General features: G+C 52.6%; 7 protein-coding genes, 1 long non-coding RNA gene and 1 other non-coding gene across 21 annotated transcripts; 5 read left to right on the top strand and 4 right to left on the bottom strand.

Annotated features, from left to right (window-relative positions):
* Positions 1-5,551: 5,551 nt before the first annotated feature.
* Positions 5,552-7,817, bottom strand: Hoxb13 (homeobox B13). The gene is made up of 2 exons (XM_004859618.3): positions 7,119-7,817; positions 5,552-6,172 (listed from the first exon to the last, which is right to left on the bottom strand). Exons 1-2 carry the CDS (start codon positions 7,717-7,719, stop codon positions 5,919-5,921), a joined length of 855 nt encoding a protein of 284 aa, XP_004859675.1. The 5' UTR covers positions 7,720-7,817; the 3' UTR covers positions 5,552-5,918.
* A 2,041-nt stretch (positions 7,818-9,858) lies between these two features.
* LOC147821031 (U6 spliceosomal RNA) lies at positions 9,859-9,962 on the top strand. The gene has a single exon (XR_015447844.1). It is a non-coding gene; the product is annotated as a U6 spliceosomal RNA (small nuclear RNA).
* A 2,158-nt stretch (positions 9,963-12,120) lies between these two features.
* Positions 12,121-14,563, top strand: LOC110344857 (uncharacterized). The gene is made up of 3 exons (XR_015447700.1): positions 12,121-12,492; positions 13,091-13,223; positions 14,377-14,563. It is a non-coding gene; the product is annotated as an uncharacterized LOC110344857 (long non-coding RNA).
* An 18,302-nt stretch (positions 14,564-32,865) lies between these two features.
* On the bottom strand, positions 32,866-52,592 carry LOC101715040 (tubulin polyglutamylase TTLL6). 2 transcript variants are annotated; one of them, XM_013077745.3, is made up of 10 exons: positions 52,451-52,586; positions 51,993-52,078; positions 49,711-49,936; positions 48,644-48,819; positions 46,103-46,291; positions 45,052-45,226; positions 44,020-44,304; positions 37,259-37,670; positions 36,535-36,803; positions 32,866-33,500 (listed from the first exon to the last, which is right to left on the bottom strand). In XM_013077745.3, exons 2-9 carry the CDS (start codon positions 52,064-52,066, stop codon positions 36,535-36,537), a joined length of 1,806 nt encoding a protein of 601 aa, XP_012933199.2. In that variant the 5' UTR covers positions 52,067-52,078; positions 52,451-52,586; the 3' UTR covers positions 32,866-33,500. The 2 variants fall into 2 exon arrangements, with proteins under 2 accessions (XP_012933199.2, XP_087058647.1); XM_087202521.1 differs by lacking the exon at positions 51,993-52,078 and having other exon boundaries at positions 52,451-52,592.
* Positions 52,085-57,225, bottom strand: Ttll6 (tubulin tyrosine ligase like 6). The gene is made up of 6 exons (XM_087202525.1): positions 57,120-57,225; positions 56,067-56,105; positions 54,853-54,971; positions 54,611-54,741; positions 53,365-53,521; positions 52,085-52,594 (listed from the first exon to the last, which is right to left on the bottom strand). The coding sequence occupies exons 1-6, from the start codon at positions 57,223-57,225 to the stop codon at positions 52,178-52,180; spliced, it is 969 nt and encodes a 322-aa protein (XP_087058651.1). The 3' UTR covers positions 52,085-52,177.
* Positions 57,226-66,567: 9,342 nt separating this feature from the next.
* Positions 66,568-88,591, top strand: Calcoco2 (calcium binding and coiled-coil domain 2). 6 transcript variants are annotated; one of them, XM_087202522.1, is made up of 13 exons: positions 66,568-66,695; positions 71,775-71,961; positions 75,285-75,378; positions 75,527-75,660; positions 76,804-76,929; positions 79,297-79,385; positions 79,605-79,674; positions 80,368-80,490; positions 80,732-80,818; positions 82,862-82,957; positions 84,584-84,719; positions 87,086-87,240; positions 87,743-88,591. In XM_087202522.1, exons 2-13 carry the CDS (start codon positions 71,782-71,784, stop codon positions 87,932-87,934), a joined length of 1,482 nt encoding a protein of 493 aa, XP_087058648.1. In that variant the 5' UTR covers positions 66,568-66,695; positions 71,775-71,781; the 3' UTR covers positions 87,935-88,591. The 6 variants fall into 6 exon arrangements, with proteins under 6 accessions (XP_087058648.1, XP_012933190.1, XP_087058649.1 ...); XM_013077736.3 differs by having other exon boundaries at positions 82,859-82,957; XM_013077734.3 differs by lacking the exon at positions 66,568-66,695 and adding an exon at positions 66,845-67,406 and having other exon boundaries at positions 82,859-82,957.
* A 15,522-nt stretch (positions 88,592-104,113) lies between these two features.
* On the top strand, positions 104,114-107,199 carry Atp5mc1 (ATP synthase membrane subunit c locus 1). Of its 4 annotated transcripts, none has more exons than XM_021239855.2 (5): positions 104,114-104,204; positions 104,758-104,804; positions 105,732-105,815; positions 106,311-106,489; positions 107,015-107,199. In XM_021239855.2, the coding sequence occupies exons 2-5, from the start codon at positions 104,766-104,768 to the stop codon at positions 107,127-107,129; spliced, it is 417 nt and encodes a 138-aa protein (XP_021095514.1). In that variant the 5' UTR covers positions 104,114-104,204; positions 104,758-104,765; the 3' UTR covers positions 107,130-107,199.
* Positions 107,200-112,745: 5,546 nt separating this feature from the next.
* Ube2z (ubiquitin conjugating enzyme E2 Z) lies at positions 112,746-124,847 on the top strand. The gene is made up of 7 exons (XM_004859632.4): positions 112,746-113,210; positions 114,889-114,961; positions 117,104-117,291; positions 119,123-119,234; positions 120,938-121,050; positions 121,599-121,689; positions 123,143-124,847. Exons 1-7 carry the CDS (start codon positions 112,885-112,887, stop codon positions 123,311-123,313), a joined length of 1,074 nt encoding a protein of 357 aa, XP_004859689.1. The 5' UTR covers positions 112,746-112,884; the 3' UTR covers positions 123,314-124,847.
* A 619-nt stretch (positions 124,848-125,466) lies between these two features.
* On the bottom strand, positions 125,467-135,187 carry Snf8 (SNF8 subunit of ESCRT-II). Of its 4 annotated transcripts, none has more exons than XM_021239948.2 (8): positions 135,043-135,187; positions 134,671-134,721; positions 131,283-131,421; positions 129,054-129,158; positions 127,569-127,641; positions 126,771-126,912; positions 126,111-126,189; positions 125,467-125,791 (listed from the first exon to the last, which is right to left on the bottom strand). In XM_021239948.2, the coding sequence occupies exons 1-8, from the start codon at positions 135,094-135,096 to the stop codon at positions 125,592-125,594; spliced, it is 843 nt and encodes a 280-aa protein (XP_021095607.2). In that variant the 5' UTR covers positions 135,097-135,187; the 3' UTR covers positions 125,467-125,591. The 4 variants fall into 4 exon arrangements, with proteins under 4 accessions (XP_021095607.2, XP_021095608.2, XP_021095606.2 ...); XM_021239949.2 differs by having other exon boundaries at positions 125,467-125,704; XM_021239947.2 differs by having other exon boundaries at positions 126,115-126,189.
* Between the last annotated feature and the right edge of the window lie 1,027 nt (positions 135,188-136,214).

The raw sequence follows: 136,214 nt of genomic DNA, 5'->3' as shown, positions 1-136,214 counted from the left end.
GATCGGCGTCTGACCGCGCCAGGGGTTGTCTAATCAGGGCCCAGACTGCGCCCCCGCGTCCAGGAGCCCTTGGGAAGCCCTGCCCTCTTCCCCGCCTGCGCTCGCTCCTCTGAAGCCAGGAGGCGCGCGATTCTCCCCATGAGCTGCGTTTCCCCTCCTGGATTTGATATTCTGACCGTCTTTCCAGGTGCTTCAACACCCCCAAAGCCTCCTCTGGGCAGTGTGTGTGTGTGTGTGTGTGTGTGTGTGTGTGTGTGTCTCACTCCTGTTCCCTGTTTTTCATGGTTGTAACCATCCGCAAAGGCGTTTCCCCACCGTGCCACCCCAGTGCGCAGGCCGAACACCGACCTGGCAGAGAAACCAGGCAAGACCTTGGGCCGGGCAGTCCTGGTCTCTCTTGCACTCGGTGGGCAGTGAATGAGCAGTTGGTTGAACAAGATCACACACCTTTAATCCCCTGTGTGTACATTCAGAAAAATCTGTCCAGAGCCCACGATGGGGCTGGGTCTAGGGCATCTGGGCGATCCCTTCGTGGGCTCAGCGAGCCAGTTCCGGGGAACCAGGTGTTTTGTCAAAGTCTGGGGGAAGCTGATAAAGAAAGATGGAGGCAGGGTAAACCCGGCTTCCTCTGTCACCTGATGGAGACCCGGAGATGGAGACTAAAACCTCCTTTGTGACCAGGATTTGCCACTGTGATCCCCACCACGTAACTTGCCCTCTTAGCCTGAGTTTATTTTCCAAAGAGCGTGCTCAGTTGTGGTTTTGTCAGTGTGGGGGCAGCAATTCTGAGAGGCAGAGGCCGGGGAGGGGCGCTGGGTGGCCCCAGAGTGCGTCCGTGCCTGGCTCGGGTCCCTGCCTTGCATGTGCCCGCAGTGGGTGGGCATCTCTTCCCCAGTTCCCTTCAGATCCCCCCACTCACCCAGCCCAAGGAGCTTTGAGGGGGCACAGGGTTGGGGGACAGAAGGTGGGACCCAGAAGATAAAGAACACAGACTGTTTTTAAAGGACCAGAGTATTTCCCTGAAGGATGAGTCAGTAAATCATGAAAAACTTTCGCCCAGTTTTTTCTCTTCTTTCTTTCTTTCTTTCTTTCTTTTTTTATTACCGGGGATCGAACTCAGGACGTTGAGCTTGCAAGGCAGGCGGCAGAACCACTAAATCCTCGGCCCTCATCCAGTTTTTTCAAAAAAAGTGGTTTTTAAGTGTTAAAGTTAAAAAAAAAAATAGCATTAGCAATATGTCCACTTGGTGACAAACATAATGGAGACAAACGTTGGTCACCTGGGCTCCTTCCACAAGCCTGTCCCTGGCCAAGGTCACGCCTGTCCCGCATGCTTCGAAGCTTTTTCTTTGTCCCTTTGGGCCCCGAGACTGACATTATCTCCGGAAACCAGGAGGAGGTGCCCCAGCCAGGTGGTCTCGGAGAGAATCGGGCCCTGGCCCTCTCCACAGCTGTGGAGACCTCCACGGCCCCGAATTCTCGGGAGACCCTCCCCTTCCGTAGCCTCCGGAGGCTCCCGGTAGAGCTCGGAGACGTCCCCGGCTCAGGATCGGAGTTTACCTTATTAGAGACCAAAACTCGCTGGGATGCAGGAAACGGGCCTGTCCTCGGTTTGAGCAATGGGCTCACTGTGCAAAAGCCGAGGCCAGAATCCAGCTCGCGTCTAGGCCCCGGCTCCGCAGATATCGGTCAGGCCGGGAGAGGATCGACCGCAGCACGGCGCGACCGCAGCACGGCGCGACCCCTGCTCGCTCGCGGGGTCCGGTCGCCCCCCGGGCCGCTGCAGTCCCGGGCGCCCGGGCGACGTCTCGGTGTCTCCGCGCAGCCCCAGGCCTCCCGCGGCCCTCGGCGTCCCCCGGCGAGTCTCCGGGGGCCGCCTCCCTGCCCCCGCCGCTGGGCCTCCTCCCTCCTTTCCCGAGGCCGAAAAGTCCCCTCTCCCGTCACCTTCCTCCTCCTCCTCCCCGGAAAGCTCAGGGGCGAGGGGGGGCGGGGCGGAGACCACCCGCGGTGTCCCCAAGTTCAAGGGCGAAGCCCCTGCCCCTCCCCCAGCCGTGCCCTACCCCCACCCTTCTGGGGACCATTGCATTCTTTGGCGACCCTCTACCGCCCTCCGGTTTGGGGGGCAATTCGGGGGCGGGGCGGGGGTCCCGATGCATTCTTTCTTCCGTCTCCTCGGGCCCTGCGTCCCCCATCCGATGCTCGGAGCGCGCTGGGGTCGGTCCCCATTGGACGTTTTAAATGGGGCTCCAGGCCGGGCCGCGCAGAGCAGAGGCGGGGCGTCCAGCAGGGGACCGGGCCCAGGGCGGCTCTGGCGCTTTCTGATGGGTGAGAATACGGTACAGACATTTCCAAAAATTCCTTTCGCCCCTTCCACAGAGATCGCCTTCGCCCTTTATGACAAGTTGACGACGGTAACGAGTTCATTTATTTTAATTCGAGATAGGAGCTCTGGGTTTTCTGAGACAGGACGTGGGGGTGGGGGTGGGGCAGAGCGTTCCCCAAAGGAACCCTAATTAAAGCGCAGCCCTTAGGGCCTTGAATGAGATTTAATGAAGGGGAGCGTGGGGCTGGGGGGGGGCCCGACGGCGTCCCGACATCCGGGGAGCTGTATGGGGTCTTTTTTCTCGCCCGGGGGGCAGCTGGTGGACGGGAGGCGGGGCCGATTCTTGATCCACTGAGGCCTCGCTGGGTCCCGGGCTGCCGGAAGCGCTTGCAGCAGGAGTGAAAAGGCCGGGGTAGCTCTCTGCGTTGCTGCTGCCGGAGTCTAGATTCAAAAAGAGCTTCCAGAGGTCGCCTCTATGCACCTCACCACGACCCCTTATTTGCCCTCTGGAGGCCTAATAAAAATGCACTTGTTTGGGAGTTAGAAGTGATTAGGCCTGGAGCCCTCGTAGATGCGACCTTCTGATCCTGTTTCTCGTTGCTCGCCCAAACCAGCCTCGTCAGCCTTTTTGGCTCCAGGGAGAGGAAGGGCACGGAGGGCAGCTCAGAGTGAAGTCCCGCCTCATTGGTGAAAAGGCTCCAAACGCGTGTGCTCTGCAGGTAGCATCCGTGAGATGTTGCCTGAAGCTTTCTGTTGTGAACATGGTGTGCAGAGGTTTGTCTTAAATAAGCAAAAACACTCTCTTGTCGCACAAATCGCCCTTATTTAAAAGGAACCCGCTGCAGGCGAGGGCACGCGGCTGTGTGGATTTTGTTGTCATTTCGACACAAATAAGCAAGAGGTTTCCACGGCGGCTGGTGGTTGGGTATCATTCACTTCGGCCGTACAATGGGCGTTTGGAAAAGGATTTATTACAAAACGAAATTGTTACTTTTTTGCACAAGTTCCAGACAAATAAGTCAGGAAAAAGTCAGAGGCCCACCGTGAGTGACTGTGAGGAAGAGAAACGCGTTATTGCTCCCGCGGGACGAAGACCTGGGTCCAGGCCGATGGCGCCGCGGGCCTGCTCTCCGTTTCTCCACTGAGATCGCTCGTGCCGTCCTCCTTGCCCTTCTCCCGGGGTTTTCCGAGTTTGGACCGATACGTGGACCGACAGTTCCGTCGATGCCCAGGCCAAACTCCGGGTGACTCCGGAGCCCTCCAACACCGAGACCCCAGGGCCCAGGCGGCTGGAAACCCCGAGCTGCTCGGTGAATTACAGCCAGGGCTGGTTCCCCTGAATTGGCGAACATCTGCCAGAAGGGGGCGCGCTTGTCTTCTTAATCATCCACACACACTGGCAGGCGAATAAATCCCTAAAATCCCTACATCTTTTGTTTGCTCTGAAATTATTGAGTGAAAAATAGAGGCGTCGCGACCATTTAAGTCCCTGACACCAGAGTGCAGGAGTGAGAGCCCCGGAAGTCCAGAGGCCCCTCACCCTCCCAGCCTCCAGGTGGGACCTTGCGCCACGTGCCCCTTGCCTGGCACACTTCCCACGTGCCCCTTTGCCCTGACATCTGCGAGGCAGGGGTCCGTTTGCGTCGTCATAGGTCCAGATTGGGGTTTATGGCAACAGCAGTAAGAAGCTGCAGTATGAAAAGCCACATGTAGCTTCTCTGGAAGGACAGCGTAGACGGCAGAAAGTGGGCTCCTCCGAGCCGTGTGTAAGGCAGGCTGGACCACAGAGCTTGCAAGACTTTTTCATCAGTCTCGAAATGGCCCTCCTCCTCTCCTCCTCCTCCTCCTCTTCCTCCTCTTCTTCCTCCTCCCTGTCTCTGTGAGTGCCTGATTGCCCCCCATTCTTTCCCTCACCCCAGCTTCTTTCTCCTAAATAGATTTAGAGGTCTGAGCCGCTTCCGTCCTCATTCTTTCCCGGGAGAGGAGCCAGGGCTGGAATCCCACCGGCCACAGGCCAGACACACTGGAATCCCTTGGCTGTGACGGTGGCTCCAGGGTTCCTCGGAGAGCGGTGAGCCAGGGAAAGCGCGTCCAGGCGGTGCCTGCTGCCCGCCCATCGCCTCCTCCATCCAGACTTCAGGCCTGTGCACCCCGGGATCTGAGGGACCCCCCCCCCACCCGCAGGCTGCAGCAAGGCCCACGAAAACCTGCGCCATTCGGCAGGCTCAGATCCTACCAAACACAGGGCCCAGGTATGAGGCGTCAGGGAACAGACACAGCGGTGGAGACCCCATGTCCCTCTCAAGGTGACAACCTGGCCAACAGTCCAGCTGCCCCAGCAGGTTCCAGGGGTTTGGCACCATGGTCTCAGTCTAGTGGACACGGAAAAGAGCTGGAGCCACTCCGTCCTCCACCCTCCCGGGGTTCAGGGTACTCAGACTGAACCAGGGAGCGGCGAAAAGCGCGGAAGTCGGAGGCCACCACGGTGGCATGGGTCGCCCGGGGCGATCCTCCACCCTGCACCTGGGTCTTTAGGCTTCTGCTGTCTGCTGATTTTTCATCCCCCAAAGGGCCTAAATTCCACTGGGTGACACAGAGAGGCAAACAGGAGAAAAACGGATAGCCACAGAGCCATTTTCTGGTTTCCCCTCCAGGCGGGCTATAGGGTTACACCAGCCCGTTATCCACTGGCCTGAGGGCAGGTTAGGCCACTCTTCTCTCCTGTGACCTGCTCTGACCAGGGGAGCCCTATCCACAAGGCCACAATAGAACTATTTTCTGTGGCTCCTGGATACCTTGCTTGGGTCTGAACCACTAGAGATGGGTAAGAGGGGCTTTGAGAGTTTCCAGATGAAGGAAAGGACATCGAAGCACCCAGGCAGCACTTCCCCAAACTCCATTTCTCTGTCAGAAAGAGAGACAAGGGCAGGCCCAGGCTCTTTTTTTTTTTCTTTGTACCAGGGATCAAATGCTTTCGAGGCACGCAGCTTCATTTTTCCACCACTGAAAAATCTGGGTTCAGAGATGGGGGCTTCTGACTAGGAAAAGCCTAGGGCCTAGGGCAGGGAGGGGGAATCCGCAGGCCCTGGCACTGGCACTGTCCCTCCTGCCCAGTTGTCACTTTAGAGAAATGCTTCTGCACTTCCTGTCCCCAGTTTTTCTTCCATCACTGGAATGGGAGGGGAGAGGGAAAAGGGCCTGAAGGAAGCAGCCCTGCAAAGGGGTTTCCTTCCAAGTTTATTCACAATCAGCTCAATCCACGAAAGCAGTTTCTAAAGTGCTCTACAGAGCTCTACATAGAAAATAAGAGGCTAATTATCATGGCAACTAGGACTGGTTATGTGATTACCACCACTGTGAGGACGAATGATTGACAGGACAGATTTCTCTAGGAGACTCAGCTCCCCGGCCTCTCTCTCCTGGCACCTGCAGGGTGCCCAAGTTCTCCTGCAGCAGTCCAGGAGCCAGTGGCCCGCCAAGGTGTCAGCTTGGGTGCCGCTTTGCAGAGTCCTCTGCCAGGGCCTTGCCCTGGCAGGCTCCTGCTGTCCCCAGGACACCCCCACTCTCCCGCCTCCCACCCAGCCAGGGAGACCCCTCACGGGGTAGCGCTGGTCTTGACCTTGGCGAGAACCTTCTTCTCCTTGACCCGGCGGTTCTGAAACCAGATGGTGATCTGGCGCTCGGAGAGGCTGGTGGCCGCCGCGATCTTGCGCCTCTTGTCCTTGGTGATGAACTTGTTGACCGCGTACTCGCGCTCCAGCTCGCGCAACTGCCCCTTGCTGTAAGGAATGCGCTTCTTGCGGCCGCGGCGGAAGGCACAGCCGTCAGAAGGGTGCTGTGCGTTCGAGTCTGCATGGCGAAAAACCGAGGACGGAAAAAGCGCGCTCAGATCCCCACCGGGCGCAAAACCAAGCGCGGACCCAGGCCCTCGGCCCCCACACCCCCAGGCTACGAGGCTAGGTCATCCTGCAGGCGAAGCCTCAGCGCACGTGCGCCGGCTCCCCCAAAGAACAGGGGGACGCCCTGGCTTCCGGCTGCCTCTCGACCCCCTCAGCTTCTGCTCCTGCCGCATGCTCACCAGTGCAAACACACCCACCGCACGCAGCCAGGCCTCTGCCCGGGCCACGTCTGTGCACGCTCACCGCATTCTCACACTGCGCCGTGGATTCTCCAGGCTCACTCTGTGCAGGGGGAAATGCGTTTCTGCACACACTCCCAACACGCGCACACACATATGCACACACGCATGCGCGCATGCACATTCACTTACCCACCCCAATACACACACACACACACACACACACACACACACACACACACACGTTGGGGAGTAGGAAACCTACGTTTTCTTTTGGAATCTGAAAACTCGCCTAGGAGAAATTGAGGGCTCCTGTTCTCTACACCTCCGTTCATACACCCACACCCACCCTCACACACACTGAATCGTGCTACTTAGCGCTTGTGCCCAGTGGCACTGGGACTGGGTAGGGACACCAGCCCTACAGCCAGCACAGAGAGCTGGAGCTCTGCGACATATTGAAAGGCTGGTCCTCAGGCCTCCGCGGAAGAAGGGCGGCCTCGGACAGCACCCAGCGCGGCCCCCGCACTGACCCCTGGGCGCCCAGCCAGGTCCTCCGGCCGCCTGGACCCTTCTTCCAGTCCTAATAGGCAACCCGGGAGCACCAGCTGCTCCTCACCCAGCCCAGGCTCCCTCCTCCTCTCCCCCCTTCTTCTCCCAGGCAAGTGCCAGCATAGCCCGTGCTCAGAGCCAGGGGGACGGGGTGTTGGGCATTACCTGCAAACGCCGCCTTCCAGAAGGGTCCCGGTGGATTCTGCTCACCCTGGCAACACATCTGGCTGTTCCAGCCGCCGGCCAGGGCCCAGGGCTGGTAACCGTCCACCGGCAGCAGGGAGTCGTGGCGCGGCTCTCCCGGGGCGCCCAAGGTCTGCACCACGGACACGTCGAGGTAACTGGCCATGGGCTGGTAGGGTCCCGGGTACCCGGGGTAGAAGGCAAACTCGGTGGGGCGGCTGGGATACTCCTCCCCGGCCACGGGCGTCTCCGAGGGGTAGGCAGCCAGGGTGGGCGCCTGGGCACAGGGCTTCAGCGAGCTCCGGGACACCCGGCAGGAGTAGTACCCGCCTCCAAAGTAGCCGTAAGGCACGGGAGCTGGGGACGCCCCCTGGGGCACCCCAGGACAGGGGTGGCACTGCTTGGGTGGCTCCGGAGAGCCCGGCAGGTCCAGAGGCGCATAGTTGACAGCGGGCATCAGCGTAGGCGCCGCCGGGTGGCTGGAGAGCGGGGAGTGGGCCACGAGATTGCGCCCCCCGCCCGCGCCCAGCAAGCCTTCCATATCCTTGGCCCCGTCCAAGGTGGCATAACTGCCTGGCTCCATGGGGCCCAGGGTCGGCTCATGGGGCGCAGGGGGTGGGGGATGGAGGGGGCGCCCAGCTCGCTCACCCCACCCAGGCCCGGGGAATCCAAAGCGTTTTAAATCGCTCCCAGCTCGAAAGGCGCCTGCATTCGCCCGGCCGGGCCGCCCGACGCAGGACACGCAGGGCCGGGCCATGCGCGCTGATTGGCTGCGGCGGGGACAGCAGCTCGTAAAACCTCGGCGGTGAGCGCAGAGGGAGCGGGACAGGGAGCCAGCCCCACCTCCGTCGCCTCCTCTCTCTCTCCCTGGCTCTGTCTCCTGCGCGTTGGCAGGTTTAACGAGAGAATAAAAAGCTCTCCCAATAAAGTGTGTCCATCTCCTACGGCGGGGGGGGGGGGGGGCGCGCTGCCGGCCTCCAAGGAGAACCCGGGAATGCGCCCGAGGAAGAAGCAGCTGGCGAATGGGGGTGCGGGCACTTCGGGAGCCTTCGGCTTGGGGCCTAGGGAGTAGCGGCGCCCAGCTCCTTCCAGATGCCCCTCCTGCCCCCGTGCGCCGTTATGAGCGGCTCTGGCGCCAGGGTGCCTGGGACACCCCTTCCCCAGGGAGCTGGGCCACTGCCCTGAAGGATCCGAGGCCCAGATCTGGGGTGAGGTGGAGCGAGGGGGGCGGGGAACACCCCCCCGGGGGGGGGACGTGCGATCCGGAGCCAAACACGCCACGTCCGGGCCCGAAGGGGAAATGGAGCCTCTGCGTGTTGCCTGGGAAAGGGGGGGTCTGGGTTTCCGCTGAAGGGTGGAGAAAGAGAGACACCCGCTCGCAGGAGACAAGAAGGAGGAAGGGATGGAGGCAGGAAGGGAGAGGGAGCAGCACCAGGGGAGGGAGAGAGAGTTTGAAGGGGGACAGAGAATGGGGGGAGGCAGAATCTTATAAAATCCCGAGTGCCGGTTGGGAAAGAGAATCCCTTTCCCCCTGCACAGCGGTCTGGGGAGGTCTGGGGGAGCCCAGCCTGGCTAACTGACCATGAGGCTGCGAGGTTCCGGGGCCCAAGCCTGCAGGGCCCTGACCCGCGGAGGTGCCCACCCCAGCCTCTCCGCTCTTCTGTGGGCCAGGAAGCCCAGGACACCGTCTCAGGTGCCGCACACAGGCACAGAGCTGGGGGCCCAGAAAACCCAGGGCCCCAGACCACCTCCTCCAGGCTCCAAGTCTCCTTAGAGGAAGAGGGGACGGGGGGAGCCCCAACCCTTCAGAACAGCCAGAGGCCTCTTGGTTGGGGCCTATTGTGCAGAAAAATTCAGAAGATTCAAACAGTTTGTTTCACGAATCCGTCTTTGGAGATGTTCTGCTTCCGTGACCATTCCTCCCAAAGCAAGACTTTTTGTGGGATTTTTCTAGAACTCTCAGTTTTTCTGGAGAATCCAGGCCCTCTTCCATTCTGGGGAACAGACCACCCTGAGCTGTGGGTGGGCTCCGTCATGCCCCCTCACCAACCTGAACCTGAGCCGCCTCGTGGGAAAGAGCCCATACAAGCCACAATTGCCCCAAGTTGTAGGGCTGTAGTGTAGATCACTCTCAGAGAACATTGCTAACAATTCAAGACAACAAGCACAGAATTCTTGTTAGATTTTATTGCCTTGGAAAACAGCATGAAAGAAGGTCCATGTAGTGGCCCATGCTTGTAATCCCAGGCACTTTAGGATACTGAGTCAGGAGAATCAACAAGTCCAACCCCAGCCTGGGTAACTCAGTAAGACTCTGTCTCAAAATAAGATAGAAAGTGTTGGGCCTTTAGCTCAGTGGTAGAGCACTTGCCTAGCACATATGAAGCACTTGGGTTCCTTCCCAGCATGAAAAGGAAGGAAGGAAAGGAGGGAAGGAGGGAGGGAACTTTTACTGTTTTTTATTTGGTAAATGATGGATACATAGGACATTTCCACAGTTTTAGCTTCCAGTAAGCAAACATATACGTGTGTGTGTGTGTGTGTGTGCATGCACACACTTTGGGGTAAAACTTCTGTGTGCAAATTTAGTCACAGCTGTACAGTACAGGCATGGAGCGATCCCTAAATTTTAAAAAAATCCTAGTAATACTCTAAAAAACAGCAGTTCTGGGCTTAAACCCAACAGACATGAAAACTTATTTCCACCAGAAGGCAAGTCCTAGCGCCTGTATTGGCAGCACAAATACTAAAGTTGGACCAATGCAGAAATAAGCATGCTCCCTGCTCAAGGATGACATGCAAATTCATGGACCTTTCCATAGTAAAGGGGGGGATTCAGTCCCCAGTACCAGGAAAAAAAGAAAGAAGAGGAGGAGGAAAAGGAGAAGGCAGTAGTAGCAAGTGCTAGAAGATCCTATAAGGTTCCTGACAGCATTGTCCATAACATCTTAAATAGAAAAGAAATGTCAGCAGTAGGACAGGCAAAGAAATGAAGCTGTTAGGGTTGAGGGTGTAGCTCAGAGGGGAGCACTTGCCTAACATGCAAGAGGCCCTGCGTTTGACTCTCAGTTTGGGAAGAAAAGAAAACATAGACTGTACAGTATGAAGTACTACTCTCGGGAATGTAAAGAGAGCAAACCACTGCTGTACACAACACAGATTAACAGCACACAGATACATGAGTGAAAGAGGCCAGGCCCCAAAGAGTAACTTTTCTCTTTTCTTTTTTTTTTTTAGGTACCAGGCATCAAACTTGGGTCCTTGCACTTGCACAGCAGCCGGCGAAACCACTGAGCTAGATCCCCAGGCCCTCTTTTCTTTTTTTCAATACCAAGAATCAAACTCCTGACCTTGCACTTGTGAGGCAGGCAGTGGAACCACTGAGCTAAATCCCTTGCCTTCCCAAAGAGTAAATTTTGTGATTCCATTTGGTGAAATTCAAGAGCCAGCAAAATTAGTGTACAGTGTTGGCACCAGATGTGGTATACTACCACTTGACTTCAAGTCTAGCCTGGGCTACTGAGCCCCATCTCAAAAATACAAAAACAAAAAAAAAGAAAGAAAGGGAAGAAAAAGTAGAAATTACCCTGGGGAGGGCTGGGCATACTGGCACACACCTGTAATCCCAGCTACTCAGGAAGCTGAGGCAAGAGGATCAAAATTTTGAGCTCCACCTGGGCAATGTAAAGAGTCTCTCTCTCTCTCTCTCTCTCTCTCTCTCTCTCTCTCTCTCTCTCTCTCTCTCTCTCTCTCTCTCTCAAAAAAAATAATAATAATAGTAGAAAGGGCTGGAGATGTAGCTCAGTGGTAGAGCTCCCATGAGTTCCATCCTAAGAACAGAGAAAAAGAAAAGGACGAAAGAAGGAAAGAAATGTTCTTGATGTCACTCTGTGTGCTAGTTATGGGGCTGTGTTCAGTTTGTGGAAATTCCTTGGGATTTTTGCACCTTTCTGTATGAGAGAGTAATATCTCTATTTTAAAGGCAAAATAATTAAAAACTAAATTTTACAAGTTCAGAGCATCAGGGCCAGGGTGTAGCTCAGTAGTACTTTCCAAGCCTGCATGAGGCCCTGGGTTCCATCCCCAGAAGCACAAAATATAGTTCTTTAAAACTTTAGAGCAGCATTGCCTGCAACTAATTTTTTTTTTTAAAAGATACAGTGCTTGAACCCACATCCGTGGAAATAAGCAGCTAAGTTTGCATCACTCTGCACAGTTGCTGAATACAGCTTCAACTTCACCCCCAGAATCTCCCCAGCTGGGCTGGAGGATCCCCTCCCAGATTCCATTTCAATGCAAACACTGAGTTTTGTTTTGTTTCGCTGCCTCTGCAATTTATTCAGCACCTACTAGATGCCAGGGAGCAGGCCCGGATCTTCTATTTACTAGCACACAAGTCTGTGTTCTGACTTCCTGAGTGTCTGTATCCTAGGTCTCAAGTAAGGTAGGATTAAGTCTCCTCATCTGTGAAACGCTGGTGACAATTCCCACCTCACAGAAAGGGTGTGACCGCGTCTGGATTGTCCGCCCACGAAAGCATTTCATAAATCCAGTAAATATCACGTCTATGTGTCCTCCTGTGTGTGACTTTCTAAAGAAGCCATCTGCTTTTACTTGGAAAGGGACAGTTGTCCCAGAGTGCTGGTCACTTTTCCCTTGCGGATGAGAAAGCCTGAGTAGGGAAACTGAGGCTCGGAGCGTGGAGGTGGAGCTGTGTGTGGAGTTGAGCCCCGGACCCCAGCCGGCTGAGCCCGCCCCTCCCCCGGCCCGAGGAGTCCTTTGTGTCCCGCTGGGCGCCTCCCCGCGGAGCCTCCCGGAGGAGCCCGGGCCCCTCCGGCTCCTTTACATACCCGCCAGACGCTTCCAGGAAGGTCAAGGCCAAGTTGAAAGTTAAGAGTCTGTTTACCTCCGGGAGCCCATTCAGCGCGGCCCGCACACCGCCGGTGACCTTTACAGCCCGGCCTTTGAGCGGGGCCGCCGCGGCCCCAGAGGTTCCGGCCACGGGGACCTGGTACCTCCGTGTCACCCCCGCCCCGCCCGGGCTCGGGCCGCCAGCGAGCGAGCGGGAGGGGGAGTCGCCACCCGGCCCACTGGGGGGCGTTTGCTAAATTATGGTTTTTGTTTTGTTTTGCTTTGCTTTTGCAAAGTGAGCGCCTGCTGCCTTCGGCCCCTCCCCCAACCGAACGCAGGGTCGGTAGGGACCCCGCAGCCCCGCAGGCCGGCGGTGGCGAGAATGAGGGTTTATTCTTTGCAGCGGGGTCGCTTCCTCTTTCCCAAAGGTCGCGGTGCCGCTGTCCCCGCCGAGCTCCAGGGCTAGCGCGGCTTCTCCCGGCTTCCAGGAAACCCGCCGATTGCGGTGCGCGCTCCCCTTCCCGCTGCCTCCGTCCTCACGGCGCGTCTGCATTTCTCTCTCTCTCCGTTTAATCTGCTGGCATCTCTCTTTATGGTTTATATTTGTGTTTTTCTTGCCTATCCTGTTTTTGTCTGTTCCTCCTGGATTCCTTTCTTCACTTACTTTCTACTTTTTTCCTCCTGCTAAAAAGTTGTCCTAATCCAAAAATTTCCTTTGTTTTCTTTCTCATCTACCACATTATTTTTGGCTTGGTTTTCTTCTCATTTTCCTTGCATTTGTTCCCCCCTTTCTTTCTCATCTCTGTTTCCCTCTAGCTCGATCTCTCCTGTTTCTTTCCCGCTTACTTCTGTTTTGCTCTACTCCCTCACCCCCAACACACGCTTCTTTCCTTTTCCACCCTCGCCCACAATTTCCCATTGTTCTTCTCCAAGTCTGGAAGGGGCCTGGCCGGGCGACAGCGCCTGGCCGGGCGACAGCCCCTGGCCGCCTGTGGCCTGTGCTTGGCCCAGGGGCCTGAATGGAGTGCGGCCTCGGAGTGGAAGCTAGGACGCCGCAGCCCACCTGGGGACTAGGGTGACACAGGCCTCTCTTCCTTAACAAGAATCAGGTGGGGTCAGTCCACACCGGACAGGAAGATCCTTTGGGTGATTTGATCGCCAGGGCTGGAGAGCCACGAAAGTGGGAGGATGGAGACCCTGTGACATCTTCAGGATCGGGACCCTCTCAGGACAAACGTAAGTCCCCAGAGCTCTAATGGCGACCGAAAAGCAAGCCCTGGGGAACTGGGAGTGGGATTCGAAGCGGAAGGAAGGAAGGAAGGGAGCAAGGGCCTGAAACGGGGAGCTCGCCCCAGAGCCCCAGCCCCGTCTCCAGCCCTGGGCTTTTCTGGGTCCAGGTCTGGTCTCAGCACCCACCACCCCCGCACCCAATCCAGAGAACCCCCGATGGTCCTCGCTAAAGAGCACGTCTCAGGGAGGGTCTCCTGCTGGCCCAGCCTGTGTGCTGGGGAAAGTGGTCTCCCCTCCCCTGCCAGCTTTCCTGGCCAAACCGTGCAGAAGGCAAAGGCGGAACAGCCCAGAGGAGGGCAAGGACTCCCACCCAGATTTAGGGCAGGGTGATCTGACAGGGCCTTCAGGGAGCCCAGCCCCACCACCAGCCTCTGTGAGCACCCATCTAGAGCCGACTCAGAGGGGATCCTGAACCCCAGGGTGTAAACCCCTCCATAGTCCATTAAATGGCACCAAATTGGCATGGGAAACTGGGCATGGTGCTGCAGACGCCTGTAATCCCAGAATTCTGGGAGGCTGAGGCAGGAGGACCAGTCTGGGCAGATGAGCGAGAGCTTGTCTCAAAAGAAATATATTTTTTTAAAGGCTGGAGATGTAGCTCAGTGCAAAGGCTCTGGGTTCAATCTCCAAATACCCAAAAGGGGGGGTGTGTGAGAAATTACCTCCTCCACCCTCACCCTGATTCCCCGAGAAGCCCTCCACCCATCATCTCAAGAGTACCGCAGGACGATCCTTGAGTCAGGGCTGAAAATCGTTTTCAGGCTTGCAGCAGCTTGTGAGCCTGGAGGACTGGGCTTCCTTTGTCTCAACCCCTGGGGCCCCAGGTGGGTCTCGGGAATGAAGAATATCTGAAAAGCGCTGGGGATTTAGCTCAGTGGCACTGTGCCTGCCTTGCAAGCCTAAGGTCCTGAGTTCGATCCCTGGTACAAAAGAAAGAAAGAGAGAGAGAGAGAGAGAGAGAGAGAGAGAGAGAGAGAGAGAGAGAGAGAGAGAGAGAAAGAATCTGAAAAGCCCTACCTGCAGATTCTAGAAAGCAATTTCAATTTCTTAAAACTCCCCCTCAATCTGCTCCTCCTTTTTCCTTGTTGGTGATAATTAGGAAAATGCTGGCTACGCTCAGGGCTGCTAGAAATAAAGACTGAGTCTTCACTCCTGAAATCAAGAAAAATGTCCACAACAACACCCTGGCCCCTCAAGCCCCAAAGCCACCCTTGTGGCTTGAAGTGCAGCTTGGATTTCAGGTGTGGGGCAAAGTACGATGGGAAAGATTTCATTTCTTGCTCTGATTTGTATGCGGTTGTTTTGTTTTCACTACTGGGGATTGAACCAGGGCCCTCATACTGAATCACATCCCTACCCCCCTTTTTGTTATTTTGATTTTGAGACAGGGTCTCACTGAGGCTCTCAGTGCCCAAGCTGGATTCCCACTTGAGGTCCTCCTGCCTCAGCCTCCCATCTTCCACATTTTCCCTGCTGGGAGTCTTGTGACCTCTTCAAATATACCGAACTTGATTATCGGGTCCACCTCCCTCTTCTCTGTCCCCAACCCTTAGCAAAATCTTGTTGCTCCTCTTCCCACTAAGTTATTCATTCCAGGAAACAAAGTCGGGACAGGAATAAGGCAGGCACCACACACACGCACACACACACATGTGCACACACAGAGGAAGAAAGAAAAATCCAGTCCATCCCTACCCAACCCGGTCCTGTGTCCTGTTCTTGGTGCTCCTGAGTCCCACAAAGGACCAACCCCTTGGGACTCAATAAAGGTTTAAAAATATCCTCCTGGCTCCCAGAGCCTGTACACAAAATGCCCCCCGCCCCTCTCTGCATCTCAGCAACAGTGTGAGGTGAGTGGGTGCTTCCTGGTCACGGCCCTATGGACTCTGAGCTGGGGAGCGTCTGTCTCCCCATCCTCAAGATCCTGGCCCAGCACTGACCCCCCCACAGGCCCCCTGGAGCCTGGCCAAGCCTGGCCGGTTGTAGCCAGTCTACACTGACCCCACTGGCCCAGGCCTGATACAGGGGCCCCTTCATCATTTGGGTTCAAACCCAGCTCCGGATGTGCCTTGGTTCTGTCCTTTGGGTTTAAACTTGTTCTACTTCTCCTCTACCTTCTAGCGATAGATTTAGGAGTTCTCCCAAATGAAATGTTCTGACTTTAGATTGTAAAATAACTCACACACAAAATGTTTTCCCCTTGATCCTTTGATCTTGGTTTTGTCCCTGAGCAGAAGGGATGGTTGCCATCGTGGGCTTCTGACACCAGAAATCTTCCCTGGGAAACCTGAAGACCTTTGAGGTCCGGAGCTCCGAAGTAGAAGGCTCCAATCTTGGGGTGACTGGGTAGAACTGAGGACCTAGATGCTCAGGAAGGCAGAAAAGCTTTCTTCTAGGAAATCATTAATTAGGGCAGTGTCTGATTAGGGAATATGTGCAGGCCCTCTTCCCCCTTTTACTCATGCAAAAGAGGAAACTTCAGATTCCTAGGTTACCCAGAGTAGTCAGCGTTTGGGGTTGGGAGAATCCACTGCGATTCTTCAGGTCTCTCCAACTCTGTGCTTGTACGACTGGGCATGAGACGCCGGAGAAGGGGAAGCCGCCTTGTCCAGGCCAGAGAACACTGACCTCAGGCCACTGGCCGGGCCTGTGCTTCCGGCAGCTCCAGCGGGAGAGGGATGAAGAACACCAGGGACAGGCAGCTCCCCTGGGCTCCCAAGTGGTCCTGGCTGCCTTCTCCGTGTCCGCCCCAGGGAAGCCCAAAAAGTCAGGCCACACCCACACCGGAGGTGAGTGTAGCCGCTCAGGAGTTCGGCAGGGGTTTCTTCTGGTCCAGCTCCCTGTCCACCATGTTGGTCACAAGGGTCCCAGCTCCCAGGCTGAGAAGGTCCCCAGAAACCTGGCGCTGGGGGTCTGGGGGAGAACCATGGGAAGCAGAACCCCATCTCTCCATCCCGGCCCTCGTAAGCCCTGGCACAGGCGGAGCCCCGGACTCCAGCCGCCTGTGTGTATAGGGCAAGGGGCGCAGCTGGGGACTGGGGCCCCCACCCCAGCCTCCCGGCAGGTTCGGCCTGCTTTGTCCCCTATCCGCTTGGGTTTCCAGCCTGGGAATTCCCTGCCTCAGGGGTGCAGGCCCGGGAAGTCACAGAGGGGCCTGAGGCCACCCCATGGTTCCAGATCCACGCGTGTCAGGCAGCCCGCTTGCAGGTAGAAGAATCCACAGGAAGCGAGGGGAGTGCGGCCCCTTTTGAGAAGAGACTTTCTATCCTTTCTGTCGTCGTTCCGTACTGGAAACCCCTGGGCCGGCAGAGTCCTCCGCGGGGTCCTGGTCGCTGCACCCCGCAGGGTTCAACTGTGGCTCACGGCGGGCTGCGGGCTAAGCCTCTGACCGCTGGGAACAAGGGAGCCTCTCCCGGCGCCTCCCCTCCGGGCCTTAGGGGCATCTGGGCCCGGGGTCCCTGCCCTGAGCGGAAGTCACTGCAGCAAACCCGCTTGCTGCGTCCTCAGTCTGTCCCTCGGAGCCGACGCCTGCACCTCAGCCTGCACCCCCACAGCCCGCCCCTTCGCCTTTCGGGCTCCTCGCGAAGATCCTTCAGAATCCTGGACGCCGTCCGGTGCCCACGTGGGGGCACCCTGAAAAGCTGTAAGTAGCTTTCATTGAATCCGAATCCGCGCAGCTTAGAAGTGGGTAGAGTGAAGGAGGGGGCCAGGGTTGCTCCCGTTTTGTAGATGAGAAAACTAAGACCAGACCGGGAGGTGGATGGCTCGCATTTCTAGAGGCAAATACAGGATAAAGCCTGAGCTCTAACCCAAGTATTTCTGGCTCCCCATCCCAACTGGCGACTGCATTTCTCTTGTCCGAGTTCCTTTTTCTTTCTCTTTTGTTCCTCCTGCCTCGGCCTCCTCAGTAGTATCTGGGATTACAGGCGCAGCTGTATCCAGCTTCTTCCCTGCTCAAACACAAAGCGCTTGACAGTTTTTATAATGGAAAGAAATCTCAAACTAGTATCTCAAACTGATAATAAAATAGACTCCAGATATCTGGGAAAGTTGTTTAGAGCAAAAAAAAAAAAATCAAAACCTTGACTCCAAAATAACATACAGTAACTTTGGGGCTCCCGACCGTTGGGAGGCCGAGTCCCTGTGAGCCAGAACTCCAGGGAGATTTTCACTTCGAGTGACCCCTGGGAGACCCAGACTCCTCTACTGGCCCCATTGCTGCACTTGCAGTGCCACAGAGAAGAAAAGCCTGGTGACAAGAAAACTTGGTACCAAGACATCTTCCAGCACTCAGGAAGCTGAGACAGGAGAATTGCCAGGAGTTCAAGGCCAGCCTGGGCTACATAGAGAGACCCTGTCTTAAAAAAGCAAAACGAAAACAAAGCCACCTTCCAACTGTGTCCTCCCTGTGGAGAAAAACAGATGTTTGGTGAAAAGTGGCTGAGGATTCTGATTTTGAGGGTGGCTTGCCCCTTGGAATTGAGGGGAGACACCTGTGATTTTCTGGGACATGGTCCCATGGCTTTATTAATGGCAAATTTCAATTATATATATATATTTTTTGGTACCTGAGATCGAACTCTGGTCTTTCTGCTTGCGAGGCAGGTGGCGAACCACTGAGCTAAATCCCTGGCCTTATTAATGGCAAATTTCACGCATTTAAAAAAGTGCTTAAAAGAGGGGCCAGGGATTTAGCTCAGTGGTTTCACCGCCTGCTGCACAAGCTCAAGGACCCGAGTTCATCCCGGTCCAAAAAAAAAAAGTACTTAAAAGAGTAAGGTGATCGCTCGCACCCAGCCTCCAGCTTCAGTAGGAACCAACGCATAGCAGACTCCTTGAAATTTTCTGCAGTATTTAAAAGCAAATCCCATTGTTTCACCCAAAATATATCAGTCTGAATTTTTGACAAATTCTTTCTTCTCTCCCTCTCTTTCTTTGTTTTTAGGAGGTCTCCATCTGATTATCACACCAAACAAAATGAACAATACTCCCTGAATAATATCCAGGTTAGAATTTCCTCTGTTGTCTCAAAAAATGTCTTATCCAGACCCTGTCTCAAAATAAATAAATAGTACTGCGTGGTGGGTGGTACAATCAGTGTTTTTCAAATCAGAATCTAAACAAAGCCCACACATTGCATTTGATAGATCTTTAATTTTCTTATAACCTATAACAGCTTCATCTTCCATTAATAACACTTATTTAGTTTAAAACCTGGGTCAAGCCGGGCATGGTGGCACATGGCTGTCATCCCAGCATTCAGAAGGCTGAGGCAGGAGGATCACTGTTAAGCTCCAAGCCACCTTGGGCTACATAGTGAGACCCCATCTCAAATAAACAGACAAACCAGCCAACCTGGGTCAGCTCAATTCTCCAAGGTCATTTGGTCACCCTCAAAAAAGATCACTGATCTACGTTGGAAAAGTGATTTATTTATTTACTCATTTGTTTATTTTTGTAGTACTGGGGATCAAACCCAGGGATCCTGTACCACTGACCTACATTCCGAGTCCCACCCCCTTTTTTCTTTTGATTTCTTGAGACGGGGGTCTTACTATGTAGTGCAGGCTGGCCTTGAACTCACTATGTAGCCCAGGCTGGCCTCAAACTCTCAGCAATCCTCCTGCCTCAGCCTCCCGAGTGCTAGGCTCACAGGGCTGTACTGCCACGCTGGACTATTTATGTATTTTGAGACAGGGCCTATATATAAGTTGCTCATGCTGGCGTTGAACTTGCAGCCCTCCTGCCTCAGCCTCCAGAATAGCTGACCTTACTGGTGCAGCTACAACTTTGGCTTTGTTTGGTTTTGTTTGTGTGTGTTTTTGCAGTGCTAGGGATCAAACCCAACCAAGCATTCTACCAACTGGGCTACATCCCCCCATCCCCAAATGATTTGTTCTTACAGTTTCCACCCTGCTAGTTCTCTGACTGGCAGCCTAGGAGTTTCCAGTTTCCTCCTCTCCCTCCCAGAGAAAGCGGACCCCCGAAACATGCAGCGTCTGCCCACCCCACTAGGCCTCTTGGCTCCCTTCTTGGCTCCCTTTTGTTCCCACTGCTGTCAGCTCCCAGGCAGCCCTGGGTCCTGGGGTTGTGATAACACCATCCAACTCTGCCACTACGGGGCCAGCTGTGGTTCCCTTGCCTCTGACCGTCTTCTCATCTGCAGGATGCCAGGGATCCTCTCCATCCCTCCTTCCTTGAAGGGCCATTGGGTTGGCTGTGTGGAGACAGGGAAGACTGCAGAGAGCACCAGGCCTCTGTAACCAAGAGACTCTCTCATAGCCGCCAGTCCCCAGGGACAGGTGAGGATTTCTTCTGCCGGAGTAAGAAGAGCCAGCGGACAGGCCACTTATTCATTACCTCCTGTTGCTGGAGAAGCCTAGGGGGACCCCAGGCTTTGAAGACCAAGCCTGCGAAGTTGAAGTCAGGACCTCCAGGCTGGGAAGAGCGGGGGATACCCTGGCCTGAGGCCCTTCTGGAGGAACCCCCCCCCATCGTGAGCTTTGGGGGGAGTCTGTTCAGCCCCACCCTTCCTCCCCCACTCCCCACAGCCCTGCCCCGCCTTCTTTCTTTGGGAGCCCCAACCTCTCCAAAAACCCCAACTCCTTCTCTCCAAGAGCAACTCCAAGCAGCTCTGGCTGGCTGGTTGTGGAAGCAGCTTTGACTGATCTCCCCACGCTCAGCCCTCCAGCCTTGCGCCCTAGGACCCGGGGAGAAGCAGCGGGAGCATCTCCAAGAAGCCCTCACATACTTCATCTCCAAACTACACCTAGCTCATAAAAGCCAGCGCATGCAATAAATCCTCTCCTGCAGGACAAGGTTTTAATTAATTATTGGGTTATTCAAGGTGACTCATGTGTGAAATGCAATTTATCCTCGTAAACTGCATCTCACATCGTCCAATCTGAGGAGCGGCTGTTTGTTGTCCTCTCTGGAGGCCGCCACAAAACTCGAATTTATGCTCTGAGGGTCTGGGGGTGACATGTACGTGCGGTTTTATCCTGAAAAAAGCTTACTCAGAAGCCCAGGGTACTAAAAGACTGAGTCTTTTTATCTCAACTCTCGATATCATAAAATTCCTTTCTTAGAAAATATAGTTTTGTTATATAATATATACAAAATCAGATTGTATATCTAAGTGTGGAGGTGCACACCTATAATCCCAGCACTTGGGAGGCGGAGGCAGGAGGATCCCTGTGAGTTCGAGGCCAGCCTGGGCTACATATTGAGTTCAAAGCTAGTTTGAATTACATAGCAAGACCCTGTCTCCCCCCTCCAAGAAATCAGATTTTCTATACTTTATGTATATGCATACATATATACACATACATTATATATAGATACATTTATATATTTGAGTCACTTGTTTTGCAATATGTACAAAGGACACATGAAGCCATCTCATTCAGAATACAAATTTATACTGAGGTTTGCTTCAGCTGATCTGAATTTTGGATCCACGTTTGCCTTGCATGGTTAGGAGGGCTCTACAGTGCACCATGCAGTTCCTTTGTCTGGGATTTATTATCTTTCTGCCTAACTTCCAAGCCCCCTAACTCCAGGGCCCCAAGTGGCCCCAGTGCAGCCTGAGTGGGTGAGGGGCCCTGTTGACCCTCAGCATAGCAGCCCACGAAGGGCCACGGCATGGGCGAGTCCACTCCACTGGGAAACCTTTGGGGACGGTCCACTTGGAGGGGCTGATGCTGTCCATTTCAACAGGACCCGGTGACACCGGGCTTCGGGCCACTCTGGGAGGTTCCATGTGGTGACCCTGCTGGGGGAGCTGTTGGGTGGGAGGGCAGAAGCGAGAGGTCCAGCCCCCACCCAGAATTTAACCAAAGGAGTGGGATTGTGCCCTGGGCCTGACCCCCGGAGAAGAGGGTCTCCAGGAAGGAAGTGGAAGTCTAATTGAATTGAAGCAAAGACTTGAACCAAAGACGTCTCCTCTAGCCCCGCACCTTGAGCGAGTTCTGAGCTCAGCAAGGCCTCCTTCAGCTTTTCTCTTCCTGGTTTTCTTTTCCCTTGTCCCTCCTTTGATGTCCTTCCTTGACTTGGAAGCCAGGTTAGATATTTAATATAAAAAAGAGGCTGCATCCCAAACACCTATCGGTTCCTCCAGAGCCCAGAACTCTGCACAGCTGGTGCCCAAAGTTCCCCAGCGCCTTCAAAGTGGTGCTAAAATCAGTGTCTGGCTGGAGTTGCAGTCTGAAAACTTTTTTCCCCCTACTCATGGCCAGGCTGAGAAGATGCCAAACTGAAAATAAAATCCTCTTTCTCTCCCCAGCCCACTTGAGTTTCCAGCTTCAGGAAGAAATAAATTCGATGAAGTTTCAAAGTGTGTGGGAATTTAATAAATGCACGCGGTGGGTTGTGGGGTCTCTTTGCCCACACAGACTAATTTTTCTGCTCCAAAAGACACCGCAGACAGCATCCTCCAGCCCAAGGAAGGACGGACAGAGGGCCAGGCGGCTATGGGGCGTCTGCCCATCCTCATATGCAGACGACCTGGCCCAGCCTTCGAATGAGCCACTTAAACCGGTGATGGAATTCTTTCCCCAGACCCGGGGTACCGGTACCGGACCCAGAGAAACCCTTGCAGAAGCGGGTCTTGTCCGTGGCAGAGAGAGGGACAGAAAGCCGAAATCGCAGTTAAAGAGATCAGGGAATCTCAGGGCAGAGGGGAAGTCGAGGCCGCCCAGGAACTCACTTCGAGGCAGACAGATCGCCCAGCGTGGCACCGCTACGTCGGTCTGCCGAGATGCCCAAATAACCTCCAGCCCGGCCAATTTCCAGAGCAGTCAGCCAGAGCTGTTTGGCTCTTCTACCGTGGAAGAACAGCGATTGGCCTGACTTTTCACTTTGCCTGAGTGGTTCGCCCCCTTCGGAGCGGGTTAGGGTCGCTCCCTCACCCCCGGGGTTAGATAGACCCCCACCCACCACCTCTTCTCTGCAGCCCCCCGTCCCAGACCTGTTAGCCGGGCCCCTCCTGCTCTCTCCTCTACCGCTTCGAGGCTGCAGGGAAAGTGCTTTGGTTTGTTGTGTATAAACAAGCAAACCCGGGGTAACCCTGAAGGTTATCAATTCTGATCTTACCTCCTTCAGGTTAAGCCCAGAAGTAGGGCCAAAGACCCACGCTTTCTTTCTTTTCTTTTCTTTTCCTTCCTTCCTTCCTTCTTTCTTTCTTTCTCTTTCTTTCTTTCTCTCTCTCTCTCTCTTCTTGCAGTCTTTCTTTTTCTTTTTTTAATGTGGTGATGGGGATATATTCAGAGCATTAGACATACTAAGGAGCTATATCCTCAACTCTTCATGAACATTTTTAAAGTCCTAAAAACAATTTTTAAATATATTTTTAATCTTATTCTTGGTCTTCTCTTGCTTGATGTGACAGAGCTACAGCCACACTCCTAACAAAGAAAACCGAGGCATTTGAACAAATCCCCAGATTCCAGTCCCCCCACTTAGCCCCCTCCATGGAAAAGGGGTTCCCAGGACTTGGCCGGCTGACTCTGATCTTCCCCCTCTTAGTAGTTTCTTTGGAGGGGACCGACAAGGGGAGCAGAAGCTGCCAGAAGGAAGGAGGGAGTCAGAGAGCCCCTATCAGCGAAGAGAGAAGAGGGAGCTTTTCCTTTGGGGGTGAATTTGTCTACTCCACTTCCCGAGCCCTTTGGGATCATTTTCACTCTGGAGGGGCTGCTCCTTCTGGGTCCTCGAGGGTGGGAGTCCCCCACGTACCGGTGAGCCCCTTCCCGGCCTGTTGCCCGCCCCACCATGGCCCATCGTGATCTCTTTGCTTCTCCTCCAGGACTGAGCCTCCAGAGTCTGCAAAGCCACCCCTAAGATCCCTTTTTTAACCAATCCCAGCATATCTCTTTCATCTTTCTAAGCCTCAATTATCCTGTATTTTAGCAAAGGGAACTCATAACATCCCTGAAGCCAAGGTTTAGACCGGAAAGGGGAGGATTGGCTGAAGATGTGGGGAAGGGATTAGACCCCAGATCCATATTTTTCCTGCCTGGGGTAAAGCAGTCCCTACCACCAGGGACCTTGAGAGCAAGTGCTGAGAATCGCCTCCCCCAGGCTGTCCCCAGGCTTGTCCCCAGTCGTCCCCAGCGGGGTGTGCACTCTCAGCCCTGTTTTTCCCCGGCTCCTTGCTCAGGCACAGAGCCTGAGAATCCACAGCCAGCTGCTGGTTTCCTCACCGAGTCCTCGGACAGCCCAGCCACCACTAAGGACCGGCTTTCTTTTAAATCATGCATGCAGGCTACGCCAGCAAATGGGCCCAGCATGGCACAGAAGCAGGGTGGGTGTGCAGCGAGCGAGGGGCTTCCTGTCTCCTCCCTCCTCTCCTCTTGCTTGGTCCGGGCCATCACTTCTCGCCTGGGCAGGGAGAGGGTGCCAGAGGGACACAAGGAGTTTTTCTTCCCACCACGGGTGTGCCTAGCTCCAGCTCTGCTGATGCTCCCTTCCCGGGCGACTCCATTCTACCTAGGCGTCCACCCCCAGCTTCCTCTGGTGACTCCTATGGCCAAGCAGTCCCCTGTTCCTACTAGAGTCTCCTTGACCAGTTTCCCGGAGTCCCAAGCCTCAAAGCTCTGAAGATCTACCTCCCAAAATGACCCAGAGAACTAGGGACGTCCAGCAAGCACAAATACGCGAAATTTTTGGTGAATGATGCAAATGACTTTGTGATTCACATTGCAAACGTACAGACCTGGGCTGAGAGCGAAAAGAGAAACTCCTGTCTCTCCTTCCCTCCCCGATGAATCTCTCCCCCCAGACTACCAGTGTAAGCATTATTCTCACTGAATTAAACTCTTCAAACTCATCTCAGAAAAAAAGATTTGTTTTCAAATTTATTTTCGTTTTCATTTTTTAAATGAAGTATCAAGCCAACGACCTGATTTTTGCTATTCTCATTCCCTGGGAAAAACTCTACATTTTCATTGTTATAAAAATCGAGTAGATCGGACCTTAATGGGCAGAAATGTTGTATTTTATTTTAGATATTTCCAGTTGTCCATAAAAAACTCATTACCTATATATTAAACACTACTAAAATAATAACACCCCTATTTTTTTTTCTTGGACCGGGGATCGAACTCGGTAATATCCCTATTTTAATCTATCTTTTATGTGATATATGCTAAAGAAAAGAATTCAAAAGTTACAGGGGACATACATTAAAAAGGAAAATAGATCTTGCTGTCATCTCTTACCTTAATTTTCCTCCCAGGAAGAATTACAGTTCCCAATGCGTCTTCACGGAAGTGTGTAGAAAGATAGTCTTTTAGCACAAATGGTAAACAGGAGTATACAATTCAATATACAAAGCTTTACATCTCGACTTTTATTTTAAAATGTGTTTAAAACTTAATGCCCTCTTTTTAATGGCTCCATGTTACCGTAGGTATGTACCTTAATGTATTGAATTAGGATGGAGTGGTTGAGATGGAGAGATCCTTAGAATGTTTCCAGTTTTCTTTTCCTCATTTTTCCACTAGTGCACGTTCGGTGTATGTGCACTTACGTCTTAGAGATGAGCAGTATCAAAGGACTTGTGCGTTTTTATTTTTCGTTGAGGTTGAGCCCACAGTGTTTTCATAATGTTAAAAGCACTTTGTCCTTTTTTAGGGAACTGTCTGTTCACGTCCTCGTATTTTCTATTCTTTTTCATTGATCCAATTTACCACTAAATTGCTTTTATATTTTGCTGAAATGTGAGATTATAGTTGGGCCAATAAAGGTTGTATTTGTGAGTGAGGTAAAATCCCTCCATCTATCCCCTATTGGAGTTTCCCAACTCCTACAGCCACTTGGATTTTTTTTCCTGTGGAAGTCTGGCTCCTTTGAAAAACTAAGGCTTGTTTTTCTGAACAATTCTTCTCTTCTCTAATTCTCTTCTGTGTTGGGCTGTGAGGGATTTAAGAAGTGTGGGTGCTGCAGACCTCACCCACCCCCCTCCGGGCTCTGGGCTCTAAGCTGCCAGAGGTCTAACTCCCTCCACAGGTCCCTAATCCCTCACTAGGAGCCCCAGGAAAAACCACTGGAAGGAAATAAATGAGGCGAGGGTCTCAGACACGGCCCCTCAGGGTGGGGACCCAGTGACGGGGAGCTTGTTTATGTTCCCCAAGAACAAGGTACTGAGGAGTGTGGGGCAGTAAGGACTGGGTGGAGGCCAAGGGGTGTCGGGGGGCTGGAGCTGTGGTGAAGGAGGATGTCGAGGGATCTGAGGGTTGGCATGGCCCATGAGGCTCGGGATGGGTCAGCCGATCGCTCCAAAACTTCAGGAGAGGCATTACATTTCCCAGGCTTGGCGGCAGACGGCAGCCCTCTCCAACCGGGTTTTTCCTTAGGGTGATGGAGCCGGCCCTCCAGGGCAGGGGCTTCATTCCCACCACTTCCAGGAATTCTCTGGAGACAAAATGCTTTGTGTCTTTTATCCTACCTGGGCCACACACAAGAAAGTGGAGGGGAAAAAAATTGAAGAGAAAAGTTCAGGAGAGAATTCCAGCCTTGTGGAGCTGTGGTTGGCAGCCAGGGCTACCCAGGCAAGGAGAGGAAACCGCTAATGTTTACTGAGCAGAGAGCGCACGCCCGTCCGAAACTCACCCACAGCTTCCAGAGTGTGGAATCTTCTGATTTGGGTCAGAGGCCTCTCTCAGTGTTTTTGGTTTGAAATCCTTTTACACAGTTCCCCAGATTTTGTTAAAATTTCCCCCTTAGCCTTGTTAAAAGTGAGGTATGGATCTGGTAAATCAAAAATTATTCCAATGGATTTAGCTCAGTGGTGCCGACGCCTGGCTCACAAGCTCAAGATCCTAAATTCGATCCCCGGTACCAAGAAAAAAAAAGTATTCCAATGGGCCGGGGATTTAGCTCAGTGGTTCGGGCTCCTGCCTCACAAGCACAGGGTCCTGAGTTTGATCCCCGGTACCAAAAAATAAATAAATAAATAAATAAATAATAAGATTATTCCAATGATTTATTATTATCATTATTGCCCTCTCCCAGGAGTGGCCTGAGGAGCTAATTTCTTGCCAAACAGTATTTAGTTTTTGGTCCCTATTACAAGTGAGAAAATGTTCCAATCTATCCAAACAATAGCTTGAGTTAATATAAAGGGCACTCTTGGGCTAAAGGCGTCTGCTACTGTCTGGAAAGGGAGCCACTCTACCAGGGAGGCCAAACTCCCACCCCCACCCCAGGGATCCCCCACCCCACGCTGCCTCTTCGGCTCTGCCTTCCTGGGCCTCTTCCCAGAGTTTTCTCTTTGTTCCAGGAAGGGTGTTAAGAATAGGGAGGGCGCCGGGCAGCGTCTACCTGAGGGTGGCAATGGGGGGCGGGACGGGGGGGTGGCAGCGGGGGTGTCTGAGGGTGAGAAGGAGCAGGTTTCCAGACAGCTCCCTGGACAGACACCGGCTTCTTCTACACTCTAGGCCGAGGGGTGGGCTGGGCGGACCCTGATCACCCGGATGTTTCCCTGCAACCACAGTCGGATCCCCATTTGGTGGTGGCCCGGAGCCAAGGGACCTTGGAAAATGGAGCGCATCCTCCGCTCTTCGGGGTCAGCGCCCCCTACATAGGGGGCGTTGAGCTGAGAGGGCTCCTAAGCCAGAGTTTCCGAAACCGTCGCTGCGCTATTTTCTGACATCCCTTTTCTCCCTTCATCTTTACCGTCTCCTGCAGCTCTCCCGAGCCAGTGGCCTGGCAGAACGAGCTGCGGAGGAGCCGAGGGCCAAGGGACACGTTTTTGGCCCCACTGGGTATCGCTGTCTTTGAAGGGGGGAGGCGTGGGGGATGGGGCAGGGGCGGAAAAGGCAGAATCGCGGTGCGCTGCAGTCCGGCTGCCTAGGAAAGCACAGATACACCCCAGGCGACGCCCCCAGCCCAGGGTCAGGGAAAGGACAGGCAGCGAAGGTTAGGAAGGCAAAGAAGTTAACGATGTTTGGCCGTCTGGGGGTTTATCAGCGCGTCGGGGTCAGGCGAGGGCCGAGCGACCGGGACTTGCTGAGGCAGACACCTGGGGCTGGGGCGGCGCAGGTGAGGAGGCTGGCGGCTCCCACCCACCCTACCTGGCCGCAGTGGCAAGGTAGCCCTAGGCTGGGGAGGAGCCTCTTCCGAGCCCCCAGGGGCAGAAAAGGGGGCTGGAGGGGGTGAATCATTAACCCTTTGGCTGTGAAGGTGGAGGTCCGTCTTGGAGAACGGGGGCTGGAAGAGAGGGAAGCTGAACAGCTCGGTCCTGGGATTCACTTCCAAGCCCCTGGATCCCCCAACCCCGGCTGGCAGGGTGCAGCGAATTCTTGGTTTTCTCAGGTTCTGGCTTCCATCCCCCAGAGGGAAGGGGTCCCTCGGGGTTTGGGGGAGGGGAAACCTCTTCTCTGGGGACAGAGAGTGCCGGGTGCAGCCAGTTAGGGGAGCCACCCTCCCTCAGCCCTGAACCTCAATCCTGGCAGTGACGGGAGGGTGAGGAGCAGCCAGTGACCCCTGAATCCTCCCCACGGTTTGAGGCACCCAGGCCTGGAGAGCCGTTAAGGGGGAAGGGCCAGGTCCCAGGAGGGAGGCACCCCCGGGTGCCGGGGGTGATTCTTGGCTCAGCAGGGTGGGGTTTCCGAGCCTGGGTCTGATCCCTACCCTCCACTGGACTCCTGGCCTGGGTAGGGGCCAGCTCCAGTGTCTCCCTGGGTGAATCAGGCTTCTCTGACCTCAGACCATCCCGGCCTGCTCTGCTCGCTGCCCAGGGTAAACATCCTCTTCGCTTTGGAAACTGGTGGGACGGGAAAGTCGAGGGGATGGCAAGGAGAGGGAGGGAGGAGAGGAGGGGACGTCCCAAAATCCACACCCCACTCCGCATCCATGGGGTGTTCATGGTTTCTGTCTAGATGAAGACGGTTCACAGGGACCTCAGAAACCCAACCTGGAAATGCTGCCAGAGGGTTGGAGCCAGGCAGGGCCAGGCTCCCCACTCCTGTTTATTCAAGAATCACCCGGAGGACTTTCTCCCAAGGAGACAAGATGTGAGAAGAGTTAAGGCCAGGAGCAATCCTGCCAGGGACAAACTGCATGTGACTCAGAGAAACTCATGGCCACTGTGCCCTCTGCCCATCCTGGCCAAGTGACCATGGAGTCTGAGAAGTGAATCAAGGAAAGGCCACACCCAAGTCCACTCTTCTCTACGGACCCCTGGGGAGAGGAAGGAAGGAAGGAAGGACAGACTGGCAAGTTTTCTGGGTTTGGGACATTGGAGACCTTCATGGGGCTGTCCTCTGGCCTAGCTAGGACCTGGATGTCACTGAGCCTCCGTTTCCTGCTCTGAAAAGTTGGAATAGCCACCAATGGGGCAGTGACAGATGGAGGTGACCACACCAGAATGTGCAGCTTTGTTCCCCTCCTGGGTACGCTAGAGCCCACATTAGCCACCAATTCTGTGTATGCAGGAAAAGAGCCCAGCTGTGTGTCACCATGCCCTGGGCATTTCTACGGGGACCAATGTTCCACTGCTTCCGGTTTGGGGCAAGTCTCCCTGTGACCCTGCTGGGGTGAAAGCCTGGCCTCCCCAGGGACCACCTTGGCCGCAGAGCTGGACAGCACGCCTTGGCCGCAGCACACCATTGGGTGGGTGCGGGGACCATGCCTGGGAGGCTCCGTGTCACCGGAGCACTTAGGATGTCACCGCTCACTCAGGAGCTTTCTCCAACAAGGAGCTCGGGGCTCTGCGCCCTGGCTCAGCAGTCACCTTCAGGTCGCTTGGAACAGCAGTCCCAGCCCTCTTGCTTCGGCCTGTTTTCAGATTCCAACCAAATCCCCTGGGATTTGCACAGTGGACCTGCACACCAGCCCACACAGGCCTTGCCCACCCTTGGGACCCCTGCCACCCAAAGCCCCTCTTCGGAGCTAGGGGAATGGGAGGGTGCACGTCCAGCAGGCCCCTACCTACACTTCCCCCAGCACTCCAGCCCTGGTGATCCATAATATTTTCCTTAAGGTTCCTAGACACAAATGAAAATGAAAATGCTCAGGGGAAAAAAAACTATTAATCAGTTCGAATCCTCTTTCTGCCTCCTGGGCTTCCCTGGCTTGAAACTGAATTTCAGATAATCAGGAAATCTTGAGCAGTGCAGACCCAATAGCTTCTTAATTCTCTCCTAGGAGCCCAGTCTTTTCATTAGATACGAATATAGCTACTGTACATCTCACTGTGAAGTATAAATTTCCCACCCAGATGGGGAGGAGTATAAATTTTCCTATGTACATTGGACCTGAGGGATAGCAGGTCATAAGGGACCTATTCAGGTCACATCCAAACACAACCACACCCAGACTGGCGAACTGGAGCTCTTGACAAATGTTTCATGTTTAAATGAGGGAAAACACAGTTGAAATATCCAAATAATTGAAAATGTTTATATTTTTCCTGGGACTTTCTTTGTGTTGGTGGGTGTGGTGGATATAATTGGGGAGGTCAATTCGCTGTTTCCTGGTTAAAAACCAACAATAACTGCCCCCACCTTGTTTCTGAGTTTTGGCTATGGAATGGGGAAGAAAAGGCCGCAAGTTGCTGTTAGACTATGGGAGCTCTGCCGTCCAGGGACTGCAGGGATTGACATGAGAGAGCTCAGGGTTGAAGTGTGGAGGGTTCAAGAAATGCAACGGTCGCTGAGTCACAGGCCCAAGACCAAGGCCTGGCTCTGTGTCCTTGAGGCCTGGCTCTGTGTCCTTGATGTCCCAGAGCCTCCGTTTTCCCCTCTGTGAGATGGGACACGATTGAGCTCACAGGGCTGCTGGGAAGAAGAAGCAAAGTACTACCACCTGTGGAAACGCTTTGTCATGATCAGCCTTTCTATGGCCTGGGCCAAATTAAATGGAGCCCACAGCAGGGAGGCTGAGGGTCTGGGCCCGGATGGTCTGACAGCCATGTGCTGACACAGGGCTCAGCAGGCTGCCCTCACCTCCACCCCATCTCAGGGGAAGGGAGCATTCGGTGCTTTGCAGCCAGGCCTGTCTCAGCTTCTGTTTGAGTTGGCCACGTTGTGATGGTCTCATGGGCTTTGCCAACAGGATTTTGGTGTTTGCTCTCCCGCCTGGCATGGCTGCAGAAGCAGCTGGCATTCTGCTCCTGATTATCAAGCCAGGCTGCTGTTGCTCCAGGCAAGAGAAATCTGAGTCCGTGCCACACCTGCCCTTTCTCAGGTGGATGCATCCCATTTTTACATTTCATTTTTGGTTTTTTTGTTTGTTTTGGTACCAGGGATCAAACTCTGGACCTTGTGAGGCAGGCGGCGGAACCACTGAGCTAAATCCCCGGCCCTCCCCAGTCCTTTTTGTTGGGGGGTAGGGGGGAATAGGGTCTAAGTCCCTAAATTGCCCAGGCTGGGCTCAAAACATGCAATCCTCCTGCCGTGGCCTCCCATTTTATTATCCTCATTGTCACAAGACTCCCAGACTTGCAAAAGGAGGGTGGCAAATGGATAGATAGCATCTTTAAAATGGTTGCTCAAAGATTAGGAGGAGCCAGGGATTTAGCTCAGTGGTTCCTACACCTGCCTCAAAAGTGGAAGAACCCGAGTTCGATCCCGGGTACCAAAAAAAAAAAAAGATTAGGAGGAATCAGGACATCAGCCAGGAAAAGAAATTAGCCAGAGAGCCAGAGAACCCAGTTACCGATGCTAGATCTTGCAAAGACTTCTTTCCTCTCCTCCTGATTGCTGGGGTCAGTAATAGATATTGGGGACATCCTCGGGAGCAGAGCTTTCACTGAAGGTCACCCCAAGCAAGTCAGAACCATGGTTTGGGCACAGGTGCATGATGGGAGGATCACGTGCTCCGCAGTGTCCCCCCCCCCCCCCCCGCAGCACACAGTGAGACTCACCGCGCCTGTTTGGCTTTCCCAGGCTACTGGCTAATAACTTGAGAGTCATGGCTGGAGAAAGCAAAATAATTGAGAGCAATGCTCAGTCAATTGCAGTTTCAAGGTTTTCATTGCCTTCCTAACCATTTGCAAAACACATTTTATGGCTTTTGTCGATTCCTTGAGTTGAAATACCTCCGCTGCTGTAATTAAGCTAAGTGACAAGCCAGCTGTAAAGACAAGGGTTGTGAATGATTACAGTAGGCTCACGTAATCATGGGGGGTGGGTCTGAGGAGCTTGCAACAGCTGCCAGTCCAGTCTGCCCGACTCACACCCCTGCAGGGTGGAAGAAAAGCTGGGCCCTGCAGCCACCCTGAGGCGCACAGCCTGTTTGCAGAACCCCCTGGGGGAGCTTTCCCCATTCATTCATTCAGGTGCTAGGGATTGAATTAAGGGCCCCCACTCAAGCTAAGCACCTGCTCAGCCACTGAGCTACACCCCCAGCTAGAGGGAACTTCAAGCCCAAGACACCCCCACCTTGAGTCATTCGATCCAGGAGGAACCACACGTCCTGTGAGCCACTAGATAGTTATGAGCCCAGGGACCAGGAGAATCTGCCCAGTCCAGGGTGGCTAGGTTTTTTTTGTTTTTTGGGTTTTTTTGTACCGCGGATCAAACTAGGGTCCTTGCGCTTGTGCGGCAGGTTGTGAAACCACTGAGCTAAATCCCTGGCCCAGGGTGGCTGTTTTTAACGACTTATTTTTCCAGGAACATCATGTTTGCACTTGGAAACTTTTCCATCAGGGTCACTCTTTTAAATCAGTCAGAGCTGGTGGTGGCACACGCCTGTGCTACACAGATTGCCTGTCTGTGAAGACGGCCCTGTCCTAAGAGCAAGGATGCCGGCACCACAATGTCGCTAGAAAGACAAAAAGAATTCTGGCTTTGTCTTAAGAGACTTAGTTCACTCTGAGCCTTCCAAACTGCAGGGCTGGGGAAGCCGAAGCAGGTGTGAATGGTGAAGGTTTTACTCCTCTGTCTCTGCTAACTGGGGCCTCCTGCCATCCCAGTGGGCCCTGACTTACTGAAAGGTAAGCGATCCCAGGAAGCCTTGCAAACCAGGCCTAGATGGGGCTGTCGATGTTGGTGCGTGTGTATCTCACAGCCAGGTGCCTGGACTGAATCTAACTTCTCTATTCAATACCTTGGATAATTAAGGTCTGCGGGGAGCTGTGGGGCTCGAGTGTCCCAGGCTCCCCTGACATCCTTTATTTTTGGAGACAGAGTCTTGCTCTGTAGCTCAGGCTGGTGTGACTCATGTCAATACTCCTGCCTCCGCCTCCCATGTGCTAGGATTACAGGTGCGCCACCGCACCTGACTTCCCCGGATTTCCTTGAGGCCAGAAATCCATTCTGTTAGAATTCACAAGGCTGAGCGAGTCCACATTGTGAAGAAGGTGCTCAGGTCGCTCCTCTCCCCCTCCCCAGGTTCCAGAAGGGACCTAACCAGTAGCAGGAAGTGAAGCGAAGATGTTATGCTGACGGCAATGGGGTGCTAGGAGGAGATGGAGGCACCACACGCCCAGAAGGACCATTGGGGCTCTAGGTTCTTAGCAGAGAGGGCAGAGCTTCCTGTAGACTGTTCAGCCCAAGAAATTCTACAGCCTCCAGATGGGGAAGGATAATCAGGAGAACCCTCTCCCCACCTTCCCTTCCCAGGCGCCCTCTGGTCAGGCTCCGTGTCCTGGCGTTGAGCACGGCAGTTTATTTTATTAACGTACACATGAGAGGAAGGAGTATCGTTTCTGCGGGTCACTGGAAGACACATCTGCAGGTTGGGTCCTTCTGTGACCCCTCTGCTTTTTCCAAGGACACTGAGGTGGGCCAGAGGGCGAGGCAGGAGGAAGATGTTTGGGTGCTGAGGACACAGGTCTTTGGGCAGAAAGAGGTCTGATCTGGAACTGATGAGCTCACAGCTGTCCCCAGAGTTATCCTTTGTGCTCAGCCCTGTCCCTGTCGCTAATCCTTAGAGATGAAGACCAGTGGGCACAGGCTGCCAGTGGGCTGAGGGCTCTGGGCTGTGCCCCCGGGTTGCTGTACCTGGGGGGTCATCTGGGATCAAGCAGCTGGTGGGCATCCTGGGGTGGCACTGATCACCTGGAAAAGGCTTGGTCCTCCAGCACCGTCCTCAAAGTGGGAGGCTGTTGGCTTCAGTGATGCTAATGAGAGGTAGCGATCAGACCGGGGGTTGTAGGCGAGCAAATGAAACTTTCAGTTGATTCTATAGACATTGCAGACACTGTGGGAAAAGATAAATCACTTCCTCGGAGTCAGAGGTAGGAAAGGAAAAAAAATATGGCAGAAATCCAATTTGATTCTGGAAAAAAAAAAGACTTTTCTTAATTTTTCTTTTAAAATAGCTGCTGGAATGTCAAAAAGCCAATGAACTCATCATTACCGTTCCCACTTAGGCACCAGGAAATACTTAGGTGATTTGTATCCACAGCCACCAGAAACTCATCTCACTACACAATATTCATCTCCTTGCAGTCTGACTGCCCCAAATGTTTATATGCATCATTTAAGAGCAGCAGAGACAGCTGGCTGGAGATATTATGGTGGGAGGTGTTAAGCCCTGGACAAGCTAACCTTTCTGAGCCTAGTAATGCCTTAGGACTGAGGGAATCACCATCACTTATCACTGAAGCTATCCACATTACCAAGGCTTAATCATCCTTCAACTCTTACAAAAGAAATAATTTAGCCCCCAGAATTCAACTGCTGCACAGATCTGCACCCCAGGCTCAGGGACTGATCCACTATAAAAGCACCCAGAGGAGACAGAATGAGATCAATTACAGTGACTTCAGCAGAAAAACGGAGGAATCACTCAGGGATCTGTCCCAGACATGGGTCAGGACAGGCTGAGTTCTTGGCAGACTAATAAAGAGCAAGAGACACTGGGGCTGTTTGTCCTGAGTCTGTCACCATTGTGAGGGAGGGAAAGTCACTTCATGCCCTCAAATCTTGATTTTCTTTTTTTTTTTTTTCTTTTTTTTTTTTTTTTGGTACCGGGGATCGAACTTGGGACCTTGCGCTTGCAAGGCAGGCGCCAGAACCACTGAGCTAAATCCCTGGCCCAAATCTTGATTTTCTTCATCTGTAAATTGGGGATCAGCTAATCACGGCTGGCTCATTGACCCCACAGTATTGACATGAGGATTCCATGAGATATGGTCTGTGCTACAATTTAGGTCTAGAATGTCCCCCCAAAGTCTCAGGTGACCAGAGGTGGAACTTTTGGAAGGTGATTGGATCATGGGGATGCTGTACTCATCAGTGGATTCATCCATTGAGGAACTTCATGGCTGAATGTGCTGTTAGGAGGGGGGGCCTGGCCGGAAGAGGGGGCTCCTGGGGGCGTGACCTGGAAGGGCATATTCCGGTCCTCAGCTCCTCCTTGCCCTGCTTCCTGGCTGCCATAGGTCGAGCACCTTTCATCCACCAGGCCCTTCTGCCAAGCTATTTCTGCCTTGGACCCAGCCGGCAATGGACTGCACCCTCTGAGACTGTGAGCTGAAACAAACCTGTCCTCCTTCAAGTTGCAGGGGTCGAGTATTCTGTTCCAGGATAGGGAAGTGACTAATACAGTACAGTATGTAAGCTTGATGTGTGTAAGGTACTACCATTATTACACAGAAAGAAAGAAAGAAAGAAAGAAAGAAAGAAAGAAAGAAAGAAAGAAAGAAAGAAAGAAAGAGAGAAAGAAAGAAAGAAAGAGAGAAAGAAAGAAAGAAAGAAAAAAAAGAAAAGAAAGAAAGAAAGAAAGGAAGAAAGGAAGAAAGAAAGAAAGAAAGAAAGAGAGAAAGAAAGAAAGAAAGAAAAGAAAAGAAAAGAAAAGAAAAGAAAGAAAGGAAGGAAGAAAGGAAGAAAGAAAGAAAAGAAAGATAGGAAGGAAGGAAAGAAAAGAAAAGAAAAACCCTGGTTACCACGAGGACCCCTGCACTGCTCCTTTTTTTGCTCCACCATCACTTATCACACAGAAGCCCTTTCTGGACATACATCCTGCTGCCGTCGTAAACCGCTGCGTGATAGACAGGCGTCCTGCTGTATGTACTCAGTCTCTTGGGATACAGTGTTCCGGGGACCCTGCTTGGACTTTGCCATCTCTGCTACCTGAGGATAATGCCCTCACTAGGGTCTACTGACTGTGCCCACAGCTTCAACTTGAGAATAATATAAGGTCAGGCATGGTGGTGCATGCCTATAATCCCAGCACTCAGGAGGCTGAGGTGGGAGGACCGCTGAGAATTAAAGGCCAGCCTGGGCTACATAACGAGAGCCTGCCTCAAAAAAAAAAAAAAAAAAGGAAGGATTTAAAAGGCCTGGGAATGAGAAGAACCTGGTTCAATCTCCAGTACCATTTTTGTTTTTTGGGGGGGTTTTGGTACCAGGGATCGCACTAGGGTCCTTGCGCTTGCCAGGCAGGCGGCAGAACCACTGAGCTAAATCCCCAGCCCTCTCGTACCATTTTTAAAAAGGAAAGAAAAGACAGAATGCCGTATTTGGCTATTTGGACCTAGGGGGTTTTGTTCCAATACTGGAGGCCTCCAGAGGTCTCCCCATGATTCCGATCATGAAGGAAATTCGGGAAACACCACACTCTGCTCTTCTCCATCCATGGTGAGAGGACGTCAGAGGAGTTTCATAAACGTAGATTCCTGGGCCTGCCACATAGGACCTACCGACTCAAGATCTATGGAGAGTAGGCCTTGGAATATGCATTTTTATCCCCAGTACTGAGGATTGAGCCCAGGGCCTTCGGACTACATCCCTGGCCCTTTTATTTATTTTTTATAATCTTGAGTCAGGGTCTTGTTAAATTGCTAAACCACCCAGACCCCAGGGTTGAACTTGAGATCCTCCTGCCTCAGCCTCCCAGAGTGCTGGTCACAGTTGACTTTAGGTGGCAGGAGTGAGGGGAATGACTCAAATGTACAGCCTTCTCCTATAGGCAGCCGTGTGACACCACCAGTCTTCCCCACACGATGCTGCATCGCTGTCGTAGAGTTCTTTTGGGTTTTTACATGTGACCTCTTCCCTCAGAAGCACTAAAGTTCTTCTTTGGTTGTTTGTTTGGCCTTTTTTATTTTTTGAGACAGGGGCTCGCTATGTAGTTCAGGCTGGCCTTGAATTCATTATGTAGCCCAGGCTGGCCTTGAACTCTTGACCCTCCTGCCTCAGCCTCCTGAGTGCTGGGATGACAGGCGTTTGCATGGAGGAAAGACTCAGTCACCTGCTTACTGTATGCCTTTGTCAATCCATCCATCTCCTACATACTCAACACTCCAGAGACATGGACAGTTGTGCCTGCCGCACACAAACACGCCAGGGGAGGACGGGTCACCTACCTAGTTCCCGTCGCATCCTTTGTGGCCCGAGACCAGGCAGTGGCTGTCGGTGTCCTGATCCAGCCCACACAGTTCCCTCACAGCCCTTGCGTGGCTTCTGTCCGGCCTCCGGTCCAGGCGGGCTGGGGTGGCAACCACCAGGAGGTCCTTGAGGGACACGTCATGGCTCTGGGGACTCTGCAAGAGGAGGAGTGGGGACACATCCAGCTGGCTCTTCTCACCAGAGCTGTGGCTGCCAGGACAGCGCTCCTTGGGCAGGCCAGGGTTTTCTGGAAAGGCAAAGTCATGAATATCATCAGTCTGCGCTGCCGGATTCCACACTGCTTGCTGCCCAGGGCCGTTTCCCGCTAGGGCCCAGCCACCTAAAGCTGGCCGTGGCTCTCGGAGTGAGGATCTGCCATTGCTGCTCCCCTCCAGCGGTTTGTCTTCCCCACACTGAGGATCAGACCCACCGGAAGGGAACCAGGATGTGTTACCGGGATGTGTTACCGGGGCTCAGCTCATGACTGGAGCTTTTCTGTCCTCTCGGTCACACTAGAGACACCCAAAGAGCAGGGGCCATGGCACATGCCCCCTGCCATTGCCACCAACTCCCCATCAGAGGCCTGGGTCAGCCTGACCACACAACCACTGACACCATGAGCCCAAATAAACCTTTTCTCTTCATAAGCTACCGACCTCAGATGCTTTGGTGTAGTTTCAGAACGCTGACACACACACACACCTTGGCTCCTGGCACACCCTGGCCTGTACGGGCACCCATGTGGCTGGGTGCTCAGCAGCAGCTGAGGGCTGCAGTGAGCAGGGAACAGGGCCAGCCTCCTCTTCAGCCGAATGTTGGTCAGCAGCTCTGACACCAAGTGCTGCTCCTTCATGTTGTTCTTCGGCCAGGTCCAGCTTGGAGTCAAATTCCGCACAATGATCTGGGACGTGAGAGGTACAGAAGGACGTGCTGTCTTCTCTGGGGTGAGTTGCTGGGAGGTCTGCTGCTGCTGCTTGCACTGAAAGGAGCCGACCCTGACCAGCGCCAAGCTGCCGTGTTCAGAGCTAGTGGTCAGAGGTGGGCTGAACAGGGACTCTGGAGAGGCCGGGACCCAAGCTGCGGATTCTGGGGAAATTTCTACTGAGGTCATGGGCTGAAAGAGAACACAGTCTACAAGGAGATTGTGGAAAGGAACAGACTCCTTCCTGTGCTATTCTTGGGTGAAACAAACAGAATTGTTAAAATGGTCAGTTAAGAGCTGGGACCTGGCATGAGGCTGAGGCAGGAGGATCTTTGTGAGTTTGAGGCCAGCCTGGGTTATGTAGCGAGATCCTGTCTCAATTTTTTTTTTTTTTTTTTTGGTACCGGGGATCGAACTCGGGTCCTTGGCTTGCGAGGCAGGCGGCAGAACCACTGAGCTAAATCCCTGGCCCTCCTGTCTCAATTTTAAAAAAGAAAGAAAGATAGATAAAGAAAAGAGTGAGCGAGCTAGGGCAGTAGCAATGAGAGAGATTTAGGTGAGGAGAGTTTCCTAATCAGGAAATGGTTAAAAATCAGGGGAGAAGATGAGAGGATGGGGGAATCTACAGCCTCCTCTAAAGGTCTTTAAACATGTAAGAGAGAGATTCGGAATCAGAGAGCTAGGGATTATTTTATACCTATCAGACCGGCAAAGATCAGAAAGCTGGCTAACATGGTCTTGGTGGGTATGAGGCCCTTTGCCACTGAGAATGTAGAAGGCATGGCCATTCTCAACCACCCAGTAATAATTGGTAAAATGAAATTACAAATGCCCTGTGAGCCAGCAATTCTGCTGAGACAGAGATCTCTAGATAGAGACAGAACCAGCTCCTTATAAATTAGGTATGCCAATCTTCACAGCAGCATTGTTTGGTTCTTTTTTTTTTTGGTGCCGGGGATTGAACTCAGGACCCTGCGCTTGCAAAGCAGGTGGTGGAACCACTGAGCTAAATCCCCAGCCCCACAGCAGCATTATTTACCGACAGGTGGAAACAATCTCGATTTCCACCAGCAAATGAATGGACAGGCCACATGTGGTATAGACATAGAATGAAATCCTATTCAGCCTTATAAGGAAAGGAGATTCGGATATGTGGTCCAATAGTAATGAAGTTGGAAAACATCATGCTCAGAGAACTGAATCACACAAAAGTAGCAATAGTGCATGATCCCAATTCTACAAGGCAGCTGGAGGAGTCAGCTTCAGAGAGACAGGAAGTAAAACAGAAGTTACAGGGGCTGGGAGAAGGGGAGAATAGAGAGCTATGTTAATGGGTAGAGTTTCTGTTTGGGGTAGTGAAAATGTTCTGGAAATGGATAGTAGTGATAGTTGCATAGATTTGTGATTGTCCTTCCTGTCACTGAGTTGTATACTCAAAACAGTTAAAATGGTAATTTTTGTTAGGTATACTTTATCACAATTAAAAAAACATCCAAGCTGGGTGTGTTGGTGCATGTCTCTAATCCCAGCACTCAGGAGGCTGAGGCAGAAGGATCACTGTGAGTTTGAGGTCACCCTGGGCTACACGGTGAGTTCAAGGCCAGCTGGAACTATATAGAGAGATCCTGTCTCAAAACAACAACAAAAAGAAAAAGAAAAAATATACAGGGATGTTCATTGCTGTGTTATTTATAGTGGGGCAGAATTGAAGGTGACCTGCATGTCCATACTTAGGAAAACTGATAAGGGGAAACGGTGGTTGGAATTTATTCTTGGAAGAAAAGGAAGTACACTTGATGGGATTTTGTTGCTTTGTAGCCATTTGTCCAAAGACACCCTTAATTCTCACGGCTTGGCATCAGAAAGACAAGAGTCTTACTGGCTGGAGGGGTGAAAAACAGAATATAAGGCAGTCATGGGGTAAATTATGGGAAGCTGAAATCTTTTGGGGGGAGGGGTTCAGGGATTACACCCAGGGGCCGTTGCACTGAGCTGCATCCCCAGCCCCTCTTTTTTTTTTTTTTTTTTTTTTTTTTGGTACTGGGGATTGAACTCGGGACCTTGCGCTTGCGAGGCAGGAGGCAGAACCACTGAGCTAAATCCCCAGCCCAGAGTCTTGCTAAGTTATGAAGTTGCCCAGGCTGGGCTGGAACTTGGGATCCTCCTGTCTCAGCTTCCAAGACTGCTAAGATGATAGGTGTGCACCACAACATGTCCCGCAAGGGGAGAACCTTTTATGTGAAGCCAGACTGATAAACTACATGTGCTGAGATTGTATCCAGAGGGGGACAGATTCCAAAGAACTCAATGAAATCATAGCCCTGGAGGCTGAAATAACTAAAGAGATTCTAATTGCTATTGATCAGGTAGATTTAGGATTTCAAATTAATGGACTATCTAAATGAAACGCCACACCCAAGAGAAAAAGCAGTCAATAGAAACTAACTCTGAGATGGCACAGTGTTGGTCCACTGGCTTACAAAGCAGGCATTATAAACAAGATCAAGGAATTAGAGGAATGTATGCATGAGACAGTTTTTAAAAGTTGTGAATCTAAGCAGAGAAACAATTCTATAATAAAGAATTTATAGAGGGCTCAAAAGGACAACTGAAACGAAAAAATTCACAAGATGGGTTTAATAGCAGACAAAAGAGTTGGTGAGTTTGAAGACAGAACAACAAAGATTATCTGACTCAAAAAACAAAAGAGGAACAAGATTGAAGAAAGATGAATAGAACCTAAGACATCTATGACATAATACTATGTGATTTAATACACATGTTCTTAAAAGTCCCAGGAGAAGAAACACAAAATGAGGCAGGGAAAAGTTTTGAATAATGGCCATAAATTTCACCGAGCTCAAGAAACTCAAACAGGATAAACACAAATAAAACCACATCCAAATACATCTTTGTCAAATTATTCAAACACAAAGATAAAGAGATAAGCAAGAGAAAAATGAAATATTTTATACAGAGGATGATGTTTTGAATACAGTTGGCTTCTCATTTTTAAAAGACCAGAAGTAGCCAGGTATGGCGGTACACGCCTGTGATCTCAGCACTTGGGAGTTTGAGGCAGGAGGATGGTCATGAGTTCGAGGCCAGCCTGGACTACACAGTGAGACCTTGTCTCAAAAAGAGAGAGAGAGGGAGAGAGAGAGAGAGAGAGAGAGAGAGAGAGAGAGAGAGAGAGAGAGAAAAGAAGGTGAAACAGAGATATTTTAAGATAAACAGAAAATTTATCACCAGCAGATACATGCACACTGCAACAACTAGCAAAGGGAGATTTTCAAACAAAAGTAATTTAAAACTTACATCTTTGAGCTGGGGATTTAGCCCAGTGGTTCCACTGCCTGCCTTGCAAGCGGAAGGACCTGAGTTTGATCCCCGGTACCAAAAAAAACAACACATCTTTTTCTTAATTTTTAAAAATCTTGTGACTGTTTAAAGGAAAGCTTATGGAGCTGGGGATGTTGCTCAGTAATAAAGTGGTTGCTTCGCATGTGTGAAGCACTGGGTTCAATCCCTAGCACTGAAAAATACTACAACTGAAAAGGTAAGTGATGAGTTAAAACTAACCAATGTTCATTTTCTTTTAGGGGTTTTCTTTTGAGATGGGGGTCTCCCTATGTAGTTCAGGCTGGCCTTGAAGTCACTTCATAGCCCAGGTTGGCATTGAACTCACGGTGATCCTCCTGCCTCAGCCTCCCGAGTATTGGGATTACAGGTGTGCACTGCCACTCCTGGCCCAAATATTCAGTTTTCAATTTAACCTCAAAAATGGCAGAAAAGGAGAAATGCAGAGGAAAAAAGCAAAAATATGAGATGAATAGAAAACTACTAATAAAACACCTGCCTTAAACTCAATCCTATTAATGACATTTAATGACAGTGGAGTAAACACTCCAATTAAAGGCTGTTGTGCCAAATAAGAAAGCATTACCCACATGTCTAACTGAAGAGAGACATTTAAATGCTCAGCAATGACAAGAGATGCTCTTCCCAAGTGCACATGGAACACTCACTAAGATAAGCATTCGCTCTTTTTTCCCGATGCTGAACACTGAGGCCAGGGCCTCGCATGTGCTAAGCACACGCCACCGAGCAGCAGCCCTAACCACCTCTTTTCAAATAGTGGTCATCCATGGGGCCAGGGATTTAGCTCAGTGGTTTCACCGCCTGCTGCACAAGTGCAAGGACCCAAGTTCAATCCCCAGTACCAAAAAAAAAAAATAGTGGTCATCCTAACAGACACATGTAGTATCTTGGGGTTTTGATTTGCATTTCTCTAATAATTAGTAATGTTGAATTTTTGTTTGTTTTTTGTTTTTTGAGACAGGGTTTCCCTATGCAGTTCAGGCTGGCCTCAAATTCACGGTGATCCTCCTGCCTCAGCCTCCTGAGTGCTGGGATTACAGGCATGCATCACAATGCCTAGCATGATGCTGAATATATTTTCATATGTTTGTTGTCTTTTTGCTTGTGTGTGTGTGCACGCCAGGGATCAAATCCAAGGGTGTTCTGTTCTACCACTAAACTACATCCCAGCCCTTTAAAAAATTTTTTTTTCCTTTTTTAATTTTTTGAAACCAAAGTTTGTTTAAATTGCTCAGGTGGGACCTGAACTTGCAATCCTCCTGCTTCACCCTCCCAAAGCACTGGGATTATAGGCAGGTACTACCTTGTCCAGCTGGCATATCTTCATTAGTGAAATATTTATTCAAGTCCTCTGTCCCCCCTTTCACACACCTTGTTTTCTGTTTCTGAGGTTTTTTGGGGGGCGCCTGGGATGGAACTCAGGACCTCGTATTTGCTAGGCAGGTGCGGCACCACTGAACCAAATCCCCAGCTACACACACTTTTTTATGTAGTGCTGAAGCGTGCAACCAGGTCTTATTCATGCTAGGCAAGCACTCTGTCCCTGAGCTAAACCCCAGCTGCTGCCCCTATGTTAACTGAGGGGTTTTTTGGCTGATTTATTTTGGAAATTTCTCCCCTCCCCCCCTTTTTTTCTGAGAGTCTCATGGTGTAGCTCAGGCTGGCCTCAAACTCTTAGTGATCCTCCTGCCTCAGCCTCCCAAATGGGTTTATAGGTATGCGCCACCAATCCCACCTTTCTTCTGGGTATTAACTCTGCTATGGTCTGAAAATCTGTGCGCCCCCAAAATTCAGATGTTGAAGTCCTCACCCGAGAAGCAATGATATTAAGAGCTTTGGGAAATGGCCTTGTAAGAGAGGCTGAGAGTGTTAACTTAAGCTTTTGACCACACAAGGACACAATGAACAGGCCTGTGAAAAAGTCAAATCCACCAGCACTTTGAACATGGACTTTCCAGGTCCCAGAGCTCTAAGAAAGAAATTTCTGTGGTTTATAAGCTCCCAAGCCTAAGGCGTTTTGTTCTAGCAACGCAAACAGCCTAAGACAAACTTCTTATCAGACATGCGGCCTGCAAATATTTTCTCCCATTCGGCAAGCTGCCTTTTCACTCTGTTGATTGTTGCCTTTGCTGTGCAGAAATCTTAAGTTGGATGTAGTCTCTTTTGCCTAATATTGTTTTTGCTGCTTGTGCTTTTGTTATGGTTTCTAAGAAATCACTGCCAAGTTCAAAGTCACAGAGCTCTGAGGCACAGTCTCTTAAAAGGGGTTTCCAAACTATGGCCTGTAAACCTATTCACGGTCATGAAATTAATTTAGTGAATTGTAACTCCTATTATATAATCTTTTAAAGAATAGAATAGAACTGGCTGTAGTAGCACATCCCTATTAATTCTAGCACTCAGGAGGCTGAGGCCAAAGGATCTTGACATCCAGGCCAGGCTGGGGTACACAGCAAGCTCAAGGCCAGCCTGGACTGCATATCTAGTGTGACCCTGTCTCAAAAAGTAAAATTGAATAGTACAGAATAGAAAATATCAAATATTTGATATAATTAGTCAAGTAAGTGATGCTATACTGGATTAGGGTGAGCCCTAAATCCAGTGACAGCTGTCACTGTGAGAAACCCTCGGAGAACTGTGTGTGGTGGTGCACCCCTGTCATCCCAGCACTCGAGAGGCTGAGGCAGGAGGATCTCTGCAAGTTCAAGGGCAGCTTGGGCTACACAGTGAGTTCAAGGCCAGCCTGAAGTGCATAGCAAGACTCTGTCTCGAAAAAGAGACAAAAAGAGGACCATGGAGAGAGAGAGAGAGAGAGGGAAAAGACCACGCAGCAGCAGCGGCAGAGAATCACGGTGCCACAGATCGAGGCAACCACTACAATCCAGCAAGAAGCAGGCAAGGGTGCCGTGGGCACCATGGCTTCCGGCCCCTTTGAGCCAGCAGGCGTATAGCCACAGCCCCAGGGAAACCACACGCATGGCACCCTGGCCAAGAAGGGGGGCACGGTGGCCCCTAAAGCCACCCCAGGCCCATCCCCCTGGCAGGAATGCCATTCTGCAGCTTCCCAAGTGGGGGGACTGAGGCCCAGCGTATGTCAGAGGTAGAGAAGGACCAGAAAGCAGGACCCGTGCCACCCACTCCCAGAGCCCGGCTCACTCACCACAGAGCTGGTGACCGCGTTAGTGGCAGGGGCCACTGTGACCTCCTCGACGCTGGCATCAGGATCACAGCGCTGCAGCCCAAAGCCACTGCGGCCAGGCCTCCTCAGGTCCAGCTTGGAGCTGCAGGGCCTGGCGGTTGTGGGCTCTCGGGGCCCCGGCCCAGCCTCCTCTTCCTCCTTGGGGCCCTCTGGGCCGAAGCCACTGTCCCTTTCACGTCTCTTTCTGTCTCTGACACCCAAGAGCAAGCTACGTGCACAGGACACCAATGCCAGCGGCCGGAAGTACTGGGAAGGAGGGAACCGACATGGCCGTGGGGATCTGGCCCTGTACCTCCAGGTTCCTCTGCACCTGAGGGGAGGTGCCAGGGGACAGGGAGAAGCAAGCACTGGGGACAAGGTCTCTGCTCTGGGCTCTCAGCCTAGAGTCTGGGGCCCCTTAGAGTTCATGGATGGTTTCCAGGGGCTTTCAGCCCCTTGAAACTGCAGTGTAAAAATGGTTCACTGTGTACATTAGCGCAACAGATTCATAACTTGTATCAGATTCTCAAAGGATCTGTGACCCTAACAAAGTAAAAAAAAAAAACCCAGCAGGCCACAGTGGCACATGCCCGTCCTCCAGCACTCCAGAGGCTGGGGCAGGATGATTGCAAGTTGAGCCTTGCCTGTGCAATGTAGTAACTTAGCAAGACCCCGCCCCACAATAAAAAAAGAAGGGGCTAGGGATGGAGCTCAGTGCAAAGGCCCTGGGTCCGATACAGTGTCTGAAAAAAACCAAAAATAAACACCAAAGACTTAGGTGGTTTGTCCTGGAGAGCTGCCTGCAGCCAGGAGGGCCACCCGGGCAGACAGGACGGACCCAGTGAGCAGTCTGCTGTGTGCGGGGACAGGGTCCTCTCGTCCCCTCCTGTGGGCCAGGCCTTGGCGGTCAGCGCATCTGGGCTCGGAGCAGGGGTGTCCACAGCAGCCCCTGCGGAGGGGTGCCAGCCGGGGCAGGGTGCCGGCTGCGCGCCCACCCCTGCCCTTGGGGTTTACTTGTCTGGGGCTGTGGGCCGCTATCTTGCATTTCTGCAGCTGCTTCTGTGGCCAGGGCCTGGATCCCTCTGGCCTAGTGTGCTTGTCTGCCGCCTCCCCCTGAAGCTCTGCCTTCTTCTCCCTCCTCTGGAAGGACTTTTTCTGCTGCTGCTGTTTCAGCTCCTGGATCAGCTGCCTGCCCACAGAAGGACAAGGAGTTGGGGTCAGGGATGGACTGCGGCGGGGCGGGCAGGATGAGCTGAACGATGGAGGGTCCACCGCCTGGGTCTGCAGGGCAGAGCGCAGGTGGGAACCAAAGAGCGCCCTCCAACCGTGCCGGAAAGTGGCCCACACCCTCGCCTGCTCCCCTCTTCCCACAGCATCTCCTGGGAAGAGGATCTGGGTAGGAGGTCAAGGCTAGGGGCTCCCATGTTGGACCACTTCTATTTTCATTTCGTTTTGTTTTGTTTCTGGTACCGGGGACTGAACTCAGGACCTCATGCGCGCGAGGCAGGTGCGCTGCCACTGAGCTACATCCCTGGCCCTTTGCTTTGTTTTTTGAGTCAGGGTCTCACTATGTAGTTCGAGCTGGCCTTGAACTCACTATGTAGCCCAGGCTGGCCTTGAACTCAGCAATCCTCCTGCTTCAGCCTCCCGAGTGCTGGGACTGCAGGCGTGCGTCACCACGCCAGGCTTGGACCATTTCATATGCTGAGCTCTCAGGCTAGCAGCCCAGGGAGTGGACAAAAGGTGGTATAAATACAGCAACGTCAGGAGACGGGGCGGTTCTAGGCCCTCTCCTGTCCTGCTCTTGCTATGTGAACTCTTGTCTGTCTTGCACCCCACTCTGTAAAGTGAGGTGATTACTGGGGGCCAAGCTCAATGGCGATTCCCTTCCAGCTCCTAGATTTCACACCTGCATGAATCCACACAGCAGCCCTGGCGCATCCTAGCCTGTGGGTTGGGGCATCTGTCTCGGGGGTGGGTTCCCACTCAGCAAACCCGGGACCAGGGTCAGACACTCTCCCTGCCACCCCAGCACACCAGCCACCGTGCCCAGGAGCCTTCCTACCGGGCGCACACCTCCCGAGCTCTGGAGGCAGCCGTATTCTGGAAGAGCGAGCTGTTATCCTGGAAAAACTTCTCATACTTCTCCAGATTCCGGGTGGGATAAATCAGCCGGAACCCGCCACAGTTTTCCTTCTCGTATTTCTCGGTTTTCTGTATCCGCGCAGCCTGGAAACCTCTGGCTTCCTCCATCCTGTTGGGGAGGAAGACACAGGGCTGCCGTTAACGTTTTCTTGGAAGTGGACGCGTCCAAGCTTGGATGTCACCTAGAATCAAAGCCAGAATGTTTCCTTGAGAGGTCATGGCCCCCAGGGGACAGCCGTGTCACAGTGTGCTCAGAGCTGGTTACAAGTCTTTCTGAGTTTTCCAAAGTCTCTCCCTTTCCGAGGAAACCCCCAGGGCCTGGTCGGACCAGGCACACTGTCGCTGCCTCCTGCTCACTGCCCTCATTACCCTTCTCTGGAGAACCACAGCTTGTGTTTCTAAATTGGAGGGCTTCTGAGCTTTTATGAGCCGCGATGATGTCATTCTTCCTCACAGCTCCCTGGGGAGGCGGAGGTCAGGTAGGGAGGCGGGATGGGGCCTTCTCCAGCAGGGACACCAAGAGCCACTGAGATGTCCAGGGCCAAGTGGTGACAAGGACAGGATGTCCCCAAGGCCCTCGGCTTAGTGGCTGGTGCTCAGCACAGTGCAGCCTCTGCCCTCCGCTGGGAGTTGGAGTTGCAGCACAGGGGAGGGCGGCCTGGAATCACAGTCCAGAAGCTCAGCTGGGGTGCAGGACTGGGATGAGCAAGGGAGCTTGCAGTGGGCTCTGGTCAAGGGGCGGGGCCTGGTCAGAAGTGGCGGTCCAGGGTGTGGGGCCTGGAAGGTTTCTCTCCCTCCAACTCTGCTTCCTGTGCACCATGAGTTGAGCAGCTGTCCTCCACCAGGCCCTTCCACAATATCCTTCTGCCTTGTGCAGCTAACTAGGGACAGAAACCTCTACAGACTGTAAGGCAAAATAAACCTCCCTCCTTGATGCTGTGGATGTCACGTATGTCTCAGAGACCCGAAAGTGACTAAGACAGGACCCCTTCCAGAGTCTTGTTCTTGGCTTCAGGAGCAGCACGGTACAACACTCATTCTACCTCCCCTGCCCCTTTCCACGGAAGGCAGTGCCCATGCCAGTGCCGGGGGAACGGGAGTGCTACCGATCACCTCAGTGCAGAAGCTCAGTCCCAAGGCATTAGGCCGGCTCTGCTCCAAAGGAGGGCCCAGGACTTGGTCTGAAAGCACCAAGGGCACTTCCTGGACCAGACTCAAGCCTCTGGTGCTAGGGTCTCTCTATGGAATCAAGACCCAAGTTATAAGGTGAAGGCTGCACAAAGGAAGCAGGGAGATCCTCCTGCCAGCTCCGTAGCATGGCATAGGACTGACAGATCTTTCCTTTTAGTAAAAAATAGAAGATAGCCAGGCATGGTGGCACACACCTTTAATCCCAGCACTTGGGAGCCTGAGGCAGGAGGATCACCCTGAGTTTGAGGCCAGCCTGGGCTACACAGAGACCCTATCTCCAGAAAAAGGGGGTTGGTTGAATTTTGTACTTTTTATATTGGTGATTTCTACATCTTCTCATAATTTAATCAATTCAAATCCATTATGTGTAGTCATAGGTCTGTAATTTAATCTTCTACTTCAAGGGACAAAGGCATATTCATAATAAAACTATTCAAACTGCGACATCCTGCAACTATAAACTCACTTTCCAAATAGGATTACTGTTTGTTAAAAATGAGCCTTCCTGGGCAGGGGATTTAGCTCAGTGGTGCAGTGCCTGCCTCACAGAAGCAAAGTCCTGCATTCGATCCCCAGTACCATAAAAAATAAAAAATAGGGGCCGGGGATTTAGCTCAGTGGTTCCACTGCCTGCCTCTCAAGTGCAAGGTCCCAGGTTCGATCCCCAGCACCAAAAATAAATAAATAAATAAATAAATAAATAAATAAATAATAGAAATGAGCCTCCCTCTCCAACCCCAGGTAAGATCGTTTATTTATTTCTTTATTTTCTTTCTTTCTTTTTTGAAAAAGGCTGACCTTGAACTCACTATGTATGTAGCCCAGGCTGACCTCGAATTCATGGTGATCCTCCTGCCTCAGCCTCCCAAGTGCTGGGATGACAGGCATGCAGAGCTATCTTTTATATTGTTATCATGCTATCATGCCGAGCTCTTTTATATTGTTTTAGCAGTGCTGGAGATCCAACACAGGGCCTCACACTTACTAGGCAAGTACTCTACCGCTGAGGTACATCCTTTCACCCCAGGCAAAATTCTTTGATAGCCTCTTACAAATTGTGATGCTGGGCCTGGTGCTAAGGTTCTCTGTAATGATCTCATTTTTTTCCCCCAGCAACCTGGGGCAGCACAAGCTCCATCTGACAAAGAGACCACAGAGGCTCAGGAAGTGACTGAAGGCCACCTAACTGATGGGCCATCGAGTGGCTACTGTGAGTCAGAGGAGGAGGTCCCCAGGTCGGTGGGGGGCCGAGGGCGGGGCGCCGCTGTACCTGACCTCCCGAGAAGGGCACTGCTGCAGGAACCTGCCCCGCTGTCTCTCCTCCTCCAGGACTTTCCTTTTGTCACAGCTCCCCAAGTTGATGAGAACCAGGGCGTCATACAGCAGCCTGTCCTTCACCTCCTCATCCAACCGGGTGTCAGTGGAGAAGCTCGGAGAGTGGTTGACCTGCAAGGACAAGGTGGCAGCTGGGGACAGCAATGTGCAGAGAAAAGGCAGTGGTAGGGGCCACCACATCACCGCCAGACCCTAGGGTGGGTGGTAGTGGCGCATGGCTCTCATTCCAGCACTCAGGAGGCTGAGGCAGGAGAATCACTGTGTGTTTGAGGCCAGCCTGGGCTACATAGTGAGTTCAAAGCCAGCCTGAACTGTATAGCAAGACCCTGTCTCTAAAAAATACACAAAGAATGGGCCAGGGATGTAGCTCAGTGGTGCAGTGCCTGCCTGGTGAGCTCCAGGCCCTGGGTTCGATTCCTGGTATCAAAAAAGAAACATGGAAAAAAAACCCCACAAATAAAGTGTGACTCTGGCATTGGGACTGATCTGGCACTGTGACTGCCCCAGCGCACCTTGCTCCCAGGGTGCCTCCTGTGGGTCCAACCAGGAACGAGGGCAGCCTCTCAGAAACCTCCTCTCCCCCAGGAAACGCTGAATGGCTCCATGTCCAGCACTCTGAGTGCCTGGAACTGCATAGTCCGGGTCCCTGAGAGCCAGGTGAGGCAGCCCCCGTGTGACCCTCAGCACAGGGACCCAGCTTGGAGGACCCAGGTCCCCTTCCAGGAGGGAGCAGGTGCTGTCACCAGAGGCAAAGCTGACGCTGGAACCCCTCTGTGGCTGAGCCAGGTCGGGCTGGGCCTCGGGAAGACGGGACTGTCCAATTCCCAGCCATCTACCCCCCTCTGGTGGCCACTCCAGCTCCCGGTGACACCCGGCCCTTGACACAAGCACCCTGGGAGGAGGTGGTGGGGAAGCAGCTGCCAGCGTCACCCAGGGAGCCAGGACAGGGGGAGGGGACCCGGAGCTGGGACGGAATCAGCTTCTCCCCTCGTGGCTCCCCACCTCCAGCAGCCAGGGCTTGAGCTTGGAGTCCAGCAGGACGTCGAAGCCCAGGATCTCGAAGCAGGCACTGTTGAGCGTGTGGCTGGGGAAGCAGGTCTGGTAGTTGTGCTTGATGACCGGGTGGGCGGTGATGAGCGTCTTGGTGATGAGGTCGTCGATGCCCCTCCAGATCTTTGGCACGTCATAGCCGTGGCTCTCCATGTAGACGTTGAAGGCTGAGAGCTTCCTGCAGGAGGCACAGGCCCAGGGCAGGGACACCTGAACCTTCGGCAGACGACCAGGCTCTGGGGCTGGGGCAATGAGTAGCCTTTTTTTCTTTTTTCAGCAGTGGGGATTGAACCCAGGGCCTTCACACTGAGCCATGTTTATTTATTTTTTATTTTGAGACAAGGTCTCACTAAGCCACTAAACTGCCCAGGCTGAACTTGAATTTGTGATCCTCCTGCCTCAGCCTCCCAGAGTGCTAGATTACAGGCCCTTTGTCACCACACCCAGCCCGGGGAGCCTCTTAAGGACAGTGACACCTTGGTCCCAACCACAGCCCTGTGAGGGACTCTAGAGACACTGCAGATCTAGAAATCTTGTTTGTTTAGGGCTGCCCGTAAAGAACACAGGGCCCAGGGAATTTCCACAGGGCAAGGGTCAAGGTGTCCCGTGTTTAGAATGGAAAGCTCCACGTTGCAGGAAACCGGCTGTCCCGGGCAGGTGGGGATGGCAGGACACCCACCCGATCAGGGAGGCGAGGACAGGGTGTCTACCACTCAGGGAGGCCCCCGAGGAGGCCTCTGGGTGCAGGCCACAGTCAGCTCCCTGAGGGGCAGTGACAAGGAAAAACCATGCATCTAAGGACACACACGCAAAGGCCACTCACACAGAACCCAGCGCCTCCACCTGCCACGTCCCAGAGGGAGTGCTGCACACGAGTGGATTTTCCAGGTCACTTGAAGTCAACGCTTCGAGTGGAAAACCAAAGCATTTTAATTTGCCTAACAGAGAAATAAGCTTTCCGAAGGTAGATTATATTCTTCCCTGACTTCAATAGATGAGAGGTGATGCTTCCTTTTCCCGGTGACTCAGGGCCCAGCACAGGGAATATGCTCAGTTGTGCAGGTCCGCAATGCCCTGGGGTCAGCCAGCCCTGCACTGGGCACGTGAAGACAACAGTGCCCGGCGTGGGCCCCAGAGCTGCGGGTTTGCGAGGCAGCGCTCTGACCACAGTGGTTTGGGGACTGACTTGGGTGCCGCTGGCCTCCGCTGCCAACTCGGGGGGCAAGGGTGACCCTCGGCACAGGCAGCAAGTCTCAGGTGATGGGGAGAAAGAAAGGGGGAGACCCCCGCACCCTGCCATGCGCACCCCCCACCATGCAGGCCGAACCTAGTGATCTTCTGGGTGCTGAAATGCCACTCGCCTCTGGGGCGCTGTCCCCAAACAGATGGCCTGGTGCATGGAAGAGCGTGAGCCCCAGAGGGTGACAACCCTGGCTTCTCCGCCCACCCTGGCATTCAAGCTGTGTGACCTCTAAGGGACTCAGTTCCCTCATCTGTAACATGACCCTGGCATCAGCCCTGCAGCTATCCACCTACAGAGTGTTGGGTGAAAATTTTAACAACAAGTAAAGCAGGGTGGCCCATGTCTGTAATCTCAGCACTTGGGAGGCTGAGGCAGGAGGATCCCCAAAAGTTCAAGGGCAAAATAGTGAAGTCCTGTCTCAAACAAAGCAAAACAAAAAACCAAAAAGTCCAAGAGAGCTGATCAGACAGTAACAGGAATGGAAAAGCTGCCTATGAGGAGACTCTCATGAATTCCTCTTTTCCCCCTTTCTGGGGACTATTGGGGCTGGCTAGCCATGAGTTATGTAACACATCAGTTGAGAATCTCTAATGTAGCATACACCCCCCCCCCCCAGGAACTAAAGCCAGGGAGCCAGCAGGGCCTGGTGAGTCCTTCTCACGTGCAGAAGAGCGATCAATAAACATGTGTTGGTTTGGCAATGTCAGGGGGGCACCAGGAACAAGGGCATGTTTTGGACCACGTGTGTACTCTGCTGGGGAAACCGCAGTGCTCCTCTCTCCTCCCGGCCTCCAGGTTTACGATGTGGCCTGCTATAATGATTAACAGCCCGGATGGCCGAGCCCAGGAGTCCGGCCTGGGTTGAGGCGCGAGGAAATCTTTTCAGAGACCACGTGACCCGAGATGGAAACCCAGGGACCCGCGGGGATGGGCAGGGCTTTGGTACAACCTGCACAGGGCATGGGAGAAATGAGCAAAGCCACTCCCTTACCTCTTGCTGCCCGAGTGAGCATCTTGAATAAAGTTTGAACTGTGCTTATTAATGGAATAATTAGTCAGGTGCATGCAGATATCATCCTGGGGGAAGAGACACGAGACTGTGGGGTCCTCTCCATGCCCTCCCACGGCTCCCCATGCTTAAAGGGATGACAAAGAACGGGAAATCTTAGGATGTGCTTAAGCTGGCAAAACAGCCAGCCATGGTGGAGCATCCATGCCATCCCAGCACTTGGGAGGCTGAGGCAGGAGGTTTGCTGAGAGTTCAAGGCCAGCCTGGGCTACATAGCAGGATCTTGTCTCAAAAAAAAAAAAGAAAGGACATATGGACCCTGGCCTGTAGTAAGTGCTCAACAAATGACAGCCAAACCAAGGACACCTTGAGGATGTGGATTTGGTCGGGATTTGTAACAGGCTACAGGGCGGGGAAGGTGCTGTGTCCCCTCCGCTCACCAGGTTGTCTGCACAGGGTTGGGAGTAGGAGGTGGTGGCAAAGCGGGCTAGTCCTTCATTGTACACAAAAATCCTGAGAGGGTCACAGGATGTCACCAGCACATAAATCCGTAGGTCAAACTTGAACCCATCAATGATAAAGGGCTGCGGGGAGAGAAGTCACACAGAGTCAGAGGAGCGGTCACAGGTGACAGCTGCTAGTCCCGTCTGTTTCCAGAAGTGAAAACTACTTGCTCTAACATTGCCAGCATTGGGGAGCCAGACAAGGAGACCTGGGCTTTGTGACTGGAGGTGTGGCCTTGGGGAGGTCACCGAGCCACACCGAGCCTCCTGATCTACGGAATGGCACAAGTCACCACCTCCATGAGACATCTTGGCCATGAAACAAAGTGACATTAAAAGTCCTTCTATGCAAAGTTCACATGGCTGTCCTCTAGGGCCACCTTAGGGGCGTGGTTCTGCCGCAGTTCTCCCTGTAATGCTCTCCCAGCCGTGTGTCCCAGGGAGCCCAATGCTTCCTTCTCCTCCAGAAGGTTCTGGAAAGTTCCCTCCCTCCCTGCAGCGGGCTGTACTGCTACTGTGACCTCTGACCCAGGAAGGGAAGGAAGCTGGTTTCCAGGCTGGCTTCCTCTCCCAAAGGTGGGGCCTCCACTCACCAAGGTGTCACCCAGCTTTCCTCTGTACCAGCAAAGGGGCCGGCCTGCTGAGGCCAGGCCAGAGGACCAGAATGCAAGGGTGACAGACACCCTGGCGGGCCCAGGCCGGAGACAGCAGCCCTGGCCGCCAGGCTCGGTCCGGTGGAAGATAGGCTGCATCCCCTCCGCCCTCCATAGCCAGGCTTCCCATTACGCCCAGGGCGGCCTGAGCCCGAGGCAGACGTGGGCAATAAATAAATAATGGCAATGAGGAAGTACCTTTGAAATATAGAGCTGGCAGATCATATCCTCCCCGGGCTTGATTTCCCTCACAGTCCGGGTGATGAATATCCCTCGCCCTTGGCAGCCCGAGTCCGGCTTGCAAATGTACGTCTTGTTTTTTCGAGACCTGCTGTAGGTCTGCAGGCCTCCCCAGCTTAGCGGGGCAGGGAGAGAAGACGACAGACCTTTAGCCGGGGAACCGAGGGGAGGAAGACTATTGCTTCGCACCCAGCAGTGGGAGAGACAGCAGGGAGTCAGGACCCGGATTCAGAGCCAGGAAACACTACCGCCCAGCGGAGTAACCCTCCGCCAGGACTGGACCTCCCTAAGCCTCGCGCCGTCCCTGCGCATTGTGAAACCCTTCTTGCTTCGGAGGTTAGTTGCGTGACACCACAGGAGCAAAGCACGATCCACACCACGTGCCCCACGAGGCTGGCTGTGACCCAGGTAGTCTGGCTTTCTGGGCCGCAGACCGGAGCTCTGGACCTGACTCAAGCCCTAGAGGCAGTGCCATCTTGGATCAGTCGGTCCCTCACCCCTGTCGGGACTTCGTGCTTCACCTGGGACACCTCCACCTCAGCCGAGTAGAGGAGGGCAAATGTCTTTGGGTGAACTTTAAAGAAAGTATGTTTGGAACAATGAAGACATCACATTAATGGATTCTGTGTCTCTGTCTTGCTATACTTCCTCTTTCTTTCTTTCTTTTTTTTTTTAAGACAGGGTCTCACTATGTAGTCCAGGCTGTCCTTAAACTCATGGCAATCCTCCTGCCTCAGCCTCCCAAGTCCAGGGATCACAGGCATGTGCCACCATGCCTGGCTAGAAGTCCAGTTTTGAAATGGGGAAAAATGAGACTCAAGAAGGGCTGACTGCCACCCATGGCACTGCAGGGAAAGAAGCCAGGGGACAACTGTCCTGCTCCAACCCAGGGTGCTCACTACCACCAGAGGAACTCGGGGTTCTTGAAAATTCAGGAACTGTACAGGTAAATGGTTGGAATGAGTTCAAAACCAACAGGTTTCAGGGTCAGAACAAACCCCGTCCCAACTCCGGGTGCAGGAGCCAAGGCACCCAGCCCCTGATTGTCGCCTATGCATAGGCAGAGCCCTGTTTTCTCGGCCTTGGACACTCTTGGTCCCTTCTCTTCCTCCACAGAAGGGAGGCTGGCGACTGCTGGGGGAAGGGGAAGTGGCCAGGGAGGCCTTAGAGGGGTCTGGGCAGGGTGGGGGAGCCGGGGACCCACTCGGCAGGAAGACACCAGGTCCTCGGGAAGAAGTGGAAGTCTTTTGGGAACATCTTCAGCATGCGGCTCATGTTCCTGGCCAGCAGGTCCTTGCGGCAGATTTCGCTCATCCCAGGGAAGTGATTGATTTTCTGCGAAGGGAGCCGAAATCCATGAACAGCTGGGGGTTGGGATTGCTCAAGGGACAGAGATAAAATCGGGGAGCCCAGGGGCCACTGCCACACGTAACCTGAGGACCTTACCTGGTAACTCTTCATTTCCATCACCCGCTCCAGAGACACGGAGTAGTCCGTCCAGTACAGAGTCCAATCGTCATTTTCACCGCCCTCTCGAAGGCCGTACTGCTGGGCGGCCCTGCGCACTGCGGCGGGGTTGGAGAAAGGAAGCCCCATTAGCCTGGAAGTGGGGGTCCCAGTAGCTGGGCGAGAAAACCAGCTCCTTGGGCCCGGGAGCCCTATTGCCCTGTCTTATGAGGCACACTGCCAAGTTCGTGGGGACTTGAAGCTGCTGAAGAAGACAGCTGGTCCCACTGAGCATGCTGGCGCATGCCTGTCATCCCAGTAATCGGGAGGCTGAGCCAGGAGGATCTCTGCACGTTCAAGGCCATCCTGGGCCACATGGTGAGTTCAAGGGCAGCCTGACCTACATAGCGAGACTTTGTCTCAAAAAAGCAAAAGAAGAAAAAAGAATACACCTGGCGCCCAGTGACTGCTGCAGATTGTCTCAGGTGAATGTTTAACGTGGCCTGACTTCCCTTTTCCAGAAAGCAGGCTGCTGGCTTTCCTCCAAACACTAAGCCCTGAATGTTCAGTGAATATAAACTGATCCTTAACAGCAGCCAGAGCCAAGCTCAATTACGGAGGTAAGCTGGCAGGAACAAAAAATTAGACAATGTGTTTCAAAAGCCCAGAGATATTCTTCTCCTCGTGCCCCTGTGAGTGTTAACAGCTGGGCACTGGCTCTGACACCAACCCGAACACCTTCAAGGGCCCGGGAAGGAAGAGCCTGATGCTTGAACCTGAACTAGAACAGCAGCAACACTGTACTTGATGGTACAAAGTAAGTCTGCAGGCCAGGCCCAGCTCATGGATCACTGTTCTGTAACTTGCATTCTAAAATCAGACCCTCAAATTACATATAAGAATCACACATGGTTGGGCCAGGCGTGGCAGTGCACACCTGGAATCCCAGCCCTCGGGAGGCTGAGGCAGGAGGATCTCGAGAGTTCAAGGCCAGCCTGAACTACAAAGCAAGACCCTGTCTCAAGAATCAAACAAAAATGGAATTACAGATAATTGAAGTACACATCATTGTGGGCAAACCCCGTGATTTTTGAATGAGATTCCCAACATCAAGCAGCTCATGGAGACAGGAGAACTAAGGAAGAGGAATACACGGCAGTAACCCTTCCCATCCCTGGGAGACACCACAAGTGGACCGGAAGGCAGGTGCTCACCGCTCTCATACCGGCAGCTGGATAGATTGATCACCAATCATCTGGAAGAGAGAAAAAGCGACAGCAGCCCGACAGCAACAGACACACTGGCTCCCAGAAGCCCCCTGTCCAGTGCTGAGGATGGAGACCCAGCAGGGGACAGAGTGGCAGACACCCGACTCAGATGGAAGATGGCCACCCTGCCTGAGGCGCAGGAACCAAGCATGGCAGTAGGACTATTGCCTCTGTCCTTTTACTCCAGTGGCCTGGGGTGGCGGGGGGGGGGGGGGGGATTAAAAATCCTTTTGGCCAGAATACTTGTCTCTCTCCTTCTGCCCGGAAAGGAAGCTCTGTGTTAGAAAGCAGACATGCTCTCCACTTGGCAAAATATTAAACAAGAACTGGACCGCACAAGCTGCAGTTGAATCCCGAGTCAGCAAGGTTCCATTCTATTTAAAGGGTACCCAATTCCGGGGACAAATAAGCACTTTCTTATGCAAGGAAATCGCTCTGCACTTTTTTTTTTTTTTTGAGAGGAAGGGATTAAACCCAGGGCCTTGTGCATGCTAGACAAGAACTCTACCACTGAGCTGTATCTCAGCCCCTACACTTATGTTTTGTTTTGTTTGAGACAGAGCCTCACTTTGTAGTTCAGGTTGGCCTTGAACTCACTATGCAGTCCAGACTGGTCTCAAACTCATGTTGATCCTACTGCTTCAGCCTCCCAAGTACTGGGATTACAGGAGTGTCCCCCATGCCTGGCTCCCACACTTATTTTAAAAAAGGCATTCTAGGCTGGGCGTGGTGGTACACACCTATGATTCCAGCACTCCGAGACTGAAGCAGGAGGGTCACTGTGAGTTCAAGGCCAGGCTGAACTACATAGGGTGACCCTGTCTCAAACAAACAAAAAGCCAACAAATAAAAGAGAAGAAAGTAGTGCGGCTGTGCCAGTGTGTGTTTCTGAGAAACACCCAGTTTCTCCTCTCCCTCTGGTTATCAGCCAAGCCCCACCCCCAGGCTCCGCCTGTTCTAACCCACGTGGACCCCATTCCCCACCTTTCAATCCTAACCTCTTTTTCCTCTTCCTCTTCTTGCCTTGTGGCTGGCCACTCTGCAGCCCCTTCTGTGAGTTCTCCCTCACGAAGGCCAGGGTGATGATTTCTTTCAGATCTTCCATGGCGCCGTCCTCCCTGTCTTCGGAGGCAGCCCCTTCCTCACCTTGCAACGTCAGGCACTGGAGAATTTTCCTGGCCTGGGCCGAGCCTCTGGGGCAATCCCAGCCCTCCCTGGAGAGAGGGCGGAGGAAGCCGCAGTTACGGGGATCCACCTGCAGGGGGACCCCCTCCCTTGCTCAGGGAGCGGTGAACCCGGGTTCCAGTCCTGGTGACAGGCGGCCGTTTGGTACATGCTCCCCGCCCCCCGCCTCCGCCGTTGGTGCAATATCGGTTGGGAGTGGTTGCACCTTGTGCCACTGAGTGTGGCCTTGGGGACTTTCTCAGCCAAGCCTGTTCTGGGTTTTGGCCTCCTGGGGTTTTCTGTAGCAGGCTGAGATGCTATGCATGGCGCTGGCTGGTAAACAATCTTCTTATTAACGCGGGTGGGTGTCTGGGGACAGCTCAGAGCAAGCCGGAGCCTCAGGCCTGCCGGGCAGAGGGAGATGGTCCCAGCAAGCGCAGCCAGCCTGCAATCTGCGACTGAGCTACATCTGAGCAACCAGAGGGATCAGGTCAGTGCCAGATGCAGACCTTCAGGGACCCAAGCTCAGAGAAGTCTCTGTCTCCCCACCACCCACTGTGAAAACAAGAACAGCTAGGTGTGGTCGCGCACGCCTGTAATCCCAGCGTTCAGGAGGCTGAGGCAGGAGGGTCCCGACAGGTTCAAGGCCAGCCTGAGCTACACAGTGAGACCCTGTCTCAACACACAAACACCCAAGAATAACTTTAAAAATGACAAAATTATAACACACATACATGGAAGTCCAGCAAAGTTCTCATCCTACCCCCCCCATGAGACTTCTCTGATGTTTGCTTGACATTTCAGATATCAAAATTTTTTTAATGGAGTTGAGTGTCCCTGCCTCATGACTCCTTAGAATTATGCTTAGTTGTCAGGCGTGGTGGTGTACACCTGTCATCCCAGGAGGCTGAGACAGGAGGATCACCCAGAATTCGAGGCCAGCCTGGGCTTCATAGTGAGTTAACGTTCAGCCTGAACTATGTAATGAGACCCTGTCTCAAAAACAAAACAAAACAAAAAGGGCTGAGGAGGTAGCTCAGTGCAAAGGCCCAGGGTTCAATTCCCACTGTTGCAAGCAAATAAATAAATTTTTTAAAATGGGGGGATCACCGGTAGCTTTCCTACCCTAACACAGCATCTTGACCAGTATTTGTATTCTCTCTTATTCCCAATTTCAAAGCATAATTTTCCTTTACATAATTGCAATCAATTTGGTGTCTGCTATTTTTTCTTTCTGTGCTGGGGGGTTGAGACCCATGGTCTTCCACATGCCAGGCAATGACTGGCTTCTTAGCCACAGCCCCAGCCCTGTGTCTACTTTGTGCCTACTTAATATATCATTGATAGAGTTGTGGCAAAGCCTGCATGTTGCTAGCTTTATACGGCTGTGTAATTTCACGGAGGGAATGTGCTTGGATTTAACCAACCATTGAAGTACTGTTGGAAATATGATTTTGATGTCAAATAAATAACTCTGAAATAACACTTTCATGAGCTGGGCGTGGTGGCACATGCCTGTGATCCTGCACTTAGGAGGCTGAAGCAGGAGGATCACTATGAGTTCTAGGCCAGCCTGGGCTACATAGTAAGTTCAAGGCCAGCCTCACCTACATAGCAAGATCCTGTCTCAAAAAACAAAATAAAACAAAAAATAGTTTAAAATAATACATAAAGGGCCGGGGATTTAGCTCAATGGCACTGCACCTGACTGGAAAGTGCAAGGTCATGAGTTCAATCCCCGGTACAAAAAGAAAAATTATATATATATATATATATATATATATATATATATATGGCCTATTTCTTTGTTTTTTAAGACAGAGTCTCACTATGTAATTCAGGCTGACTTTGAACTCTCGGGAATCCTCCTGCCTCAGCATCATGATGGAATTCTTTTCTTTCTCTCTTTTTTTTGGTACTGGGGATCGAACTCAGGATCTTGTGCTTGCGAGGCAGGCGGTGGCACCACTGAGCTAAATCCCCAACTGGAATTATTTTCTTAAAAACATATTACAGGCCGTCTGCCCCGAAAGTGCAAGGACCCGAGTTGGACCCCCAGTACCAAAAAAAAGAAAAGCATATTATAGGGCTAATAAATATAAAAATTATAGTTTCTAGGGTGTACATAAAACAATCGCATTGTTTTCCAGGAGGATTGCAATAATTTGGACTAACTACTATCAGCAACCTGCAATTATTGGAGTCCTTGGGGAATCCGCTCCCCTCTGTACTCAAACTTGCTAATTCTGGACAACCGTTTAACCTTATGGCCACGTCTTAAAAGATTACTATGCCCATCCCCACCCTCGGGCCTTTTCCCAATTTGCTGCCAAGGTAGGGCTCTAACTATTAAAGCTACCTGCGAATAATCTCCTGGTAAGCACTCACTATGGAGTCAAAAAGAATGTTCACATACATCTTTTCACCAAATGTTCACAATCTCCCAGGGAGGGGAGGCAGAATTATACACTGGCCAAGGATCCGCATTTGTTTTCTCTGTCTTCATCTCTCTTTTTTTTGAGGGGGGTTGTTTTTTGAGACAGGGTCTCACTATGTAGTCGAACCTGGACTTGAACTCAGTATGTAGCCCTGGCCTCAAACTCTCAGCAATCCTCCTGCCTCAGCCTCCCGAGTGCTGGGATTACAGGTGTGTGCCACCGCGCCCGGCTGATTTTCTCTCTCTCTCTCTCTCTCTCTCTCTCTCTCTCTCTCTCTCTCTCTCTCGAAGAAGAAGAAGAAGAAGAAGAAGAAGAAGAAGAAGAAGAAGAAGAACAGGGCTGCCACTAAACTCAAGCCCTCTAAGATGATGCCAACGCACAAGGATAGAGCTGTACTCAGAACACGGACAGATCAGGCGGGGTCACGGTGAACCAGTCTTCCAGAAGGCACAGGCCTGTTCTTGGCAACCTCTGAGAGAACAGACCGAGGAACTCAAAGTCCTGACCTTGAGCTGCTCCCTCTGGGGTAAACGGCCCGCTCCACTCCCGGGTCTGAACAACCAATGGGGCTCCTGGCCAAGCCCTGGGGAGGTGCGGCCGTTTACCCAAAGGTTAATGTTAACCCGGAGAACTGGCCGCACTTGACCCTTGCAGCTGCGAGTCCTCTGGGACCTTTGAGCCGTCCTTGCCCAGGTGGGGAGAACAGGCCGGGTGCTCAGATCTCTCTCCCTCAGAGAGAGCAACTGAAAGAGAGGGAAAGCGACAAACTGCTTCCCCAAGCGGCTGAGGCCCCAAGGCCGCTTGCTGCAGTCCTGCATTCCAGGGCCCTGGGGATGGCGGCCCAGACACAGGCACGAGTGACAGCAGCAGTCCCTGGGAGGACCAAGTCTGCTTTGTCCCTGGTCTCCTTTCTTCCTCTCTCCCTACCCACTCCTCCCTGTTTAATGCCCAAGGCCGCATCCTGCTGGCTTCTCTCCAAAGGCTGCAAATATCTCCTTCAAAGGTTTCCTGCAGGGGCCCAGAGCCTGAATCTCCTGGTAGCTCACAACTCATAGAAATGTTCACTTGGCTCTTGGAGGTGCATTGTTATTGCTATAGTTGTTCAATAGAAGTAGTTGCCAATAACTAGAAAATGCAGATTTCGCATCAAAAAACCAGATTTCTTTTCTTTTCTTTTCTTTTTGGAGACACAGTCTCACTCTGTAGCCCAGGCTGACCTCAAACTGGAGGCGATCCTCCTGCTTCAGCCTCCTGAGTGCTGGGATTACAGACATATGCCACCAAGCCTGGCTGTGCTATTTTATTTTTAAGTATCAGCCTTGGGTCCTTTCTATACAGTGAAAACAGTCTCATTCTCTTACAAGACTTGCTCCTACTTCTGACCTACTTGCCAGGCCATAGAGTCTATCCAGAAGCATGTTACAGACACAATCCCTCGCCCTTGAGATACCCTTCGAGACAGTCTTTCTGCTTCTACAGATGAGAAGCTCAGGCATTGTAGGGCACCCCTGGGCTTGGAGCGGGCCTGGAGATTGTGGGCCCCTAAGAATCAGTGAGTCCCACACCACTTTCCTCAACGCCAACTGCTTCGCAGTTCCTACTCCCAACCAGGGGCTTGGATCGCCTGGACTTCCATAAACAAGGCCAACTGTACTGTTACCACATTGCATTTATTTTCACTCTTTTTTCTCCTCCCTTTAATGAATATCCACAGCATACCAGGGGTTCATAAGGGGTGAAATTAGAATACTGTCGCGTGGGCTGGGGATTTAGCTCAGTGGTTTCGCTGCCTGCTGCACAAGTGCAAGGACCCGAGTTTGATCCCCGGCACCAAAAAAAAAAAAAAAAAAAAAAATATATAGAATACTGTCTCAGGTCTTATGCAATTCCTGTTAGAGCTGGGAGAGACTTTGAAGATCACCTAGTTCAACCTGTTCACTTTTTTTTCCTATCCATCCATTTATTCATTTATTTTGAGAAAAGGTCTTGCTATATAGTTCAGGCTGGCCTTGAACTCATATTTAGCCCAGGCTGGCCTTGAACTCACAGAGATCCTCCTGCCTCAGCCTCACAAGTGCTGGGATTACAGGCTTGTGTCACCATGCCCGGCTTCAACCTGTTTACTTTTTGTTTTGATTGTTTTGTTCTGTTGAGGCAAAGTCTCGCTATGTAGTCCAGGCTGGTCTTGAACTCACTAGAGAACCCAAGCTGTCTTTGAACTCACAGAGATCCTCCTCCCTCAGAGTCCCGAGTGCTGGGATTCCCACACCTGGCTTGACCTGTTTAATTTTTAGGGGAGGTTCTGAACCCCCACGACTCACCCTGCCCCTGGTCTGGGTGGGAGTAGAGAGCAAGTCATTAGAGCAGCCTCCTTCTCCCATTAGGCCAGGCAGGCAGGCATGCCCTGTGAACTAAGTAAGTAATTTGGAGAGTTTGAAAAGGAGAACTAAGAGTTGCGGAGACCAATGTAAGAAGCAAACACAATAGTTTTTCTTAACGAGAGAAAAAAACGCTCAGTTCACCTTTCCAGATGGGATCTCTAAGACAGTGAAGGAACACTGCTGATTCTTCCTCTTCAGGGCGGGTTGGATCTTGCGGTCCTCCAACCAGAGGCTGTCCACCAAATGGGCGGTCATACAGCACGAAAATACCCTGCTTTGCCACCAGGGGGAGGCGGTGAGCACTGAGCTGGCTCCAGGCGAATATAGTGGGTTGTCTGGGGGATGCCTGTGCTGCGGGTCTCCGTCCACTTCGGAAGGACCGAGTGCTGCTGCTTCCCCCCACCCCCACAGGGGCTGCCAAGGGTGGGACAATGTCTAGTAGCCTCTGTCGCAAGACTAAATGAATGCAGTTGTCCTGGAGAGGAAAGAATACTCTGTGGTTGACTGAGATAGGAACCGTAGGGAACGTGTTTCTAGGGTTACCCAAGTTCTTTCACCCCTGCCCTTCACAGCCTGGATTTTTCTCCTGGTCTGTAGGAGCACATGCAGTTCTGTCGGCCTGTGACTTTCTCCCTTTCCCTAAATAATAGCTTTTCGTCCACACACCCTTCTTTCATTTTCTTTGTTTTTTTGAGGCAGGGTCTCACTATATACCCCAGGCTGGCCTTGAACTCAACAGCGATCCTCCTGCCTCAGCCTCCCTCGTGCTAGGATTACAGGTGTACACGATCACACCCAGCTCCCCCTTTCATCTTTTTGGTCCTCATTTCCCTACTCAAAGACTTCTAATAAGGCTGAGCTTAGTGGTGCACACCTGAAACCCCAGCACTCAGAAGGCTGAGGCAGGAGGATCAGGAGCTTGAGGCCAGCCTGGGCTACACAGTGAGACCCTGTTGGGATCAATCAACCTTTTTTTTTTTTTTGGTACTGGGGATCGAACTCTGGTCCTTGAGCTTTCGAGGCAGGTGGCGGAACCACTGAGCTAAATCCCTGGCCCCCAGTCAACCATTTAAAGGTCTCCACTGATCAGCTCTTGGAAAATGTCAAATGAATGGGGGGACAGAAAGATGTGGAGGTAAGAGCTCTGGATCTAGCTTTCAACTCTGCCCTTCTGGATCAAAGTGGCACAAGTGGCCAGGTTATTATTTCCTCTCTCACTCATGATCTTTTCTGTGATTGCACACCAGAACCACCAGAAGGATAAAAGCTTTCCCATGTAGGAAACTACTTCGAGCTCTGATCCAGGCAGGATAAAAGAAGATGCCTGTTTTGGTCTCCCACGCCCCATCGTCCTCCACTTTCAGCAAAATACAGACCAGCAAGGGAGGGCCGGGCCACCCGACACCCAAGGGCTTTGTCACTAAAAGTGCCAAGAACCACAGGCCACAGCTCCACACCGATATTGCCAATGCAGAAGCCCTCTTTTACTCTGCTAGAAATTGAGGCATTCTGCAGGGTTGGGTGGCTCAGGGTCCCACCTGGCCATTTCCCCCACGATGCAGTTTGCATTCCTAACAAAGCCAAACCTGGCTGGACCCAAACCCGAGCTCCACTACTTTCTAGGAGTCTCCACTTCCAGGCTAGTGAGCATAGGTAATGCGAGCCCTGGGCCTCAGTTTCTTCTTAAGTAAAATGAGGGGGAAGGGTTGTTTTAAAGATTGAGTTAATGTTTCTACTGCTCTTAAAGAGGTGTGTGGGTCAGAACAAGCGCAGTGTTGTAAAATGAAAAATAGTGGTAGGTTTGGTGTAAATATTAAGTAGCTTTCTGGGGTGCTTGGTACACCGGTGCTTAAGAAACTTTCCCCCTTCGGGGCCGGGGATTTAGCTCAGCGGTGCCGCCGCCTGCCACGCAAGCATAAGGTCCCGAGTTTGATCCCCGGTTCCGAAAAAAAAAAAAAAAGATAAAGAAACCTTCCCCTTTCGTTGCCAAATGTAAGCGATACGTTTTTCCTCAGCTTCAGATCACGCAGAAGAAGCCTCTCCAGTCAAGAAGCGGAAAGGGGATCTGTCCACGGCGATCCGGGCAGGGGAAAGTCTCGGGAAGGGCTGACACCAGCGATCGTTGGTATCTAAGGGACAGTTCCCCGGTGGCGCTGGATTTAGGAAGCCTGGGGAGCGGGATGTGGGGGGTAAACATCGAAGAGCTCGGGAATGGTGAGTGGAGCGCCTCGGGGGAGAGAAGGGGACGCCTGGGCCGGGCTCCGGGCGCTCTTACCCGCGGCTCCTACTCCCCGGTCTCGTCCGGGCTGAGCGGCCCGAATCGCCCACAGTCGCACCTGCAGCCCCCTGGGAGGAGCCAGGAGCCGCGCTCCCATTGGCTGCCAGACATCCGCTCCCCAACCCGAGCTCCTTGTAACTTTGGGTCGGCACCGCCCTCATATTTGCATATAGGATCTCCTAGGCAGTCCATTGGCCGCTGCCGACGGCGGCCATGCCCCTCTCCCTCCCAGATCCAATTAACCCTCCCAGCGCTCTGAGAGGGAGTCGCCCCGGGTTGTCCCGAGAGACCAGAGGGACGCTGTCTTTCGCTCGGCCTGCGCCGTCCGGGCGATGTGCGCAGGTGCGGTCGAAGGTCTAGCCCCGGGTTCCAATCTTCCGCAGCGCTAAATATCCAGCAGCAGAAACCAGAGGCGACCTGCAAGAGCGTTGGATCCGGATTCAAGTCAAGGGCTCAGGCACGTTTTTGCCTATGTAACCTTGGATTGTCCACACTATCTTTCTAAGGCTTAGTTTAACAACAGTCAAATGGGCATGGCTAACCAGGCGTGGTGGTGCAAGTCTATCTGTAATCCCAGCACTCGGGAGGCTGAGGCAGGAGAATCACAAATTCAAGTCTAACCTGGGTAAATTATCAAGACCCTGTTTCAAAATAAATAAATAAATTAATTAATTAAAAGGGCTGGGTATGTAGCTCAGTGATAGAGTACATTGAGTTTGATCCCTAGTATTGCAAAAAATAATAATAATAATAAATAAAGTTTTGGTATCTGTGCCGGGGGATGGGTGGAGGGTAGGTAGTGGGAATCAGTTCAGGATGCTGAGAAGGAAAAATTTTGCATACCCCACTCTTTTTTTGAGACAAGATCCTACTATGTAGCCCAGGATTCACTACGGAGCCCAGGCTGACCTTGAACTTGTGGCAATCCTTCTGCCTCAACCTCCACCTCACATTTTTAAAGTCAATAATGTAGCTACATGCCATGGTTCCCACACCTGGAGCAATGCCTAGAAGTCTCCAGTCCTTGTCCTGAACCTGCGGTCACCTCAGGTTCCAGGGAAGGCACCGCCTGGAGGACCACCCTGGGATGAGGCCAGCCCCTCCCCCTCAACAGGACCAATCATTTTAGGGGACCCAGATTGTCCCTGACATGAAGATCAACCAGCCCAGCTTGACCAGGATGCCTTCTGGCCAGCTAAGCAGAGCCCCAATGCTGGCCTTGGTGCCCTTTTCCATAAAACCCCAAGGTTTCTGTCAGCCCAGAGAGAGCTGTGTTGTTTTTGCAGTGCAGGGATTGCAGCCGGGGCGCCGCTGAGCTACATCCGCAGCTACTGAGAGTGAAATTAAGGGAAATGTATCAAGAATACCCAGAAGACAGAGTTTAAAATGGAAGAGTTAGGCAGGCATGGTGGTGCACGCCTGTAATCCCAGCACTCAGGAGGCTGGGGCGGGAGGATTTTTTTTGAAGCAAATAGTCCAGCCTGGCCTTGAATTCACTATGTAGCCCAGGCTGGTGTCGAACTTGTGGCAACCCTCCTACCACAGCCTCCCGGAGTGCGGGGGATTACAGATGTGTGCTACTCAAATAAAAACACACATTTTGACATTGATTAAAATAGTTAAGAAGAATAGGTGGGATATGGTGGTACATGCCTGTGAAGGGTTATGTGGAAGCAGAGAGACATAAAAACGTCTCAGTGTTGGGCCGGGGATTTAGCTCAGTGGTTTCGCCGCCTGCCTTGCAAGCCCAAGAACCCGAGTTCGATCCCCGGTACCAAAAAAAAAAAAGTCTCCGTGACCTTTCAAAGGTATGGAGCTTTCTCTCAGGCAGGACTGAAAGAAATATTGGGAAAAAAGAAAAAAAGAAGGAGAAAAAATAAAGAAAGATAAGGAGCAGGGTGTAGTGGAAGCACGCCTGTAATCCGGGAGCTCAGGAGGCCGAGGCAGGAGGATCGTGGTGAGTTCAAGGCCAGCCTGAACCACATAGCAAGACATTGTTTCCCAAAAAAAAAGGAAAAGGAGGAGGAAAAGAAAGAAAGTGAGAGAAAGAAAGGAGGAACGAGAGAGCGCAAACACCCGCGCTGGGGGTCAAGACGCTCCTCCTCCGAGCCAGCGCTCCAATCAGGAAACCCCCAGGTCAGCCGACCCCCGCCCATCACCGCGCACTACAAGTCCCAGCAGTCCCCGCGGTGCGGCGGGGCAGGGCTTCCGGGCCTTGTGACCCCCCCCATGGGCGGGGCCAGCTGGAAACTACCCCCCCTCCACGCCCCGCCCCCTGCCTTGTCGCTGCGCCGCTGTAACTGACCGCCGCCGGGTGAGTCCCCGAGGGTCCCTGAGTTCGGGCTTCTGTCCTGAGGAGGGCGAGGCAGACACGGCGGACCCGCCGCTCCTCCCCTCGACCCCCTTTCGGCGGGGTCGGTGGGCGGGGCGTCGGAGGCCCGAGCTCCCTTCCTGGCCTTGAGGACTGAGAGGACCATGCTGGGGCGCGGGTCGCTGGCGGGGAGCGCGGTCCCCTCCTTCCGGAGGCCTAGGGGGTCCCTGTTCCCGTGGGACCCCGACGTCCCGGCGTTGACTTCCAGGCGCAGGCGGGACCCCGCCGCAACACCTCGGCCAAGTTACGGCTCTAGGATAAGTCGCCGAGCAGTTTGCGAAAAATCTATGAAACCGCGGACTTCGCGCAGCAGCTTCTGTAGCTTGCGCAGCGCTTGGGCTCAGGGCGCCTGCGCGGCTCTCCGCTCCGGGCTCCGGGCCTTGGAACTCCAGACCCGGCAGTGAGGAGCAAAGGATCGTTACAGAGGTGGCCGGGATCCCGAGTCCCCTGGCGCCAGCTTGTCAAGAGTGTTCTTTCAGGTCACACAGTGCCTTGGGGCCGTGTGAAAAACTTGGCTGTACTGCAGGCGTGTCCGGCTTCCTTGTCTTCTCTGATGAAAAGAAAGTTGAAAAGAGCTTCCACTTCCTGTTTCTTAAGCCCGTCCTTAGGGCTGGAGGAGTCTCAGACATCCAGCCTGATCCGAGCACTGGACGGGTAGGGAAACAGCGCTCAAAACCAGGCGGTGTGGTTTGCCCTCGATCTCGGATTCAGTAGCGTAGAACTGAGACAAGAACCCTGGTCCCTTAGCTTCTGGCCTAGTCCCCTGCCCCCTGCTCTCCAAACACTGCCAGTGCCACCGTGACATGGCGTAGCATAAAAGGTCGCATAAATATCAACATGGTTATAGTGGAGGACCTCAGTACCTCACTATCAAAAATAAATCAACCAGACCAAAAATCACTCAGTAAGCTTGTCATAGATTTTTCCGGTTGCCTGTGCCCCAATTCATAGAACTATTTCTCTGTGCTCCTAGTATGGCAGGCGCTGAGGCTGTATAGGATGAGCGGTTGTGTAGAACACAATGGACGGCCAATTCAAATAGTTGGCCTCAAGTATTGCTCCTCCCGCCTTAGCCTCCTGAGTGCTGGGATTCTATCCATAGCCCACCACTCCTGACTGATGAGTAGTTTTATTTTTATTTATGGATTTTTAAAAATTTTTTCACTTTTTTGAGATAGGATCTTGCTATGTAGTTCAGGCTGGCCTTGAAGTCACTGTGTAGCCCAGGCTGGTCTCAAAGCGATCCTCCTGCCTCATCAGCCTTGGGAGTGCTGGAATGACAGGCATGGACCACCACATCCAGCTTGATGAGTAGTTTTAAAGGCCTCCAGTGGTATAAAAGTTTTCCAAGGGGCGGGGATTTAGCTCAGTGATTCCGTCGCCTGCCTCGAAAGCACAAGGTCCCGAGTTTGACCCCCGGTACCAAAAAAAACAAACAAATCAAATCAGTTCATCCATTCCGACAACTGCTAACAGCATTAGCAAGGAAAATCAGCAAAAAGGTAAAAGAATTAGATTAAATGTGGAGGGTCCGGGATTTAGCTCAGTGGTTCTGGCACCTGCCTCGTAAGCGCAAGGTCCCCAGTTCGATGCCCAGTACCCCCCAAAAAATATGTGGGTTTGATTTCTACTAATCTTTGTTTTTACTGTTCCCAAATGAAGAATTAGCTTGCATGTACCTCACCCGTGGAAGCGTTTGGTTTCTCTCCGTGAACTAATTCAGAAAAGCCACCTGTGGCCTTCACTCCTCTGGAGATCTATGCGGCTGGTAGACAGGCTGACGGGACCTGTCAGTGCTTAGCACTGCCCTTGATGGTGGGAGAGAGCAGGAGCAGCCTGACGGAGCAGACCTGGGGGTCTTACATCAGGCTGCAGAAGCTCATTAGATGAAAGTGTGTCAGGTTTTCTTAGAAGATGGGAGCCAATTCAAGGAACTCATAAGAAAAATCATTCCTGTTACTGCTAGTTCCCTGGGGGACCCTAAACCTTTCGGAGACGAAGCTTTAAAAAAAAAAGTGACAGCTACTCCAGAGGCCAAGAAAAGTTCCTCGCAGTTCGTGATCTCTGTATTATTTCCCTATACTAGATGGTTTCCTCTTTTAAAAAACCCCTTTTGTTTCGCTGTCTTTGAGTTGGGCTTAGGAATAAGGAACTAGGTATAAAACCACCATTCCACAATTCTAGGGGACCTAATACATCCCACTACTTTCTCTTGACTAAGTAGCTCTCTGTGATTCTAAATTTAACTTTTCCACTTATGTTTCTTCTTTCTGCATCTGAATTAATTTTTAAATGCCATTTTATTTATTTACTTTTAGTACTGGGGTTCGAACTCAGGACCTTGCACTTTTGAGGCAGGTGGCAGGACCACTGAGCTAAGTCCCCGGCCTCCATTTTATTTTTTAATAGCAAAACATTTATTGATACATTTTTGTCATACATAATTACACTCATCATAGGGAATTTGCACGTGTACACGATACCTCTTGCCTCTTTTTTCATATCTCCACTTCCCTGGAGCTCCCTCCCCTCCCTGTGTGCAAAAGGTTTGTTTCCATTTTTTCCTTTTATTTTCACTTTTTTTCTGGTCCTTTCCTTTCCTTCCTTCCTCCCTCTTCCCTTGTTCTCCTTCCTATTTAAACATTTTCTTCCCATTTCCCAATATCTGTTACACATTTTAGTTCTTATTTCCTCTTTGCATTTTTCACACCAGAGAATTATTGCCAGAATTAGAAGTGCGTGGTAGAGATGTTCTGTAGTGGGAAGGATGGTTAAAGGAAGAGAAAATTGGTGCTTTTTTGTTGTTGATTTTTGAAACAGGGTCTGGCTATGTAGTCAGGCTGGCTTTGAACTCATGTAGCCCAGGCTGGTCTAGAACTGGTGGCCATCCTCCTGCCTCAGCCTTGATTACTAGGATTACAGGTGTGCGCCACTGTACTTGATGTTGGGGGGGGTTGTTTTTGTTTTTTTGAGACAGGGTCTCACTGTGTAATTCAGGCTGTCCTTGAGCTCACTGTGTAGCCCAGGCTGGCCTGGAACTCCCGAGTGCTGGGATCACAGGTGTGTGCTATCACACCAGGCAGAAGCTGATGCTTAAATCATTTCAATTTGTCAGAAAGGTCATTTCTCAAGCCCTCATTGGAGCTCATTTCTCCCGGAGAATTTCATCACTGGAGAGGATGGAAAAGCCTCAAGGATCCCCGATCTTACCAACAAGTTCCTTTCCTCTGAGAACAGTGGGGTGGTGTCCTCCCCCCACCCGCCCCGCCCCTGCTCAGGCTGTTGCAGCTGTTTTCCTGAAGTTGTTGAGTTTTATCCCAGGACTCAGGAGGTTTAGGCAGGAGGATCGTCATGAGTTCAAGGCCAGCCTGAACTATGTAATAAGATCTTGTCTCAGGGCTGGGGATTTAGCTCAGTGGTTCTGCTGCTTGCCTTGCAAGCGCAAGGTCCCAAGTTCGATTCCCGGTACCAAAAAAAAAAAAAAGATCTTGTCTCAAAACAACAAACAAAAATAACCCCAAAAGAATGGCTGAGCTTTGCATATGCAGAGGGCAGTGCATGAGGAGCCCTTTGTAGTGGGGAGAGCTAGACATACGAGTCTCTGGGAGCCTCACCCTTTGTGATAAGCAGGGAGACAACGTTGTCAACTCTTCCAGGTGGCCAACTCAGGTCTCAGATGAATGGAGAGAGACAGGGTTTCCTTCACCCGGCACAAGCCCTGGACTAGAAGCTCCTTTTTGCCACTGTGCACATGCGCACACCGGCGCGTGCGTGCGTGCGTGCGTGCGTGCGTGTGTGTGTGTGCGCGCGCGCGCGCGCGCGCGTATGTGCTCTCCTCACGAACATAACTCTGACTGGTAGTTTTCTTCCTAAGAACTGAGAGGCGGGCCGCCCAAACCCTTGGCTGAGCTCACCTTTCAGAGCAGCTTCCTTGGTAAAGCAGCTTGCCAGAAGTTGAGTGCCTGGAATACAGGGCGAGTGCGGGAGAGTGAAAGTGACGGTTCCGAGGGAGTCAGATTGCTGCCTGTTTGGGTCTTGGCCTCACGCCCCTTGAACCAGTCAGACCAGGGACCAACGCCCTACCCGGAGATCAGCTATTTTAGAAAAGAGAAAGCTGAAACAGTAGCTTCTCCAGGGCTATCTAGTTAAGAGAGGGGTGTGACACTGTCATGTGTGAGGCTCTGGGTTCAAACCTAAAAAAAGAATTCTTCCTGTGTGTGGGCACGCCTATGCCTATAATCGAAGCACCCAGGAGGCCGAGGCAGGAGAATTGCCACAAGTTTGAAGCCAGCTCAGGCTATGTAGTGATTATCCTGTGGCTTTAAAAAGTGGGGAAAATGCGGGCCGGGGATTTAGCTCAGTGGTTTCGCCGCCTGCTGCGCAAGCGCAAGGACCCAAATTCAATCCCCGGTACCAAAAAAAAAAAAAAAAAAAAAGTGGGGAAAATGGGATTTAAATGTCACCATTGCGTGTCCCACAAAATCTTCTCCTTTCCTTTATTCTATGCTGAATTTTTTTTGTGGTACTGAGGATCGAAGTTGGACCTTGCACTTGCAAGGCAGGCGGGCGGAACCACTGAGCTAAATCCCCGGGCCTAAAATAGTCAGGAATATTCTAAATTCTACCCTCAGCTCCTAGCATCGAGTCTCACAGATGGAAGTGCCTCACAGTTGCAGGATAAAAGGAATTGAGTGGAGAAACCAAAGCCCAGGCTTGTTGGGATTAAAACTGCAGAACTTTGTTCTTGTAATTTCCGAGCTAGGCTTCTTTTGAGACACTACTTTTTTAAGAGGAAGGGAAACAACTAGCTGTGTGCAGACCCGGAGTGTGTGAGGTGGCCTCGGAAGTAGGAAGTTAGGAATGCGATCAGCTCAAATGCAAACAGAGATCAAGCTGGGCCATCTTGGCGCTCCCAACACTGTGCTTTACTTGATTGCCTTGAACAGAATGTTCTTGGGTGAGAGCCCAGAAGGTGGGCGTTTGGGAACCTTTTTGACCTGTACTGCGTCCCGTCCCCCACAGGCCCGCCATGGAGAAGGCGCGAGAAGAACCCCCGTCATCCACAGTGCTGCTGGACCATGCCAGCTTCTCACAGGTCATCTTCAACAACGTGGAGAAGTTCTACCTCCCCGGGGGGGATGTCACCTGCTTCTACATCTTCACCCAGCAGTTCACCCCTCGTCGAAAGGACTGGATTGGCATCTTCAAAGTGAGTGGTCAGTTTAGTGCCAAGTGAACGAGGGGCGATCTTGGTTATCTGGGGCTCTGACTCCCGTTTGCGTTTTTTGTTTGTTTTTTTTTTTGGTACCAGGGATCGAACTCGGGACCTTGCGCTTTCGAGGCAGGCACTGGAACCACTGAGCTAATTCCCCAGTCCCCTGTTTGTGTTTTGTAAATGATGTCTGGCCAATTATAAATTAACAAGCGCTTTCTTCATTGCACACCAGTGTGCACTGTGGGTCTCATGCTTTAATTTTAGTCTCAGCTGGGTATGGTGGCACAGGCTTGTAATCCCAGCACTAGGGGAGTCTGAGGCAGGAGGATCAAAAGTTCAAGCCCAGCCTGGGCACCTTAGAAACTTGGGAGAACCTCAAAATAAAAAATAAAAAAGGGCTGAGGATATACCCCAGTCCAGAGGCCCCGGGTTCAATCTCCAGAACCTAAATAAATAAACAAATAAGTCAGTGCTCTTTAAACCATCCTATTTGAGACATTCGTGTGTGACCAAGATGAATGATCCCTTACCTAATTTCCATGACTTTCCTTCCTTCCTTGGTCCGGTGTTTAAGTTGTTTTAATATGAATATCACAAATCTGGGAAGATGGAGAAGTTGTCTGTTCAATGTTCTGCATCCACAAGGCTTGTTCCAGAGTTCGGGTATCTTCCTTCCAAGGGCAGAAGTGAGGGGCTCCCTCTGTGACATTTTTATGGCCTTGTCCAGAACTATCACTTCATGTTCCGTGGTGAATTCCTTTTCAATAATATTTGGAAGGCCAGCCTTATGGATGGGGCAGTGGGAGCTGGTAGGGACCCTGCGGCTCCTGGTGCCTGCCATGGGAGGGAGATTTGTCAGACTGTGAGCCGCCCAACCCAGGGGACTGGCAGCCAGAGGGTCTTCCATCTAGGAAAGAAGGTGGCAGCGATCCTCCTGCCTCAGCCTCCCAAGTGCTGGCATTTCTGGTGTTGTGTGCCACCATGCTGGGCTTCAAAGTGACCAGTGGTGAAGCGAGTTTGAGTCCCAGCCTCTGCTTTTCTCTATTCTGCTGAATCCCGTTAACTACAGATGGTTGATTAAGGGATTGAAGACTTGACCATAAAGCTTTATTGTCCCACCTCATAGAAGCTGTCCCCTCGTGGCCCTAACCAGGCTGTTGTCCCACAGGGATCATGCCTAGCACTAGCAGACTGCAGTCAGCGTCCATCCATGCAGTGGGTTATTCCCTAGGTGCAGCACGCAGGGCAGCCCACCTCCCTCCCTCCGGGACCATCAGTCCTGTGCCCGCTCTTGCCCTGACCTGGGCACTGCCACGTGTGCACCATGGTTTCCAGGAGAACAGCCATCCTTAGGGTGGGCAACTGGGACTAGGCCTGCAGTTGGCCAGGGCATCCTCGATGCTCCGCCTTCCTCACCTTCCTGGGCTATTTTGGCTGCAGGTTGTGAATGAGGACCCCATAAACTCTGCTTCCTGTGCCTCCAGGGCCTGAGACTCACAGCGGTGGGGTGCTAATGAGACCTGGTAGTGGCCTTCTCAGCTCTGCCCCGTCCCTTAGTATATAAAAATGAAACAGATTTTCAGTTCTTTCTCTTCCCGCTGGGCTCAGGCAGGGTCACAATACAGTAGCAAATGTAACTGCTCTTCACCACTGTGTTCTCTCCTGAAGACTGGGCTCCTCCTGTTCTCCAAAGCCCTTTAGCTTACAGGGGGGATTCCAGCCAGCGCTCACCTTCCGAGCTGTGGGGAGAGGATTCTCTGCTTTGCTGCCTTTCGCTCCCAGGCATCTTTTGCTGTATTCTTATCACGTATGATTTATTGTACTCAATACCTAGAAGCGGGTGGTGGAAGTTTTTTGTTATCTTTATCACTAAAAAAGCTTTCATTATGCCTGCATTCAGAAAAACACTGAAGAAAGAAATATATTAAGATCTGAACTCACTCTCTTTTGTTTTCCCCCCAGTTCTGGGATCATACACCAGGGCCTTCACACTAAGCTATATCTCCAGCCCTTTCTTTTGTATTTTTTGCAAGGGTGCAGTTTTTTTATTTTTTGTCTTTTTTGGTTTTCGTTTTCGTTTTGGTTTTGGAGATAAGGTCTGGCTATGTAGCGCAAGCTGGCCTCAAACTCACAACGTAGCATAGGCTGATCTCGAAGTCACAGTGACCCTCCTGCCTCAAGTGCTGGGATCACAGGTGTGCACAAAGCCCTTTGTCTTAACTCTATTGTTTGAGACAAGAACTCATTAAGTCTCTAAGTTGCTCAGACTGGGCTTGAACTTGCGATCCTCCTGCCTTAGGCTCCATCAAGCCTGGCGAAGAATGAGCTTTTTAAAGGCAGTAGTATAGCTGGGTACCTGTAATCCCAGCCCTTGGGACGACGAGGCAGGAGAACCACTGTGAGTTCAAGGCCAACCTAGACTACAAAGTGAGATCCTATCTCAAAAAAGCAATAAATGGGGCCGGGGATTTAGCTCAGTGGTTCCGCTGCCTGGCTCACAAGTGCAAGGTCCTGAGTTCAATTTCTGGTACCAAAAAAAAAAATCTGGCTTAAAAAAGCAATAAACGAATGAATGAATGAATGAAGGCATGCATGCATACAGTAGTATAACCAGTTCGTACATGAGGAGGCTGAATTGGACACAGCAGAGGACAAAGCAGTAGAGAGGCCAGATGAGAAGTGTGTTCTGACTTGAGAAGTTCTCAGAACACCAGTGTAAGAGGTAGCAGATCAAGTTTTGCAAGTCTGGAACTTTTCACCCGGTCACCCATGTCTGACTTGGAGATAAAATTCAGAACTTATGTCCTGAGAGTTGAAGAGCTAGTTTTCTACTTTCTTCTAAATTGGTGTTTTTAACTGCACATGAGCCTCAGTTTTCAGTCATATCAGACATTTTCCCATTTAGTTGTCCTTGTCATAGCAAACTCATTCTATTTTGTTGTTTTTGTTGTTTTTCAGGTTTTTTGGTTTTTGGTTTTTTGGGGTTTTTTGGTAGTGGGGGGAATCAAACTCGGGACCTTGCACTTGTGAAGCAGGCGGTGGCACCACTGAGCTAAATCCCTGGCTTTTCTCTTTTTTGTTGTTTTGTTTTGAATTGTTTTGTTTTGGAGACAAGGCCTCACTGTGTAGCCAGGCTGGCCTCCAACTCACAGTGATCCTCCTGCCTCAGCCCCCGAGTGCTGGGATGACAGGTGTACGCCACCACACCTAGCCTGTATTTTCAATGCATGCAAATAAGCGGAAATACGTTTTAGGAAGCCATAGGCCCAGCGGGACCCCTCTGCTTGGTGTCAGCCTGAGCACCGCTGTCCTTGCAGGTGGGCTGGAAGACGACTCGGGAGTACTACACCTTCATGTGGGTGGCTCTGCCCAGAGACCCCAGCACCAAACAGCAGGAAGTCCAGTTCAGAGGTGAGAGAGCCTGCAGTGAAGGTGCTGAGGCTTCAGCTGGGGCTGGGCAGTTCCCTGAGCTCAAGCTTTCTGGGGCAGAGAAAAAGGCTTCCGGATTGAATGTGTGGGGAGCAGATCTTATTTTTCATGACAAACTGTATGTTTTCAGCTTATTACCTGCCCAAGGATGATGAATACTACCAGTTCTGCTACGTGGATCAGGATGGCATGGTCCGAGGAGCAAGCGTCCCTTTCCAGTTCCGTCCGGAAAGTGAGGAGGACATCCTGGTTGTCACCACTAAGGTCCGGGGTCGTCTGTCTCAAGCCCTTCCTGCTGCTCGCGGTAACAGGCGGGGCGGGGACTGTGGGTCATTCAGGTGGCAGTGATGACAGAGAGATCTGTGCAGTCGCAGTCGAAAGGGCTCCAGCCCTACCAGTGAGAGATCTCGCTCTTCCCCAGAGCTCCTGCAGCTCCCATGGCAGTCAGTCGGCGCCTTGGCTTTCCTAGCTGAGTTTCTGTCCCCTGCCTGTATAACCACCTCAGTGAATTCCATTCACTCCATGGGCGCTGAGCAGGGTGGCACACACCTGTCGCCCAGCTACCAGTAGGCTTAGGTGGGCAGGTCACTGGAGCTCATGAGTTTGAGACCAGCCTGGGCAACACAGCGAGGCCCTAACTCAAAACCCCACAAAGAAACAAGAGCCCTCCAGGCCCGAGAACAACAAAGAATAACACAAAGCTGTGCCAGAGAGACAGGCACTAAATATTTGTATCTGAGTTGTGACCTGGAGCCTGTCATGCCTCAGTGTCAGATTCACTCTCTTTCTTATTTAGCAGGATGACTACTTTCCATCCCACACCATGCTGGGCACTGGGGCTGCGGTGAGAATCAGTTAAACTGGGTGTGGTGGCACTCACCTGTCATCCCAGCACTCAGGAGGCTGAGGCAGGAGGAGTGCAGTGAGTTTGAGGCCAGCCTGGGCTACATAGTGAGACCCTGTCTCAAACACAACAACAAAGAGTGTACAGCACTGTGCTGTCCACGGGGAGACAAGTGCTGTGTGAGACCGACAGAGCTAAGTGTCTGAAGGGAGAGTCCATGCTCTCTGTCACCCCCCGCCCCGAGTAACTTATCATGGCCTGGTTTTAGCCCCTCCACTGTCTCCTCACCTGCAGACTCACGAGGAGCTGCCCCTTCTAGGACGCAGGCTTCACTCTCGGAAACGGGAGGTGGCGAGCCCCTGGCCATCCAGCATGTGGGGCTTTTCTTTGTATGGGTGGGTGGCAGCTGTCAGGTCTCAATGTGTAGTCCAGGCTGGCCTCGAACTCGAAGTGATGCTCCCGCCTCAGCCTCCCGAGTGCTGGGATTGCAGGTGTGTGCCACCACGCCCGGCACATGCGGCTTTCCTCGAGAAGAACTCATGTTTACCTTCGCTCTTTTGTAGGTGAAGGTGGAGGAGACTGAGCAGCACAACAAGGAGCTCTGCCAGGAAAACCAGGAGCTGCAGGCCCTCTGTGCCCATCTGGAGGAGCAGAACTCGGCAGCACAGGCAGAGCTTCAGAGGAAGCAGGTGCAGCTGCGTGGTGATCAGAGCTGGCAGCACCCTGTCCCGGGCTGTCCTCTGCGCCTGTCATCTCCCGGGTGCCAAGTATCTGAGCAGGGTCACCCTGGGCTTTAGAGAAGGAAGCTCAGGGCCAGGTGGAGCTCGGGTGCAGAGCACTCGCCTAGCACGCAGAGCCATGGGCTCCATCCCCAGCACTGCAAAGTAGAAAGAAAGAAGTACAATAAAAAGGAGCCTTCTGTGCCGTGGGTGACTGTGTGCTCTGGTCAGAAGTGTCGGTTCATCCTCAGGGAGCCTGGCTGACCCCTGGGGTGGCCGGCTGAGTGCTCTGCCCGCTGCCTGAGTGTGATTGGAAGCATCGCTCGGCCTGGCTAGAATGCGACCTGGACCTGCTAACTGAAGAGTTAGCATGGAAGTGGTGCTGTGATGCGCCAAAGCTTTTGCTGCTTCTCCACTTTTGAATTTTTTTTTTTTCGGTACTGGGGATCGAACTTGGGACCTTGTACTTACAAAGCAGGGACAGGAACCACTGAGCTAAATCCCCACCCCCTCCACTTTTGAATTAGGCTCCAGATCCGCAGGCAGTGAATGAGAATGGACAGTGGTAGAAGCTAAGCAAAAGAGGGGCATTTTCTCCAAAGATTAGAAGTAAAATTTGAAAAGCTTGGTGCTAAAATTAGCAGGTACCCAGGCATGGTTCTGCACGCCCGTGATCCCAGCACTCCCGAATGCTGAGGCAGGAGAGTCTCTTTGAGTTCAAGGCCAGCCTGAACCCATGGCCAGACTGTATCTCAAAAAAAAAAAGTAAAAGCCGGGAGTTGATACTGATGCCCAAAGTTGACTTCAGTGCAAAAGGAGCCTAAGGAGAAAAAACAAAACCAATGTCTCGGACCAGGGTGGCGGGCAGCAAGGCTCATGTGGCTGCCGAGCACTTGAAATGCATCTGTATTGTCATAAATATGCAGCACGTCTCAGAGGGTTAGTATGCAAAAAGATAAACGATTTCCTTTGCAGTGCTCCCATGCCGAAATGGGGCTTTAGCTATATTCGGTTAAATACACTATGATTAAAATTCATTTCATCTGTTTCTTTTTAATGTGGCTACTAAATTACTAAAAATGGGGCTTTTAATATTTTATAGGACAACACTGTTACAGAAGAAAAGCAACGTTGTCTATTTTGTCCACTGTAAAAATGTATCTGGTGTAGAACAGGCACTCAGTAGATATAGGCGGCGGAACCACTGAGCTAAATCCCTGCCCCACTAGTTTAATGACTTAAAGGACAAATATAAACTCCTATAGAGGTGAAATTAAGGTAGATGCCTTTTTCTTTTTTTGAGACAGAGTCAGTCTCACTATGTAGCTCAGGCTAGTGTTGAAGTCATGGTGAACCTCCTGCCTCAGCCACCCACATACTAAGATTATAGGTGGATGCCACCACATCCAGCCCTCCTTTTTAATTTTGTTTTTGAGGTACTAGGGATTGAACCCAGGGCCCTCACATTGAGCCACATCCCCAGCCCTTGTTTTTATTTTTATTATTTTATTATTTATTTTTGAGCCAGGGTCCCATTAAATTGCCCAGGCTGGGCTTCAACTTCTGATCCTCCTCTCTCAGCCTCTCAGTTTGCTGAGATTATAGGCTTGTACCACCATACCCAGTTATGGTAGCTGCATTTTTCATATGGAAAGAATGGCCTACTGCCTGCCTTGCAAGTGCAAGGTCCTGAGTTCAATCTCCGGTACCACAAAAGAAAAAAAAAAAAAACCACACACAACAAGAATGGTCTAGGCTTACATCTCAGTGGTAGAGCACTTGGCTAGCATACATACGGCTCAGAGTTTGTTCCTTAGCACCACAAAACAAGGGAGTAAATAACATAATTAAAAACATTTTAATGTAGAAATCCCTTTGGTTGGATATTTCACACGGTGTCATGCTGTGATACACAGTAAGTGCTCAGTAAATTTTGTTGGCTTGAGCTGGTTGTGGAGATGCACACCGATAATCCCAGTTCTTAAGAGGCTGAGGCAGGAGAATCGCCATGAGCTAGAGGACAGCCTGGACTCCATAGTGAGTTCAAAGCCAGCCTGAACTACATAGCAAGACCCTGCCTCAAAAAGACAAAGAAAACAATGTATTTGTAGTCTGTCTGAAATACTAAAGTGTGTTTTAGAGGCCTGGTGTGGTGGCGCATGCCTATAATCCCAGCACTTGGGAGGCTGAGGCGGGAGGATCACTGTGAGTTTGAGGCCAGCCCAGGCTGCATAGAGAGTGTAAGGCTAGCCTGGACTGCATAGTGAGATCCTTTCTCAGAATAATAAAGTGTGTTTTAAAAACAGTCCATTCTTTTGATGGTGTTTCAACTTACAGGAGGAGCTAGAAACTCTACAGAGTGTCAATAAGAAGCTGGAGCAGGAATCGGAAGAGCAGAAGGCCCATTGGGACAGCGAGCGGCTTCAGTGAGTGTGCGCTGCAGCTCTGTCTGGGCTGGGCGGAGCCGCTCTTGTGGACACCCAGGTAGAGAGGCAGGTGGATTCATGGGAGGTGTCAGAAACACTTCTGGTGTGGGATCCATGGTTGTGGTGAGCGCTACAGGGCTAGGGCTGGGCAGCCAACCTGGAATGAGCAGTCTCTCAGTCTCACATCTCTCCCCTCTGTCCCGTCTCTGCCCTCTGCAGACTGAAAGAACAGGACCAGCAGCTGCGCTCTGAAAATGACCAGCTGGGAACCAGAGTGGCAGAGCTGCAAGTGGGTGACACCGCGCCTTTGCCCAAGGGTGCTTTCTCAGCTCTGCTCTCTCCAGCCTGCTGGCCCTGAGGTGCACCCACTGCAGTGCCAGCCTCGTGGTCCAAAGCCTCAGCCTGGAGCTTCCGCTGTGCTTCCCAGCCTGGATAGGCGGTTCCCTCACACACAGTTTTAGTAGCCCTGGGTCACACAGAACTGAGGAATCTGCCCAGTGCACACACACATCGTGAGCCCTGTAGGCGGATGACAGGCATCTGTACCGTGGTTTTCACATCCTTTTTTATTTTATTTTATTTTTTGGTACCGGGGATCAAACTCAGGTCCTAGCGCTTGCGAGGCAGGCGACGGAACCACTGGGCTAAATCCCCGGCCCTTCACGTCCTTTTACTTAGCTCTGAAATCTTTTCATGTAGAATCTTTTTCAAAGCCTGGAAGGGAAAGCAGGCAGCAACAGAAGGCCTGTCATTTTGGGGAACTGTGCCTTAGAGAAGGGCTTTAAAGAGCGCTTCGTCTAATTTTGCTTGGTGGGGTCTCGGATTCTTAGGCTGTAAGATGGAGCTGGAAAGTGAAGGGATTCTAAGGGACTTAGCAGTTGGAAGTTGCCAGGGAAACATCTCTTCGTTTGTGAACACTAAAGTTTTGCAGTGTTCTTAGTTTTCCTCTTCTGTCTTGGTTGATTCACTGTTTCCGCTGTAGTCCCAGCTGCTAAGTCAAGAGAAAGAAATGGAGGAGCTGGTCCAGGGAGATCAAGAGAAGACAGAGAAATTGCAACATCTGAAAAATGGGAACGACCAGCTCTGTCTCAGTTTAACTGAACAGGTAGAGTCATGGGGTGTGTGTGTGTGCGCGTGTGTGAGATATTATTGGAAATTTCCACGATTCCGTAGTTCTTTCTTCATCGTGCACCTGGGTACCTGGGTGAAGTCTCAGGGGAAGCCGGCAGAGTCCGGCAGAGTCTGGCACTGCATGTCTGTGCGTGTGTGCGTGCGTGCGTGCGTGCGTGCGTGCCATGGGCATGTGTTTTCCCAGCAGTGACACTGCAGTCTTTTCTTTTGTGCAGAGGGAGCAGCAGAAGAAGCTCGAAGAGGCGCTGGAGGAGATGCGGCTGAGAGAAACCGCTGCGCTGAAGACGCAGGCGGCCCTAATGGCACGTCTGTCTGGCTGTGTGGCTACGCGGGAGGGAGCTCAAGGCAGCAAGGGAGGGGCGCGGGAGAAGTTGGGCAGATTTGCGGTCACCGGGGGCACTGGCTTTATACCCACCAGGCCAAGCAAGGGTGGTAAAGGTGCGCGGGAGAGGCGGGCGAGGGGAAACGCCGTGAGATCACCACAGCCCGCCTCCCGCAGCGCCGTGGCGGGGCCTACTGCCCTCCGAGCGAGCCCTGGTGTCGTTACCGCGCTAGCAATACCATCGTCAGAAGTCGCTCGGAGGGGAGCCTGATTGACTAATACAGTGGACCCTTGACTTACGAACTCGATCGGTTCCCGAAGGCTGGTTGTAACACAAGTTGGTTGTAAGTCAGTACACTGAGATCTGGTAGCTCACCCGGGTACGCGCTACAGATAAGAGGCAGATGAACCTTCCAGTAACCTAATTAACCCGAGTTGTTCGCATGTCGGGCCGGTCGTAACTCGAGGGCCCACTAATTTCCTGTAATATATTGTGGAAGAGGCCTGGTGACCCTGAGTGTCTGGAAGCTCTTTTCTGCCCTGAAGTAGGTGAGACACCCTGAGGCTTGAAGCAGGGCACGCTCACGCGCACGCGCGGGCTCCCTCGCAGTCCCGTTCAGTCGGGAGGACTGCGCACGTGCGTTGTAGGTGCTGCTTCCCACCCAGATAGCAGGGTTTGCAAACCGGCAGCTCACGGGGCAGGTGCGGCGCACAGGATATTTTCTTTGGCCTACTTGGCTCTTTTTAGAAACTGAGTTAGCTGCCAACACTTGAAGATGAGAATATTTCCCATACAAACTTTGTGTTAAGACCGGAGAGTCCAGCAGCAGGACCTGAGGCGGAGTACGACTGTCTGGCCGCAGCCGGCCCTAGTGTTTGTGTGTTTGGTGCTGGAGGGTGAGCCCGCACCCTGAGCAACACCCCAGTCCCATCTGCCCTGTTTGCCCACGTTCAGTTTCCATTCAGCTCGCTGCCTGGCCGGCCCCTTATGTTTGTGTCCTCTGACGTGACCAGGAAGTCAGTTTTAATCTGTAGTCATTGGAAGGTCTGACCCCCTTGGGGCAGCCCTGGGTTTCCTTGGTTTTCTTCCTTCCCGTTTCCGTGTGTGCCTGTCGCAGTGCATGCTGGGGCCGAGCCCAGAAGGTGCGCGCCCTGTGGGGAGAGAATTGGCTAACTACCGAAAGGGAGGGAAGGGCGCGTGAGGCCCAAGACCAGTCTGGGGGTCCCCAAAGCACAGGCCCCCGTCCCGGGCTCAGGGAAGGGCTGTGTAGCCTGGCAGATCTATGTAGACTCAGCCCTTTCTTATTTCTGCTTTAGGAGACGGAGGTGATATGGGAGCAGAAGAGCTAGCAGGTGCCGGTGGGGATGGGAAGCCAGGCACCCGTGGGCAGCACTGGCGTTGCGTAGCGCCCTGGCCGATATCACTGCCACAAGGTCCGCTGGAGCATGCAGCGGCTTGGGCACCAGCATTCAATAAACACTGGAACCGAAAGCTCACCTAGTAGCATTAGCTAAAGTGTGTGCTTGAGGTGTGCGCATGCGTGCGCAGGTAGGCAGCATGGGAAAGGCGCCCCTCGAGAAGACCTCAGTCGGATTCCCGGAGCCCCTTTTCCTCAGTGGAACCCGGCCAGGTCCTGTCCTCCCTGAGAGGGGCCATGGCACTAAGCCTGAGTGCCAAATGCGTCCCGAGCGAGGTGTTTATGCAGAACACGATGGTTTCGGGCTGGATGGTATCAAACAAGGCTCCGTGCATCCCTGTCTTGAGGTGTCCCTAAACTTGCCCTTTCTAATGTCTTTGGTCCCCACTACTCGAAGATAAGCAACAACAAAACCCGGCGCCTTGAAGCCAGGCCAGGCCTCTGGGCCTTGGGTGACGTTGCTTGTCTGTGAGCAGCATCATCTCTGCACCACCCCCTCTGACCGGTTCTCTTCCCCCTTGAAGCCCCCTGAAGGCTGAAACCCCGACAGCCCCCATCCTGGGCTCCTAGTAGGTGACTCTGATTCCACATTTTACTGGCAGCAGGATGAGAACTTGGACCTGTCCAGGCGCCTAGATGACAACAAGGTTCTGTGTGATTCTCTGCAGAGAGAGAAAGAGCTGCTGGAAAGAGAAAATGATGTAAGTGTGTGGAGGAAGTGGGAACCCCGGGGGTAAGGGGGTAAAATAGGAAGTGGGATAGAAGGGCCCTTTCTGGGATGGGTGAAGAAGGCATAAATGGAATCTGCCGTCCTAGTCCACTGTAAAACCCTCCCTTTGCTCCACACCTGACTGGCATGGCCTGGGGTAGCCACAGTGAAAGCAGCAGCCTGTGCTGAAAACATCACTTCCTGCCCTGAACCGCACAGCTGCTGCAGTCTTGTCCGGGGCCAGGTGACTCCTGCCCTGCTTCTGTGCTGGCTGGGCACCGGTTTCCTTCAGCAAAACCTTTTCCTTTTATTCTGCTGCCAAACCAGGAGCAGAAGTTTGGTCTGTACTGGTCCTGGACCCAGGGTAGGCCTCTGATAAATGTGCATTCATTCAAACATGCACAGCCTCTGATAGGCTATGCATTCACTGGTTCACTGCATTCATTCATTCATTCATTCATCCACCCGTCAATTCATTCATCCAACCAGCATTTATTTCCAGCTGTCTGGCCACAGTGACTGGCTGACTGAAGGTGATAGCAGCAAGTACAGTTACTGCTCCCATAGTCACCTTGAGCCCAGCATCAGAGAACCAGGTGTCCACACTACGTGGCTGCTCCCACTCGATCTGTCCCCACACCGTCCCTGGCTCCGCCCTTTCTGTAGCCTTCTTGGCTGTGTCTCTTATTTGATCATTTCTATTTTTTCTTTTTCTTTTTTGGTACTGGGGATCGGACTCAGGTCCTTGTGCTTGCGAGGCAGGCGGCAGAACCACTGAGCTAAATCACCGGCTATTTTTTCTTTTTAACTGTGATTTTAAAAGAACCCACATAACATAAAATGTATTACTTTAATAATTTCAAAGTGCACAGTTCAGCCTGACATGGTGGTGCACACCTGTAATTCCAGCTCTCAGGAGGCTGAGGCAGGAGGGTTGCTGTTGTGTTCGAGGCCACCCTGAACTGCATAGCAGACCTTATCTCAAAAAACAGAATGGGCCGGGGATTTAGGTCAGTGGTTTCCCAGCCTGCTGCGCAAGCGCAAGGACCCAAGTTTGATCCCCGGTACCAAAAAAAAAAAAATCTTAATATAGCTCCCGCTACCCTCCTTTGTCCAACATTTGCACACCCTCTTGAGTTGGGGTGTATGTTAGAGATTTTAAAATGTTTTTTGTTTGTTTTGTTTTGTTTTTGGTACCGGGGATCGAACTCAGGACCTTGTGCTTGTGAGGCAGGTGCAGTGCCACTGAGCCACATCCCCAGCCCCAGTTTTGGTTTTTTGAGATAGAGTCTCACTATGTAGCGCAGGCAGACCTCAAACTGATGGTGATCCTCCTGCCTCAGCGTCCTGAGTGCTGAGATTGCAGGCGTGCACCACCACGCCCAGCTAAAATTCTTCTTTGTGTTATTATGAACAAAATTCAACAAAAATATTTAACTTCAGGACTAGAGCACACAGATCTTTGGACTGTTAGAGTGCTGCTTCTGCTTTTGGGGAATTACAGATTCTCACTTGCTGGGCGTCGCAGTGCCTCATTGTTAGGTGACATCCCCAGTCTCGGTTCCTGGTGGCCGTTTGTTGTTTGCTTTCAACACATCTATAAACCCTCTGCCCTCAGCTCTTGAGGAAGGAGAGCTGCAGGTTGCTGAGTTACCAGGCTCCGGACTTTGACTCTCTGCCACTTCAAGTGCCTGCTTGGGATCAGGAAGGCGCCAGTCAGAACCCAGGCCTGGTCTTCGGAAACCCGTATTCTGGTGAGAGGCCCCGCCCTGCAGCCAGAGGGCCCTGCCTGCACCCCTTTCCCCCTCATTTTCTCTTCTTTTTGCTCTAAGATGCTAAGTGAGAGCAGTCTCACTGTTAGGATTGCTGGGCAGAAGCCGAGGACACAGTAGAAAGATGGCCAGGCAAGCCGTGTTAATTGAGAAATAAATCTCCATCCAGAAGACGCAAATCACCTCCTTCACTGAGGCAGCAGGCGCAGGTTGCGTCCCGCAGCTGTGGTCCAGACGTATAAGTCAGAGCTGCGTCTCTGTGTGGAGGAGCTCACTCCTGGGCTGGGAAGACCCCGACACTGGCAGGGCAGACAGGAAGTGGGGGTGACAGGTCCCTCCAGGCCCAGGGTAACAAACGCTTCTCTGGGGCCAGGGATTTAGCTCTGGTTTTGCCGCCTGCTTCGCAAGCGCAAGGACCGAGTTCAATCCCCCATGCCAAAAAAACAACAACAACAACAACAACAACAACAACAAAACGCATCTCTGTCCAACAGGGAGCTTTTCCTCTCTGTCTCCAAAAGCCATGCGTCATCTCATTTGCTTCCTGGGCACCATTTGCAGAAAGAACCTTCTTTCGGGTCATAACCACGCTTGTGCAGCACCAGGGGGACGGTTTATTTTTAGGGTAAAAATCTGTTAAACACCTTGGCATTCTCTCTTCTGCCAACACGGCAGCTTCCACAGAAAGAGTCCTAAGAAAGGGAAGACGATTCCTTCACAATGTCCGGCTGAGAAGGGCGCTCCTGTGTCCCCCCTCCAGTCCGCTGGGCAGAGACAGAGGACCCGGAAGGAGAAGTGGCCAGCGGCTGGCGGGGTCATGGGGCTCTGCAGCTGTCAGGACCCCAGTGCGGCTGGCACTGTCTTCTCCCGTCACTGCCCCACGCTGCTGCTTGCAGGGAGGCCACCCAGCCATGTGACGCAGCCCCCACTGAGGGGTCCTTAGCAGGTTAAACCCCAGGTGTTTACCTCGAGAACCCAGCAGCCCAGAGGGGTTGAAGGTCTTGGTCCTGCAGAGTTGGCGGCCCCGGGTCCTTGGTCTCCCTGAAGTGGGTGGCACTGACCAGGCACAGGGCAATGACAGAGGTAACCCCTCTGGCTAAGGTAGAAGCCAGTATTCTAGGGCCTGGGAGTATCGCTCAGCAGCGGAATGCTTGCCTAGCATGTGCAAGGCCCTGGGTTTGATCTCCAACAGGACATCAAAGAACAGGGAAAGGAAATAGGGATTCCAGCAAGGCAGGTGGGAAACTAGGAGCCCTGTCCCGCCACACACAGCTTCAAAGACAACCCACTCACAAGAGCCAGTGACAGCCTTTAGAGATGCTCGCTGTTTTCAAGTTTTTCTTCTGTGCTCTGTAAATACCACATTAGCAAGTGGAAAGGACAAAAACAATAGATGTAAAAACAGCTTCAGTAATACCCAGAAGAATTGACAGCTGCAGAAAAAGAATTTGTTAAGAATATAAGTTCTTTTTTTTCCGCCTTTTGGTATTTTTACACAGGGTCTCACTATGTAGTCAGGCTGGCCTTGAACTCATAGTAGTCCTCCTACCTCAGCCTCCCCAGTGCTGGGATGACAGGCATACGCCACCAGTCCTGGCTTTAAATTCATAATTTAAATAAAACCATATCAACAAATAATGAAAGATTCGGGCATCTCTCACTTATTTGGGAGATAGTTGTTTATAAAGAAACCAAACACTCTACAAAGTAAGTGACTTGAACTAAATATGAGACCTCACTCTTCTGTATTACTAACATGCACTAAAAAGAGCTGGGTAAGATTTTTGGATAAAGATCTGTATACAAAATCAGTTGCATTACTCTACACTAGGAGCACACAATCAGAGTGGAATTTTTAAAGATAACTCTTAAAATAATAGAAAATTCATTTACTTAAAATACAGTATAGTAGGGCCTGGGATTTAGCTCAGTGGTTCCGGAGCCTGCCTCAAAAGCACAAGGTCCTGAGTTCGATCCCTGGTACCAAAAAAAAAAACCAAAAACAGTATAGTAAATTGCTGGGTGTGGTGGGCAGGCCTGTAATCCTAGCCTGTGGGAGGGAGGCTGAAGCAGGAGGGACACAGCAAGTTTAAGGCCAGCATGAGCTACGTAGTGAGTTCAAGGCCAGCCTGGACTATGTACCAAGATCCTGTCTCAGAAAAAAAACAGGGCTAGGGATTTAGCTCAGTGGCACTGAGCCTGCCTTGCAAGAGCAAGGTCCTGAGTTCGATCCTCAGTACCGCAAAAAAGAAGAGAAAAAAAAAATCAAAACAACAAAAAATACTAAGAATCCACCATGTGCATCAAGGACAATACTGTCTCACTGAATGAAGTCCTTTTCTCCTCAGGTACCCAAGAAAGTTCCACCCCCGGCCCCGTGAGGTGCACGGTGCCCCTGTCCACGTCGCAGGTCCCCAAGACTTTCCATCCCTTCTCAGTGTGCGGGCTTCAGGGCGAGGACAGTGGGTGGAAGCCGATGATCCGCCTGGGCCTGACCACCTCTGTGAGTCCGGGTGCCAGGCCCTTCTGCCTGGGGCAGAGTGAGCCAGGAGGGGCTCCCCATGTGTGGCTGCTCTTCTGCTGCTGCTGGGGGTTTGGGTTTTGTTTTGTTTTTTGTACTGAGGATGAAACCCAAGGCCTTGGCCCTGAGCTACATCCTCTGCTCTTTAAAAACAAAACTGTGGGGGGGTTTTTTGAGGCAGGGTCTAAGTCACTGCCTTGCCCAGGCTGTTCTAGAACTTTAATCCTCCTCCCTCTGCCTCCCAGAGTGCCCAGGTGGATGCCACCACAACCAGCTCCTTTTTAAAAATTTATTTTGAGACAAAGTCTTGTTAAATTGCCCAGGGTGACCTTGAACTCCGTGTCCTCCTGCCTGGGCTCCCCCAGTAGCTGGGCTCAGGCGCCAGCATCTTGTGGCTGTCCCACCCGGCACTGAGAACAAAGTGGGAACCGCAGCCACGCCTCTGGACCCAGCACCCACACTTCTGACCTCTGTGCCCCTGCAGGTCTCCATCGGGAAGTGCCCTGTGTGCAGCGGGGTGTCCCCGGACGGGGTCTGTGAGCACCTCGAGGAGCAGCAGCGGGCGCAGGGCCACTGTATGACGTGTCCGGTTTGCGACCAGACCTTCCCAGTGACAGAGAAGCAGATCTTCGAGGACCACGTGTTCTGCCACTACCTCAGCGCCCCGCTGGCCTAGAGCCACGGCTTCCCCACGAGGCCAGAGACGGCATCTGTGCCTGAGCCGCCGGGTGGGTTAAGCGCTGTGTCTGTCCTCAGAGTCCCCGGGCAACAGTACCCATTGTTCCTCAGGACTCGGGGACAGGCCCCGGGTTGTCTTCTGCCCAAGGTTAGGCCTAACCTGGGTGGAGGAGACTGGCCAGAAACTGGGTTTCCTCCTCCAGCCGAGGGCATTAAACCAGCCCAGAAGGCACGCGAAGGGCCCGGATGTCCAGCTTGAATACCAAAGATGTCTCCTTAATTTCGCATCTTCTTCCCCACCACGAGCAGCCAGTGTTTCGGTCACAGAGCCTTTTTGTCTGCTCAGCTCCCCCTGCTCTTTGAGCTTTCTTTTTTTGCTTTCTTTTTGGTACCAGGGACCAAGCTCAGGACCTGGTGCTTGCGATGCAGGCGCGGCACCACTGAGCTACATCCCCGGCCTCCTCTTTGAGCTTCCTGTGCGCGCGACTGTCCTCGGTGTCAGTCTTAGTGGTTCCTTAGGAGTTACTAGAAACTCAGATGGTTTGCACCCTTAGGCGCGGTTAAATTTGGGTAGGGTTGCCGAATACTGAAGCAGCTATTGTTAATCTCTAACACTAAAAATAAATGACTCTTTTAGGGACTTAGGTAACAATAAGCCTTCAGTGGATGGTTATTTATTTGGTTGGGTGGGTCGGTGGGTTGGTTTTTTGAGACAGAGTCTATGTTGAACTCACTGTGTAGCCCAGCCTGGCCTCGAACTCAAGGTGTCGCTCCTGTCTCAGCCTCCTGAGTGCTGGGATGACAGGCCTGCAGCACCACGCCTGACTTTATGATCTTTTATTTTTAGGGTTATGGATTAAGCAGGAGGTTTATGGGAGTGGTGACCTGGAAGTGATTCCTCTTCACCTGTGTTTAACTGTTCCACAAAAGTGTCCCACTCTTAGGCCGATGGCACAGTTCAGCCGCCTCCATCAGATTCGCCCCGCTGAGCTATAGGAAGCAGTTCCACTTCTGTCCCCTGGTGGTGCTGGGCCCCGGGTGCTCCGCACCATTCCCAGACGAAGCCCTGCCCCTGCGCCCTGCTGCCTCCCTGGGGTCCCCTGACCGCCAGCTGCAGGGCTCGGTGCAAGGCAGCCTTGGTGTTGAAGACCCTTCCTGCTGGGTGGGGAACGTGGCCTGTTCCGCGTGTTCCTGTCCCCAGCTGCTCTTCCACACTGGGAGAGTGGTGATCCTGGCACCCTGGGAAGGGAAGCCACGCACCAAAGGGCCCACCCGGCCCCTCCTAACCCCGGGGCACCACTCCATGTGGCAGCAGAACACCGGGAGGTAGCGCCAAGTTCTAGGAACAAGCAGGTAGGGCTTTTCTCTGAATGGATTTTTAGGGTGGTTCCGCTTGCCATGACAGCCAGCTTTTCTTCCAATTCATTTTCCCTCAGTCCACTTTTGCTGTTGTTTACTCGGCTTGGGGGGGTCAGGGCCTCAGCGTGGAGTTCAGAGTGGAACCCAGGTGCTGGGGTGACAGGCGTGCGTCACTATGCCAGCATTGGCTTGGCACACTGACTCCATCAAGCGGGGGAAGTTCCCCTGGCCCACGGAAGTGTGAAAGAAAGCCAGGTGAAAATCAGAAGAGTTAGGTTGGGGGTGGGAGTGCACACTTGGGATCCCAGCTCTCGAGAGGCTGAGGCAGGAGGATCACCGCGAGTTCGATGCCAGCCTGGGCTACACAGTGAGACCTTGTCTCAAAAAAAACAAAGTTAGGAAAAAGGGAGTTGGCAAGGTATCTGGCACCCCCCTAAAGAACGCCCACCTGCAGCTCCCGCCCTTTCCCAGCCTTACTGCAGCTGGGTAAATGTCCACGGAACATCCTGTGAGCAGAGTGCCTTGCTGCTGCAGCAGCCGGTCGGTCACCCTGAGCTACACACGCGCACACACCTGGTCTCCTAGCAACAAGTGTGGCCGAGCTGATTGGCCAGGCTGAGAGACACAGCCATAATCTGAGAAGAGGTGGACTGGACCCTACCTACCCTATGGAAACCCAGAGAAATGACTGCTGAGCTGACCGAGAGCCAACCGGTCATCAAGCTTGGGGAAGTCACACTGGCCCTGTGCCCTCCTTAGCCCAAAGCATAAATATTCAGGTGTCTTTGCATTCATGGGAACTGTTATGCCTCAGAATGTATTTCAGGGCAGGCATGGTAGTGCAAGCCTGTTAATAATCACAGCACTGGGGCCGGAGATTTAGCTCAGTGGTTCCGGCGCCTGCCTCGAAAGCCCAAGGTCCCGAGTTCAATCCCCGGTACCAAAAAAAAAAAACTACATAAACATGGGCCCGGGATTTAGCTCAGTGGTTTCGCATGCCTGGTGTGCAAGCGCAAGGACCCAAGTTCGATCCCCTGTACCAAAAAAAAAAAAAAAAAAAAATCACAGCACTTGTGAGGCTGAGACAGGAGGAGGCCCTCTGGAAGTTCAAAGCCAGCCTGGGGCACATAGAGCAAGACTGTCTCAAAAAGCAAAATAAAAAAAGCTTAACAAGGTCCAGGCGGTGAGTGTAGCCTAGCACTTCAAGTAAATAGAGTAATACAGGGTTGGGGATTTAGCTCAGTGGTTCTGGCACCTGCCTTTAAAGCGCAAGGTCCCAAGGTTGATCCTGTTACAACCCCCCCCCAAAAAAAAGTAGTACAGTGTATACTCTTTGAGGTGTAGTTGCTTCCACTCAACAAAATGTCTGTCTGGGCTGGGGATTTAGCTCAGTGGTTCCACCGCCTGCTCGGTAAGTGCAAGGACCTGAGTTCGATCCTGAGTACCCCCCCCACACACACACACACACACAAATGTCTATCATAGCTGGGCATGGCAGCGCATGCCTGTGATCCCAGCACTCAGGAGGCTGAGGCAGGAGGATCGCCAAGAGTTTGAGACCAGCGTGTGCTACATAGTGAGTTCAAGGCCAGCCTGAACTACATAGTGAGACCCTGTCTAAAAAACAAAAATGTTTGGGGATGTGGCTCAGTGGCACAGTGCTTGTCTAGCATGCTCAAGGCCCTGGACTCAATCCTCACTACCACTCACACACAGACCTTATAAATTTCCAGCCCCTCAAAAAGCCCTGTCCATGCCCCTGGGTGCCGGCCTTGGTCTCCAACACGAGCCCCCTCCTCTAACTCTGACCTGACCCAACGGGGGCTGAGTGCTGGCCCCGCCCCTCCGCCCTGAGCAGGTGCTGGCAGGCTGCCGGGCACTCTGCCTTGCTGCCTCTTGGTATCCGTCCTCTTCTTTTGAAACTAAATTCCAACTGGAAGTCTCCATTCTTTTCTGTCTTGAACCTGGGTCTCCCTATGTAGCCCATGCTGGCCTTGAACTCTCAGCCACTCTCCTGCTTCAGCCTTCTCAGTACTGGGACTACAAGCGTGGGCCACCACCCCCGGCCTCTCCCCCTCCTTCAGGACCCCCACTCTACTGCCTTCCCACTCAAAACCCTGCCCGCCCCCCAATGCCCCTAGTGGGCCCAGCCTGCAGTCGCCCTTCTCTACAGCCCCGCCCCCCTCAGCAGGTCTGGGGTGTAGGGGCCTCCTGGGACACACCACGTCCAGATCGCCCTGAGGTCGTGGCAGATGAATGTCACCTCCACTGGCGAAGCTCCGGGGCCCACAGGAAGAGGGGAACAAGAGGAGGCGGCAGCACAGCCTGAGACTCCCTCCAAGTGCGAGCTGCTCAGCAGCCGCCTGGAGCCCTTGGTAGGGACCCTGTGGCCGGCTGTGTTCTGCTACTCCCTCGCAGGACCCTGGGGACTCCAGCAGTGTCCGCCTAGGGGCAACAATATTAAACACAGTAGGCCAGCTGTCCTGCACACCTGTGATCCCAGCCCTGGGGAGGCTGAGGCAGGAGGATCAACTGTGAGTTGGAAGCCAGCCTGGACTACATAGCAAGAACCTGTCTCAAGCCAGGGATTTAGCTCAGTGGTTTCGCTGCCTGCTGTGCAAGTGCAAGGACCCGAGTTCAATCCCCGGTACCACCACCACCAACAACAAAAGAACCTGTCTCAAAACAAAAACAAGAAACAACAAACATGCATTTACATCCCACATAAAATGCAATTTATACAATAACCTTATCCAAGTAGAGTTGCAGTTGATAAACTGATATTTTGTTTTGAAATTATTTAAATGATTATTCAATTCTACATCTTTTCTCTTTTTTTTCTTTTTTCTTTTTTGGTACCAAGGATCAAACTCAGGACCTTGCACTTTCGAGGCAGATGGCAGCACCACTGAGCTAAATCCCTGGCCCTCTTTTCTTTTTATTTAGTAAGTAGCTACCTTTATTGGAGATCATGGGATGGTAGCACGAACAGGGCGAAGGGCAAAGACAAAGAGGGTGAAAGAAAAAGGTACTCAAATGGGAAGGAGAAATAGGGCTCAAGTGTAAAAGGGGAAAAGGAGACACCCTGATAACTCAGCCTTCCAGTATTTGTAGGGTTAGACACCTCTGATCCAAGGTGCCTCTCACCATCTGTCTGATGTCATTATCTGCAGCCTCCTGAGCTTAAGCCCAGAGATCATTAGGGTGGTATGGAATTGACAGTTGAATGAAGGGAATGATTCAACTCCTTTCTTTCTAACTGTACTAAGATTACAAGTATAGCTGCTTGGCTAATATTGATCTGATAGAAGCAAGGGCATATGGATGACATCATTAAGCTTGGTCAATAATCTATAGTCTTGTAGAATTTGATCCAATACTTTTTCTCTAACTAGTGACAGGATCATATGGCTTTTTCCTTTCCTCTGTTAAAATGATGACTTTTGGGGGTGGATCTTCCAATGCTGGACCAACACTGCCATCCCTATAACAAAACCACTTTCTACATACTGCCAGATCTGACTTCTAAGAGTTTGGTTTGTTAAACAAACTTCTATCTATGTTCATACTTTTTTCTTCTATTATCTTTATCCAATTTTAGGATTAGCACAATGTTGAGTTCCTAAAATGAGGGGAGAAGTGTTCCTTCTTTTTTCTGCTTTAATTGTTTGATATAATTTATCAGTTAAAATGTTTATGAGCCTGCTGTTGTCATATAGGTAGGTTTTCAAGCTAGGAATATACTTTCTTTAATAGGTGCTATTCAAATTTTATATTTCCTCCAGAGTTAGTTTCATTAATTTGTCTTCTAAGTTACTTCTTAGAAGTTCTCAACTTTATTTCAAAAAAGATTTTTGTAATATGCTTTCTATATCCTTTTAAATTCTATAAAATCTGTGGTAATGTCTCCTAGATCTTAATATTGTAATTTAAAAAATGTATAACTGATATTGTGTAACTGGAAGAAAAGGTCTAAAAGAGCAGGGGAAGTGGGAGGGGTAGGGGAAGGGAAAAAAGGGAAAGGAAAAAATATGAGAAGAGGAAAAAAATGGAAACAAGGTCTTTGCAAATAGGGAAGGGTGGAGGGGGTGAAGGGAGGGCAGGGGAAGGGAAAAAAAGTAAGAACCAAGAGACTCATGTAAAGGTACAAGATCCCAATGATGAATGTAACTGTATTTTATACTGAAAATGTACCAATAAAGTGAATGGGGAAAACAAACAAACAAAAAAATAATCTATAGTCTTAGTCTTGTCTTTAGTCTAAAGAGAAAATGGTTTCTTTATATAGGAATTTCAAAAGGGTGCTACCAATGTCTCAAACTCCCAGTTACCCCTTAGGGAAGTATGTGAATCTGGCCATTGTGATTTTAATCTTCTTCAGATGCCCCTCCAGCCACAGTTCTAATGTATTTTCATCTTCTGCACTGAATCATTTGAGGGCCTTGCCCTGTCTGACTGCCTATACTATTTCTACCTAACTTAGGGCTGGGGATTTAGCTCAGAGGTTCTGCCACCTGCCTCGAAAGTGAAAGGTCCTGAGTTCAATCCCCGGTACCAAAAAAAAAAAAAAAAAAGAGAGAGAATGCTCACCTAACTTAGACATCTATCATATCCCCCCAGCTGAAGAGGTACCCCTAACTGCAGTTAGGGGAGGAGTGTAGTTTCCATGTAGCTGCTTCAAGCCAAGAAGGGTCGGTGTAGGGGAGACCACAGTCTGGAGCCTTCTCCAGAGAGCTGATCTAGTGGGCCTCAAATAGAAGTCATGCTGCAGATTAGCAGTTCTAAACTCCCATCAGGTTGATCTGGTGGATCCCAGTAAAGGGAGGCTGATGCATTTGTTGGTTCCATCTGCATGGTCACTTGGAGTTTGGCAGCCTCCAGGTTGTAGGATCCTGTAGGAAAGGTTCCCTCATGTCCTGGGTCCTCGTTGACCTTGGAGAGCCAGGGCCAAAATGTAGGCTGTCCTCTTAGCCCAGTTACCTTTCTAGTTCCAATCTCCAAAATTTTGTAAAGGTCTCAGTCCATAATCAGCTGGCTACGAGGCTGGGATAGCAAACAAACATCACAGAGGAGAAACAATATGGCGTACACAAGGCACCAAAGGTAGCAAGAAGTCCACATATCTTTCCTGTTTTGTTTTGTTTTGGAGATGGGGGGTCTCTATGTAGTTCAGGCTGGCCTTGAACTCACTAGGTAGCCCAGGTCATTCTTGAACTCTCTCGGCAATCTTTCTGCCTCAGCCTCCCCAGTTCTGGGATTACAGGTGTGCACCACCACACCTGGCTCTACCATGTTCTTTCTTCATTTTGAAATGAATAATGTTTTCTAGTTTCAATCATATTCTGTGGGCCCTAAGAGGTGAGGAAGCTCTGCCACCTAAGGCACCTTGGTTAGACGCCCCAGTCCATAAGCCTGTCAACTGCAGAGCCATCTGGACTCTTGATAGGCATTCCATCCATCCATCCAGCAACCTAACCTTCCACCCAGCCATCCACCCGTGCACCCATGCACCCATTGACCCAACCATCCATCCATCCACTCAACCATCCATCCATCCACCCACCAAGCTACCCTTCCACCCCCCATCCTTCCCATCAGCTGTGGTGGAAAAAAGCCTGGCCAAAGCTAGGGAAGCCGCGCACGGCGCAAGGCTGCCCTCTAGAGTTTGTTCCAGGGCAGTGCAGGTGGGAGCGGAGATGGACCCCTCCACTCCCTCACCTGTATGACCGCCCACCTGTACTGGCCCAGAATGCACGCTCTGCCAACAAAGGATCAGTAACGCCGCGGGGGGGGGGGGGGTGGTCACCATTTTGTGGCGGTGACCACAACACATGAGCACACGGTTACAGCCCAGGGCAAAGATCGCTGGGATAGCTACGCGTTCGGAGTGCTAGGGCCTCAAAGCTTGTGTAGGAGTTTCCCCGGCGGGGCCTAACAGGAAAGCAATCCAGGTAGGGCAAACAGAGTCATCAAAGTTCAGGCTTCCAGGGCCGAGGATTTAGCTCAGTGGTTTCGGCGCAAGGACCTGAGTTCGATCCCCGGTACCAAAAAAATAAATAAATAAAAAAGTTCAGGCTTCCAAGGATCAAGTGGAGGTCCGGCAAAGCTGCAGGTTTGTGGTCCCAAAGAGTCAAAGCCCATCCGGGGAGAGAGTAGGGCCGGAAGGTGAGAAAATTCCCACGCAGAAGCCGAGAAGGAAGCAAGAGTATTGAGTAGAAAGGCATGAGATCCTAGTTGTTGGAACAAGCGCAGTGCTTCACTGGCCAACAGGTGTTTGCCAGCAGTCACCCGTCCTGTGCCAGGAACTCTTTAGGCAGAGTGCACAAAACGGGCAAAGGAGCTTAAACCGTAGAAGGGACAGGAGGATAGAGTAAACAGCAGTAATTACATTTGTTACAGTGACTAGAACAGGGTGTCGAAGATGCGGAGGAGCCGGGCATGGTGGCCCACGCCTGTGATCGAGAGGCTGAGGCAGGAGAATTGCCGCGTGTTTGAGACCAGCTTGGACTACATAGTGAGACTGTCTCAAAAAACTCGATAACGGCAGCAACAAAAACCCAACCTTGGGTCTCTAGCTCTCATGGAGCGCCCTCTGCTGGATAAATGTGAAACTGCTTCCGCTTTTAAAGGAATCAACCTGTGTTCACTGTTCACACCCTAGCCCTATGTCCCTCATAGGGAAGGAATCGGCACCACGAGCAGAACTGCCTGGCAAGCCCAACTCCGAATCTTTACCAGGCCTAGGAATCAGCAAAGAAAGACAAGACTTCCAGTTTGGGTTTAGCAGAGACCCCCAAAGTGAAGCCCAGGCGGCCAGGGGCTCCTAGGGATTGTATACTAGGACAAAATGATGCTGCCGCCGGAGGAGAACTGAGAATTTCTTTAGCCAATGCTGCAGGAAAAATCAGTCTCTAATTCACATATGAAAGATACCAGAGCCGGGCGTGATGGTGCACACCTATCATTCCAGCACTCTGAGGCTGAGGCAGGAGGATCTCTTGAGTTCTAAACCAGCCTGAATTGCATAGTGGGAGGAACCTGTCTCAAAACAAAACAACACACACACACACACATTCACGTTGTCAGGATAGTAGGCTGAATCTAAACAGCTCTGGACAGGAAACCTCATTACATTAGGACATCCCCAAGCAGGGATATTGCAGGAACTAAAGAGCTCACCATTCTGGAAGTGAGGTACACACAGGCGCATGAGGTTTGCTGGTCTGGTCCTTCCCCTGTGTAGATGCATCCAGCAGGATACAGTACAGCCCCAGACGGGGGCAGGAAGATTTCTCTCCTGCGGCCACTTTTTTTTTTTTTTTGGTACCCGGGATCGAACTCAGGTCCTTGTGCTTGCACAGTAGGCAGCGAAACCACTGAGCTAAATCCCCAGCCCTTGATTGTCTTTTCTTCCATCTTTCTACTATTGTATATGAGTGGCGATTAATAGTAGCAATTGCTAATCAGAATTAAAACTGGGAAATAGTTACGGTCAGTAAAACACATGAGGAAACGTATCTTACAACTGATGCTATAAAATACATGGATATTTAGGAATAGGTGATGTTAAGAAAAATTCAATGAACTGATAAAATGAGATGAACACGTCTTGGTGAACAGAATGCTGGTGGAGGCAAAAATGATTAAAAAATACATTGTATTGTATGACTTGAGAGGGGTTGTGAGTCAGGGTCTCACTCTGTAGTCCAGGCTGACCTCAAACTCAGGGTGATCCTCCTGCCTCTGCCTCCCTCCCAAGTGCTGGGATGACAGGCGTGTGCCACCATGCCCCACACTTTTCTATTTTAATCACAAGAGAGAGGGAGGAGCCAGTCCTGGGGGCTCCCTGCTGCCCAGGGCTTCTCCATGTTCGCTGGACACGGTCGCAAGGTATTTTCCTTTGGGAATAGTGGAAGTTGTGGTTGTCTTTGAGGTTGTTGGAAATCATGTCAGTGCATCTCAGGACACAGGTGTGCACGTGTGTGTGTGTGTGCACACGGGTGCCGGAAGGCAGCAGACCTCTGGGGTGTTCTGGATTATCCTGTGCCTCTCCTCTAGACACTGCCCCCCATTTCTGGGATGAACACTAATAGTCACATTTGAAAGCTTGTATTTTTATTTCAAAATGCATGGTTTTTAATGTTGGTTTTTTATTTAATTACACTGTGGCAGAGAAGGTGGTCTGCATGATACTGATTCTTTGGTGTTTGTTAGAGCATGTGTGTGGCTCAGTCAGCAGTCAGTTTTACAAAGGTCCCCTGTGTGTTGGAAAAGAATGTGTACTTTCTAACTGCTGGGTGCAGGGTTCTGTGTACATTCAATAGATGATGTGCCCAGTACAATGGCGCACGCCTGTCATCCCAGCACTGGGAGGCTGAGGCAAGAGGATCAAGGCCAGCCTGGACCACAAAGCGAGACCCTGTCTCAAAAAAAGCAAAACAACACACACAGACAAAATATTAAAAATCATTTGATCTCCCATTTTCTTTCTTTTTTCTTTTTTGGTACCGGAGATGGAACTCAGGACCTTGTGCTTGCTAGGCAGGCGGCGGCACCACTGAGCTAAATCCCTGGCCCATGATCTCCCTTTTTCGTTTGTTGTTTGTTTGTTTTGAGACAGGGTCTTGGTATGTAGCCCAGGCTGGCCTCAAACTCATGGCGATCCTCCTGCCTCAGCCTCTCCAGTACTGGGATGACAGGTGTGCACCACCACTCCCAGCCATGAGTTTCTTTAGGGAAGGGACCGGCTCATTCATCTGCACGCTCGGAGCACCAAGTGTGACAGCAATGCCTGTGGAGGACAGAGCCGCCCGCGCGCGCCCAGGGGTCAGTTGCGAGCAGATACATTTCCTGAAGGTCACACGGCGTTGTGCTCAGGGCCAGTTGGTGCCAACACAGCAGTGACACCGGCCGGGAGGGGCGACACAACAGAGCCGCACAAAGGCCACAGGTAGCGATAGCAACGGAAAGGGGCTGATAATGAACGACAAGGGGCTGAGCCGTCTTGGGGGCTCTCAGCGCGCATGCTCGGCCCAGATTCCAGGCCGATCTGAACTCCGTTTGTGAGATGCAGTGCATATCTGTGAGCCTGCAGTGAGCTGGGGGTAGGGAAGGTGACCGGAAGGTCAGGCTGGGAGACCAGTGCACGTGTGCTCTCGCCTGCGGCATGGGGTCTCCTACGCTTTTGCTATTTTATTTTCTACCTCTCTTAGGAGAACAGAAGCAGGAATAACCATAGGGTACTGTTTTGAATCAAATGGAGAAAATGGAGTCCCTCTCAGAGCCATCGTTTCTAACTGCTCCAGAAGGGTGGTACTTGGCATGGGCCAGGGGCTCAAGAAGTGTAAAGGAGCCAGGAGTGGTGGCGCCTGCCTGTAATCCCAGCACTGAGGAGGCTGAGGCAAGATGATCTCTATAAGTTCAAGGCCCGCCTGTGCTCCACAGGCCAGTTTCGAACTGCATACCAAGCCCCTGTCTCAAAAAACAAAACAAAAGTGGAGCCAAATTCCTGAAGTAAGGGTAAGGAATTAAGCCTGAAAACAAAAGAGGACTCTGTGGCGGAAGAGGTGGGTTTTGAAAGTCAGAAAAGCTTAAGGAAAGGAGGGGCTGGGATGTCGCTCAGTGCCTTACAGCGCCTGTCTAGCAGCGCCTGGGAGGGGTCGGGTACATCTGTAATTCCAGTACTCAGGAGGCTGAGGCAGGAGTACTGCCCTGAGTTTGAGGCCAGTCTGGGCTCCATAGTGAAACCCTGTCCCAACCTCCCTCCCTGCCAGCAGAACACATTTTTTAAAAAGAGGGAGCTGCTGGTTTCTTGTCCACAGTTTGCCTTTGCCTCCATCAGCAGCCTTGTACAAGCTCAGGGCCCTTCCCGGCTTCTCCACAGAAGCTGCGGGGCCTCCCCATGCTGGCTGTGGGGGGGGGGGGGTCCCTGAGATCCCAGGTCCAGGCCTGAAGTTTTGCAACCACCTTCCCCTCCTGAATCCTGGCCTGGGCTGTAGGAGCTTCTTCTTCCAGACACAGAGCACTTCTGGCCAGGGAGGCACTCAGAGTGGAGTGCAGGCTTTCCTCGCGCAAGGCCCAGGGCTCCATCCCAGCACCACAAAATAAAAACAAATAAGGAGCGCTGCCACCACACTGTGCATTCACTGCTTGTCACAGTCCTACTGGAAAAGGGAGAGACCCATCTTCCAGGTGAAGACCTGGGGTCTTAGGTTAAGACCTTTACCCCTGTGCCGGCAGCGTGGCTCCATAGGAACGCTTGCCCAGCCCATGCAGGGCCCAAGTTCAATACCAGCGTAGGAACCACAACAACCAAACAGCAAAACCAAAACCCTTTTTAAAAAAGAACTGTGGGCTGGGTGTGGTGGCTCATAGCTGTAATCCCAGCGCTCAGGAGGCTGAGGCAGGAGGATGTCTATGAGTACCGGGCCAGCCTGGGCTATATATAGCAAGACCCTGTCTCAAAAAAAGAAACAAACTTGGACTCAAACTGATATAGGGGGAAGAGATGGAACTCCCAAACCTGCTAGATATCCAAAGCACGAGTTCCTGTTCTCTAAAATCGAAGGATGAATTCCAGGAACAACAGAGGTTAAGAGTAGGAAAAACTTATTGAAAGAGAGCTTCTAAGAGAGAAGGAAGAGGGACCAGAAAATGAGTTCCCCACCAAGGCAGGTGCAGCGCCACTGAGCTACATCCCCGGCCCCAGTTACTGCTGTTCATCCCGCGGGGGTGTGGCAGTTTCTCTCCTTTTACAATGCTGGCCTTCAGAGACTGTGCCTTGGTTGTCTCCATGTTGCCTCCTCGAGGCCGGGCCTGCCTGCCTGCATACAGAATATCTATTAACTTACCTATCTGCAATAAAGCCATACAGTATGGCCAAGATTTGGAACCCGTGCATTTAAGTTTTCTCGTAAGTCACAGGATAAAGTGGACAATTCTGGATCTGTGCTGTACACAGACCCTTGGGACAAACCTGTGCATGAAAAAAGATAACACACATAGACAAAGTCAGGGAAAGGGACTACCCGGGAACACTCGGCAACAAGCACACAATGCCTGGGATTAGCTCAGGTTTCTGAAGTGGAAGCAGCATTCTTCTGACTGTACAGGTCACTCGGGCTTTTCAGAGTCCATGTTTGCTGCTGGGGGTCACAACAGCCTTGTGGGGTACACGCCATTTTAATTCTCACTTCCCCTTCCCTCTCCTCCCCCCATCTCTAGATATCCTTCCCATTTCCCTGTTTCCCATTGTCTATCTTTGATTTGACTTTTTGTTTATACTCTGGATTTCGCTTAAAAAGAGAAACCATGTGATAGTTAAGCTTGTGTGTCTGATTTATTTCACTTAGCATTATGGTCAAAAGGTGCATCGATTCTCCCACAAATGCTTCAAGTTTATCCTTCTTTATGGCAGAGTAGTACTCCACTCTGTATAATACCACATTTTCTTTTTTCTTTTTTGGTATCAGGGATTGAATACCACATCTTCTTCATCCATTCGTCTGTCGATGGACATATAGGCCACTTCCAAGATTTAGCTATTATGAGTTGTGCTGCTATAAACATGGGTTATGCATGGATCACTGTAATGTGATGTCTTTAACTCTTTCAGGAAGATTCCTAGAAGGGAAATAGCTGGGCTAAATGGAAACTTTAGTTTTAATTTTTTTTTTTTTAGCTGTACCAGGGATCGAACTCAGGACCTTGGGCTTGCAAGGCAGGTACGGTCCCACTGAGCTAAATCCCCGGCCCTAGTTTTAATTTTTTGAGGAATCTACATACTCATCTCCATAGTGGTTGTACTAGTTTTCATTCATACTAACAGTATAGAAAGGTTCTTTTTTTCCCTGCAGCCTTGCCAGCATTTGTTATTATCAGATTTCTTTTTTTCCTTTGGTACCGGGGATCAAACTCGAGACCTTGAGGTTTCAAGGCAGGTGCTGGAACCACTGAGCTAAATCCCCGGCCCATTATCGGATTTCTTGATGACGGCCATTCTCATTCTGGAGTGAGGTGGAATGCCAGTGTGGTTGTTTCAATTTGCATTTCTCTGATGCCCAGTGATGTAGAACACTTTTCCATGTATGTATTGACCATTTGCACCTCTTCTGAAATTCCTGTTCATTTCACTTGCCCATTTTCTGATTGGGCCTTTTATTTGGGGGAGGTCTAATTCTTTTTTTGAGCTCTTTATGTATTCTAGGTGGTAGTCCTCTGGCCTAGCAGTAGCTGGCAAGAGTTTTCCCGTTCTGAAGGCTGTCTCTGCTCTCAGATCTGTAGAACTGGAGACCGCTGATGCTTTGGGCTCAGACTGTCTGGGTTCAAATAGTAACACTACCTCTCACCATGTTTGCTGACCTGAGAGACAGTCTGTAAAGTGGAGCAATTTATAAAATGAAGGCGGGCCGGGGGTTTAGCTCAGTGGTTCCGTCTGCCTTACAAGCCCAAGGTCCCAAGTTTGATCCCTGTCTCCAAAAAAAGAAGGTAATCATTCCTACCTCAAAAGGTTGTTAAAGAGTTAAACTGCCAGATGTGGTGGCGCACACCTGTAATCCCAGGACTTGGGAGGCTGAGGCAAGAGGATCACCATGAGTTCGAGGTCAGCCTGGGCTACATAGTGAGTTCAAGGGAAACCCTGTCTGAAAAAGAAGAGTTAAATCATTCACCACAGTCCCCTCCTCCTTTATCTTCAAGGACTCATATGGTCTAAGACCCTGCTGGATACCTGAAACCCTGGATGGAACCACACCCAATATACTGAGACTTGGGGAGCCGGAAATGCATCCCTGTAATCCCAGTGCTCAGGAGGCTGAAGCAGGAGGATCACAATGAGTTCGAGGCCAGCCATGAGTCCCAGACCTACATAGTGAGACACTGTCTCAAAAAAAAGAAAGGAAGAAAATAAATAAATAAATAAATTGGAATTTTGACCCAGGTTCATTTAATTGTTAGCATTTCCTATTATAAATCCAATAAATATCATACAAATATAATTCAATCTTATTACACTGTCCATAATTAACTATTAATGTTTCATATTTTTTCCTGATCTTCTCCCATACTTTTTCACAATGCTGTAGTTTGGTTTGGTTTGATGTTTTTCTTTTTTTTGAGACAGAGCCTCATTATGCAAGTCAGGCTGGCCTTGAACCCACTATGGAGCCCAGGCTGGTCTGGAATACTCATTGATCCTCCTGCCTCGGCCTCCTGAGTGCTGGGATTGCAGGCGTGCGCCATCACACCAGGCCAGTGCTATAGTTTTGCATTTTTCGCATCTTACATCATGAAAATTTTCTCAACAGAAGACTCTTCAAAAATGTGATTTCATTTTATGTTTTATTTGTGCTGGTTTCCTAAAGTGAAGACTTCATAATGTATTTAACCATTTACTGTCAGCAAGATTTACTTGTTTTCCTTTTCCATAAATTCTGCCATTTATATGGTTTTAACAGAATTGCATTTTAACAGAATTGCATTTCTGGTTATTTCTTCAGGATAGTTTCCTAGAAGTCATATTAGTGAGTGAAAGGGGATCCAGGTTGAAAGGCTGTCAATTGCCCAAGAATTGTGGGTCAAAGAGGATGGCCGAAGCAAAGCCTTTCGAAGAAAAATAACTACTACTGCCAAACTGCTTTTGAGGAGTCTTCTAGCCAGGCATGAGGTGCACGCCTGTGATCCCAGTTACTCCAGAGGCTGAGGCAGGATAATTGCCAAGTTTAAGGCCAGCCTGGGACACTTAGGGGGACCTTGTCTCAAAAGAAAAAGGGGGGAAAAAAAAGAAAAAGGCATCGAGACTGTACCTTGGTCCTAGACAGCTTGCTTAACATGCCCAAGGCCCTGGATTCAATCGCCTGCACTCAACAACAAAAATTAAAGAAATAAAAAGAATTCTATTTTTGTGATAAATGCGAGATGACATGTTTAAACGTTGATTTCTTTGATTAGTAAGCTTAGACATTCTTTCCTGCAGTTCATAGTTCTTTAGGGAATTGCCCGTTTCTGCGCGTTCATGTCTCTCATGGAATTTCTCTTGGAATGATGTTTTTACAATATAAATATTTTATTATTTGATTATTTTGGAGGTTTTGGAACAGGGCCTCACGATGTAGTTCAAGTTGGCCTTTAACTCTCCATGTAGCCCAGGCTGGCCTAGGACTGGCGGAGATCTTCCTGCCTCAGCCTCCCGATCGTTGGGATTACTGGTGAGTGCCACCACGCCCGGCTACAATATATCTTTTCAAACTATCCGTTTGCTGGCCAGTGAGTGCTGAACACCGGCGGAGCCCCACAGAAAACAGGCTCGCAACTTCGGAACCTTGCAGCCCGCCTCCATTCCATATGGAGGAGGGCGAATTTCCCCGAATCCCGGGGTGAGAATTGCTGCAAAGGCGTGGGCTCGCCAGGCCTCCGAGTAACGTCTCGCGGGATCTCGGCAATCGGGGGGGGGGGGCTGGGCTCCGACCCGACTACAAATCCCAAAATGCAACGCGCCTCGAGGCCCGAGCGCCCGAATGAAAACGGGGGGCCCAGGTCATGTGTCCGCCAGCATCAGCGGTCCAGTCATCTCTCCCACGCCTTTTTCTTCAGCTTCCACCTTGGTCGCCATTTTGTGCGCGAGGTTGGGGAACCTCGGAGTCCCGCCGACTCTATGGTCGAGCGTTTCGGGGCTCCGACCAATCCTAATCTAGATCTCGAAGGAAAACCCCTCCTTTACCCGCATGGAGGCGGGAATTGCCACGAAGCTCCTGTGGAGAGAGAGGAAGAAGCTGAGCACGACCAATGAGAAAAGAGGAATCGAGGACACCAGCCAATGGGGACGCGGGGGGATGGCCACCAATGAGCGCAGAGGGAGCGCGGGACACGTGGGTGGGGGAGCCCAGCCTGAGACTAAGCGCTAAAGCTGCGAGGTGAGTCAGTCACCTTGAGCCGGGCGAGGCCTGTCGTGGATCAGGGGCTGCGGGGCAGTGGGAGCGCAGGTGATGGGGCCGGCAGCGGGCAATCGGCGGGGTGTGGGCTGGGCCGTGAGGAAGGGCATTGCCCCGGGGCCGGGAGTGGAGCCTGATGGATTCCTGTCCCCTGCTCCGTGATGAGCGGGGCCCGGGTGAGCGGGGCCCAGCTGGATGAGGGGGCGGCTGTGTCGCCCGGGTAGGATTCCCGCAGCGTCTGCCCCGCATCCGCCCGCAGCTTCCCGGGAGACCGCCCGCTTTTGCAGCCTGTCCCTCTGGGGCCCGGGCCTCCTCCCCTTCCTTCCGTCCTCCGTGACTTTCCCGCTGCACTCGGGCGGTGGCCCGGGGAGCCCGCGCCGCCCCTCGCCCCAGTCCCCTCCCCGCCGGGCACGGATCGAGGCCCGAAGGGTCGGGGCAGGGCGGGCGGGGTGCGGGGACGGCAGAAGGTCGCCGCTGCAAGCTGCCAACCGGGCTGGCAGGTGCACTGCTGCTTTGTTGTTAAATGTCTCAGCAGACTGAATCATGCCGACCGCCGGGGCCCTGCTCCTGTCTCCGGCGCTGGTAAGCTGCGCCCCGGCTGCCCTGGGTGCCGGGTATGGGGTGGGAACCCTGGGTGTTTAATGAATGGGTGAGAGGAGGCTGGCTCTTTGGGAAGGTTCTAGGACGGGATGCAGGTAACCCCGGTTTATTCGGGTGAGCAAACAAGCTGTTTCGTCTTTGGCATGCAGCTGACCTTTACTCCCAGGCTGGCTTCACCAGAACCCGCGAGTCTCCTGCGGCAGGGACTCTCAGCTTTTAAAAACTTCAGTGCTCAGGCCGCACCTTGGGCCAGTTCCATCCGACCCTGGGAAGAGGGATGGGAGCCCAGGCATTTTCCTTAGAATTCCCAGGTGACTCCAGGACTGTGGCGTTTCAGAGCCCTGGCACTGAAGAATATTTCCAGACAGTCCGGTGACAGAGAGCTCGCTTTGCTGGGTGTCCTGGCCCACCTCAAGGGTGTGTAGCAGCGAGAACATTCAGCACATTGCTCCTCGTGGATTCCTTGGCAGTCTAAGTCCAAGCCCCTCCAGGGCCCCTGCTTTGATTTTCTGTGGATTTTTTTCTTTTGGTTTTTTGAGACAGGGTCTCTTAGTGTAGGTTCTCTTCCATTCTGCGACCCTGACTGAGGTTGTGGCTGTAGATGTGAACTTTGGTACACATTTCTCTTGTTTCATTTTTGGTGCCAAGGACTGAACCAAGAGCCGTGCCTTCTGCCGGAAAGCTAAGCCTGTGGCCTGGTACAGGGTCCCAAACCCTGGTGGTCATGGCTGCCAGCCACACTGGAAGCTCAGGACAGCTGGTTCTGGTGCAGGCCCCCTGGTAGAAACAGTAATAAATGAATGGGCTTTGGAACACAACCTAGTTTATGATTTCGCAGCACTTCGGCCGGAAGCTTGTTAGGATATTTTCGCTGCTGATCTGGAGGGATGTGTCTTTCTGATTTTCCAGATCCGATGTTGTACCAGGGGTCTGATCAGGCCTGCCTCTGCCTCTGCTTCCTTCCTGAGCAGGCCCCGGGACCCATCTAAACCGGTAAGAAGCAAGGGCCCCCCTAGCGGTCTCCTAGGCAACCATCTTTTAGGTTAATGAAGTTGCTCTTTTCTGGTACCAGGGATTGAACTCAGGTCCTTGTGCTTTCGGGGTAGGTGGTGGCACCACTGAGCTAAATCTCCAACCCTGTCATTGCTTTTAAGTAGGAGGATCTGTGATGTTCTGGTAGTTGTGAGTCTCCAAAGGACACTGTCATGGGTGAGAAACTTGCAAAGGTAGCCCCAGGTGTGGTGGCGCACACCTGTAATCCCAGCACTGGGGAGGCAGAGGCAGGGGGATCCCTGTAAGTTCAAGGCTATTCTGGGCTGCATAGGGAAACCCTGTCTCAAAAGGAAAGAAGTTTGCAGGAGTGAGGTTTATCTGATGCATGCAGACCACAGGTCCTGTTCCCAACACTCTCCGCCCGAGTGTCCTGTGCCTGTCGGGTGGGTGGTGTCCCCCCTCCTGCAGCTCCATTCTGTCCCTGCCCCTTTGTAGGCATCCAGCAGCGCCCCCCAACTCCAGGTGGCCAGGCGGGAATTCCAGACCAGCGTGGTCTCCAGGGATATTGACACAGCAGCCAAGTTTATTGGCGCTGGGGCCGCCACCGTGGGCGTGGCCGGATCCGGGGCTGGCATCGGAACCGTGTTTGGCAGCTTGATCATTGGCTATGCCAGGTAAGTTGGGCTGGCCCGGAGCAGCTCCTGCACACACACATACACACACCCACACACCACACAAGTCCCAGCAGGAAAAGTGGCCTTCAAGTGTCTGCACCTTGATTTCTTCTGCCTCCTGTTTTCTCCTGTGGTCTCTATCAGGATATAAATATGTGAACGGGACGTAGTGGCACATACCTGTCATCCCAGTACTTGGGAGGCTGGGGCAGAAAGATCGCCTGACTTCCAGGCCAGCCTGGGCTTCATAGTGAGACCCTGTCTCTAAAAACAAACAGAACAACGGCAAAAGGAATTTAGGGCCGGGGGCCGGGGATTTAGCTCAGTTCGTTCCGCTACCTGCCTTGAAAGTGCAAAGTCCTGAGTTTGATCCTCAGTTAAAAAAAGAAAAAGAATTTAAATGTGTGTCCCTCGGTTTGCTGACTTGCTACTCTGCGTGCCCGCAAGTCCCCAGGCTAGGCGAGGCAGCGCTGTGTGTGCCCTCTGCCCTCCCCCTGGTCTGGCATCTGTCTCTGTCCCCGGCAGGAACCCGTCTCTCAAGCAGCAGCTCTTCTCCTACGCCATCCTGGGCTTCGCCCTGTCCGAGGCCATGGGACTCTTCTGTCTGATGGTGGCCTTCCTCATCCTCTTTGCCATGTGAGGTGACCTCGGGTTGCCCGCCATCCTGGTGCTGGGCCACTGAGCTGTACCATTAAACCACGTTTCTCTAAGCTGCGTGCTGTGCCTCTGTCCTTGAACCTTGGGAACAGGTGGGAAGAAGGGCTTGGGCCAGCTCTGGGGAGCAGGAAGTCCCTGGGTGGGGCTGGCAGTCAGGACAGCCACAGCCGGAGGGCAGAAGTGTCCTTCCTCTCCCTGGAGGGAGGTGGTTTCCCTCACATGCCCTGTGTGTGTGTTGGTGTGTAACAGTTTTGAAGGGTTTAATGTGCACAAAGCGCTAGTGTTTTACTACAACTCTTGACTTTTTTGGTTTTGGTTTTATTGAGACAAGGTCTCACTGTGTAGTTTAGGCCTTGAACTCGCTCCGTAGCCTTTGAACTCCCAGCAATCCTGCCTCAGCCTCCCGAGCGCTGGGATCACAGGCATGCACTACCACACTGGACTCTGTTGTTCCTTTATTTTTGGTACCAGGGATCGAACTCAGGTCTTTGTGCTTGTGCAGCAGGCAGCGAAACCACTGAGCTAAATCCCTGGCCCTCTGTTCTTTGAAGCCCAGAGGAAGCATATGCCATGGACAGAATTAACACAGGCCTTGAAGACATGGTTGGTCTCAAATTGGATGATTTCAAAAGGAGTAATAACTCATAAGTGGTACCCGTCGGGTGAAAACCTTACATCTCTGCCCTAATTAGTATGCAGGACACCTTCCAACATACAGGCAATTAGCAAGAAGAGTTAAAATACACAGGCTGGGGGTGTAGCTCAGCGGTAGAGCTTGCTGTGTGTGCTTAGCCTGCGTGAGGTGCTGGACGGTCCTGCAGCCAGGCAAGGTGGTGTGCGCCTGTGATCCCAGCACTGGGGAGGCTGAGGCAGGAGGCTCGCCGCAAGCTCAGGGCCAGCCTGAACTACATAGCAAGACCCTGTCCCCCAAAAAACCCCAAAAAGGAATCCTTGTGTAGGCAAAGGAACAGCGGGGAGCTGCCTAGGGTCCCACAGCTGGGATTCCAGCTCCACACCTGTGCTCTTCACGTGCCCACTGATGTACAGAAGGTCAGCAACTGCAGTGAGGCCACATGGCAGGCCCACCTGACACTCTGGTCACAGCCTCTGTACCTCGGCATCCCTGGGACCCGGTGATTCTTCCAGGTGGCGGTGCAGAGTGCTTAGCAGCGTCCCCAGGCTCTTCCCCCTAGGTGCCGGGGCACAGCCCCTATCCAGTGGTGACAGCCAGGTGACAGACATCCCTGTTCACCTCTTCACCACAAGAGACCCCCTCAAGCTCGCAGCCAGCAGACCAGCAAGAACCTGAAACAGAGCCCGGGGCGGCCGGGCTGGCAGCCTGAGCGCCATGACCTCGGGTGTCCCATTGGTGTCCTTGCCAGTCCGAGGCCCTGGAGGTAATCAAGGAACAGCCCCCAGGGGAGGGGATTGCCCTTTCCCTCCTGGGAGTGCCAGGACCTATTTATATGAAGAAGCTGGGAAGAATCCCTCTGTCTTCCCAGGCTGCACGCGGCCTTGCACTTGCCCCACTCACAGATCCGGGTCAGCTGGGCTGGGAGTGTGGTCGGTGGGCTCCTGAGAACAGGTCTCCACCCCATGAGGCACCAGTTAGTCCCGGAACCTCTTTATCTCCAATCTGGTCTGTTGATTGGGACCATTTTGCTTAGTGCAAAATATCTGTAGCTGAATACAGCCATGTATTGTTCTCAGGTGAGAGTCCACAAGGGTGACCAAGCCGGCTTGGTGACGCACACCTATGGTCCCAGTGCTTGGGAGCCTGAGGCAGGAGGATCTCCCTGAATTCAAAGGCACCCTGGGCTATATAGACTGTCCCTCAAAACTAAAGAAGAGGTGGTAAAAACAGATGGTAAATGTTTAAACTTTTAAACATTTATTACAATAAAGGATACATCCTTAATCCTCAAAATATTCCCTCTCACTTCAAACACATTTATCCCATCATTCTTGCCACTTTCTGAAACAGTTCGGCAAGTCTTTTTTTTGGTACCAGGGATCCAATTCAGGACCTTGTGCTTGCGAGGCGCACAGTGCCACTGAGCTAAATCCCCGGCCCTTGGCAAGTCCTCTTTCTTTCTTTTTTTGTTTGTTTGTTTGTTTGTTTGGTACCAGGGATTGAACTTGGATCCTTGCGCTTGCACAGCAGGCGGTGGAACCACTGAGCTAAATCCCCGGCCCTCCGCAAGTCCTCTTTCTTGAGGGTCCTTCCGAGGAGCGATCATGAAACGGTGATATTGCTGCCAAGTGGCACCCAGCAGAAACGCAGGCTGGTGAGACTGTCATATGTGACCTCGTCCACCTCATTCCCTGGATCTGACACTGTGGCCTCTGGCTTGTCCCCAAGTCCAGATGACCATGATGGTAGTAACAAAAAAACAGTGAGGAGGGCCGGGGATTTAGCTCAGTAGTTCTGCTGCCTGCCTCGAAAGCACAAGGTCCCGAGTTCGATCCCTGGTACCAAAAAGGAAGTGAGGAACAACCTCATTAAGGGCTCAGCATGGACCAAGAGTATGAGCTTGGAGCCAGTACAAAGGGCCCTACACAGACAGCAGGGCTGTCCATGACCTCCCTGTAGCTTCCTCAAATGGGAATAAGAAAAATCTGTGAGCTGAGCAGAGGCCTATAATCCCAGTCCCTGGGAGGCTGAGGCAGGAGGATCTCTTTAAGAGTTTTGGACCAGCCTGGGCTACACAGTGAGTTCAAGGCCAGCTTGAACTACATAGTGAGACCCTGGCTCAAAAATAAATAAAAATAAATAATAAGTGAAAATAATACATCTAGCTGGTTCACTGGATGTCTCTATACACCTTAATATTACATATATCTCATTAATACACAATTTTTTTTAGTACTGGGGATTGAACCCAGGGCCTTTGCACTGAGCTACATCCTTATCCCTTTTTCCCGTTGTTTTGGGGTTTTTTTTCCTTTTTTGGTACTGGGGATCAAACTCAGGACCTTGTGCTTGTGAGGCAGGCTGCAGAACCACTGAGCTAAATCCCCAGCCCCCTTCTGTTCTTTTTTGAGACAAGGTCATGCTATGTAGCTCAGGCTGGCCCTGAACTCATGCCGATTCTCCTGCCTCAGCCTCCTGAGGGCTGGGATTATAGTGTGTGCCACACCTGGCTCTGATAGATATATTATTAAATTATTAAGCATAGCTACTATTACCAGGGAGCCTTAAAATACCCAGTCCAGCTTCTGACTTTCCCTTTCAGGTCAGGATTTATGGCCTGGCGGGAGGTTTCATTAACCCTGGCACTGAACCAAGACAAAAACAGCCCCGGGACAGGAGGGGAAGGGAAGGAGCTTGCTGGTGTCTTAGAAAGAGTTGAGGTGCAGCAGTGACCTGACTCCGGGCACTGCTCAAGCCCTGTCCTTTGGGGAAGGCATCTCGCATGAGCAAAGGGCTGCCAAACACTGTTCGAAGAGATGGCTGGGGCTGGGGCTGGGGCTCAGTGGCAAGTACTTGTCTAGCAGGCTCCAGGCTTCCATCCCCAGCACCACACAACAAAAAATTTTTAAACAGAGCTGGGTGTAGTGGCGCACACCTGTAGTCCCAGCACTGGCCCATCACATCTGACTTCATTTTCTTTTTGTGAGACAGAGTCTCATGTAGTTCAGGCCGGCTGTGAACTTGCTATGTGGCCCATGCTGGCATCAAACTTGTGGAGATCTTTCTGCCTCAGCCTCCGAGTGCTGGGATGACAGTCATGCATCACCCCTCCCGGTGAGGTGCTGATTATTTGTACAGTGCTTGCCGCTTTACAAAACGCTTCTGGAAATGTCACACTTATCCTCAGAGAGACCTTGACAGGCGGGCATCAGTGCCACCCCATGCGCGTGGAAATAGGGAAGAGCATGGATCAGTTTAAAACTGGAACTTCTGAACCCCATAAGCATTTTCTGTTCCCTGCACCATCGCTACCAGGGCCTGCGCCAGGGAGGAGCGAGGGGCCAGTCTTTCTGTGACCTTGGCCCACCTTGCTAAGTGGTTCTCAAGCAAAAATCTGAACTCCTTTAAGAGGGAATTAAAGCTTCTAGTTTGAGTAGGTAAGAGACACACAGAGCAACGCCCTAAAGATAAAAGAAGATACACTCCCTTCGGCCTTCCCTGCCGGGCAAAACTGGGAGCACTGTTTTGGATTTTGTTTTGTTTTTGCTCAGTACTGGGGTTTGAAACCAGAGCCTTTGCATTGAGATACATCCCCGGCCCTTTTTGATTTTTTATTTTGAGACAGGGTCTTGCTAAGTGGCTCAATGCCCAGGCTGAGGTTGGATTTGTGATCAATCCTGCCTCAGCCTCCCAGAGAGCTTGGCTGCCCTGCATGCACCACCAGCTCGGCCTCTCGTGTCTTCCCATTCTGGTACATGTTACAGTGCTAAAACACTTATCAACAACGTGTGAAGTCTATAAAATATTGATTGATTTTCCTTCCTGTTAAGTACCAAAGTGGTGCCTAGCCCAGGCTCACAGATAACATGGCTTGCAGCCGGCAGAGTGTGTGTGTGCACGTGTGTGTGGCAACTGACAGCAAAAGACCCCAGTGGGCACAGGGTCAACTGCAGTAAGTGCCAGGGAGTTCTCAGCAGTACTGGTGTCCCACGGAGTCTGGACCTGTGCACCTGGCTTGCAGTCCTCCCTTTGCTGCTGGCTCTCCGTGTGACCCACGTAAGTGCCCAAACCTCTGTGGGCCCAGTTTCTCCATCCATCACCACAGCCTAATAATAGTCCTTACATCACAGGCCTGGCAAAAGGACTCGGCAAGCCAAAGCTGATAAAGGGCCTGACATTAAGCACTCAATAAATATTAGCTAAAAAGTAAATCTTGAGCTTTCGATAAATATTGGCCATTACCATTCAGGTCCACAGCCCATTCCTGGACATTCACAAAGCCCTGAAAACGAGACTTTTTTCCCCCCCGAAAACAAATTTGGCGGCAAAATGTAACCCAAAGTGAAGTCAGTCGTCTTAGGAACATTCACCAACATCCCGGAGATAGTGTGGGCATTCACACAGTTTACTGCGGAAATGTCAGCGTGTCGGTTCCCGGGCGCCAGCCTGCACCTCCTGGGCTGTCTCTCTAAATTTTCTAACAACTGCCACCACTGGTTTCGACATGATTAGAGCCTCCCACTCTCTGTATACATATTAACCCTCCCCCCACGGGCCCCAGGAAGCGCAGAGCTACATCCGCCCCTTCAAATTTGATTTTAACATTTATTGATTGATTGGTCTTGAGTCAGGATCTCGCTATGCGGTTCAGGCTAACCTTGAACTCACTATGTAGCCCAGGCTGGCCTTGAACTCTCGGAGTTCTCCTGCCTCAGCCTCCGGAGCGCTGGGATGAAGGGCGTGCGCCACCACGCCTGGTTTCTCCGCCCCTTTCAATCCTTGGAGAGGAAACCTTCAACGGAGCCTCGCCCGCAGCTCCCCCGCACCGCGCAGAACCAGCGCAGCCCCTGTGCCCGCCCAAGCGCCGACCCAGCGCCCTCGCCGCCCACCAGTCCCCGCCCCCACCCTGGAGGACCTCGGTGGACGCTCTGGCTGCGCCCTCTCGCTGGTCGGGGCGGGAGTGGGCGGAGCCAGCGCCGCCCGGGCTGGGACGCGGAGGAAGGGGACGCTCTGGTCCGGCTCTCGGTGGTGCGGCGGCAGGCGGGAGCAGCGGCCGCTGTGGTCGGCGGACGTGCTGCCGAGCGCTCCCGGAAGCGAAGCAGCGATGGCGGAGAGTCCGACTGAGGAGGCGGCGACGGCGACGGCGACGGCGGGCGCGGGGGCGGCAGGCCCCGGGGCGAGCGGCGTGGCCGGGGTGGTCGGCGTGAGCGGCGGCGGTGGCGGGTTCGGGCCGCCGTTCCTGCCGGACGTGTGGGCGGCGGCGGCGGCGGGCGGGGCCGGGGCCCCGGGGAGCGGCCTGGCCCCACTGCCCGGGCTCCCGCCCTCGGCCGCGGCCCACGGCGCCGCGCTGCTCAGCCACTGGGACCCCACGCTCAGCTCCGACTGGGACGGCGAGCGCACCGCGCCGCAGTGTCTTCTCCGGATCAAGCGGTGAGCCGGGCTCGCTCCCCGCCGGTCCCGCTCCCGGTCCCGGTCCCGACCTCCCCACCCCCACCCCGCCGCCTCGGCAGCTGCTGGCCGGCCAGGTCCACCCCGCCCCTCGCGGCCTCTCCAGCCCCCCCCCCCCGCCTGCACCCCTCCCCCCGGCCGACCCGGTGCACCGCAGCGACCCCCCCTCCGCGGCCGCCCGGTCCCCGCCCCGGCCAACTCCGCTGCTGCCCGCAGGCCCCACCCATCGGTCCCCGTCTCCTGGGCAGCCCACTTCCTAACCCACACTGCTGGCTTTGCGCTGCCTCGGGCTCCAGCCTGCCTGCTTTTACCGTTTCCTCAGCTCCTCATCCCCAGGTCCAGATTGCTTCCTTTCCTTCCCCAGATCTCTTGAACCCCTGTTGTGGTCCCCCAAAGCTGTCCACTCTTCCACCTGTTCCAGCAACTCAGGCTCCCCACTCCCTTGTCACTCGGGATTATAACACCCGGCTTGGGACCTCCTTTCCTTCTGTGTCCCCCCACCTTGGGTCACCTGGTTTACTCTGTGAAGCAGGCATACTTATTTCGAGTACAGGAACAAAGGCCCAAGTCCTTTCTGTGCTTATTTCTTGGGTGACTGAGCCTAGATCCTAGCATCTGATAGATACGTTTTGCCAGAGTGCTTCGTGCGGTAGAGTGCCCGTCGGCAGGACAAGGGTAGTACAGTTTGGCTGCTGTGAATCCTGAAACGTGTTTCCCGATAACAGACCTCTCCCCACGCCCCCACCCCAGCGTCTGTCTCGTCTAGGTATTGTCCCGCACCTCCAAGCGCCCTCAGATGTCTCGCCACCTGCTTGTCCAGGTTGTGATAAAATCCAGCGGTGCTGTGTGTGGCACACCTGGCACAGCGCCTGGCCCATCCCCGCCTCTTAAGTCAGACCTGGCACCCAGCTCTTTCGGCCCTTCAGCCAGTTCATTCTTCTGCTCCCTGTAGACCTCTGAGTTTGGCCAATACCTGCTTCTGCCTTTTTTGACCCTCCCCACCCTACCACATCCCAGACTTTTTCTTTTCCCCGTTGCTCTCACCTGATGCATCCAGTTGGTGAGGTAAAACCTAGAAACTGTCTTGTCTGTGTTCCTCACCACCTGTCATCTTCCGTGCTTTCCTAAAGAGTCTCCCTGTCCCCAGCCTGCAGAGGTCTCTGCCTTAGTCTCCAGAGCAGCAGGACACCAGCAGAGGCTCCTTGCTCCCCGAGGGCCCCCTTACATCGAGGGTCCAGTGTGCGGTGTATGGAGCTGGCTTTTTAGCCAGGCTCATTGTGCGCTCGAGGTTACTGAAGCACTCACTTCTTGTGCCCCGTGCGGCGTAGTGCCTGGGAACCTGGGGTGGGAGGTGAGTGGGTTGTCATCGCGAGGAAGTGAGAATACACGGGCCGTGGCTCCTCCAGGGTGCTGTCTGTTGGGATCCCTGATTTGCCCCCTCCCGACCTCCCCCGGAGGAGACAATGCTGCATTGATGATAGTTTGCTCTCTGCCTGCCTGACAGGCACTTAGCTGAGATTTCTCAGCCAACCGGGCAGTGCAGATGCTGTGGTACCAAGCACGGCTCTCTCGAATGCTGGCCTCATTGAGGGACCCCAGCTGTCCTGCGCAGGGGGTTCCTTCTCCCTCACTCCTCCTGCCCCCTCTTGGTGTTGTGCAGGGATATCATGTCCATCTACAAGGAGCCGCCTCCCGGGATGTTCGTCGTCCCTGATACCGTGGACATGACTAAGGTATGGAACTCGATGGTGTTGAGGGTGGCTGGGAGATTGGGTCCCAGTGGTTGGAAGAGCCTAAAAGCAGTGATTCAGCTCACCTCTGCTTATGTAGATGAAGAAATCAAGACCCCAACAGAGTAAGTGGTGCACCAAAAATGACACAGGTGAAATCACAGCCTGGGACGGCTGCATGTTATTAGGGTGCACAGGGCGCTCTTGGCTCACCCCAAGACTGCGCCCCTAACCCTTCACAGAGAGGAAGCGCAGCATTTAATGTCAGGTTTGTTGAGGGTGCTGCTCTCCGGAGTGAATGTGCAGTGTTAAACTGATGTTGGGAAGAAATCTTGTTTTCCAACGCTACTAGTGTTGTTTTAAGTGAGAACTCAGTTTCAGATTTCTTGAACATTCAACTCTTGTACCATTGGCATGTACTTTGTTGTTTCGAAAGGTCTTCCTTTTGCATTCATTTATTTATTGTTTTGCTTATTTGTGAGGATGGAAATGTTTTCCCTGCACCTCCTGTCCGCATCAAATCCTAGTGTTGCGTGCTAGTTCTGAGTCCCAGTGCTGGTGCTGTGTTGACTGGGGCCAGTGGAATTTGCTCTTCCCAGTGAATGATCAGGGGCTGGAAGAAAGCTGGTTGCTTGCTGGGCACAGTTGGAGCTATGGACTGAGGAGCAGGATTGCAAGTCCCCTTTTCCTCTTACTGTTCAAATTCTGAGCAGACCTAAGGGCTCTGGAGCCTTTGAACACAAAATATACCGGAGTCACCCCAGGTTTTCACCCTTCAAGAAGGGAAAACATGCTGGGTGTGGTGGCGCACACCTGTAATCCCAGCACTCGGGAGGCTGAGGCAGGAGGATGGCCACTAGTTTGAGGCCAGCCTGGGCTACATAGTGGGACCCTGTCTCAGAAAAGAAAAGAAGCAAAGCAAAGCATGTTCAATAATTACGGCTCGCGGAGGAAGAGGATGTAGTGTTCTGTCTTACAGAATGCAATTTTGGTTTTCTTCCCAAAGCAGCAGTGATAAGGAAAGTTCAGGGATGGGCCTAATGGCCCTGAGTGGACCCCAAGTTTCCCCACTCTGTCTTTGACACCCCTGTTTCCACCTCAGCCACACCCTCCCCAGTAAGTTTGGTCCCTGGAGAGAGGGAGCAGGTGCCTCCCCACTGCCTGCCACATGCATACTCAATCTGGATGGATCCAAACATGCACTCAGTAAAAATGTGAATTGGGGCCGGGGATTTAGCTCAAGCACAAGGACCCAAGTTTGATCCCTGGTACCAAAAAATATATATATATATGAATTGGTTTCTTAAAATAAAAAATGCTAGCTGGGCATAGTGGCACACACCTGTAACCCCAGAACTTGGGGAGGCTGAGGCAGGAGGCTTGCTACAATCCTGAGGCCAGCCTGGGTTGTCTCAGAAAAAAAAAAAAACCTTAAAACTAAAATTGTTTTATAGCTGCATGTTTACTTTACATGTGAAGTTCTAGCTATTTGTTGTATGTAACACTGATCAAGGAGGTCCGCCCGAAGATCATGCTTTAAAGGATTTAAGGGGTTACTCAGGTGTGCTTTTTGACTAGATTCGGGTTTTTTGTTTTTGGGGGGTTTTTTGGTACCAGGGACCTTGCGCTTGCGAGGCAGGCAGTGGAACCACTGAGCTAAATCCCCAGTCCCAGATTGTTTTCACCTTGGGCTCTAGTGCTAGAACATACTATGAGTGAGGTGTTATAGTGGGATTCTTCCCCCCCCCCCCCCCCCCGTACTGGGGATGGAACTCAGGACCTTGTGCTTGACAGGCAGGCTTGCCACTGAGCTGAATCCCCGGCCCCCTCCTTTTCTTTTGAGATAGGATTTTTCTATGTAGTTCAGGCTGGCCTTGAATTCATGAGGATCCTCCTGCCTCAGCCTCCCCAAGTGCTGGGATCACAGGCGTGCACCACCACGCCCGGATTGTAGTGTGGATTCTTAAGTTCTCAACAGGTTTCTCTGGGGTCCAAGGTGTTCTTATGCATGTTGAGGATAAGGAGCAGGGCCGGGTCTGTACAGGTCTGTACCCCAGTCCAGCGGGGCAGCAGCTGGAAGCCAGGCCAGCCAGGTTGGGTGCGGCTCACTTCACAAACAGTTTTGAGATGGCTTTTGTTTTGCAGATCCACGCATTGATCACAGGCCCCTTTGACACTCCTTATGAAGGAGGCTTCTTCCTGTTCGTGTTCCGGTGTCCGCCCGACTATCCCATCCACCCTCCTCGGGTCAAACTGATGACAACGGGCAACAACACAGTGAGGTTTAACCCCAACTTCTACCGCAATGGCAAAGTCTGCTTGAGTATCCTAGGGTAAGAGGAGCCGCGCTGGGCGAGTGGTTGTTAACAGGCAATAATGACTCCAGCCCTGCAGCGGGGACGCCGAGAGGGGCGAGCACTGTTGCGGTCCCCCAGGATGCGCGTGACTGCTGCGGGCCCAGCTGCCCCAGACCTGCTGTGCTCTTCCCCAGCACCCAGGGCTCGGGTGCCTTCGTATCCGAGTCTCGCAGTGGCTTTGGAGCAGTGATGGTGATGATGGTGATGATTACTAATTGAATGGGGTGCCTGAGCCTGGGAATGTCGGCAGATCTGAAGTGTGGGAGTTGTGTGTAGAATTCTTCCTGAGTGGAGCTGAGACCTGGCCTTGAGTCCCGATTCCTCCTGTTTTCATGGCCTTTGTGGGCCACAGAGGGCCACGGAGAATGGAAATGAGCTCCAGCATGTTTGGGGTTGCGGTCTAGAGAGCAGGCCCAGGTTGCAGATTGAGGAAGACGCCTGAGTGGGGACCCCGTTTTCTCCCCGCCCAGCACGCTTCTGTGGCGAAAGGAGCTGACCGCACTGGAGATGGGCTTTTCCACAGTCCTCCAGTCCCCGGGCGTGCTCTGTTGGGGCTGTGGCGGTGAGGAAGTCCGTAAAGACGTCCTTCCCTTGGCAGGGTGCAGGCTGTGCCTGGCTCGTGTGTCCGTGTGCGTGGGTGTGTGAGTGCTGCTTGCGAACCCTGGGAGTGTGTTGGGCAGGCTCTCCCTTGGGCCAGCAGGAAGCTGTTCTGGCCAGACAGCAGCTCACGTGAGGCCCAGGACAGTCCTGGTGTGAAGGTGGCAGAGCCGAGCGGGGTGGGAGCTGTGGAGCTGCCCCTGAGTTGCTGAGAGCGATGATAAGCCTAAGCCGGCCCGGCTCAGTGGGCCGTGAGCTCTCCGGCCTCCCGCTGTCCCTCCCCTCCTAGGAGCACGGGCTGAGCCCTGACTGTCCACTGCATCCCTGACTCCCAGGGCCTTGGTCGAGGTGCTGCAGAGCCACCTGCTGAAGTCTGTCACCTCCCTCTCGAGGAGCGTGGACAAGGCCGGCCAGTTCTGGGACTCAGCGGTCCTGGCTCTGTTGGCTTCCAGCCGCTCTGCCGTCCTGTCCATTCTGAGCTCAGTTATGTCCTTCATGTCCAGGCTGCCCCTCCTCTTAATACTTGGACTGGTGACAGAAAGTGGCGATTTTGGTGTTCTCTTTGTGTCAGAGTTGTTTCCTGTATATTTTGAAAGACCTGGCCCAGTCCGGAAGTGCTCTGGCTCTCTTCCTGTCCCTTTGGCAGAGTGGTGTGGTCCTCAGGGATGCAACATTCCTTGGGTCTGAGCAGACTGGACCCAACCATGGCCCCCACGCATCCTCTACACAGGAGCTCAGTCACCTGTGTCACCCTGTCCCCTCCCTGAACCCGCCACCACCCACCCACACACAGGTACACTTTCTGCGGTGTGCGGAGGTTAACATGTAGACAACTTTTGGGGGGTTTTTTGTTGTTTTTTTTTTTTTTGGTATGGGGGATCAAACTTGGGACCTTGCGCTTGCGAGGCAGGCGGCGGAACCACTGAGCTAAATCCCCGGCCTAGCATGTAGATAACTTTGAGAGCCGTTCCTGTGACCTCTCCCTTTGTTTTGGATGTGGTAACCTTCCCTGACCCCTCCATCTTCCACAGTCCAAGCAGAGACCCTTCCACGTCACCAAGCTCCTTCCCCTTTCCCTGCCCGCGCTCCAAGCTCAGGACCGAGGGGATGGGGCCAGGCTTCCCAGAGTTACCAGCATCGTTGCTCCTGGCAGGGCTGCGGCCCAGCTCCTCTCGGCCTCACGCTTCCCTCCCCCTCCATGTGTCCGCAGAACATGGACTGGGCCCGCCTGGAGCCCGGCGCAAAGCATCTCCTCCGTGCTCATCTCCATCCAGTCGCTGATGACCGAGAACCCCTACCACAACGAGCCCGGCTTCGAGCAGGTGAAGGCCGAGCGTCAGTGGGGGCGGGCTGGTGTGTGGACCTCGGGCTTGGTCTGTGACAGTTGGCCGGTGCTGCCGCACACAGTGCTCGCCTTGGGTGGTGTGGGGCACCACACGGTAGGTAGGTCAGGTCCGTTCTGCAACTCCGGGTGTCTGGGCAGGGCCACCCAGCCAGCTCTCCTGGAGTCAGCAGCCGAGTGTCAGCAGGGGCAGCACCGAGAGCGCAGGGAGCCTGCCGAGCCTTTGTTCCTTCTCCTGGCTGCGCTGTGCTCTGGGCCCACTGAGCTCTACGCGTGCTGTCTGGTCTCAGATTCACTGTGCGAAGTAACTCGTCCACACTGTCACACGAGGTCTAGAGCCCAGACTTTACTGTTGTTCCCAAAACGCCTTCTTGAATTACTCAGGAGCACAGGAAAAAAATTCAGTGATCTCAAACAAAATAATTTCAGCTGCTGTGCACACCTGTTGTCGCGGCACTCTGGGAGGCTGAGGCGGGAAGATCACAAGTTCTAGCACAGCCTGGACCACTTCATAACTTAGACCTTGTCCCCAAATACAAAGGGCTGGGAGTGGGAAGACGCTGGGTTCAATCCTCAATACTGAAAAAACATCAAAACTCGCTTATCTCAAACTAGTAATTCACGTAGTATTCCACCGACATTTGAAAGTTACTGTTTTCTTCAGAAGTTGAAACCCCTCCGCCGGCCGGCCGTGCCCTGTGGCTTCACTAATGAGCACTTTGGAAGCTGCAGTGGCGGGGAAGGGGAGGGAGGAGCTGCAGCGAGCACAGGAGGGGAGCCTTCCCCCACATCTGTCTGCTCGGGATTCCTCCCATGAAACTCCGGTCCTACTCTGGTCGGTCAGCTTCGAGAAGAGTGGGCTCAGCAAGGGTGGAACCCTCCTGCCACCTGAGAGCATGGACTGGCAGCCACTGTTCCTGGCTGGTGACTCCCACTGTCTCTGTTTTAAGGCACTGGGATTGAACCTAGTGCATCTTGCATGCTGGGCAAGCGCTGCACCCCTGAGCCACATCCCCAGTCCCCACCACCATCTTTTTTATGTTTGTTTTTGAGATAGGGTCTCACTGTGTACTTCTGGGTGGCCTTGCACTCACTCTGTAACCCAGGTTGGCTTCAAACTCCTCAGTCTCCCAAGTGCTGGGATTACAGGCCTGTGCCACCACGCCTGGCCCACCCGCCATCATTCTCAGGTGGTTATTTCCCTCTTAATTTTTTTTTTTTTTTTTGATACCAGGGATCAAACTCAGGACCTTGCACTTGGGAGGCAGGTCTGCATCACTGAGCTAAACCCCTGGCCCTCCCGCTTAATTCTTACTGATCTGGGTGTGGTGGCACACCTCCGCCGAGGCAGGAGGACTGCCTTGAGTTTGAGGCCAGCCTGGGCTACCTAGTGAGACTGTTTCAAAAATTTCTCACCAGGTAGACCTTTCTCTTGCCGTTCAGAAAGATTTGTGGTCTCTGGCTTGGTTCTTGGTCAGGTGACCTGTAACAGAGGGCGCTGCTGTGTGGAGGAGGGAAAAGGTCGCAGAAGCAAAGCCCCCGTGGATCTGTGTGGATCTGCAGTGGGGATGTGTCCTCCTGGCTCACATTGTAGCCTGCCCTGTACTAACCCATGTCTCTTCCAGTCGTCTTTTCTCTGCCTCCATTTTGCATTTGGACACTGTGGTGTCTGTCAAATTGCAGGAGAGACATCCAGGCGACAGCAAAAACTACAACGAATGTATCCGGCACGAGACCATTCGCGTCGCGGTCTGTGACATGATGGAAGGGAAGTGTCCCTGCCCCGAGCCCCTGCGGTGAGTGTCAGGCGGCCCTGTGGCTTTGCATTCCCTTGGTGAGGTGGGTGGGCAGCACCTCTGAGGGCCTTTGGGGCGGCACTGGGTGCTGGGAGGCAGAGGAGGAAGATGTGTTTCATGCTTTCCCAGAACAGCTGACCGGGGTACCCCCGAGGAAGCTGCGGGAGACTGGGTGCTGGGTGAGTGGGAAGGGGTCTGTCCCTAGGGACCCCGGGCTCACGCAGGCTTGGGTGTGAGCAAGAATGCACCCTCAGAGCCCATTTCCAGCGCCCACGCTCATTTCTCTGGGTGGAGCTAATGCCCATGGAGATGTGGAGGAGGGGTGGGGAGCAGACGGCATGAGCGCACCGGGCGCTGCAGTTGGCATCCGGATGGTGACTGTTACAGGCACTCTCGTCGGGTCACTGGCGAGGTGGGGGGAGGCGGGAGGCGTCTCTTCCCTTTCCAGTTTCAAGGTCTGTGGACTTGGGAACTAGCTGTGTGGTCTGACACTAGGGTCAGAAGGTGAGGGCCAGGAGCCCAGCCTCTAACTGCTCTGCTCTCCCCAGAGGGGTGATGGAGAAGTCCTTCCTGGAGTACTACGACTTCTACGAGGTGGCCTGCAAAGATCGCCTGCACCTTCAGGGCCAGACCATGCAGGTAACAGTAACTCCGGCCCACCAGGGGACACCGTCCTGCCCAGGGCCCTGTGGCTTCAGTTCCTAGGTCCTGGCATAAAGTGGGTGTGTGGAGTAGAGCCCTAGGCGTCCGCTCTCTAGGCCAGAGTTGGTCAGGAGTTGCCTCCTTTCCTGGTCGGGAGTTTTCCAGCCCTGGGACACTTAGCCCATCAGAAACTCAGGCTGAGCAAGGCAGGTGGCACTCCATCCTGGCCCGTAGGCCCCCAGAGAGAGGTCCCTTCCACAGGGAAGCAGGTGTGCTCCTGGGCCTCTGCCGGGACCTTCCTGCTCTGCCTTTGTGAAGGGCTCTTCTCTCCCACCCGGGTGGCTCCCATGTCTGCGTCTCACAGTGGCTGACTGACTGAGGGCCCTAGGCCTCTCCGGTCAGAGCTGCGTCTTCCTCAGCACCAGGAGAGGGAATGCCTGTGTCCTCCAGCGTTGTTGCCTCGAGGCAGCTCCCTCTGTTCTTTCAAGGACGAGGCAGGCTCGGGCTCCCACTCCCCCAAAGCTGTGGGGAGAGCGTGGAGATGCTGTCTGCCCTGCTTTGAACCCTGCCAGGGCCTGTGCTGTTGAGTGCCCCGTGAAGAAAGCCTGGGGCTGGGGTGGCCAGGAAGCCTCTGTGGAGAGGCGCCCGAAGGCGGAGGAAGGAAGACCTTGAGGACCGGCAGCTCCAGAGCCATTGTGGCTCCCTTAGGCAGGGAATGCAACCCTCAGGACGGGCACAGAGCTGCCTGGCATCCGCTGTCGCCACACTGCTGGGAGGGCAGTGTGGGTGGGACAGGCTGGGGTGCGGCTCGTCTCGCTCGGGCCCCAGGCTCCCTTGCCGTGCGTGCGGGGAAGGAGAGCGGAAGGGAGCAGAAGGAAGGAGACCTGGGAGGGGCGCAGCTCTGGGCCGCCCTGAAAGCAGCTGCCCTGTGTGGGGCCCACGCTCACTCCAGGGCTTGGCTGGCTGGAGAAGGGGCCTGGGCTGCCCCCTCTGCAGACACCTGGAGCCCCAGGGCTGGTTGGTTTCGGGCTCGCGTGTGCCAGCCCGGACCGAGGAGCTCTGTGACAGAAGGACAAGGCTGGGGGCCCGGGCCAGGAAGGCGGGTCCCCGGGAGGCCAGGGCGCAGGTCTGCCTGTGACTGGAGGGGAGCAGTGTCCTCTCTGGGGGCGGGTGAAGGGCGGGCCTGCCCTCGGGGCTGCAGGACATGGAGGAAGAGCCAGGCGCACTCAGTGATCACCGGCCATCCCCATAGGGTGATGCCGAGCAGGGCGCCCTGCGTGGTGGCTGGCTTCTGGGGGGAGAGGCGCATCTCCTGTCGGCCCAGGCTGGCTGTGCTTTGGGCAGTGGCCGTCGTGGCCTTTGGGTCTGTGGAAGGATCATGCCGTGTGCCCTCGGTCCCCACGGGGCAAGTCCCACTGCGCCCTCACCACCCTGTCGCCTTCCCTGCCAGGACCCTTTCGGGGAGAAGCGGGGCCACTTCGACTACCAGTCCCTCCTCATCCGCCTGGGCCTCATCCGCCAGAGAGTGCTGGAGCGGCTGCCCAGCGAGAACGCCGAGATGGACTCTGACAGCAGCTCCTCGGGGACGGAGACGGACCTGCACGGGAGCCTGAGGGTGTAGGCCCTGCTCCCGGCCCGCAGGCCCTTCCCACCCCAGATGGACGGGAGGTGTGGCCACAGGATCCCGGGGTGTGGGCGGGCTGCTCCCCTTCTGACCTCCTTGGCACCGAAGCCTTGGGGCTGTGTCCCCTTCAGGGCCCAGCTCCTTTCTCGGAGCCCCCAGGGCTAGGGCCCAGCCAGACCCACCAGGACACCTCCACACCCGCAGCCATGCTCCTAGGGCGGGAGGAGACTGCCGCCGGGAGAGGGGTGCACAGGTGGCTCGGGTGGGGGCTGTCTGACGGGAGCAGTCTGGGTGGCCTGCCTGCCTGCCTGTCTGCCTGCCTGTCTGTCTGTCTATTTGTCTGTCTGCAGTCTCCCAGCAGGCTCTCAGCACCCTCCTCCAGGCCTCCCCTCCCCTCCCCTCCCCTCCTCTCCCCTCCTCTCCCCTCCCCTCCCCTCCTCTCCCCTCCTGTAGTTATTCCCGGGCCAGCAGACTCCTTTCCCCTAATTTATAGTCACTGTTCTAGACAGACCAAAGACAGGAACAGTGGCAGGGCCCAGGCTGCTGAGGATCCGCTGCACCGAGCACCGAGCACCTTCCCCCCTCCCCCTCCCTCAGGCTCCAGGCAGAAGGGACAGGGCAGCCCGCACACAGGCCCCGAGAAACCGGAAGTACTGTTTGTCCCCGTGATCACTGATTGGAGACTGGGGCCACTCCGGAGTGGCCCTGGCAGGGTGTCCCTAATGGCCAGAGCGCCTCTCCCGGGTGGGGCGGCTGGCGGGAGTCCTTAGCACATTTGTTTGGCTCTCCTATGTCTTCTTTTCACCCCAGCCCGAAGCCCCCTCCTCAGTTCAACCCCAGGGATTTGGGCAGCCGGTCCCCAGTGAAGGAGGGGCTGGGGCTCTGGCACCCTCCCTCCCTCCCCCTCCCCCAGCTGCTGTGTTGCTTCTCTGTTCAGCACAGTGCTGTCACTGGTTGGTCAGAAAGGCGAGGTTTGGGTGCCCAGGGTCTGGACACTGGGGACCTGCCTGCTGCTCTGTTCTTGCGTTTGCAGGTTGCGTTGTTAGGGCCCCTGGGGGTGGCGGCCCGGCCTGGGTGAGCACAGGCCGTGGGTGTGCCAGGAGGAGGGGGAGGACATCGTGAACCTGCCCTCCTGCTGCTAGGAAGTCTCTGCCCTGTGGATCCTGGCTCCCGGGGGGACGAGGATTGGGGACACAGGAGAGCATCCTGCTCCGAGGGCCACAGGTGCCACACGTGGGGTGGGGTTGGTTTCCGTGAGGACTTGGAGGGGACCCGCTTCCCACTCCCTTTGGTTCCCAGAGCTGGTCAGGCTGGAGTGCCCTGGTTTGTGGGTCCAGTGTCGCCTGCCATTCATCTAGGTGTCCCCACCCACACTGAAGTGACAATCTTCTCCTTGGCCCGCCATGGGGCAGAGCACGTCTGGCACAGCAGCCGGACTTTTACGCCCTAATCTTGAGTTGAGGAAATATATGCACAGGGGTCAGAGATGTCTTTATATCCGACTGTACATAAATGAAGTTCTTTTTTTTTCTTTTTGGTGCAATAAAGTTTGTTTTGGCAGAAGGAGGAAGCGCCTGTGGGTGCGGGGGGTGGTAAAGACGGGGCTGCCTGCTGCACCCCACCCACCTGGATTGTGGGGGGAGAGGCCCTCACTGAAGGCTGTGGCTTGTGGTCAGCAAGAGAGTCACCGCCTTGGCCTCTGCGGCTTCCAGAGCCATGAGGGCAGGCAGAGGCGGGAGGCGGCTGCTCCCCTGCTAGGGCAGGGATGGGCCGCTCAGACCTCAGCGCTACCTCAGCTCTGCCCCTGTGCCATGGAGGGGCCTGGCCTTGGGGTGCCAGAGAAGAGGTCCATGCAGTGTCCCTGAAGCTGTGGCCTGACTCCTACGGGGCTGGGAGGGGCAGACGCACTCACTTCCTACTGGGCCAGTGTCCCTGTGCAGCAAGTCGCTCACGGCCTGCAGCCCCCACAGAGGGTGCAGGGGCCCCTGGTCCCTGAGGAGTTGGAGCCAGCCGAGCGGGGTCCCCTGAATTCTCCAGGTCTCAGAGGCCAGGCCCTCGGGCAGGGGACACAGTCTCGCTGTCCTCTGCCACTCAGGTTTTCCCCAAGACGCTGCCCTATTGAAGGCACTTTTAAAAAATAAAAAATGGGAGAAGAAAAAACTTGGAACTTTATTTTCTAGAAACAAGATTGTCCAGGTCCCTCCTGTGCACCGCCATGCACCTCAGTGGGATGGGATCGGGGAGGCCGAGTCATGGCAGCGCCTCACTGGCCTCCTCAGCTGTGATCTCCTGTGAGTAGAGGTCGGCAAAGAGCGCGGGCAGCCAGTAGTGTGCCTCGCCAACGGCCTGCAGGTCCAGCCAGGCCAGCCCCTCCTTGAGCAGGTGCTCCTGGGGAGAAGCCACAGTCGTGGTGAGAGGCGGCCCAAGGTGGCAGCCAAGCCTCGCTGCCCGGGTTGGCCTTGGCCTGAACTTGAGCTGTGGGGAAGAGACAGGCAGCAGTGTGCTGCGTGGGCTCAGTGGCCACTGACTCTCTTCTGGGGTAACAGCAGCTCAGTCCACACTGCTTCTGTCCACACACCGCAGAAGGCAGCAATGTGGCTCAGTGGAAAACGTGACTCCAACAGTTGGTCACAGACTCGGGTGAGGATCCCTTCCCCTGCATCGCCACTGTCACAAACCCAGGACCTGCAACCCCTGCAGGTTCGCAGTGTCCGGGACAGCGTGTGGGGCCAGTCCCACCCAGGGAGCTCTCCACAGTGCCATGCACCCGTCCTCCAGGGCCCTGCGTCCCTACCTACCAGCACCTGGCGCGCACGCTCTGTCTCCCACTTGAGGCTGGCCCGGATCTCACTGACTGTCACGTACCCATTTTTCTGTAGGGAGGATGGGGCTGAGTGAGTCAGGGCTGCAGAAATGCAACCCCGCAGTTGGAAGCGCCGCCTTGGGCAGGCCGGGAAAGGGCATCTGGGGCCCCGCGGAGGGAGAAGTGACGGAGGGTCACAGTGGTCCCACCTGACAACACGGGAGCCCAGGTACTGGGACCAAACACCCAGCCACAAAGAGCCATGGTGACTGACGGAAGGGAGGTCACAGCTGTCACCATCCAACAGCGAAGACCACACTATGGCTTCGCCTCCCGCCCCTCCTTTTCCGACACAATTTAAAAAACGGGTGTGGTGTGGGGAAGACGGTACATGCTTCAGGCATGCCCAGGAATGAGGACCGGCAAACCAAACTATCTTTGGGGGAGTGGGTGTGAGGCAGGGTCTCATTGTGTAGCCCAGGCTGGCCTTTCAGCCTCCTAGTACTGGGATTACAGATGGGCTTCCCCACCCCACGCAGGGCACCAAACTCTCCTAAAGAATCCCCAGTGTAGTTTAAGAAGACGTCAGAGAGCCCGCCTGCCCCAGGAAGCCTCGCTCCACCCCACCCCGAACAGGGCCCAGGCCCGCACCTCGGCCAGCTGTAGCACCACGGTGTGGTCCATGTTGAGCTCCGCAGGCACAGACTGGATGAGGTAGGTGCCGCCCACTGGGATGATGCCGAAGCCTGAGCCCAGCGCCTTGAGCTTCTTGATGGCCCTGAGCAGGTCGTCCCTGCATGAGGTGAGGAAGAGCATCGTGAGGGTCCCCGTGGATCCCACCCAGCGACACCACCCAGAGATGAGGCGCGTCCAGACAAAGCAGCCGGCCAGGTGTGGCTCAGCGCCAGGCACTTGGCCTGGCCGGCACAAGGAGGCCCTGGGCTCCACCCAGTACTCCCAAAAAGGAGCACCAAATAGCGCTTGGACAGGCAAGCGAAAGGGTACAGGAGGCAGCGGGCCACTCAGCAAACCTGCATGGGTGCGTGACAGGGTTGAACCCAGGGCCTTCCTGCTGAGCTACATCCCTAGCCCGTTTTTTTACATTTAAAATTTTCAGACAGTTGCCCAAGCTGGGCTCGAGCTTTTGATCCTCCTGCCTCAGCCTCTTGAATGCTGGGATCACAGACGTGCACCACCATGCCTGGTGTGTTTTTTTACTGCCGGGATAGAACCCAGGGCCTCATAGCACAGAACTACACCCAGCCTTTTTTTTTTTCTTTTGAGACAGTGTCTCAATATGTAGTTCAGGCTGGCCTTGAACTTGCAGCAATCCTACTGCCTCAGCCTCCAAGTGCTGGGATTACAGGCCTGCGCCCACCACACCTGGCTTCTCCATCTGACTTTAACACTCTCTTTCTCCACTCCAAGGGCTTAGAAGGTGAGACCTACTGGCTGACGTCCTGCGCGAACTTGCCCCTTCCCTTCAACACCTGCTGGTGCAGCTCCTCCAGCGTTATGAGACCTGTCGGAGAGGGGGCGGCGTGCAGTGAGACTGCAGCCTTCATGGCTGCAAGCACTCTCTTCTTTGGTTGCAGTACTGAGGATCAAACCCAGGGCCTTCACACTGAGCCTCATTCCCCACCCTTTAAAAAAACTGTTGTATTGTTTGACAGTTCTCCCTAAGTCGCTGAGGTGCCCAGGCCAGGCTGGAACTTGCAATCCTCCTGCCTCAGCCTCCCCAGTGCTGGGATTAGAGGCCTGTGCCACTATGCCTGGCCTGCCACCACTTTAAATAGATGCTCATTCCTTTCCAGTGGCTGCCAGGTTGCAAACAGCACTCCAGTTGCTAAATTTCTTTCACCTGTTTTCTTATAAGCTAACTGGCTACACAATGAGAAATGTGGTCTCCGACCTTGTCAGAACTTCAGTAGAGGGAGACCTAGGAAAACCCTCCCAAAACTTACAGCATCATCTTTGAAAGGCCATATATACACAAAGGTTCTTCACTACAGGCTGCGTCTATTCAGACCCAATGATTTATCAATTTAAAATTGGTTATAAGTTTTCCTTTTCTGTTTTTTTAAAAAGAAAAAAAAATTTTTTTTGGTTTGTTTTCTGGTTTTGTTGAGACAGGTTCTCATTATAGAGCCCAGGCTGGCCTCCAATTTGCAGTGATCCTCCTGCCTCAGCCTCCTGAGTGCTGGGACCACAGGCGTGCGCCGCCACACCTGGCTCCATTTGCACTTCTTTTCAGAAGTGGTGTCTGTTCGTCTCACAGGCTCATTTTTTTTGAGGCCTTTTGTTTTGAGGGGGTCGCAGGGTTTTTTTGGTTCTTTATATTCTAGATACGAGTCCTCCATACAGGAACAGCTGGGAAAAATTTTTTTCCCATTCTGTAGGTTGTCTTTTTTTTCCTTTTGGCAGGAGCGGGGATTGAACCCAGGGCCTTCACACTGAGCTACAGCCCCTGCCTTGTTTAAAAAAAAAAGAATCACAGGATCTCACTGGGTCACCAAGTTGCCCAGGCTGGGCTCAAACTTGCAATCCTCCTGCCTCAGCCTCCCAGAATGCTGTATCACAACACCTGGCTTAAGGTCAGATTTTAGGACCATGGGGACTCTGAGGCGTCAGCACACCCCGGAGCGGCAGTGTAGGGCCTGACCATCAGCCCCAGTGCCCACCTCCCACAGAGCATGGCCAGGCCAACCCTGACTATCGTCAAGGCAACTGCTCTCCCTGGGCCATGAGACAGCAGGTGGCGGAAGCAGCGCCTCAGGCCTGGGCTGCAAACAGGCACTGAGGGATCAAAGCAAAGCCCCCGCATCTGAGGTCCGCTCCACGGGGCCCAGGTGGGAAAGGTCACTTCTGAGGTCTGCTCTGCTCCCCCCGGAGCCGAGGCCCCGTCCCCCACCACGCGGCTCCCCTGCCCCTCACCTCCGTTGCGGTGCTTCAGTGCCAGGCACACCTCGATGACCTGCACGCCCAGCTCGTAGTAGAAGTCGCCCACACCCAGCATCTCCGACCAAAAGCCTTTTCCAGCTACAAAACAGAAACCCAAGAGCCAGCTTATTGCTCCATTTTTGTCCCTTTTATTCCTTCAACAATGGCTGAAAAGATCTCTCTCTAGGGAGGTCTTTCCCCCAGCCACAAGTCTGGCTCCACTTGTACCTTAGGGTCCCTTGAATCTGACTCTCGGGGAGCCTGTGCTGAAGAACAGGCTCAGACGGCTGCACAGGATGGACACTGTGCAAGGCCTTTCTGGAGCTGGTTACAGCCCAGCTGGAAGGCTCTGGCCACCTTACATGAGGCCCTGGGTTCCATGCCTAGCAGGAAGGGAGGACGGCACAGGAAGGGAAAAAGCCCGGTGTGGTGGTGCACACCTGTAATCCCAGCACTCAGGAGGCTGAGGCAGGAGGATTGCCACGAGTTTGAGGCCAGCCTGAACTGTGTAGTGAGACCCTGTCTCAAAAGAAAAAGAAAAGGAAGGAAAAGGAGGAAAGAGGAAAGGTTCAGCATGCTATAAGAATGAGTTTTCGGTGCCTGCCTCGCAAGCGCAAGGTCCAGAGTTCGATTCCTGGTACAAAAAAAAAAAAATCGATCTTAAAAGAATGAGTTTTCCTTTCCCAGAGCAACTCCCAGAGTGAAATAGTGTGGGAAAGGAAGTCTACTCAAGGCTGAGACAAAAATAAGCAGCCTTAGCGTCCTAAAGGTCATGGGGGACAATATTCAGTTGTTTTTTCTTTTTCTGGTGCTGGGGATTGAACTCAGTCTCACGAATGCTGGGCAAGTGCTCTGCCACTGAGCTACATACAGCCCTGGCCCGCCCATCCATGCATCCATCCATCCATTTACTGTGCTTCTGAGGACTGAACAGGGCCTCTGCACTGCGCAGCATCTCCCCTTTTTATTTTGAGACAGCCCTAAGTTGCCCAGGCAGGGTGCACTCTTCCTGGGTCAGCCTCCCAGTGCTGGCACCACAGGTGTGCACCACCATGCGTGGCTGTCCTGAGACAGGGCCTTGATAAACGGCCTAGGCTGACATTCTCGATTCCCTCTCTCAGCCTCCTGAGCAGCGGGAACTGTGGTTGTATGTGCCACACCCGGTGAAGACAACATTCTATTAAGTGAAAACTGCAGGTTACAGAGCAGTGATTACAGCGTAATTCCAAATATGTGAAGGGTCCAGAAGTCTGAGGCAAATGTCTAGAAAGATATACTAATGTTCTTCAAGTTACAGTGAGATTATGTCACAAAAAACCCATCATAAACTGAAAATATTACATCAAAAATGCATTTAAAGAGCCAGACCTTACTGGGCATAATGGCACAGGCCTATAATACCAGCACTTGGGAGGCTGAGGCAGGAGGATCTCAGGGAGCTCGAGGCCAGCCTGAGCTACCTAGTGAGACCCTGTCTCAATAAGGCAAAAAATAAAATAAAATAAAATTGCATTTATACACCTGTTCTACAGAACATCACAGGCTAGCAAAACAATCCACTATAGGCTATCGGTTACCCTTCGACTGAGCCGCCACCCTGTCACAAGAGAAAATCACACCAGGGAAAAGACAGACTGAAAAATTCAAGTATGGTTTCTAGTGAATGCTGTCTGGGGTTTGTCATTTTTTATTTTTGAGACGGGTTCTTGCCATGTTGCCCAAGCTGGCCTTGAATTCACCACCCTCTGCTTCAGCCTCCCCAGGAGGAATGAGCAGCATGTGGCACCTGCCCCTGGCTTGCTGTCTGTCTCTCGCTGTTGGCAGCCCTCTCCTCCGGAATTCTAGCACACGGTGGGGGCCTTGCGCTCCCTCCTCTACACTGCATTGTGCTGACTGACTGCATGACCGCATGCTACTCTCCCCCACAGGAAGGGGGAGGGCAGGCCGGGGCGGGCCCACACCTGCAGTCCAGGCACTGAGAGGCCCAGGCAGAGGATCCTGTTTCGAAATCAAACTTAAGAAGGGCTGGGGATGCAGCTCAGTGCTAAGAGCTGCCCGCATCCGTGTCCAGGACCTGTGCTCCTGCCTTGCATCTGCCCCTTCCTGCCGGGCACTGGACATCTCATGGGGACGGCGACCTTGGACACCCACAGGCCCGCCCAGCGGACGCCCCAAGGACAGTGACAGCAGGGAGGACACGGAGCCCCAAGGACAGTGCCTTACAGGCCAGGGGGTCCACCCCGATGGTCGCGCACATGTCCTGGAACTGCACTCGGAACTCGGGGTTCTTCCGGATCTCCTGCTTGTGCTTGCTGGCAAACTCCTCCAGGTTGGTCTTGAACATGTCCAGCTGCTTTGACATCTGGGGGATGGATGGCAGGGGGGAGTCAGGGCCAGCCCAAGTGACAGACACCAAGCAGGTCCCCAGCCAGGAGCAGGGAAAGGCCACTCCTCAGGTGACTACTCCTCGGCTTCTGGTCCCCTCCTGGCTGCCCCTGCCCCTCCCCCTCCCTACCAGGCTGTGCTCAGCAGGAAGGAGGTCCTGTCCTGTCCTGTCTTGTCCTGTCTTGTCCTGTCCTGTCCTGTCCTGTCCTGTTCTGAGACAGCCTCACTATGGAGCCCGGTCTGGCCTCAAACTCCCCGCAATCCTCCTGCCTCTGCCTCCTGAGTGGTGGGATTACAGCTGTGCACCACACCTGGCTCTCTTCTCCACCCTGAAATGCGTAGTTTTTCAAGCAGCCCTGTTCTAAGACGCTCCAAAGAATTACAGACATGTTTAGTATGGCGCTTCTCTTTTTCCCAGAAAACAACATTTTTTTAATGGAACTAGGGATTGAACTGAAAGCTTGGCATGTGCTATGCAAGCACTTCTACCGAGCTACAGTCCCAGCCCTCTTATTTGATTATGTTTGATTTATTTGATTTTTATTTGAGGCAGGGTCTCGCCATGTAGTTCAGGATGGCCTTGAACTCACTATGCAGCCCAGGCTGTCCTCGAACCCCGAGGTGATTGTCCTGCCTCAGCCTCCCGAGCGCTGGGATGACAGGCGCGTGTCCCCACGTCAGGTGAAGACTGTCAGTAAACTGAAGGGATGCCTACACTCCACTCTGTCTTGGAAGTGAGGGAAAGCAGTGGTTATTTACCACTCCACTCCCTGGTCTCCTTGGGGATCAACTCCAAGTATGGGGGAAGGGGGACTGCACAAACCAACACAAAAGGGTTGGGGGTTCTGACTTTTTGTGTGAATTACTTACTCTCTACCCCTAATTAATAAAGACCATCTTCTGTCCCACCAAGAGTTAACCACTCCTGGCTGAGCACCTTTTTCCAGTATTGGGATTCAATCCAGTGGCGTTCACAATGAGCTATACCCCCTCAGCCCTTTTTTATTTTTAATTTTGAGACAGTCTCACTAAATCACTAAGTTATCCAGACTGGGCTTGGACTTTCGATCTTCCTGCTTCAGCCTCCCAGAGCACCCGGATTACTGGTGGGTCCCACCACACGCACCTCTGAGCCGCATAAAACTCCAACATCTATACATTCTGGGTGGGTTTTGTTCTGTTTGAGGTCCTGGGGATTAAATTCAGGAACTCTCAAAAGTTTTCAAAATCTACAAAGGGTTGGGGATGTAGCAGAGTGCTTGCCTAGCAAACACACAGCAATTTCCAGTACTGCAAAAATAAAAAGTCAATAAAGAAAAAATAAGTAAGTCAATAAATAGCTCTATCATTTACTACACAAGGTAAGTTACTTAGTTAGGCTGGGGATTTAGCTCAGTTGTTCCACCGCCTGGCCAGCAAGCGCAAGGATCTGAGTTCAAGCCCTGGTACAAAAAAAAAAAAAAAAAGACATTTTTTGCGCCACCTGGCCAGTTACTTAGCGCCTCGGTGATTTCAATTCTAAACTGCTAACAGTAGAGTTCCTTCTTTAGGACTGTGAGAGACATCTGAAGGTTCTCTGAATTAAAACAGTCACAGCTGGGTGTGGTGGTAATGTCTATAATCCCTGCATTTGGGAGGCTGAGGCAGGAGGATCTCTGCATAACAACCACACACACACACACACACACACACACACACACACACACACACACACTCTCTCTCATATATACACAGAGTCACTGTATCAACCCTACCAAAAAAAGTTGGGAGCTTATAAAGGAAGAGTTTTTGAACATGACTGACTCTGACTGCCTGATAAGAACTACAAGCTTGCATTGAGGCAACTGTGATCTTACATAAATGTTAGTTTTTTATTTTGTTTTGTTTTGTTTAAAACAAGGGTTCCACTAAATTGCTCAGACAGGATCAAATTTGCAATCCTTCCCCCTCAGCCTCCCAAAGTATCCAGAGTACACCTGAGATTACAGGTGTGTGCCACTGTGCGTGGCTCAAAAAGTACTTCTAGCCAGGCATGGTGGTGCCTACTTGTAACCGCAGCACTCAGGGAGGCTGAGGCAGGAAAATCACAAATTCAAGCTTAGTCTGGGCAACTGAGTGACATGGCAAGCTCTGTCTCAAAATAAAAAAAATAGGCCCCGGGATTTAGCTCAATGGTGCCACTGCCTGGCTCACAAGCGCAAGGGCCTGAGTTCCACCCCTGGTACCAAAAAATAATAATAATAATAACAATAAAAAAGAAGCTCAGTGCCAAGGTCCTGGGTTCAATCCCCAGTACCACCAAATAAATAAATAAATAAAAATAAAAAAGCCCCTTGGGGCTGGTGATGCTGAGGAAGTAGAGAAAGCAGCTCAGTGGCAGAACACCTGGCTGGCATGCACAAGGCCCTGGGCCCACACTCAGCTTTCTTGCCTCAAGGTCTTTGAATAGCCCCATGGTTGACTAGAGCATGAGTCTTCGCAATACAATGCTATTCTCAAATAAGTGGTAGTGGTTTTGGAGAATCTATTTACTGTGGTACTAGGGATTAAACTCAGGACCTTTGAACTGAGCTACATCTGGTTCCTCCCCACCTCTGTCTGGACACAGGTCCTTGGAAATTGCCCAGACTGGACTCAAATCTGTGATCCTGCTGGGCACTGTGGTGAACCCCTGTGATCCCAGTACTCAGGAGGCTGAGGCAGGAGGATTTTCATAAATTTGAGGCCAGCCTGGGCTAGTGAATTCAAGGCCAGCCTGAACTATTTAGTAACACCTTGTCTCAAACACTCCCTCCCCAAAATTAAAAATAATAAATAAACTTGCAATCCTCCTGCTCAGTCTCTCAGTGCTGCGATTACAAGTGTGTCACACCATGCCTGGCTCGTCTCTAATTTAGGATGACAGAGGATTGAAAAAGTCAGCGAATGTGAAGAAAATGGCCAAAGGCATTAAGAGTGCTTGCTGGCGCGAGGCCCTGAGTTCAATTCCTAGCATGACATAAGAAAAAGGCAGGAGGAAAACAGGGAGGAAAAAAATGGAGAAGTGTCCAGGACCTTATGAGCTTGTAATCATTCAAAGATGCCAGCTAATATTAGCGTCACCTACACGACCGCAGCAGCCCGAATTCAGGATCTGCCAGACCCCCATATTTTTAGTTCAATCTACACGTCGTTTACACCGAAGGCGTCCTGACGGTCCGGTGTCTCCCTCGCTGCCACCACTCACCTGGGTCAGCTGGTCCTCGGCCAGGACGGTGCCCCGCTCCTTATACTTGGCCTGTGGACAGAGACTCGCGTGAGTGGCAGTGGGCGCTGGGCCCCCGCTGTGTGGCCACATCTGAACTGAGCAAAGGGAAAGTGTCTCTTAATTTTCCTTTCTCTGTGTAAGGAAGGACAGGCTGAGGGAGACTTGTCTGTTGTCAAGCTTGGGGAGAGGGGGTTAAGGGGTGCAGAGTCTGGGACGCTGCCACGCCGGTCACCGGGAGCTGGGGACACTCTGTGCCCGCGTCCCAAAGCCTGATGGGAGGCGACTTTGGGTGCAGAACTCTGCCGTGCTTTCGTCTCGCGGCCAGGGTGGGGGCCGGCCAGCTGCCCTCACCTCAGCAAGCTTCTTCTTGGCGATGGCGCCAGCTCCCACCCCGCGGCGGTGCATCCCCGATCTGGGCCCGCGGCCCGCCCCGCCGCCAGGACCCCCACTCGCAGCGTCCCGTTTCGGCCCTGGCTCCCAACCCGGAAGTCCGGGGTTGCGCATCATCAGTGCGCGCCGGAAGTCACTGGCCGCGCTTCCGGGCGCGGCCCGAAGGGCTCTTAGGGTGGTAATCCTACCTTTCGCTGGTGGGCAAGGTCTGAGAGGCCCCGGTGACACGGAAGGTGCGGGGCAGGGATGCGATCCCAGCCCTCGTTGGCTGGCGCGGAGACGCAGACCCTCGCCGCTGTCATGCTTTGGGCCAGGACCTCCCAAGACCCCTGCTTTACGGACAGGTCGACAGATGGTCCCCGATCACATAGAAGCCAGGCCTGTGCTGGCCATCGAACTTCTGTACAGTGCAAAAGCCACGGTTGTCCCGTCAACACATTCTTTTAGTTTTTTTTTTAGACAGGGTCTTGCTACGTAGTTCAGGCTGCTCTTGAACTTACTATCTCAAATTTGTGGCAATCCTCCTGCCTCAGCCTCTGGAGTGCTGGGACCACCCAGGTTTTTTTTTTTAATTTATTTTCTTATTTTGGTTCATTACAGCCTTTTAAACATACTCTCATACACACTGACCTCCAGTAGACCAATCCACCTCCTTTTGCATGAAACAGCCCCAATCAGACAAAAATGCAGAAATCTTAATTGGCTTTATTTTCAGCTCTAGAGTTGGGCAGCTCTCCATCCCTTAAAGAAGAGTGTTTTGATGGTCGCACTTCTAGAGGTCAGGGTTACAGGCAGAAAGTTGAATAAAGCAGAAGCAGGAAGTAGATTGGTCGTTTCAAAGTTACAGTCCTTGTGAAGTGGGGCCAGGGAGACAGAATAATAGGCAAATAACTGATTGGTTGACATCAGATTATTTCAGGTTACCTTTCAGTGTTAAGAATAAAGGCAAGGGGGACTTGATTATCATCACAATAGAAAGTGGCCTGGTGGGGAATATCCCTGGAATCCTGTTATCCCAACAATCCTAGTATCCTGACAGATCAAATAAACATCTTAGTTTTCTGGGCCTCATGGTGCACACCTGTGATCCCAGGGCTCAGGAGGCTGAGGCAGGAGGATTGCTGTGAGTTCCA

The sequence above is a fragment of the Heterocephalus glaber genome, unplaced genomic scaffold (genome assembly GCF_053883595.1).
Source record: "Heterocephalus glaber isolate CG9 unplaced genomic scaffold, H.glaber_assembly_v1.0 deba00001773, whole genome shotgun sequence".
Taxonomy (NCBI): Eukaryota; Metazoa; Chordata; class Mammalia; order Rodentia; family Bathyergidae; genus Heterocephalus; species Heterocephalus glaber.
This window is presented reverse-complemented; position numbering and strand designations above follow the sequence as displayed.

What these genes read in the sequence shown, in the direction of transcription:
- Snf8 (XM_021239947.2), bottom strand. Translation starts at nt 135,096, where the DNA reads ATGCACCGCCGCGGGGTGGGAGCTGGCGCCATCGCCAAGAAGAAGCTT. An exon ending in CCGAGGACCAGCTGACCCAG is followed by an intron (nt 131,422 to 134,670) that starts GTGAGTGGTGGC and finishes TCCATCCCCCAG; the next exon opens with ATGTCAAAGCAGCTGGACAT. An exon ending in CGGGGTGGACCCCCTGGCCT is followed by an intron (nt 129,159 to 131,282) that starts GTAAGGCACTGT and finishes TCTGTTTTGTAG; the next exon opens with CTGGAAAAGGCTTTTGGTCG.
- Hoxb13 (XM_004859618.3), bottom strand. Translation starts at nt 7,719, where the DNA reads ATGGAGCCAGGCAGTTATGCCACCTTGGACGGGGCCAAGGATATGGAA. An exon ending in CTGGAAGGCGGCGTTTGCAG is followed by an intron (nt 6,173 to 7,118) that starts GTAATGCCCAAC and finishes TTCGCCATGCAG; the next exon opens with ACTCGAACGCACAGCACCCT.
- Ube2z (XM_004859632.4), top strand. Translation starts at nt 112,885, where the DNA reads ATGGCGGAGAGTCCGACTGAGGAGGCGGCGACGGCGACGGCGACGGCG. An exon ending in CCCTGCCCCGAGCCCCTGCG is followed by an intron (nt 121,051 to 121,598) that starts GTGAGTGTCAGG and finishes TGCTCTCCCCAG; the next exon opens with AGGGGTGATGGAGAAGTCCT. An exon ending in TTCAGGGCCAGACCATGCAG is followed by an intron (nt 121,690 to 123,142) that starts GTAACAGTAACT and finishes CTTCCCTGCCAG; the next exon opens with GACCCTTTCGGGGAGAAGCG.
- LOC101715040 (XM_013077745.3), bottom strand. Translation starts at nt 52,066, where the DNA reads ATGCACCTGACTAATTATTCCATTAATAAGCACAGTTCAAACTTTATT. An exon ending in TGCCCTTCTCGGGAGGTCAG is followed by an intron (nt 46,292 to 48,643) that starts GTACAGCGGCGC and finishes CCTCCCCAACAG; the next exon opens with GATGGAGGAAGCCAGAGGTT. An exon ending in GCTCGGGAGGTGTGCGCCCG is followed by an intron (nt 45,227 to 46,102) that starts GTAGGAAGGCTC and finishes TTCTGTGGGCAG; the next exon opens with GCAGCTGATCCAGGAGCTGA.
- Atp5mc1 (XM_021239855.2), top strand. Translation starts at nt 104,766, where the DNA reads ATGCCGACCGCCGGGGCCCTGCTCCTGTCTCCGGCGCTG. An exon ending in TGCTCCTGTCTCCGGCGCTG is followed by an intron (nt 104,805 to 105,731) that starts GTAAGCTGCGCC and finishes CTGATTTTCCAG; the next exon opens with ATCCGATGTTGTACCAGGGG. An exon ending in CCCGGGACCCATCTAAACCG is followed by an intron (nt 105,816 to 106,310) that starts GTAAGAAGCAAG and finishes GCCCCTTTGTAG; the next exon opens with GCATCCAGCAGCGCCCCCCA.
- Calcoco2 (XM_013077734.3), top strand. Translation starts at nt 67,306, where the DNA reads ATGAAAAGAAAGTTGAAAAGAGCTTCCACTTCCTGTTTCTTAAGCCCG. An exon ending in CAGAGCTTCAGAGGAAGCAG is followed by an intron (nt 76,930 to 79,296) that starts GTGCAGCTGCGT and finishes TTCAACTTACAG; the next exon opens with GAGGAGCTAGAAACTCTACA. An exon ending in CCAGAGTGGCAGAGCTGCAA is followed by an intron (nt 79,675 to 80,367) that starts GTGGGTGACACC and finishes TTTCCGCTGTAG; the next exon opens with TCCCAGCTGCTAAGTCAAGA.
- Ttll6 (XM_087202525.1), bottom strand. Translation starts at nt 57,225, where the DNA reads ATGGAAGATCTGAAAGAAATCATCACCCTGGCCTTCGTGAGGGAGAAC. An exon ending in CAGCTGCCGGTATGAGAGCG is followed by an intron (nt 54,972 to 56,066) that starts GTGAGCACCTGC and finishes ACCCCGCCGCAG; the next exon opens with TGCGCAGGGCCGCCCAGCAG. An exon ending in ACCTGGTGTCTTCCTGCCGA is followed by an intron (nt 53,522 to 54,610) that starts GTGGGTCCCCGG and finishes TGCCCCGCTAAG; the next exon opens with CTGGGGAGGCCTGCAGACCT.